This window comes from Sminthopsis crassicaudata, chromosome X (genome assembly GCF_048593235.1).
Source record: "Sminthopsis crassicaudata isolate SCR6 chromosome X, ASM4859323v1, whole genome shotgun sequence".
NCBI classification, from domain to species: domain Eukaryota; kingdom Metazoa; phylum Chordata; class Mammalia; order Dasyuromorphia; family Dasyuridae; genus Sminthopsis; species Sminthopsis crassicaudata.
In genome coordinates this window covers 829212-963374 of record NC_133623.1, presented here as the reverse complement: position 1 = coordinate 963374, position 134163 = coordinate 829212, and the positions used below count along the sequence as shown (strand labels likewise).

The 134163-nt window shown below is 52.6% G+C and overlaps 5 protein-coding genes and 1 long non-coding RNA gene across 27 annotated transcripts; 2 read left to right on the top strand and 4 right to left on the bottom strand.

The window, feature by feature from the left end:
• The first annotated feature begins 8099 nt into the window (after positions 1 to 8099).
• RIBC1 (RIB43A domain with coiled-coils 1) lies at positions 8100 to 12996 on the top strand. 6 transcript variants are annotated; one of them, XM_074278187.1, is made up of 9 exons: positions 8100 to 8728; positions 8933 to 8974; positions 9366 to 9434; positions 10062 to 10311; positions 10697 to 10778; positions 10864 to 11205; positions 11906 to 12024; positions 12366 to 12751; positions 12826 to 12996. In XM_074278187.1, the coding sequence occupies exons 4-9, from the start codon at positions 10195 to 10197 to the stop codon at positions 12905 to 12907; spliced, it is 1128 nt and encodes a 375-aa protein (XP_074134288.1). In that variant the 5' UTR covers positions 8100 to 8728; positions 8933 to 8974; positions 9366 to 9434; positions 10062 to 10194; the 3' UTR covers positions 12908 to 12996. The 6 variants fall into 6 exon arrangements, with proteins under 6 accessions (XP_074134288.1, XP_074134289.1, XP_074134290.1 ...); XM_074278188.1 differs by having other exon boundaries at positions 8100 to 8974; positions 10084 to 10311; XM_074278189.1 differs by having other exon boundaries at positions 8101 to 8974; positions 10183 to 10311.
• Positions 12997 to 13025: 29 nt separating this feature from the next.
• HSD17B10 (hydroxysteroid 17-beta dehydrogenase 10) lies at positions 13026 to 15308 on the bottom strand. The gene is made up of 6 exons (XM_074278193.1): positions 15188 to 15308; positions 14649 to 14813; positions 14294 to 14458; positions 13994 to 14122; positions 13803 to 13911; positions 13026 to 13344 (listed from the first exon to the last, which is right to left on the bottom strand). Exons 1-6 carry the CDS (start codon positions 15218 to 15220, stop codon positions 13154 to 13156), a joined length of 792 nt encoding a protein of 263 aa, XP_074134294.1. The 5' UTR covers positions 15221 to 15308; the 3' UTR covers positions 13026 to 13153.
• Positions 15309 to 18840: 3532 nt separating this feature from the next.
• LOC141548327 (uncharacterized) lies at positions 18841 to 28535 on the bottom strand. Of its 2 annotated transcripts, XM_074277108.1 has the most exons (13): positions 28272 to 28535; positions 28001 to 28175; positions 26786 to 27030; positions 26195 to 26340; positions 23092 to 26074; positions 22818 to 22989; positions 22346 to 22614; positions 21944 to 22077; positions 21621 to 21849; positions 21318 to 21453; positions 20780 to 21027; positions 19706 to 19842; positions 18841 to 19435 (listed from the first exon to the last, which is right to left on the bottom strand). In XM_074277108.1, the coding sequence occupies exons 1-13, from the start codon at positions 28462 to 28464 to the stop codon at positions 19157 to 19159; spliced, it is 5346 nt and encodes a 1781-aa protein (XP_074133209.1). In that variant the 5' UTR covers positions 28465 to 28535; the 3' UTR covers positions 18841 to 19156. The 2 variants fall into 2 exon arrangements, with proteins under 2 accessions (XP_074133209.1, XP_074133208.1); XM_074277107.1 differs by having other exon boundaries at positions 28001 to 28535.
• A 129-nt stretch (positions 28536 to 28664) lies between these two features.
• On the top strand, positions 28665 to 29792 carry LOC141548329 (uncharacterized). Its single transcript, XR_012483896.1, has 2 exons — positions 28665 to 28800; positions 28982 to 29792. It is a non-coding gene; the product is annotated as an uncharacterized LOC141548329 (long non-coding RNA).
• Positions 28742 to 32981, bottom strand: LOC141548328 (Golgi-associated RAB2 interactor protein 6-like). Its single transcript, XM_074277110.1, has 7 exons — positions 32930 to 32981; positions 32616 to 32807; positions 31712 to 31917; positions 31157 to 31412; positions 29887 to 30768; positions 29589 to 29635; positions 28742 to 29139 (listed from the first exon to the last, which is right to left on the bottom strand). The coding sequence occupies exons 1-5, from the start codon at positions 32969 to 32971 to the stop codon at positions 30118 to 30120; spliced, it is 1347 nt and encodes a 448-aa protein (XP_074133211.1). The 5' UTR covers positions 32972 to 32981; the 3' UTR covers positions 28742 to 29139; positions 29589 to 29635; positions 29887 to 30117.
• An 886-nt stretch (positions 32982 to 33867) lies between these two features.
• Positions 33868 to 130790, bottom strand: HUWE1 (HECT, UBA and WWE domain containing E3 ubiquitin protein ligase 1). 16 transcript variants are annotated; one of them, XM_074277810.1, is made up of 83 exons: positions 130704 to 130790; positions 127704 to 127828; positions 109441 to 109505; positions 107472 to 107570; positions 106669 to 106875; positions 104747 to 104899; positions 102306 to 102368; positions 99277 to 99354; positions 98480 to 98527; positions 98298 to 98366; positions 97944 to 98043; positions 95544 to 95644; positions 94812 to 94962; positions 94579 to 94706; positions 93985 to 94125; positions 93709 to 93814; positions 91934 to 92059; positions 90317 to 90418; positions 89546 to 89626; positions 86898 to 87004; positions 86533 to 86710; positions 84166 to 84257; positions 83413 to 83624; positions 79569 to 79626; positions 78847 to 79023; positions 76457 to 76702; positions 75792 to 75925; positions 75050 to 75153; positions 74061 to 74252; positions 72433 to 72649; positions 71880 to 72002; positions 71013 to 71247; positions 70442 to 70672; positions 69569 to 69691; positions 68604 to 68699; positions 68109 to 68378; positions 66583 to 66735; positions 66300 to 66427; positions 66026 to 66107; positions 65455 to 65631; positions 64749 to 64914; positions 64179 to 64576; positions 63526 to 63721; positions 63151 to 63318; positions 62595 to 62740; positions 62010 to 62076; positions 61363 to 61580; positions 60323 to 60534; positions 58815 to 58997; positions 58103 to 58275; positions 57677 to 57825; positions 57105 to 57180; positions 56316 to 56414; positions 55619 to 55752; positions 55360 to 55528; positions 53545 to 53773; positions 51962 to 52224; positions 51440 to 51529; positions 51193 to 51335; positions 50881 to 50929; positions 47962 to 48229; positions 47739 to 47872; positions 46607 to 46824; positions 45880 to 46168; positions 45676 to 45778; positions 43694 to 44228; positions 42679 to 43264; positions 42079 to 42197; positions 41837 to 41993; positions 41238 to 41370; positions 40611 to 40813; positions 40288 to 40415; positions 39543 to 39639; positions 39104 to 39259; positions 38762 to 39007; positions 38437 to 38554; positions 37819 to 37959; positions 36925 to 37212; positions 36729 to 36834; positions 36057 to 36174; positions 35703 to 35884; positions 34533 to 34723; positions 33868 to 34437 (listed from the first exon to the last, which is right to left on the bottom strand). In XM_074277810.1, the coding sequence occupies exons 3-83, from the start codon at positions 109483 to 109485 to the stop codon at positions 34335 to 34337; spliced, it is 13080 nt and encodes a 4359-aa protein (XP_074133911.1). In that variant the 5' UTR covers positions 109486 to 109505; positions 127704 to 127828; positions 130704 to 130790; the 3' UTR covers positions 33868 to 34334. The 16 variants fall into 16 exon arrangements, with proteins under 16 accessions (XP_074133911.1, XP_074133917.1, XP_074133910.1 ...); XM_074277816.1 differs by lacking the exon at positions 130704 to 130790 and adding an exon at positions 130201 to 130459 and having other exon boundaries at positions 40333 to 40415; XM_074277809.1 differs by lacking the exon at positions 130704 to 130790 and adding an exon at positions 130201 to 130458.
• Between the last annotated feature and the right edge of the window lie 3373 nt (positions 130791 to 134163).

The window sequence follows — 134163 nt, the reverse complement described above, 5'->3', positions numbered from 1 at the left end:
TTCTCCTCATCTTCCTCCTTCTCCCCCTCTTCCTCCTCCTCCTCTTCATCTTCCTCCTTCTCCCCTCTTCCCCCTCCCCCTCCTCTTCATCTTCCTCCTTCTCTCTCTTCTCCTCCTCCCCTCCTTCTCCCCCTTCTCCTCATCTTCCTCCTCTCTCTTCTCCTCCTCCTCTTCATCTTCCTCCTTCTGTCCCTTCTCCCTCCCCTCCTCGGGCCCCCTTCTCTTCCTTTCCCCTCGGCCGCGGGGTCTGGATCACGGATCACCGCTCCCCCCCCCCCCCACAGAGTGCGCTGCCCACACTCCTGGGGCAGGCTCGACCCTGGGCGAGTCTGGGCAGCCTAAGGTTTCTCCCAGCTCCCCGGGGCTGGGGCCGGCTCGGGATCCCGGACGGGTGAGGAGGGGGCCAGATTTCGCAGCCCCCGCACGAACGGCTGGAAAACAGGGCCGAAGCCCCTAGTTGGCCGAGCCCCCTCCCCAACCTGGCTCGCGCTCAGCTGGGGAGAGTCCTGGGGAGTTCGGGGCCCGGGCCGAGCTGGGAGCCTGTGGCTGTGGGACCTCGGCCGGGTCGGAAGCGCAACGCCCAGCCTGGAGCTGGGAGAACTGAAACACCGCCACAGTCCTGCCCCCAGGAAGCTTCCGATCCCCAGGGGGAGCCTGCTCTGCCAGGGAAGGGGGAAGGGCCAGTGGAAGGGAGGGGGGGGGGCGGCGAGGGCAGCTGGTGCCGAGCGGGGGCAAGGCTGGGGCGGGCCCTCTCCTTAAATAGGTGCCTCGGGGCTTCTGGGCCGGCCCTCAGCTGGAGGGGCCAATCCGAGAGGCGGCGGCGGCGGCGCGCAGGGCGGACTTTTTGGGGGGGCGCGAGGAAGCCCCGAGCCTGTTTTCCCAGAGGAGGCGCCAGAGACGTTCGGAGCTCCGCAGGGAGGGACAGATCGGTGTTTAATCCAGAGGTGGCGCAGCTAATTAGGCAGCTCTGCCGAGGGCCCCCATGGGGGCGGGGTGACCCGCGCGCCTGCCGCGAAGGCAGGCTCTAGATTCTGGCCCATCCCCATCCCACGGCCGCCCCGGCCGCCCCTGCGCTCGAGCCCGGCCTTCACTGTCCGAGAGCGCGGGGCCCCAGAGGCACGCTGCCGCCGAGGTCAGGAGGCGGCCCGTGGGCAGCGCGCACCGCGCTACCTTCAGCTCCCCGGGCTCCCCGAAGCCCGACTGCCCTTGGAGATCCAGCTCCGGGCTCGCCCCCGCCCCGCCCAGCCTGGGCCCCATTTCCTGAAGGGGGGGCGACAATGGGATGCCCAGCAGGGAGGAAGTCGGGGAGGCAGCTCCACAGAACGGCCCTCAACGCCGGATGGGGAGAGGCCCGCCCCCCGGGGCAGTCAGAGAAGCCCCCAGATGTCTCCGGGGACTGTGGCCGGGGCCCCTAGGGGTCTGATGGGCCACTGTAACTCGACTCCTCTAACCAAGTGACGTCATTTTGGTCTTCTTGGAGAAGCAGCTCCCTAGTAATTAGCAGAGGTTGACGAGGGCTATAGGAGAGCAAGAGGCCCAGCCTCGGAGCCTTCCTCTGGGCTCATGCTAAACCCATCCTTGCCTCCCGCATCTTCTTCCCCAGCCCTTCCCCTGGGCATCTGCCCCAGCACCCGGGGGGGGGGGGGGGGGGGAGCTCTATGGCGGTGAGAACCCCCAGCTCATTCATTTCCACTTCCCACCACTGGCAAGACCCAAGAATGGAAATCACAGGACCGAGAAGATGGAAGCCGTCACCTGGCAGCGTCAAACTCAAATTCCGACTCTTCTCTCCCCCCATGATTCATAGAGAAATGTGTATTTAAAGGCTCCATGTACTGTGTTTAACCAGGAAAAAAAAGGAGAGAAAAAAGGGGGGGAAACCTGGCTGGAGCAGAAGGATCCCTGGGGCTGCAGAGCGGCCTGCCAAACCACATGGCAACATCCTCTCGGTCACCGTTGGGTTTGTCAGCTCAGCGTCGTGGGCGGCGTGTTTGTGCCCGTGTCTTAGCAGAAAGCGGGTCACTTATGGCTGGACGAGGATCTCTGAGGGCCTGCAGCCGGTCTCTCCCCAACTCCCGCGGTTCCGCACTCCACTCGCCTGTCACTTGCGGGGTCCTGATCTCCCTGCCGCCGCCTCATTCCCAATCAGAGAATCGTGTGGGACGGCTCTCATGTTTTACAGAGTGGCTCGAACCCGAGATGTCGAGACTGGAGTTCCGGCTCTGTTCTTCCAAGCTCACTCTTCCCCGGTATTCCTTATTTTTGGTGACGGTAACAGCCCCCTCTGTTCTCAGGCTCGAGGCCATTCTCAAGTCTGCCGACTCTAAGGCAAGCTTCCAGAATGTTTCCCACATCAACCTTCCCACCACGCGTGAGCTCCAAATTGCTCCTAATACTTCTTCCCTTCCCATCCCTCTCTCACTGAAGCCTCCAGTCCTTCCACTGTTCCCGGCCTCCAGAAGTAATGGGCCTCTACCCTTGGAGTGCCTGCAATGACTCCCACGGTCCGTTCTTCAACTCCACTGGGCTAGAAGCGATGACTGTACTTGACATGATCCCACTTTTGGGTCGTCTGGATCTGCTGTGTGGGGCCACCAGGACACCAGTCGGGACCTGGCTGTTCTTCAAAGCCCCTTGTCATCATCCCCCATCTCTCCCCTCTTTTGCTCCAGTGTCTACTGACCCCCCGAGGTCAACCACTTGAACTTGGGCTCTTAAGCCCATCGAGCCTGCACTTTTGGACTGTCCCCACCCCCTACCTCAACTTTAGTTTCCTCCTTTCTCAGCCTAACTCCTAGAAAAAGCTGTCTACACTTGGTGCCTCCACTTTTTCACCTCCCACTCACTTCTCAACCCCTCACAATCTGGCTAATTCCGACCTCATCCCTCAACTGAAATGGATCCCTCCAAGGTTATGAATGATCTCTTCTGAACAGCTAACCCTGGTAGCCTTTTCTCAGCTATCACCACCCTCTGTCAGACTCAGTTTCCTCATCTATAGCAACCTCCAGGGGTTACTATGGGGTGTATCAAGGAAGCCAATGTGTGAAGCCCTGTAGAAACGTCAGTCTTCCCATCCACCAAGCTCTCCGTTCTCCAGGACCTACCTACAGCTCGGGACGTGGCAACTCACCCTCTGCTGCTGGGTTTCCTGAACATTTCAACCACCCGCCTGACCGCTCCTTCTCTGCCTCCCTTGCTGCCATCTCACACTGTGGGCACTGCAAGGTGTCCTGGGCGTTTCCTGGGGGGGGGGGGGTAGGGGAGCTTGAGCTCCTCATTTTTCCCTTGAGCTCCAGCTTTCCTGCTGGACATCTCAACATGTCATCTCCGAAACAGACTTTGTGATTTTCACCCCTCGACGCTCACTATCTTAACCTGGATTTGTGCCCTGAACCATCCCTACTTCCTCCCCTCCCTCTCCATTTAATCCGTTGCCAAGCTCGACGACGTTTCTCGCGCTCCTCTCCTCCCGAGGCCTCCTTCAGAGCTCCATTTCTCTTCCAGTCCCCCAATTCTGGGCTCTCTCTTCTGTAATTCAGTCTCACCCTGCTGCCAGAATCATCTTCCCGAGGCTATTTCCCTGCCTCAGAAGCTTCAGATGACTTTCTGGTGTCCCTTGGGCCAATTCCGTGGCATGTCCCCACCTTCAGCAATGGCTTCTTTGTGAACTTCAGGGCCTGTACAGCCCGGTCTATTGACCGAGCATGTCTCTGCACCCCCCTTCCCCAGGCCCAGCCAGCTTCCCACATGAAGCCTCTTCCGGCCCCCTCCGACTGTCCCCTCAGTGGATCAATGGCGCTCGACCCGAGAGAATGGAAGCGGCGCTGCTGAAGTGACGGTGCTCCAATGTGTCGGAGGGCTGTACATCTTCCCGAGCGATCGGTCCTTAGGCCTCTGCCTGCCCCAGTCTCCTCAACTCCAAGACAAGAACAGCAGTGACTTCCAAGTGGCTGTCGTGAGGCCCCAGGGCTAGGACGGAGCTCGAAGTGTTCAGTCCGGCACCTGGAAACGCTCCTTCCCTCTCCCCCTCCCCCTCTGCAGCCACTTAAAAGACAGTTGGAGAGGACAGCTAATGGCAGCCTCCAGCTCTTTCCATCTTTTCCCTGCATTTCCCTGCCTCGGAATCCCTCTTGGAATCAGGGGCACCAGCCTCCCTGCTTGTCTTCTCAGACCTGGTCCCTCAAGACACCTCTTCTGGGACCTTGGCCCCGTCTCAATCTCTCTCAGGGCCTCAGTTTCCCATGTGTCCAATGGACTTCCCCTCTGAGGTCAGAGGTGACCCAGGTGAACTCCCCGAGAAAAGAAGGCAAGCAGATGAGCCAGAGCCCCAGGTAGGCAGCTCCAAGGAATGTGATTGGCAGGGACAATGGGCCGAACGGGCGCCAGGTCCAAAGAGTTAAGCGGTATCCTCCGCTCCCAAAGGCAAGGCTCGGCAGCTCTCGGCCCAAGTCTCTCGTGCTTGGACACACACGCGCGCGCCAGCCTCCCTCCTGGCTTCCTAGCTCACCCACACAGTCTGCTGTGGGGAGGGCAGCAGTGCTGCGAGCTTGCAGGTGGGTTCCAGGAAGATGGTGGGGGAGTGAGGGATAGGGCACGAGGGTCAAACCACGTTGGAGCTGTGAGGGCTAACAAGGCCCAGGCTGCTGGTTGGCAGGCACAGGAGACAAGAAGAAGTCTCCCAGGGCACTGAGCGAGCTACCGGTAGGAAATCCTCAGGAAAGAGCAGAGTACAGGTACCAGGCTAGGCTCGGCCCAGCCACTGGGGTACGGATTAACGGCTGTGTGACCTTGGTCAAGTCCCTTTCCCAAGCTCAGTGAAACAAAGGAGTCAGACCAGAGGGCCTCCGAGGCCCTCTCTCGATCAGGCAATCTGCTTTGAAATTCTGGCCAAGGACCCCGCTGAGGCTGACTGTGGCCTGGCAGCACCATTGTGTTCCGCAGCCACCCGCTGGGCAAGGATGGGCAGAGCACAAGAGCTCCGGCTCGCAGGCCCTGAGGTTTCTAGGGAAGAAACCTGAAGCCACCCACCACCTGCCCGCCGCCCGCCAGCCTGCCAAGCAGGCCCTCCAACCCCCATCTTAGCTCCTAACACTGGCTAGGCTGCCAAACTGGTTCCCATGACAATGGCTTCCAAAGAACTTGGTAGAGAGGGATTTTTAACCCTGCAGGTGCCAGCCAAGAACGCCCCACATTTCATTCCCCCAATCCCCCCCACGGAAAGCAGTGGGCCTGGCTCCTGACCCCCAAGGCTCTCCACCCGGCAGGAGCCCTTAGGCCCACCTCACTTAGAGAACAAGGGGCCTCCCGCAGCAATCTAACATGACCCCAGCCTCATTCCTGCTGGGGTCCAGTTCAGAGTCTACCGACTCCAAAGCCCCAAGGAGACACTTTCAGGGTCTCCCGGTTCTCTGGCTCAATACCGGGCACCGGCAGGCAGGTCTGAAGGAATGAGAAAGGCTAGGCAGAGAGACGGCAAGTCCAAGTGGCCTCCGTGGCCCCAGCTGGCTGAGAGCCCAGAGAGTGGCCATGTGGGTCTTGTCCCTCCCTCAGGTTACAGGCCACTCAAGGAAGGTTCCTTGCCCGAAGGGCCCGGGGCCCGAGTGGCTCGGTGCAGCCGTGGACTGGGAGGAGACCCCCACCTGTCATCATCTCGCAATCTCCCCAGCCAACAGAGATGAGCGAGCAGTGGCCCCGTAGGGGCATTTGTTTTTCTTACAAGCAGCCACTGGGCCTCTCTCAGAAAACTGCAGGGCTAGTTATGTGTGACTACCCGCTGCCCCTCATCTTCGGACAGCAATGAACGAAACTGGCATGGGATTCATGCGAGAGAAAGCTTCCCAACTTTATTGTAGGATATACCCGGCCCTCAGGGAGGCCGGGGGCTCCTGCCACTCTGCACCAAGACAGGGACGCCTCCTCTCACTGCCTTAAAAGCCCCGATTCTCAGCCAGAGGCCTGAGGCCCTGACCTGCAGGCCCCAAGTGTGTTCGGGTGGCTCTGCTGTCCACACACAGGACTTGGGAGTCGAGCTAGGCCGGCATCTAGATCTCCCATGATGCCGAACATCGGCTCCTCGGTGACAGCACAGTCCCCTCGCTGGAAGAGCCGGTGATCCCCCCCCCCCCCCCCCCGACATAGGCCTTGGCAACACATCCATTGGACTCTCCTCGGACTGTCCACTGAACGTGCTTTGTCCAGAAGCTAGCTCTGGAGTGCCCTCAAGTGCCGGAGGCAGGGCTGACGATGAAGGGCACTGAAAGCCAAGGGGCAGAACCCTCAACTCCCGGGCAACCCCAGCTTAAGCCCTTCCCAGACTTGTGGACTTGGTCTCTGCTGGCCCGGCCCTGAGCGGTAGATGCCAGGCTGGCCCCCCCTGGGGCCAAGAACCAGGCCCAGACCTCTTCAGCTCCTTGGAAGCACCACTGAGCTGGCGCGGTGTCCCGTGCCCCCCTTACCACCTAATGTCTCCCAGAACTCGTCCCAAAGACTCTTCCTGTCAGAAGCTAAAATGTTTCTAACCCTAAATGTGAAGCATTCCTCTCCTGCCAAATTTCTGTGGTGCAGAGTCCCGCGAGCTCCGGGTCCGGCCAGTGGAGGGGGACGAGGAGCCCTGGCTTTCTGGTACCACCAAGGCAGCTGGGCCCCGGCCCTAGTCAATGAGTCAGTCTCAGTACCAGCTTCCCAGGCAGCCTCTTTGAAGAGGGTGGGATGACCCACGCTGCAGCTACATGCCAGGCCCACCTGTGTTCTCAAATGGAGGACGGAGGTCTGGGGAAGAGCCCTCTGACATGACCAGGGTACAGCTAGCGGAGGGGAATGTGGGGAGTTCCGAGGCAGGCCCGGTGAGACTTTTGGGATAAGGCAAGAAGGGACTTCAGCTCGGGTCTCTGACAACAGGACGAGCCCCTGAATCGTAGCCTGGCCTAGCCTGCCTCCTCTTGGCCAATGAACCCCAAGGGGGGGGGGCGGGGGCGGTGTCCCACAGTACACAAAGCACCGGGCCCGGATCCTGGGCAAGCCATTCCACTTCCTTTTAGGTCTTGGTTCCGGAGCTATTGACATGAGGGGCGGAGTGCCAGCAGCCACTCCCCGGGGTTATTGTGAGGATCAAACTCGAGGTGGGCTTCCCCCGCCCCCCCCCCCTGTGCCGCTCTTCTAACCACCTTCCACCGGCTATCCTCTCCTAGGGAGGGGGGACTACACCCCACCTGGCCGTCCTCCCCCCAGCCGTGCCAGGTTCCCATCACTGCGCTCCTCCGGCACATGGCAGGAAGGTTCCAACCAAGTAAGAGTGGAGTCCCGGGCAGCCCGCTGACTTCCCCAAGTCCCCCGTGAGACGCCCTCCCGCTCCTCTTTCAGCCGCCTCTCGTCCAACGCCAGGCTGCCGGGGGAGTCGGGGATCCCCAAATCTCAGGCGCTGGGCCTCCCGCCCAGGGGGGCTGGGCCGCCAAGGCTTCTGGGTTAGTTCCACCTTGCGCACTTTAAAGGTATCCACAGGCCTTTGTTTTGAGGGGGGCACCCAGCCCCCCCACTTTGTACAAGAGTAGCCACCCTTCAAACCCTAGCTGCGGGTCACTTCCCCACACCTTCAGTGTACGCAGCCGGCACATATTTAAGGCTCGTGTTTAGCCGTTGGGGTACGTGTGTATGTGTGCGTGTGCAAACGTATTCCATAAACAGACAGAGATGGGGGGGGGGGCACAGGAACGTTTAGCCATCAGTTTGTTCAAGCACTGGCTTTTCTAAGGAAGAAGATGCGCTGGCCAGGCTGGCTGGGGCTCCGGCGCCTCCGTGCCTCTCCTCCTCCTCCTCCTTCAGCAGCTCCGCTTCGGCCCGTCCGTGTTCCTCCGCCAGCTCCGCCCCCAGCCCGGGCACAGCCTCCGGAGACCGCCCCGGAGACCCCAAGCGGGGAGGAGGAACAGGCTGGGGGGGCACCCGACCGGGCCAAGTTCCTCCTTAGTTTCTGGAGAGGAAAAGGGCGGCCGGCCCGGTGGGAGAACACGCCCACCCCGTGCCCACCAACTCCTGCGGAGAGCCAGCCCCTGGCCTTCCCCTCCCCTCCCGGTCTCGGGGTACAGGGCTCGGAGTGCGCCCCCCCCCCCGTCGGAGGCTCCCCAATCCGCAGTCTCCCCTCAGCTAGGAGTCCTCCTCCCGACGGAGCAGGCGCGGGACTTCCGGCAGGGAGAGGTGTGGCCGGGAGGCGGAGCCCCTAGGGCGACTTCCGGCCGGCCCCGCCGCACGTCTTGAATCCGGGGGAGCGGGGCGCGCGACTCCGGCCCGGGGTCGACTCGTGCTGTGCCCCTACCTGAGCCGTTCGGGCCGGAGGGCCTCTGGAAGGGCCGGTGATCTGCCGAGCTTCGTGGGCTTTGGAGTTCTCGATTCGGCGCAGTGCTGGAGAACCCGCGGCACCGCGGGGCGGGGGGAGGGCGACGACACCTAGCAGCGCGGGCAAACACCGGGCCGGCGATCGCCAGCGCTAGCTAACCAGCGCCAGAGGAGTCGCGTACGTGCGCGCGCATTCGGGAAGGAATAGGCTAGTCCCCGGAACACGGGCTCCAGAACTTAGCGGTCGTTCTGCGCGTGCGCAAACGAGCAGGACGAAGACAAGGACTTTATTGGCACCGACTCAAGCCTTCTTGACGCTCCTGCGCCGGCGCGCGGTCCGGGGCGGAGATGGCCCAGCTCGCCTCCTCCCGTCCGTGGGAAGGCTCTGGGGAGACTCCAGGTTCTGTTCCCGAATCGGCTCCAAATGAACTGGGAAGAGAAACCGGGAAAAGCTTCTTTTCCCAATGGGGGGGGGGGAGGGGCAGGCTAGACCGGAAGGGGCGAGGGAGGGGCTCCCGGCTCCCACCGGAACTCACGCAAGAATCCCCCTCCCCTTTGTTCACTACCATGGCAACGGTGACGCCGTCTCACTATATAAGTGCAGGAGCAGACAACTCTCCAGAGTCGGAGCTAGCCCTCTCGGGAGGTGAGGACGTGGGGGGAGAGGGCTGGGGACTGACAAACGGCGGAAAGGGGGGGGACAAGAGTGAAGGGGAAGCTGGTCTGGGCGGGACATGAAAGGGGAAGGGAGGCGGCACCGAGAAAAAGGGAAGACCGTATGGACTGGACCTGGGGGGGGGGCAACTAGGTCCCCTTTCCCCCAAAAAACTGTAGCCCCCAGAAACGGGCCATCGCTTTCAGTACATCATGGGAGGCTAGACCTAAAGACCAACTTGCTGGGGGAGGGGAGGGAGGGCATGGAGAACTAGAGCCAGCATGGCAAAAGCAAAGCTCTAGTGGGGATGGGACCCCAAGGCCAGAGTTGGGCTGGGAGGTAGGATCCCAGTCCCAACTCTGCTCCCTGCTCTTTCAATCAGACATCGAGCCAAGAGTGGTTTCAGAATACTGGAGGACGTTCTGAGGCACGCACTGAGGAGCAAATTCAGGTAAGGGTCTCCCCCAGCCTCTCACTCCACCGAAACCGTCCTGGCCAGTACTAGCCCACTGAAGGCAGGGCCGTTTTTCTCAGGTCTCAGCTGCCTGCTGCCCATCCCGGTGGGCACCTCAGCTCATTTCTTCTAGAGTTCGGTCACTACTCAAGGGGGGGGGCTCCTCGGAGTCCATAGGCAGAGCCCCTGCCAGGCTCTTTTCTGGGCCTACTGCTCACTTTCCATGTCCTGGCTTCCTCTGGCTTTGGGATTCAGTCCTGCACTCCTAATGGCCACCCAAGTAATTGCCAACCACAGTCATCCCAAACCTTGCCATTCCAACCTCTTTCTTCAAAGCACAGTTGAGGGGCCCTGGGCCTAGCCCCCAGGATAAGAGAAAAGAGACAAAAAAAAAAAAAAAAAAAGCCTGCCCCGAGGCCACCTGGCCGGCACTGGGTCCAATGCTCTAGGCTGACCCACTGGGGAGAATTCCCAGGTGCCTCTCCTCATCCCCTCCTTAAACATCCTAGTTCTTGAAACGACTTGGTATTTCCTTACCAGTGTAAAAGTTATGGCCCCTGAAATACCAGTTTCTAGAAACAGCTGTTCCACCGGTGCCTATTAACTGTTTGTTGAATTGACTAGTAATCACAAGGGCTCCTTGCAGCTCCTCTGAATTGTAACAGCAGTCCTTCCAGCCGGAAGCTTGCGAAGGAGCTCCAGGAACAGCAGAAAACCCCCCCTAAGTGCTCCTTGTGTCTCTCAGTATCAAGGTAGGATGTTCAAAGTAGACATCCAATCTGAACAGAAGCAGGCTGTGGCCATTGAAGCCCGAAGAACCCGAGAAAAACAGAGGCAGAGCCGAATCTTTAATGTTCAGAACCAAGTGATTGGGGTGAGTTTCCCTAAGATGGCAGAACTGAATTCATCTCTGTGAGGAAGCAGGTCCAGGCCCAGGGCATCCCCCCCCCCAAGAGCAGTTTAGCATTTCCCCTTATTTTATAGACCTGGAAACAGGCTAGATTGAGTTGGCTGATGTCCCATAGGAAGGGGGGGCGGGCGGGCAACAAGAGCTGACTAAAAACTGGGCCTCCGATTTCGGGTGGCTCTTTGCCCTGCTGCTTCCTTTCCCTTTCTCCCCTTCTATCCAACGCCCAAAGCTGTTTCCCTGGAGGGAAGGAACTAACCTGGTCCACCCCACCCTGGCCCATCCAAATCCCAGCTAGCAATTCAAAGCGGCAGGGGGTTCTTGAGTGGAATTACTCCTTGATCTGTGGCAGGTGGACATGGAAGCCTTAAAAAACCAGGTGATGGAGCGAAGAAAGAGAGAAGATGCTGAGCGGGCTCGTGAGGAAGCTTTCAGTAAGAGCCCTGGGGGGGGGGTCTGCCCCCTAGGGTCCAAAGAGGAATCCAGTTCCCATGACTACCTGTAACCCTTCCCTTCCAGATGCTAACCGTGTCCAGTGTGACTTAATGGCCCAAATGCTGGAGAAGGAGGAAGCGCAGCGTGCCCGACAGGTAGCTCAACAAGTGCAGGCATTTCGTGAGAAGGAGCAGCAGCCCCACCACCGCCGAGAGTTTGACCTGTGTGACCCAGCCAGACTGCAGAGAAAGCCAATAAGAGTAGGCAGCCAGGACCCCTGCTGTGGACCCTCCAGCATGCAGTACTTTGCGGGGGAAGATCTGAACAGCACTACCCGCCGGCGTCTACAACAGGAACAATCCCGTCGTGATTTGGGCCGCCAGTGGGAGGAGCACCTCCAGGCCAGGAGGCAGGAGAAGTACTTGGGTGAGTGGGGCAATGGCGGCGGGACAGATGGGGAACACAGATGGAAAGGCTCTTTCCACCAGCCAGGGATGTGTGGTAGGAACAGATGCTCTGAGGACAGCCCAGATCTCAGCTCTGCCCTCCTGTAACCTTGGCAAGGCACTGCTGGAAGAGCCAGACGCCGTCCTAGCTCTTGGGGCCTTGTGTGCCGTCAGGCCAGCCCCTTTGCCGAGTTCGTTCAGCCGTTGCCATCATCCACTCATTGGCCCAAAATGCTCTGCCCGAGCACTCAAACCCAGAAACCTCTTAGCCGGGGGATTCTGGGCAAGTCACTTGTCTCAACTGCCCGAGCACTCAAACCCAGAAACCTCTTAGCCGGGGGATTCTGGGCAAGTCACTTGTCTCAACTGTAAAAATGGAGGACGGCACCTCCCCCCCCTCCCCTTGGTGTGCTAACTCTGTGGTGCTTGCTAGAGGTCTCCTAACTCGCTTGTTTTCTAACCTTCCTCTCTCCCAAGCCCCCACTGAGGTCCTGTTACAATCACAGCCCCCCCCCCCCACCTCTCTTCTGTTAACCTCCAAGTTAAAAAGTGGTCTTTTTCCTGCCATTATGATCGGTCACAAAATGGAAAGTAAAACAAACGGAAGAGATTGATAACCCTCCCCCTCCCCCCAGTTTGTGTTCACTGAGTCAGTTGCTCTGTCCCCTCCCTCCCTGCAGATATCTTGGAGGGCCAGAGGCAGATAGAGATGGATCTGCGTGCTGTTCATCTGGATGAGCTACAAGCTACCCACCGCAGAGTCAAGGACGTGGCCACGGCCAATTACAACAGGACTCAGGTACTCCATGGCTCCGACCACCCCCGTCACCAGGCGGGCCTGGCTATATGAATCCAAACTTTCAGAAATCCTGCTTGGGAACAGAAATTCCTGCCAGCCTGATGCCCCTCAGAATTGGCAGAAGGGCAGACCCCACCACAGGAGGGCTCCAGAATCGCAGGGAAAGGGTGCTCCCCTGGCTCTGAGGAGGGTTTGGGCAAAGACACCCATCCTGAGACCGTGGGCCTACTTAGGTCACTTTGGGGAGGCCCCTGCCCACTCTATGAGCCTGGGTGGGCAGCCCCCCTAGGGCCATGGTTAGGGGCTATCCCTAAGCCTGAACTTCCTGCCTTCCCCCCCAGGCCACAGAAATGGACATACAGCAGCAACTGGCCCGCCAGAGGGAGCAGGATGACAACCTCACTGAAATCTATAATCACCTGACCAGCGACATGTTGACTGAGAAGTGTCCTGCCTCCTTGAAATCACAAAAAGTGATCCAGAATCACTGGAAGGGCATGAGCTCTGAGCAAATAGCGGCCATCCAGAAGGAACAGGCAGGACAGCGCCTTGAAGCCCAACACCGGCGGAAGGCCGAGAAGCGCCAGGAAGCCGAGTGGGCCCGTCAGGAGCAGATGGCTGCTCAGGCGGCTTGCCAACTGGAACACGAGCAGCAGCTCCAAGCGCAGAAGCTGCGTCGGGACTTGGACGCCTACAACAAGGAGCTGGCTCAAGAGCAGCAGGCCAAGTGAGTGAGGACGGAGGAGGGTGGGGGAGGGCCCTGAGGGAGGGCCCGGAGCTGACCCAAGCTTTACATTTCAGAAAGGACTACCTGGACAAAGTGGTTTACACCAACGAACCCACATCCCAGTTCTACCTGCAGTTCAACACCAGCAGCCGCTGAGTTTGGGAGGCGCAGCCCTAGCATGTGGAACTTGGGCTAGGGCAGGAGAGCGGAATTCAGTGGAAAAATAAAGGGATTTGGGGGATCCACACTGTGTCACTAGCACAAGTTCCTTCTATCAGAGCAGAGGATAAAAGTCAACTTTATTTGGCACTAGAGGTTAAGGCATAGAAGGCAGGAAGGCCCCGGGGCCCCTGTTGCCAGAGGGGGGGCCAGTGCGGGAACCCAAACCCTAGGCCTCGGGCATTAAGGCTGCATGCGGATACCTCCATCCAGCCGGATGACCTCACCGTTGAGCAGGGGATTTTCCACCACGGCCTGCACGAGGTGGGCATACTCTGCTGGATCGCCCAGGCGGCTGGGGAAGGGCACCTGACGGGCGAGGAAGGAGCGGACTTTCTCAGGGAGTCCCAACAGGAGGGGTGTTTCAAACAGGCCTAGAAAGTAACGTGACCGAGTGTCCGCTGTGTGCCAAGCGCTTTACAGATAGGCCCTAGGTGGATCCCGCCTGGTAATCTGGGGAAGGAGGGTGGGTACTCTTCAAGACAGAAGGCTCTGTGGCTTGGCCAGTATCGGCCACCGTAACTCAGGCTGAGTTGCAACTTGGGGTCTGCCTGACCCTAGGCCCAACTTCAACCCTGGTGCAGCACTCTTAAGGCAAGTGGGGGTTTTGAACTTTTGGTCGAAGCCATTAGCCCTGTCCTGAGAGTTCTGACTTGGTAGTCAAGTTCCCTCCCCCGTCTTCGGTTTTCCCCTGACAAATGGGGGGGGGGGAAGGGTATTGGACCACCCGAAGACCCCTTTAGGGTACATTTCTTTTCTCAATTCTGAGAAGTTTTAAGTTGGCCTGCTCAAAGCTGGGGAGAGACGGAAGTTGGAGATACGGGAACCCTACCTGGAGCAATGGTGACCACCCGGATCCCCATGGGGGCCAGGTCCCGGGCCACAGGCAGAGTCATCCCCACAATGGCCCCTTTGGATGCAGAATATGCAACCTGTCCAACCTGGGAACAAAGAGTTCACTGAATCAGTTGCTCTGAACCGGGCCCCCAGGCTGGTGCGGGCAGAGGGGGGCCGTAGGCATACCTGGCCCTCGAAGGCAGCCACGCTGGCTGTGTTGATGATGACGCCCCGGTGGCCACCCTCGTCGGGCTCATTCTTCCCCATCTCCCCAGCGGCGAGGCGGATCACGTTGAAGGTGCCGATCAGGTTTACCTGGGGCAGAGGAAGCCAGTGCTGGTACCCTTGGGCTCAGTGGGCCTCAGCCTGCCCTTTGGTAGCGAAGTCATCTCAAGACTTCAAGTGGTTCAAACCAGGGGGGGCTGGTCCCACATGGGATCTATGGGCCCCAGGGTCCGGGGGGGAGGGCCGGCACACGTGACACACCTGGATCACCTTCTGAAAGGCCTCCAGGGAGTGTGCTTCCTTCTTCTTGAAGTTGTAAGTCTTGGAGGCCACAGCTACGCCAGCACAATTAACAGCAATGTCTATGCGGCCGAATTTCTCCCGGGCCAAGGTCAGGGCGCTCTGCACCTCTCCTTCGGAGGTTACCTTGGAGGAGGAGAGCAGGCACGGGCGGCTCGCCACCTAGGGTAGCAACTTGGCCCGTCGCCCTCCTCCCCAACCCCCGGAAAGTGGGGAAGGGCAGGCTCCACTTCGGTTCTCGGGGCAAGCCGGCCCTTTGGGACCGCTGTGCTCGCCCACCCTCCCCCCGGAAGTCAGGGAGTGGATGCGGACTTACGTCTGTGGGGGCGAAGGCGCAGGAAGGACCCAGCTCCTTTGCCAGCGCTTCGCCCGAGGAGTGGGGCAAGTCCACGATGATGGCCCGGGCCCCTTTCTTAACCAGTCTCCTGACCGTGGCCTGGCCCAGGCCCGACGCCCCGCCTGTCACCACACCAACCATGCCCTGTAGGAAGCAGTCAGAAGTGGAGGGGGGGAGGGGAAGAAAAGTAGCAAAGCTTCGGGGCCCCCCCCCCCCCCAGCCATTAGTCTATTAGTTCCCCTGGCTGGGAAGGTGGTAGGGGGAGGAAGAGGCGACGGCAGCTCCGTCCGCTCCGAGTCCACGGGACCGGAAAGGCTCCGCTCACCCAGAACCGCAGAGTTCCCAAATTACTGAGGGGGAAACGGGCTAAATTCAGCAAGGTCAAGCAATAAGGCCAATGGCGCGGCTTTGCGGCCGCGCGCCCCACGCCCACCAATGCTCAGGCCCGGGCCCCCTTAACCGGGGGGAATGCCCTCCTCTGCCCTACTAGCCCGGGGCACGAGGCGACCGGGGGCTACCTGCAGGTTGCGGATGCCTCGCGTGGCCGCCATGGCTCAACTGCAGGTCGCCCGCGCTCCCTGGCAAGACAACCAATGGGCTAAGGGAGGAACTGAACCTAAGATATAAGAGGAAGGGGCGGGGCCATATGAGCCACCGCTGATTGGTGGGAAAGAACTGAGCCGGAGAAATAGGGGAAGGGCCGGGCCACAGGAGCCACCGCTGATTGGTGGGGAAGAACTGAGCCGGAGAAATAGGGGAAGGGGCGGGCCACAGGAGCCACCGCTGATTGGTGGGGAAGAACTGAGCCGGAGAAATAGGGGAAGGGGCGGGCCACAGGAGCCACCGCTGATTGGTGGGAAAGAACTGAGCCGGAGAAATAGGGGAAGGGGCGGGCCACAGGAGTCACCGCTGATTGGTGGGGTAGAACTGAGCCGGAGAAATAGGGGAAGGGGCGGGCCACAGAAGCCACCGCTGATTGGCTCAGATCCACAAGGGGAGGGAGGGAGAGAGAAGGAACTGGCCCATTCCCCGACGCCCCGCTCCTCATCTAGGAAATTGCGGCAGCCAATGGGCGGGGAACAGCCCCCCCCCTCCCCCCCGGGAGCAGCCGCTGATAGTCCGGGATTTGGTGGAGGGGCGAGAAAGGGGAAGACGGAGACCTGTTCCAGCCGGCCTCTCCCTGCACGCGGAAGTAGCGAAGGCCACAGGGAGGGGGAGTCCCACCCAAGCCGCCGCTGATTGGTCCGCGTGGGCGGGGCTTCCGTGGCCCGACAGCCCCGGGGCAGAATGGAAGAAAAAAACGAGGAAAAACTCTGATTGGCCCGCTCTGCCCCTCCCCGTCTCTTGGCCCTCTGAAGGAGGAATATTTCTGAAAAAACTACTCCGATGAACGCCGGGAGAAAAAGATTGATTGGAGGGGTGGGGACGGACGGGGGCGTGAACTAGTCCTCAACTAGCTTTTCGAGGAATTCATTCCTTTCTTCCTTTCGGGCCCTAATCAGATTTAAAGAGAATTCTTTCCAACCTTCAAAGTCCACATAGGAAGAAGGGGGCACAGGAGGCGGGGTTGGAGGGGAGCTGGGGGGCCCTGGCTCTAGCCCGGGGGAGTGGGGGCTTCGGAAGCACAACTGGACCTTGGGTCAATCCTCAGCAGTGCTGCACTCCAACACACACCACACAACCCCCACATGCACCCTCCCCCCCCCCACGCGCGCGCGCACACACACGCACACACGCACGCGCAGACACAACATGAAGCCGGATTTCCTAGCACAAAGGCTTTGTTCTAGTGCTTTGTGAGGGATGGAGAAGACCCTTCCCCAAAATGACTCCCCAGAGATCACTCAGTAGAAAGCAGAAAAGTTGTTTATTGAAAACCTCGGGAGGATGAGCCGTCCCATGGCCAGATAAGGGAAAGAGAAAGCTCCTGGTCGGAGGGCTAAAGGAAGAGAGCCTGGGGGGGGGGGGGGGGAGGCACTAATGGGTGGCTGCTATCGGAAGAGATTGGCACGGAAAGTTTGTTACATCATCAGTTGGGGAGCATTGAGAAATGGGCGCCCTCTCCCCTGCTCCAGTGCCAAAGGCGGGTTAGGACGGGATGCTTTGTTTCCCTGATTCCCAGGGGAATCATCCTTAAGTCAATATCGGCGTGAGGTCACGGTCACAGGCACGGAGAAATCATAAATACAGAGAAAGAATTTAAACCCCTCCCCCCTCCACACAAGCTGAAGGACAGGCCTTTGGGGCGCCTCCTCGTTCTACCCCCTCTTGAATAATCTGCAGGAGGACTCCTGTCCGACCCGCTGGGGCTCTAGCAACTTTATATTTGATTCTGAAGGTGTGGAGCCCCTAGAGCTTGCTGAGAAGGGGGAGGGGTGAGCCAGTCAAACCTGCACTTCAGGAAAATCACCTTAGTGACGAACAGAGGACGGACTGGAGTGGGGAGAGATTGGAGGCTGCTGAAGGGCCCCCCACCCAGCAGGGACCGCCAGGCTCCAGGCCTGAAGAGATGGAGGGGCCTGCACGGAATGTTCCGCTTGGTTTTCCGGAGGTGTCCGGGCCAGGCTTCGTTTCAGCAGAGTAATCACAGCGGGAACCGCCAGGCGTTTAAGTCCAAATCGTTTATTATCTCCTTCACAGTGTGCTTTCGCTGCCCGGGCCCCGCCAGCCTTCTGGAGGTTTCCATGGGGGAGGCAGGAGGACCGCCACCACAGCCTCGGTCTCGGAGTCTCCCTGAGTCCGGGAGCTTGTGCTCTTTGTCCTCCCCGAGTCTGTCCCGGTCCCTCTGTTGGAGTGCCTCTGGCCCCTCACAATGACATCCATCCATCATACTGAGTATGAAGCAATCACTATCACTGGGGACCCATTTGTTGTAAGATGAACTCAGTCGGGCTGAACTAGACAACTATGAATCACCATGACCTACTAGAGGACCACGGTCTCCTCAATTCCACCTCGGAAGAATCCTGCTTTCCCACTTGTGGCCCATTACCCCTGCACCTAGGGATAGTGGCAGTATCACAGAGGAGGAGGAGGCCTTTGCAGTGGGGGGGGCGAGGAGAGGAGGAGGAGGAGGCCTTTGGAGTGGGGGGGGGCGAGGAGAGGAGGAGGAGGAGGCCTTTGGAGTGGGGGGGAGGTGAGGAGAGGAGGAGGAGGAGGAGGCCTTTGCAGTGGGGGGGGCGAGGAGAGGAGGAGGAGGAGGAGGAGGCCTTTGGAGTGGGGGGGGCGAGGAGAGGAGGAGGAGGAGGAGGCCTTTGCAGTGGGGGGGGCGAGGAGAGAGGAGGAGGAGGAGGAGGCCTTTGGAGTGGGGGGGGCGAGGAGAGGGAGGAGGAGGAGGCCTTTGGAGTGGGGGGGGCGAGGAGAGGAGGAGGAGGAGGCCTTTGGAGTGGGGGGGGCGAGGAGAGGAGGAGGAGGAGGAGGCCTTTGGAGTGGGGGGGGCGAGGAGAGGAGGAGGAGGAGGCCTTTGCAGTGGGGGGGGCGAGGAGAGGAGGAGGAGGAGGCCTTTGCAGTGGGGGGGGCGAGGAGAGGAGGAGGAGGAGGAGGCCTTTGGAGTGGGGGGGCGAGAGAGAGGAGGAGGAGGAGGCCTTTGCAGTGGGGGGGGCGAGGAGAGGAGGAGGAGGAGGAGGCCTTTGGAGTGGGGGGGGCGAGGAGAGGAGGAGGAGGAGGAGGCCTTTGGAGTGGGGGGGGCGAGGAGAGGAGGAGGAGGCCGCCTTTGGAGTGGGGGGGGCGAGGAGAGGAGGAGGAGGCCGCCTTTGGAGTGGGGGGGCGGGGAGTGGCGAGGAGATAGTGCTTTGGGATGGCATTTAGCCCGAGCGCCCGCAGGACTGGAAGGGCGGCGATGTGTTTGGCTGGGATCTGGAGGACGCAGCATGGAAAACAGTTCGATCCTTGCCCCATGCTTGGGCCAATCAAGTCCCAGCTTTGTCCCCATCTCCTAAGTGGTGGAGGGGCAGGGGAGAATGGGGATAGTCAGACTCTATTAGGGAAGAGCTTTTGGGGTCACAGGGAGGGCCAGAAAGAATGAAGAGGCTGTTCAATTGAGCCTCAAAAGGCCTTTGATGACTGGCGGTGATGGGTGTGTTCGTGTGGCGCTCTGCCCCCCCCCCCCCCCCCCCCCCCCACCCCCCCCCCCCCCCCCGACCGAGGTCTTGGGTACGAGAAATTGCTCCCGGGACCTTGGGATCAGCACACAAGAAATCCCATGTTTTGCAGAGGGTGTGGCTTTATTTTGGTAGGGGAAAGGGGGTCATCAACATACACTCGGGGTTCCCTACTGGCATGTCTCCAGTACACCCGTGATCTTGCTCTCTTGGTAGAAGGATTGGGAGGAGAAGATAAGGGAGAGGGCAGGGGAATGGCCCTCTCCCAGTTTTAGTGCTCTAGCCTCCCCTTGGGCTGTAGAAAGGCTGAACCCCATGGAGGCTTGGACTGGGGCGAGGCCGGATGGCTGCAGTCGGCGGGGGGGGGGGGGGGGGGGGGAGACGGTCCTATGCTCTCAGGAACCGCAGCCATAGGGTCAAGAGAAAGAGGAGGCCCCGAGGGCCCCTGGGCTCTGCCCCTGCTGCAGATGTGACAGGGATTGACTTGCCCACCGACTGATTGAGCCCCCTGTGGTCCGCCTGGACAGAGGTGGTCTTGGAAATCCAGGGGAAGTAAGGAGCCAGGAGGAAGGTGAGAGACCTGATGCTTGTGAGCCCAGTCTGCCTCCAGGTCCCGTTCTTAGCCCGTGAGCGGCACAACAGGGCACTGCCTGGGCCCATGAGATCCTGTGGCACAAACCCAGAACCCGGAGGCGCTCGCACATGTCAAGCCTTGTTGAGCCCCTCCCCTAGTTATAAGCCTGGCTCCCTTCACCAACTTTTTTCTTGTTTCCCATCCTCCTCCACCCCCACCCCCCCTCCCATTGAGGTTGGGCTCAAGTTCCTGACCTCTTCCCCTCTGCCCTCCAATCATGAATATGAACCCTCTGGGATGGGCCTTGGTGCCACTCTTCGAAGGGGACCCCCCCTCCCCTAGCAGGCCTCGGGGCCACTCACCAAAGCCACTTGGAATTCTGGCACCCAGGGACCCAGGCATAGCACGGAGTTCCTGACGCTGCCAGGGAGGCGGCGGGCACAGGACAGACCATCCTTCACCTGAACGTGCAGGGCTTGTGGGTTCTGGTCCGTTTCGCCTGCAAACAGTCGGGAATCAATCTCCTCGGCCCTACGGCTTTGAGTGCCAGTGGGCGGAGGGACTAGCGTCAAGCTGGAGGGAGGAGGACGTGGCTGGACATCCTGACGGTTATGTGAGGGGGGGAGGAAGCAGGGCGGAATCTCGAGGACTTGGGAGCGGGCCAAGGGCACATCTTGGACAGCAGAGCTTGGGTGTGCACTCCGATAATCGAGGAGTCCGAGCCGCCGCTCCTGGGTGCCCCCACGTGGAAGGGCAGGGCGCCGGGCGGCTCTTTCTGAAGCTGCTGTTCTTGAACCAGCGCTCAGGGTTTTTGCATGTAATCCAGCTGCTAGGGCGCCTTCCTCTCCCCCGTCGCTTTCTTCATCTGCCTCCTCCTTTCCTCCTCCCACCCTTCCCCCTTCTGCCTGCCCTCCCACCCTTCAACCAAACCGACACCAGGGAGCACCGAGCATGGGGAAGTGAGGGGGAGCACCGAGCATGGGGAAGTGAGGGGACTGCCTCCCTCTGGCCTGCCTCATGTCTGCTACCCCTCGTGCCGTGTCCGGCCCCTAACCCTTTTCTCCCCTTCCCGGGCCCATGGCTGTTATTTGCTTTAAGCCAACAGTAAGCACACCACGGTGGGCTGGCCATGCTCCCGGGCCACCCCCCACAGGGTCATGGTGTTAGCAGAGGGGGTGCCCCGTCCTGGGAGCCTCCTTTGGCCCGGCTCAGGGCAGATTGTCACATGGCAAATACCGCTTCGAGGGTTCCCGAGGCCTCTTCTAAAGAGAACTCCCTAAGGGGCGGCCCAGCCTACTTCAGGATTGCCTGGAAAAGCGAGCTGCCCATAGATTGGTGTGGACCCCCCTCCTGTTACAGGTTCAGGGCCCAGGGCCAAGGTCTCGCTCAGAGATTCGGTGGCTGCGGGGCTCCAGGCCACGACGCGTCCAGCTCACCCTCTCGGAGTTCTCGGGGCCCCGTGAGCCAGCACTCGGCTTTGTTCACGTCATCCACGTGGCCGACGGGGGCCAGTGGCTGGCTGGAGCTCAGGGGCTTCTGCAGGAGGAGGAGGGCCAGGTCATTCCAGGGGACCCCATCCACTGACTGGTACCGCTCATGCAGGACCACGCTGGAGACATGGGCGACGGTCATGTTGCCCCCGGGCTGTGGTAGTCCCAGGAATACTGCCATGTTCTCTGTACTCCTGTCACGGGACAAGAAATGACGAGTTTTTACCCCTTGAGCGGGCTGCTGCCCAGATCTGACTGATCGTGGGATCTCTAAGCGACTTTAAGAGAACATTGTGCACCTCGCCCACCTCCCCCCCCCCCCCCCCCCCGCCAACATTAGCTATGCTAAGGGACACGGGGCCTGGTTCTGCCTGCCACCTGTGAGCCCCGATTTGCTGAGGAACCCCCCCAGCCACCTCCTCTGGGAGGGCTGTCTGAGCAAGCCGGCCCTGCAAAGGCCTCCCCCCGTCGGCTCAGCACTCACATGTTCCGGATGCAGTGGGCCGAGGTCAGGATCCAAGACGGACTGAGGACGGATCCGCCACAAAGTCTGCTGTCGCAGGTCACGATCAGTGCTTGCCAGGGCATGGCAAAGCGCAGAGAAATCCGATTCACCAGGGCTGGACGTGGGCACAGGAGAGATCGCACACTGGCCAAGCCCCTGCCCCAGTCCCCGGGAGCTAGCCCCGCCCCGCCCGAGTCTCCCAGGGAGCCCTCTTCCTCCTGGTTCTGTTTCCCCAGGCCTGGGGGCCCCAGTGTGTGTGTGTGGGGGGAGAGTCTCGCTCACCTTCAGGTTGGAGCAGGGAAGAGAGCGTGGGCCTGGGGACGGTGCGGACCCAGGGCGGGTGCTGGGATTTCGTGGAGGCCCTGAGCCAAAGGTCGAAGGGGTGGATGCGGCTGAAGACATAGGGCCGAGTGCAGGTCTCGTCAAAAGCGGTGAGGACCCCCATCTGTACCCAGGGCGTCTCCTCTAGGTGCGACTTTGGGCGGCACATCAGTGGGGCTCCCAGATCTCCCTGTCAGGGGGAGGCAGGTGGTAGTGAGGACCAGGGCCGGGGAGGAAGGAGGTGCTGAGGCCCAGGGCCCAGGCTGCTGGGGGGTGCTTATCACCTTGCAGCTGCTCTGGCCCATCACCTTCTTGGCCTCCACGCAGAAGGCCGTGGAGCTCTCGATGGGCCAGAAGTGGGCACAGTTGCTGACCTCCACCACGTCCAGTCGCCGCTTCTGCATGGTCACCAGGTTGCCTGGATGGAACAGACCACAAGGGGCCAGAGCCTCTTACTCTTCCCCCGTGACCCAGGCTCGCTGAGCAAAGCTCTGGGGTTGGGGCTTTTTTGGCTACCTGAGTGACACCTGGAGCCTCAGTTTCCAGGATGGCTCTCGATGGTCTGAAGTCCTCTCCGGCCCCAAATCTTGGGACTCGGGGCTCCCGGGACCCTGTGCGCGGCTGCCCTGTCCGCTCCTCGGCACCCCCTGCCCCTGCCGCGCTTGGCTTCTGTGGCCCAGACTCACCCTTGATCAAGGTCCAGCCGGGGACCCAGCAGTCAGAGAGGTGCCGCCGAGGCTTTGTCACTGTCCTCTTGGAGGACTCCTCGAGGCACACGGCCAGCGCCCGGGGCTGGAAGCGCAAGGGCTCCTTGAGCTGGATCAAGCCCAGGCCCGTAGGCCCTTTGAGCCCGAAGTACGGCAGGACCCGGTGGATGCCCACGAGCTGGGCCCGAACCTGGTCCTCCAGGTCAGTGACGCCGGCCTGCACCTGGGCCAGGGCTTCCGAATTCCGTCTGCAGGCAGCCAAGAAGCCTCTGTGTTTGTGGGCACGTGGGGGGGGGGCGGGGGAGAAGGGGGCTATCTGGGACTTCCCCCACCCCGTTCCATCAACAAAGGAAAATGAGTATTCCCCCTCTGGCTCCACGCCCACCCCGGCCTTGCCCGTGGCCAGGACGAGACACTACAGGGGTGGGCCACCCGGCTCCGGGGCACTCACATGAAGTTGGCGCAGCTGGCGGTGGTCAGGACCCACCACTCGTTCAGGATGGAGCCCGAACAGAAGTGGGACAGGGAGAACTGCAAGGAGACCACCCAGGGGAACTCGCCTTCCTCGGCCTCCCAGCACGTGGGGCACCGGGCCACGAAGCCTGGACGCATGCCGCACTTGGCTGTCGGGAAGAAGGCCAGCCCCGGTGAGCCCGGGACCCCCACCTTGGGCCTCGGCGAGCCGTGGCGGCTCGGGGGTCCCCTGGGTGGGCCCCGCCTCTCACCTAGCCCTTGCTCAGAGGACAAGGCTGTCTGGAAGAGCCAATAGGCTTGGAAACTGCTCCTCCAGCCCAGTCCCAAGCGACACTGGGCCAAGGTGACCCTGAGGGGCAGTTGCTCCCGCTGCGGCTGATGGTGGAGGTCAGGTACGGGGCTCCTGGACCTAGAGGGTCCTGCCGGAGATGAGACGGGGGCCGAGGAGGGCAAGGGAGAGGGGGCCGGTCGGCCCTCAGTGCCAGAGGGGCCGGCCTCCGAGTCACCGCCGGGCTGGGATTTGGGCACCGCCGGGCCTGGGGGGCCCCAGGCCAATGCCTGCAGAGCTCCGGAGAAGAGAGAAGGCTGCGAGTGAGCGGGGGCTGGGGGCAGCGACTGGGGCAAAGGGGACAACACCGGGGAGAGGAAGGGGCCGTGGTAGGCGAGGGAGCCGGAGAATAGAGCCGGGGAAGGCGGAAGACGGCCACCGCTGGCAGTTCCTGGCAAGTTCCTCAGATCTAGTCCCTGTACCATGGGGGGAGCTGGGCCGGCCCAGGGCACAATGGCTTCTGAGGCCATCTTGCTCATGGGCCCAGGCCAGGGGACGATGGCTTTGACGGCTGGCGTCGGCACAGGCCAAAACCCAGCTGCTTCGGCCACTGGCCAGGGCAGGGGGGCGGCAAGGTGGGCTCCTGGACCGCCCTCTCCCGTCTCAGCCAGAGCCCAGGGCCCAGCCGCACTGGGAGCCCGCCCGGGCAGCTGGCCAGCTGCCGGCATCTGGAGAGCCCAAGGCCCGGCTGTTTCTGGGGCTGGCTCAGCCAGAGGCCAGGCTGCTTCTGAGTTAGGGGCTATCCAGGGCCCGGCTGGAGCACGTGCCAGCTGAACCCAGGGTCCGGCCATGTGGGACTGGAGGAGAACAGCCGGGACCGTCTGGAAGGGAAGCAGCCAGGCTCCCATATCGTCAGGCGCCGAGTGAGTCTGAGATCTGACAGCTGCCGGGCTTTGGGGCCCGCCCGCGTCAGCTGCTGGATGAGGCTGGGACGCAAATGGCCATGCCATGGGAGAGCGAGCCCAGGGAGCCACAGTGAGGGCTGCTGGCCGGGGGGTCACGGGCCGGGGGGTCAGGGGCCGGGGTGTTAGGGGCCCTCTGGTTGCTGGCCGGGGGGTCAGGGGCCGGGGTGTTAGGGGCCCTCTGGTTGCTGGCCGGGGGGTCAGGGGCCGGGGGATCTGAGGCCGGGGGATCTGGGGCCGGGGGGTCAGGGGCCTTCTGGTTGCTGGCCAAGAGGTCTGAGGCCCTCTAACTGCTCGCTGGGGGGTCAGGGACCCTCTGGTTGCTGGCTGGGGGGTCAGGGGCCGGGGGATCTGGGGCCGGGGGGTCAGGGACCCTCTGGTTGCTGGCTGGGGGGTCAGGGGCCGGGGGGTCAGGGGCCGGGGGATCTGGGGCCGGGGGGTCAGGGACCGTCTTGTTGCTGGCCAGGGCGTCAGGGGCCTTCCGGTTGCTGGCCGGGGGGTCAGGGACCGTCTTGTTGCTGGCTGGAAGGTCAGGGACCCTCTAGTTGCTGGCCGGGACGTCAGGAGCCTTCCGGTTGCTGGCTGGAAGGTCAGGGGCCCTCTGGTTGCTGGCCGGGGGGTCAGAGACCCTCTAGTTGCTGGCCGGGGTGTCAGGGGCCTTCCAGTTGCTGGCTGGAAGGTCAGGGACCCTCTGGTTGCTGGCCGGGGCGTCAGGAGCCTTCCGGTTGCTGGATGGAAGGTCAGGGGCCCTCTGGATGCTGGCTGGAAGGTCAGGGACCCTCTGGTTGCTGGCCGGGGCGTCAGGAGCCTTCCGGTTGCTGGATGGAAGGTCAGGGGCCCTCTGGATGCTGGCTGGAAGGTCAGGGACCCTCTGGTTGCTGGCCGGGGCGTCAGGAGCCTTCCGGTTGCTGGATGGAAGGTCAGGGGCCCTCTGGATGCTGGCTGGAAGGTCAGGGATCCTCTGGTTGCTGGCCGGGGCGTCAGGAGCCTTCCGGTTGCTGGATGGAAGGTCAGGGGCCCTCTGGATGCTGGCTGGAAGGTCAGGGGCCCTCTGGATGCTGGCCGGGGGGTCAGGGACCCTCTGGTTGCTGGCGGGGGGATCTGAGCCTGGGGGATCCACTGGGGCTCCCTGGAAGTTGGCCAGGGGGTCCGGAGTCCTCCGGCAGCTGGCTGGACGTTCTGGGGCCAGGGGATCCTCTGGGACCTTCCCGTTGCTGGCCGGGGCATCCGGGGCCCAGGCAGAGCTGCCTTAGGGCCACCTGAAGGCCTGGCTTCTGGAGGAGTCCACACTCCGGCTGCCTCAGTGAGTAACCGGCTCTCCGGTCGGGCGGGGTTCCCGACTTCAGCGGGGCCCAAGGGAGCCGGGGCTCGGGCGATCCCTACGGCTGCCTGAGGCTCGGATCCGGACGTCTGTGCCCCCTGCTGCGCCGCGCCTCTGTCGCCAGCTAAGCGGCCTAGGGCCGGATCACGGATAGGCTGAGGAGGCCTGGGGCGGAAGCGGGAGGTGGGCGCCCCTTCCCGGGGCTCTCCGGCAGAGCTTCTAGCTGAGGGGGTTGGAGTCCCGGTCTTGGCAGCTGGCGGAGCCCCCGGAGGGAGAACCGGGGACCCGACCGAGGCCTCTGGGAGGCCCCAAGCGGTGGCCAGGGGGAGCCTGGTGCGGGAAGGCCGCCGTCCAGTCTTCGCCGGGCCCCCGGGGCTGGAAGTCACCAGGAAGGGCCCCCGGGCTTGCACGGAGCCCGCTCCACCGTCAGCTTCCTCCAGGGCAGAGTATGGAGTTGGGTGCACCTGGGGATGGCTGTGGGGGCTACTCGGTGGAGAGAGCATGCAGGGCAAGCTCGGAGGTCGCTTCCGGGCAGCCTGCACCACAGCATCCAGCCAACCGCGATAAGGGGCCGTGCGCACGGCCGGGACAGGCGCGGAACAGGCCTTCCCGGGCTCGCTGACCAGCCCTACCAGCTCCCGTCGATTTCCAAAGCGGCACAGCACGGGGCTGCCGGGCTGCACCTGGGTGGGGCGGCAGGGGGGGGGGACGGGCTCTCCTTACTCCTGGGCGTGCCCTTGTCGCCCCAGGGAGGGAGCGCTCTCTACGCTTCGGGGTCCCCGCCCCCCAGGCCTAGCACCCACCTGACAGTCTGGGCCTGGCCAGGGATGCATCTGGATGCAGAAGGTCTCTGTCGCAGGGGCATCGGCTCCCGAGCGGTGGCAGGCCCAGGGCCCCAGGAGTCTCACCGTGGTCCTTGTGGCTCTCATGAGTCCAGGCTCTTGGGTACCTACAGAGATGCGGGGGTGACACCAGAGTCTGCTTGTCCCTGTCACCTGAGCCTGCTTCCTCCCTGGCTGCCCCTCCCCCAACAATCCCAGAGTACGCCCGAGAGTACTTCTGGGTGGCTGCGAGTGGGCCGCTGCCGAACCGTCGGCCAAAGGCAGAAGAGCTGGGGAGGGGCCGAGGAGCTGGCCCCTTCTCCCCCCAAGCTAGGGGCCAGGACCGAGGTTAGGGCGAGAAACCGCCCTTCCCATGGAGCCGGGATGACTCCTACGATGTCCTCGGTGAAAATGAGCCAGTGGCGGTCGCTTCCCGCCTCCCCATTCTCCGGCCCACTGGGAAGCCCGCTTAACGCCAGCCTGGAGCCGGAGCCTGTCTAGAGGGAGGACGTTCCTCTCCGGCTCCGGGAAGGGGGAGGGGGCAGCCGGCTCCCCCCTTCCGAAGGGACTCACTTTGACGCTGGTAGACATGGCATGGCCGATGTCCACAGAAGGGGCAGTTTTCTTGGGCCTTGCTGGCATCCCGGGCCAGCGGGAGCTGACCCCCAGCCAGCCTGGCTGGCTGACGAAGGAAGAGCACGCCCAGGTCGCTCTTGGCGGCCGCGGTCCTGGCTGGGGGCACGAAGGTGGGGTGCAGGCAGATCTCAGAGCCGTTGAGCCAGGTCCCAGAGCTCCTCACACGCAACAGAGCGGGATTGCTGGGGGGAACAGGGACGGGGATTCTGGTCAGTGGGGGCAGGGGGAGGGAAGAAGAATGCTTCGACCTAGCGCGCCACCTTCAATGCAGAATGGTCGGCGGGCCTGTGGACGACGGAAGCGTGGATGGGATGCCGCGGGATGGGGGGGGAGGCTGCGAGAAGGCCCGTCTGGCTGGAGTGGTGGCGTGGAGATCTGTCTCCAAGAGCCATTGTGGGGATCAGGACATCAAGGTCAAAGAACCCATATGGAGATCAGAGGCAGACGCCCCCCCAGGAAGATCAGGGACACAGGTCCCCCCCCCACAGAGACCAGGGGCAGATACCCCAATGAAGAGCAGAGGCAGACCCCTGTGGAGATCAAGGGTGGAGACCCCCCCCATGAAGATCAGGGACACAGATCCCCTCCCCCGTGGAGATCAGAGGCAGATACCCCCCCCACCATGAAGATCAGGGACACAGGTTCTCCCCCTCCCCCCCGTGGAAATGAGGGGCAAAGATCCCCAATGCGGAGCAGAGGCAGACCTCACGTGGTGATCAGAGGCAGAATCCCCATGGGGATGAGACTCAGAGACCCCCCCCCCCCATGAAGCTCAGCCTCAGACACACCCCACCCCAGGAAGATCAAGGTCACAGACCCACCTCGCCCCCTCCCCGCTGAGAACCGGCGGGAAGGAGTCAAGGTGAACGGGGCCGGAGCTCTCACGGAGCTTCGTCCAGCTGCTCCGGGCTCCCGCGGCCAGTGGTGGCCTAGGAGACGGAGCCTGACTCGCTTCCGGCGCGGAGTTCCTCTTAATCCCGCCCGGAACTCCCTGAATCCACTAACACAAGCCAAAGATGGACCACCCGTTCAGTCTAACTTCCACTCCACGGCCTGGGCCGGCCTGCCTCGGGTCAGCTTCTTCCTAAGGGCCCAGGTTCTGACCCCACCGTGGCCCCGCGCGCCATCCTCCCGGATCCCCCGGACACGTACGTATTTCTCAGACAGCGGGCGGTGGAAAGGACCCTCCAGTGGTCCAGGACCACACCCTGGCACAGCCGGGCCACGGACACTAGCCAAGGCACCTCCTCGCCACCGTCGGCCACCTGCCAGTTTCTCGGCCTCCTGAGAAGGTCCCAGTCTTGCTTTGAGTACCAAGGGCTGGAGACTACAAATGTGGGAAGGAGGGAGAAGGTAGGATGGCGGGGCCGGTGGAGCAGAGCCCGGGCTCTCCCCGAGACGGACCCCCCGGACCCCCGGTCACCTCGCGGGAATTCATTTCCGGCTTGCTTCCGTTCTGTTTTAAAAGGACGGGCAGAAAGCGAGAGGGAGGGGAGGGTGTGGACGGGCCAGGGGGGCTCCCCTCTCGCCGGGCCATCCCGCGTCTCCCAGAACACAGAGCCGGCAGCACAAGACACGAGCAGGCTCAGGCCGCAGAGGCCCAGAACAGCCCTCATGCTTCCCTTCCCGTCGGGCTGGCGTCCTCGGGGCTGAGGAAGCTTGAGCTCTGGCTCCGGCGGAACTGGGCTCTGGGGCTGGCCGACGGAACTCGTGAGGTCACAGGCCCCTCCACTGTGACCTCAGCGCCGCCTCACCGGCTCCCGCTGGGGCCCCTCCTGCGCTCCCCTCCCCCGCTCCCCCACTCAGCATCGGATGACTGCCAGAGGCACGGGAGAGGAGGAAGGAGGCGAAGGGACACGGTCCGGCCCTTAAAGCATGGACGAGCAGCCAGTCGTGGGACCAAAGACGATTCTTTAATATCCGAGCCCGCCGGCTATTCTCTGTGGCCCTAGGTGGGTGGCCTGGCTAGTGCCGGGCCTCGGGGGGACACGGGAGGGGCGGGGCGGGCCTTTGGGAGTCCATCAGCAGGCTGACCAGCTCCTCCTCCTCCTCTTCCTCCTCCTCTTCCTCTGCGGGGGATACCAACTCAGTGATGGTCTCCATCTCCATCTCGGTGCTCTCCATATTCTCCAGGATGGCGCTCATGTCGATTTCAGCAGCCACGGCCTTGGGGGCCTCGGCTGCGTCCCCCACGTTCGTGAGGACGGAGGTGCTCTTGGTGCTCTGGCTGGAGCGAGAGAAACTGCGCAAGAAGGAAGCGATCCGGCTGGGTTTCTTCGTCGGGGCAGTGGCTGGAATGGGGAGACCGAGACACTTCAGCGAGCCCCCAGTTTGCTTTGGTTCAGCTCAGCCAGGGTCGGGTCCCCCCTTCTCTTCCCCTCCTCTGCCTTCTCCTCTCTCCCCCCCTTTCTCCCTCCTCCCCCCCGCTCCTTCCCTCCTCTTGCCTTCCTCTTCCCCTTTGCCCTCTTCCTCCCTCTTCCTTTCCTCCCTTCCTTCCCGCCTTCCTCTTCCCCTTTGCCCTCTTCCTCCCTTCCTTCCCTCCTTCTTGCCTTCCTCCCTCCCTTCCCTCCCTCTTCCCCTCCCTGCCTCTTCCCTGTCTCCCCTGCTCCCCCCGCTCCCTTCCCCCTCCTCTTCCTTCCTGCTCCTTCCCTCCTTCCCCCTTCCCTTCCTGTCCTCCCTGTTCCCCTGGCCTGCTTTCCCCCACCCCGGGAAGGCTGGGAACAAGCAGAAAGGGGCTCACAAGGCGTGCTGGCCGAGCTCTTACTCTTCCCGGGCTTATGGGAGGTCCTGAAGACATGAGACAAGGCAAAGAAAATGTCTACCGTTAGCCCGGGCGCCACCCGCAGGGCCCCATTTCTGTAAGAGCTTCTGAATCTTAAGGAGAGAACAAGAGAAAGGAAAGCCATGGGGGGGGGGGGCCGTCCCCCTGCCTCCCTTCGCCATCTGTCTGTCTGCTCGCTTCTCCCTGAGGGAGACACGGAGGGGGCCGGGAGGGCTTGGGCCTTGGGTGGGGGTGGGGGGGCAGTGACCCGGCTCACCTGGAGTCCTTGATGGACGGGCTGGAGGCCTTGCGGGAGGAGGGGCTGCGCCGGCTTCTCCGGGGCCGGTGGCTGGCCTTTTGGGCATCCTTGGAGGTCACGGCCCGCCGGGAGGACTTCTTCTGGCCACCACCGCCGGCGTCCTTCTCGCCCCCCTTCCGCCCTCGGCCTTCTCGGTGCCGGGACCGCCTCCGGGACGACCTCGCTTCCTTGACCGCCTCCGGGGTGCTGCTAGGGGCCAACCTCTGACTTCCGTCCCGTTCGCTCATGTAGCCCTCGGTCTGCAAGGTCGACACGAGGGGAGCCTCGGGCTCCGGCGGGGGGGGCGATGACTCCCATCCCGGCCACGGCTATGCCGCCGGCTCCGGCCGAGGCCAAGCTTATGTGGCCGGAGGGGCTGAGGCTGCCCGCGCCCGCCGAGACCACGCTCACGGAGTCCGGCGACATGCTGGCGGCGCCGGCCAGCACTAGACTCACACTGCCAGCGGACATGGTTTCTGTCACCTGCGCAGTTGCGGTCCCAGCCAGGGCCAGACTCAGGCCCGGCCCCTGACTCTCCGTCACGGCCACCCCTAAGCCCGGAGCGACCCCGGCCGCAGCTTTGCCGGTGGGACTCCTGCTGGCGGCGACCGCCACCGCGATGCTCGGGACCGATGGCGTGCTGGGGGGGGACACGCTGGGCACCCCTTGGATGGTGTAGTGGTGGGTCAGCAGGTCCCCGTCGGCGTCTCCCGGGTCGGGGAAGGCGTCCCCGGCCGAGGCCGCCAGGATGATCTCCGACTTCGCCACCATCAGCTGCTCCTGCTGGGGGATGTCGGACATCATGTGGAGGCTCTTGATGCTCACTTTATCCTGCTCCCCTTCACTATGGAGAATTGGCTCCTGGGATCGGGAGGCAAAAGGGGAGAGAGGGGAAGAGTCAGGCCTGGGGGCGGCTTCGGAAACACCGACCCCATTAGGATCAGAGGAGGAGAGCGAGGGAGCCTCGGGCCCCCCTCCCCCCCATGCAACAAGTGCTCTGAGCGGATCGGGGGTTCGGAGGTGCGACTCATTCATCAAAACCACCCCCTCCCCCCAGCCCCCACCCCCATTTTCAAGGCCTTCCACCTTTCTCAAAGACTCTGGACAAAGACCTGACGTAGGACAAGTTCAGGGTGGAGAACGCTCCCCAGATTTCTTCGTCCCCCTCCCCCCCCCCCCCGTTCTCTAGCGCGGGCGACTAGTGAATAGCGGGCACGCCAGGAGGTGCGCCAGGGGCCGCTCCACTCACGGGAGACTTATCTTCGGCCATGAACACGGGCACCTCGACCCCATCCCCGGCGGGGATGGCGTGGGTGCTGCTGTAGCCCTCAACGGGCGGCCGCAGGAGGTAGATGAGCTTCTCCCAGTAGGAGAAGAGGTCCTCCCGGGCATCGGAGGGCGGGCACAGCTGGAGGTAGAACGATCGGCCACTGGCCAGCTTTAGCCGAAGCTGCTGCTTGTCGCGGTCGTGGACGGAAATCTTCACGAATTTCAAGGGGAGTAACCTAGGCAGCCCCCCGCCCCAGGAAAAAGATGTTCAGGGGCCTCCCTTCTCCCCCCTCCCCCGCTTTCCCCACTGGTGGTCCAGCTTGGAGCCGACACCCCATTTTCCAGGTGAGACGCAGCCAGGGATGGCCGGCGGAGGAAGCTGAGGGCCCAAATGCAGCCTCCCTGGGGGCACCGCCGACTCCCCGAGCCCGGTTCGGGGCCCCCCTGAGCTGCTTGGGAATAAGTCACGCGCAGGAGATGGAAGAGATTTTCTGGGCAGGGCTGGGACAGGTGGGCGGTCCGGCGTCCCACTCACCTGGTCAACTCCAGGGTCTTGGAAGGGAAATGCAGCATGCTCCTGGAGCCGGGCTGGAGAAAGGGTGGGGGGTCCTCCAGGTACACGACGGGCCGGGCCAGCAGCATGACGTTGGGCAAGGGCAGGATGGGGCTGGTGGACGCGATGCCCACCGTCACCATGCGCACCCGGTTATGCACGTCGATCACTTCGCCCCTCTTGCTGATCTGCAAAGGGCGGGGAGGGGACATGGGGGGGGTCCCGAGATGCCCGCTGCACAACAGCTTCTCCTCTTCCTCCTCTGGGCAGACGGGAAGCTGCCAGACATCCAGCCCTAGAGCTCCTGCCCTCTGGGTTCCCAGGGCCCTCCCTTCTCTCCCCCACCCCATTCTAAAGGGGAGCCCTCTCAGACCGCCCCCGCCCCCCAGCCTTGTCCTTGTACCTTGGGAGGACCTGCAGGAGCCGCTGCCATTAACCTGGGAGCCAGTAGGTGGCCCTGAAGGGTGCTGGGGGGGGGGGCGGTGGTGGGAGTGGCCTGCGCTGGGCTAGGCCCCCAAAGCTGTTCCCTTGGGGAGGAGGGTCTCCAAGCCCATCCTGGGGGGGGGGCGGGCTAGGTCTATTAGTCCGGTTCTGGGGGGGGGCGGGGCTTCGAAGCCCATGGGGGGGCGGGCTAGGCCTATTAGTCCGGTTCTCTGGGGGGCGGGGCGCTTCGAAGCCCATTCTGGGGGGGGGGCGGGCTAGGTCTATTAGTCCGGTTCTCTGGGGGGGGCGGGGCTTCGAAGCCCATGGGGGGGGGGCGGGCTAGGTCTATTAGTCCGGTTCTCTGGGGGGCGGGGCGCTTCGAAGCCCATTCTCTGGGGGGGTGGGGCCTGGAAGCCTGTTCTCTCGGGAGGGACGGGGGCGGCCCGGGCCCAGGCTGCGGCACCTGAATGAAGTCGCTCTCGAACATGGGGGCGTACTTGAAGGCGTCGTACTCGCCCTGGTACAGCTGCCTCTGCAGCTCGCCCATGGAGGTGTTGAACATGCCCACGGCGCGCCCGCTGGCCGCCGTGTAGTAGGGGAGCATGGACTCGCAGCTCATGGTCCTCCCTTCCCGTCCTCTTTTCTGAAGGGACAGCTGCGAGGCGGGCGGCCCAGTGGCGGGTGGGGGGAGGGGGGGAAGCATTAGGGCCCAAGCCGGCTTCCCGGCGCCCCGCCCCCAACCTCGCCCAGGGCCCCTCCCCTCCCGCCCAGGCTCACCTCGGTGAGATCGAGGTCGCTGCCCTCGGCGTCCATGGCCATCGGCCCCAGGTGTTCCTGGCCCCCGCCCCTCCCTCCCCCCACCCACCCTCCTTCATAGTCCTCCTCCGCCTCCACCTCCACGCCTTGGCTGGCTCCGGGAGCCGGGCTGGCGGCTGGCCGGGCGCGAGCACTGCTCTGGCCGCCTCCTCGCGGGGCGGGGAGGGGGACGCTCCGGGGCACGCGCCGCTGCCGGCCGCTCGCTGCTTCGCCGGGGCGAGGTGGGGGGGCCGAGATCAGGCGTGGGGGGGGCCGGGCGCCGTCCTCGCTCGCTCCCTCCGACCTTCCCCGTGGCCAGACACTGACCACGCGCGCTCCCGGCTGGCGGTTTTATAGCGGCGCGCGAGGGGCCTCTGTGACAGCAGGCCCCCACCTCTGTGACCCCCGAGCCCCGCCCCTGGCTCCGCCCCCACGCGAGCCCCCGGGGCGCAGCGCTCATATAGACACACCATCACTGCCGAGGGGGAGGGAAGTGGGGCCGGCACACACACAGGGACACACCTCTAGGGCACTTGCGCACACGCATGCCAGAAGTGGGTACACCTCCCAGGGGCAGAAGTGCACCCCCCCCCCCCCCGCAGATGGAGATACACCCACTCCCGGCACAGAAGCACAGCCCCCCCCCCCATCTAAAGCTTTATTGAGGGGTTTGGGTGCCAGCCCAGCCATCACCGCTGGCTGGGTGCCCGCCGACAGCATGGGTGCCAAGGTGTTGCCCCTCCCCATTCTAACCAGTCCTAGCTTTGAGAACGTGGCCTTCCATTGGCCTGAATAAAGAAAACTGGAATCCGCACTGGTGTCATTTCAATTTCCTGGCCGGCTGCATGTGGTGGCGCAGGGACGGGCGGGGGGCCACACAGGGACAGACAAAGCAGAAGAACGAGGCTCGGGGCTAGGGCTCTTGCCAAGAACTCTTTTTATTGTAACCCTCACCTGGAGCCGGGGAGGCTGGGGAGGCCGCTGCCAAGCCCCCGCGCGGCCTCCTTAATGTGCGCACCAACACTTTCCAAGCACGAATTAAGAAATGCAAACAGAACCAAAAATATATATATATATATGTATATATATAGAGAGAATTTTTCCACTTCCTCCCCCATCCAAATGCTTCAAGTTTCAAGACGGCGAATTTCCCAAGGGGCACGGGGCCCCGGGGCGGCCATGCCAGCCTCATGGCGGCACTGGGGAATGGGCGGGACAAGGGTTGGGCGGTCGGTTGATTACTGCTTAAGTTTCCTTCTGAGCTTTGGACAACGTTTGTGTGGGGTCTTGGATGTAAGGGTCGTGTGCCCTCCTCTTCCTCCTCTCCCCATCCCCAAGTCTGACAGTAGACACAAGTAACAGGGTGGTGAGCAGCGGGCCCTCGGGCCTAGGCCAGGCCAAAGCCCTCCGAGCACTCTTGGATGGCCAACAGCAGCATGTGGCGCAGCTTCTCGTAGCTCTCGTAGGCCGGCAGGTCCAGCTGATTGAAACTGAAAGGATGGAGCGAGGGTACTCAGGAGGGGAACCGCCGGCCTGGCCACCGGCTCCCACTCATGCCCCGGTCAGGCGGCCCCCCCCCCCTCACCACGTGTGGGCCGAAGGCAGGCGGTCCGTGGAGCGGTCGTCCCGGTGGATCTGGAACTTCTGGATGCCGTTCATGCCCTCGAGTGCGGCGAAGCCCTGCAGGGGCACCTTGGAGGTGCCCGTCACAAACTGCAAGAACTTGGCACGATCGGCCTGGTCAAAAGAACGCAGGGCTCTCCAGAACCACTGGATCTAAAGAGAGAAGTCAGGGCTGAGCTCCGAGGGCCCCAAACCCGGAGCCCGGGCTTTCTAGTTGCAGCCGGACTTGGAGCTTCCAGCCCCTTGGGGAAGCCCCCCCCCTCCACCTGGTGACCTCATCCAAATCAACAGTTGGGTCAGGCCAGAAGCAACTGTCAAGTGTCTACTGCACTCCAGGGAGAGAGAACCGGGCCAAAGTCAGGCTCTGGCGGCCGGCAGGGGTTTGAGATCTAAGACACACACCAAGAGCTCCAGGGAGGAGAAAGGGCCCGGACCTTCGCTCTGGAGACAGAGAGGAGACACACCCAGAAGGCAGGGGTCTGGCTGGGAGAATGGCTTGGGGCCCAGGTCACTGGATTAGAGTGTGGTGAGGTGCAAGGAAGGGGAGGAGGCACTTAAGGAGGGCTCTGATCGCCAAACAGCATTTGAAACACCCTGGAAATGACCGGGAGTCCAAGGAGCTTATTGAATGGGGGGTGGGGGGAAGCAGGCAATATGTTCTGTCCTGCACTTTGGGGGTTCAATTAAGGATGGCTCAAGTGGGGAGAGAATGAGGCAGCCAGAGCCCTCAACATCTGCTGCTAGAGACGAGAAGGGCTGGAGGCCACAGGAGGCCCGTGTGCCACACAGAGCCGGAGACCCGGACGGAAGGACGAGACCGCTGCTGGGTGGGGAGGCCTCGGAGGGAAAGCTGCCCGCTCACGCCTCCGGGCAGGTGGAGATCAACGGCGCGCACGGACCAGCTAAAGTGCCTTCGTTTCCTTGTCGGCCGATCGCTGGGACTTTGTTTTGGCTTCTGCACCCAGCCCGCCGCCCGACGGCAGACCGGGCCGTTTTGGGCGTTGACTCTGGGGCTTCTCGTGGGCAGGAAGGTCTCCAGTTCGGGGGTGGGGTGCTGAGCGGCGCCCTACGATTCTGAAGCCGACGCTCCTCGGGGCCACGCGTGCGGCTGCAGCCCCCCAGGGTCACTCACCTGGATGGAGTTGGACTGGTACTTGTGATACTCTGTATTGGACTTGAGGTCGTCAATGTCAATGGTGGGCAGCCCTGAGATGAGAAGCTCCAGCTCCTGCTCCGTGAAGATGGAAATGAGGCGTTTGGGGATGATCTCATAGAAACCCTCCAAGAAGGCTGCCAGCTGTTTCCGGATGGCTCCTGCAGGGAACAGAAGGCTGCTGGGGCTCTGGGAGTTGGGTGGCTCCCCGTGCCGGGTTCGTTCCTGCCAATGAGGGCAGCCTCGGTAGCGTGGTTCCCCGGGCGCATCCCTCCCTCCGCCTCGCTGGGGCCGAGTTCACGCGAAGGAGCCTCCGAGCCCCCTTGGGGGTACCTGTCATCCTCATCTGGCACACGAGGTGCACGTATTCCTTCTTGTTCTCCTCAGTCACTAGAATGTTGGCTCCATTGGGTTTCAGATCCCGGACCTCGCAGACCCCAAACTCTTGAACCTTCAAGCAAGACCAGCCACTTCAATTGTGATGAGTGGACAGCATCCCCTCCCCTCGGCAGCTGGATTTGGGGTGGGGGCCACAATGCCGTCCTCCTCAAATCCCATTTGGGGTTCCTGGCTTTTGACTTAAGGGACCAAGGGCTGGAGGAGTCCGTTTCTCTCAAGGCATCGAGGTGGCACTATGACATCTGGGGGACTGGACCACCTGCCTCCACACCTAGCCTCAGACAGGCAGCCTGGCAAAATTACTCAAGCCCTGCCTGCCTCAGTTTCCTCAGCTGGAAAATGGGGATGATGACGGCCCCTCCCTCCCAGAGCAATGGCGAGGAACAAGAGAAGGCACATTCGCAAAAGCTTAGCATGGGGCGCCACACGAGAGAAATGCTTGCTTGCTTGCTTGCTTGCTCCCTACCCACCAAACTCTTAGAGGATCATGGAGAAAACCCAAAGCTGGGAACCTTGGCCCTCCCATGGGTGAGAAGGAGGGGAAATGTCCCCGAAAAGGGATCTCAGAAACCATCCCGGGGTATCTTCCCCACCCCCGCCGGTTACCTCGGTGCTGAAAGTGAGGTCGTAGCCAAGAGTGGAAACGTCATTTTCCAGCAGGTAAACCAGGCCCTGGTAAAAGTGGTAGTCCTCACTTTCCATGTCCGTGTACCTAAAGACAAGCACAAGCCGTGGTGAGCGATGGTGGGCGTGAGGCAGGGGCGGGGAGTGGCAGCAGGCACCAGGCGAGCCGTCTCCTTACCGGACCGACTTGCCCAGGATGTGCTTGTAGAAGGACCTGGTGAAGTAGCACTCCAGAAGGCGGTTGTCATACACGGCCTTGGCCACGATGCGCCCGACGAACTTGAAGTAGCTGAGATGGTTGGGGTTGCAGTGGGAAGAGGGGTTGATGGTGTAGGTGACCCGGTCGCCAGGGGAGGTCCGGAACAGGGCGTACATGGGGTTGAACATCTCTCGGGAGATGATCATGTACCACTCTCGCAGGAGACCCCCAGCATCCTGGCCCTCTTCTCCTTCAAACACTATGTACCTGGCACGGGGAAGAGGGGATGGGACGCCGTCAGCCGCGACCGGCCCCTGCCCTGGCCCAGCCAACGGCGCCCGGTGGCTCCCCGAGCCTGTGCTCGAGATGGCTGGCTCCCCAGGGCCACTGACAATTAAGATCATAGGATCTTGGGCTAGGGCTCTAAGGGGCCCGGGAGATCATCTGGGAGGTGGGTGAACTGAGGGCCAGAAGCCGATGAAATGAAGGTTCCCCCAGCCAGGATCCAAGTCAGGTCTTCAAACACCTCCCCAACCTCCCCTTCTGCACTCTCCAGCTGGCCAACCAGGCCCCGAGGGGACGTGGCGGAAAGGCCCCACCAGAACCCCTGCCCCAAATGGAATCACTCTGGTGGCCATCTGTCCTTGCCTGAAGACAGGCCCCTCGAAGCTTCCTCCAGAGACCACCGTTGGTGAGACACCAACAGGGCCTCAGCCAAAACCAAGAGGGGAGCCCCTGGGGTTGGGAGCAGGGGTGTGCCAAGCAGCCCGGATATGGGAGCCTCCTTTTGGCTGTTGCAGGGGGGGTGGGGTGGAAAGGAAAGGATGGGGGCCCTCGGTCAGCTGCTCCGACCCATTCCCCTAGGGCCCTTACAAGCGATTCTTCATTTCCTCTGGGGATTTGCGATGCAGCTCCCGATAGGAGTCTTCAAACACGTGGTCACGGCGCACGTGCACAGCCATGTCTTCTTTGCGCAGTCCCTCGTCCAGACGCTCAAGCTCTTGGCGGAAATACCTGGGGGTGGGGGGGCTAGATGGGTCATGCTGTGGGGCCGCAGGCGGTTAAGACCCAGAGCAGGCAGCCGGGGGCTGCTGGCTTACACAGGGGGAGCCCAAGGGGACATGGGGATACCACGTGGAAGCATTTGCCTCAGCTGAACCAACGGGCAGGCAAGAAGTTGAAAGGAGCGGGCCACTGAAGCCACGGAGCAGCACCTCCCGCCTCACGCTCAGATGGTGCCTGCGGAAGCCCACCCAGAAGAGGAAGACGACGGGCCCTCGGGTCGCGCACTTCAGGCCCAGGCCGGTAGGACTTGGGAGACATCGACTAACCACCCAGCAGAAGCAGGACACGGTCCCATTGAATATCCGATCACCCCCCCCCCCCGCCCCTTTCCTTTTCCAGATTGGCAAGCTGAGGCCTGGGATCCAGATCCAAGGCCCTCTACCCCAATAACTGACACAGACGCATCCCCGCCGCTTAATCACGTACTTGCGCTTAACGTCAAAGTCGAGCACGCGGATGTAGTCCACCAGGACGGCGAAGGGCCCATCTGCAAGATGGGTGGTGGACTGACGGAGTATCTGATTGAGCACAGTGCGATGAGTCTCTGCAGAGAGGGCAGAAGGTGGGCATGAGGTCCGGGGTCAGCTGGCCGAGGCCCAGGCCTCTCTGTTACGTTGTCTCTTCTTTCCCTCCTGAATGAGCTTGTAGACAGGGGAGTCCCCCCGCCCAGCCCTCTACAGCAACTCGGGGGCCACCCGAAGGAGGGGAGATCAGATGGAGGTAAGGCAGGCCAGCTTCCTGTCCCCCTCACCTGCAAACCGGAGAAACTTCTGTGTGTCTGGGGGCAGGCTGGAAGAAATGTGCATAGAGGAGGGCTCGCGGGAGAAGAAGGGGTCCAGGGAAGAGGGGGTGGCAGGGGTCAGAGGAGCAGGGGACAGCGGTGGCGGCTCATCCTTGATGTGAGCTAGTTGGCTTTCCCGGGTGTCCCGAACAGGTGGCTTGCTCTCTCGCTCAGTAGCATGGACCAGGAAGAAGGCTTCAACAGCAGGCTGCAGCACTGCGAAGGGGAAGAAGGGCCGAGGGGACCGCGTCACGCCACGGGCCACTAGGACAGGTACACGGACACTGCCGCCAGGAGGCCCCGCACGCTCACCTAGCACTGCGTGCTGATCGTGGGATTCTTCTAGCTCCTTCAAACACTCGCCCAACATGTCCCACAATTCATCGAGGCTCAGCTGCTCGCTAAGTAGGGGCAGGTCAGGTGGTCTCTCTTCCTTCTCCTTCTCGCTCTGTTGGCTTCCTTCTGAGCCTGGGGGTACAAGGAGAGGAACAAACATGTGAAAGCCACAGGCAGCAAAGCCTGTCCATGGGGCTCCACTGGGGCCTCAGGGCCAGAGATACGAGAGGCCTTTTACCGGGCACCAGCCAGGTCGCTCTTTCTCAAGGGCCCTTTGGAGCAGAAGCTGCCCCCAGACTCCTAGGCCAGGTCTACTCCCAAGGGGCAGCTTCCCCCCCTTCCCCCCGTCAGCCTGGCAACACATGCTTCCCAGCCAGGTCTTCCCATGTTTCCAGGCTGACGGCGTGGCACTGACCGATGGACTGGGTGTCTTGAGAAGCAGGGGATGGCTGGTCTACATCCATGGGAGACTCGTCCCTCCGAGTGGCAACCTCGGGCTGGCTGGACTCCGACTGGACAAAAAGGGAGAAGTGGTTCGTCACGGGCAAGTCCGGGCCTCTGCTTCCTCCAGCAGGGGTCCTTCCCGGAGCTAACACAAAGGAGAGCGGCGCTCCGTCGGCGCCCTGGCAGTGCTCAGGTACCTGGAGCATCTCCCCGGTTCTGTCGCCTGTGGTCCTGGCCCCCCCCCTTTCTTCCTAGGGAAAGAAATCCCTCTATACTGCCGAACAAGGCCTCCTGGACCTTATTTCCCCTCTGGGTTACTCAGGCAAGGGAAGAGGACCAGGGCCATTTGTACTGGAAGCCACCACGTTGCCCTCGTGAGGAAGGGTCTGGGCTTGCGGCAGGGGGTGCTTGCTCCGAGCGTTGCCAGGGCTCCAAGGGGTGCCTTTCTGGGTGACTGAGGAAGCTCGGCTCCCCCCCCACTCCTACTTGGGACCCAGAAATCTGCAAAAAGGCACAACTGGGCAACTCAGGTGGTCAAAGGCTGACCCCCAAAAAAGGCAGAAGAAAACATCGAGCTGAAACATGACCCCCTAGAAGCGTCTGGACATTAAGCTCACAGACAAGCACAGGGTGGGGATGGGGTGGAGGGAGAAGACAGGCAGATGAAGAAAGAAAAAGAAAATGAACAAATGAGAGGCCCCAGGCATCACGCTAACCGTTGCTGCTTGCTGCTGTCTCCGCGCCCTCTGACCCTCACGTACCATTTGTATAATGGCATCAGCCTCAGCCTCCAGCTGCCGAACAGCTGCCTGGATGCTGCTAGCCGAGCCCAGGCTGGAGGTACCTTGGAATGGGGAACAAAGGCAAGGTTACCCCCGGGGAAGCCACGGTGGCCACCGATGCAAATTTCAAGGGCGCGGTGTCTCTCTCTCTCTCTCTCCCCACCAGGCACCGAGCAGAGCCACGGCCCGAGGGAACGGGCTGGAGACCGAGCGTCGGCCCACATCCTGTGGCCGGGACCCTCGGCTAAACGGCCTACCTAGCCGGCCTGTCTGCTTGGCCTTCTTGTTGGCTCTGCGTGTGTCATCTCGGAGCTGGATGATGACCTGCAGGACGCGCAGGAAGAACTTCTGCGTGGACGTTTTGGACGTCAGCATGGACATGGACGGCAGCTGGAGCTCTCGGCCGCCCAGGGGGCGCTTCTGAGACGCCACGATGACCACATTCTCAGCTGTGTCGAACCTAGGGGGCCGTGCAGAGGGGCGTTTTACTGTGTGTGTGTGTGTGTGTGTGTGTGTGTGTGTGTATGTGTGTGTGTGTGTGTGTGTGAGAGAGAGAGAGAGAGAGAGAGAGACAGAGAGAGAGAGAGAGAGAGAGACAGAGACAGAGAGAGAGAGGGAGAGAGAGAGAGAGAGAGAGAGAGGGAGAGAGAGAGAGAGTCGGAAGGAGGAGAGTGAAAGGGTGGGAAAGGACAGAAGTAGAAATGGAGTGAAGGAGCAGGAGAGAGTGAGAGAAAGGAGAAAGGAGGATGGGGGAGGGGGGAGAAGAGGAGGTGAGAGAAGGAAACACACACCCAGGGAAAGAAACGGGTGCTGCCGCCAGAGACCGGGTCTTGGCCAGTGAGGCCGTGTGCCCCAGGGCTGCCCAAAGAAGGGAGACAGCTCACCTGCTCTGCATCTTCCCTTTCAAGCGTGTGGCCTGTGGCTGCTCTTCGGGAAGCCCGTCCGGAGACAGGATCTCACACTGGGCCTGTCGCTGCTGCTCCAAGTTGTACTCTCGCAACTCCGCCAGGAGGGTCCCTGAAGTGAGCCCAAGAAGCAAAGAAGCATCCTGAGAGGCCGGCAGCACCCACCCCCCACTCTGCTTCCCACTCGTCATCTGATCCCCAGAGAACACTCAAAGGGGGCCGGTGGGATCCCTGACTATAGCCAGGAGGGAGGTAACGGGACTCATTCCCTCCCCCTCCCCCCGGGGACCAAATGGCCTTCGAGGGCCCCTCTCCGTGGCCCTTCAGAGTTGCGGCTGGTGCAGCCCCCTTGGCTTTCCTACACCTATTTATTAGGAGCTGAGCCAGAAGCAGCAGGTGTCCCGGGGAAACAGGAAGTAGATCGAGCACCCTCATTTGCACAAGGTTGCGTTTGAAGCCAGTTTTTGTCTGAGAACCCAAGGTGGCACCTTTGAAGGCCTTGAAAATGGAGGCTGTGCCCAAAGTCGGGGTGAAAACGAGGGCCCCAAGGCAGGATGTGGGGTGCCCTCCCTTCTTACCAATTTGCTTGCACAGGGTGTAACCCAGATGCCTGGCTCCATTCAACAGTAGCTTGAGAACGGTGTCTCGGGTCGCCGGGTCGCCCCTGGAAAGCTGCAGCAGGACGTTGGCTGCGTCTTCCAGGCCTTCTTCTGAACACGAGTGGGAGGTCAGCACCTAGGAGAAGAGTGGGTGCGTGGAACCAGTGCAGCACCGCGGCTTTCCCCACACCCCAGGGTTTTCGGCCTGGCCCCCAGCTCACCTCCACGGACAGCTGGAGCTGATTTTCTGTCAGGCCTGAAGCCGCCATCTTGCTATCCACGGTCCCCCCGCTGCTTCCTTCGCCAGCCTTTGCCGGGGATTTGCCGCTCTTAGTGGTAACTTCAAAGGAAAAGCAACGCCAGGAGTGAGCAGCAGGGGGCAGCCCGGTGGGATGAGGACACTGCCCGATTGGCCCGGGCAGCCCCGCGGGGTATCGGAAGTCCTTCCCTCCGTTATCTAATGGGTGGCTGGCAGTCTAACGCCAATGGGGCTTTCCCTCGGAGTCAAGGACCGGTTTAATACCGTATGCTCCAAAAGAGGGTCTGGCCGTCTTAACCTGCTGTGATACCTGTTCCACGGCGCTGGGACCCCAACCCTGTTTCCTGTTCCTTGAAACGCTCTTCTCTCAGCCCAGCATAAGGCTCCGTGGGCCATCCCACAAGCCTGTGCTAGGTCCCCCCTCACGTGGGCTAAGCGTGGGGTTGCTGTCCCCCACGCTGGCATACAACCGACGACTAGCAGAGTCTCGGAGTGACTCAAACGACCACCACGGCAGCTCTCCTCCAGGCCGGACAAGCCCGGACCTCCCGGGACAACTTACCTGCAACCGCAGTGGGCACGGCGGCGGCGGTGGAGGCGGAGGCGGAGGCGGGAGCCACGGGGGCGGTGGCTGAAGCTCCAGCTGGGGTGGGGCTGGGAGTGAGGGTGGCCGGGGTGGCGACTCCAGTGTTGGTAGAGGCAGCGCTCGTCGAGGAGGCAGTGGTGGTGGAAGGAGCGCTGGTGCTGCTGCTGGGGTTGGCCACAGTCTCTGGAGGTTTATTCTCAGGCAGTGCAATGGAGATGAGGGACAAGAGGCGCAGGAGCTTCTCGGTGAGGAGGGAGCTCCGCCGGATGACCGGATGGGACAACATGTTCATGAGCTGCCCCAGAGGAGAGGCCTCAAGGCTGTACAGAGAGCTCTCTCCCTCGCTGCCCACGTTGATGGGCCCCGATTTGACAGAGTTTTTGCCTTTGCGGCTAACGTTCATGTTGTCCAGTTTGACCAGCAAGTCCCAGAAGTCAGTGGAGATGCCACTGCTGGTCGACTGACCGGGGCAGGGGCTACAGGTCTGTTTGTTGCTCCTCTCCCGATCGCTGTCACAAGTTGTCTCTTTGGTCCGCTGCTGCGTGAAATGACTGGGGAACACCTGTGGGGAAGTGGGGAGAGGTTGTGCTTGGGCGGGAGGTGGGTACAAGGGCCAGAAAGTAAGCCCGCTCTGCCTCACGTGGGGGGATGTGGGGGAGGAAGCTGCAAATGGGGGGGGGGGCCCACCCGACTTTATTGGAGAGGAGATGGGCCCACAGAAGCACACCTGGGGCCAGGATATGTGGAGCACCCCCCCCCCCGATGCCTAGCCCTGTCCCTGGTGATCTTTCTCAGACTATCTCTGCCACATGGTTACACGAGCCACACCGAGCTTGCCAACCCTAAGATCTGGCACGTGAACGAATCGGCCTCTCCTGGTACCCAGCATCTCAGCACTCGCTCAGTCCCCATTCCACCTCATCTCCGGGCTCCCTGAGTGTGGGACCTCAGGCCTGGGCCCCACGGTGCCCTGAAGCGCGCCAGTCCTCACCTTGGCTAACTGTATGAGCGTATCCAGGACATGCCTGCAGACCACGGGAGCAGCCTGGGGGTGGATATGGACGGTGGAGCCACAGCCAGAGTGCTTGCGGCCCGCTGCCCGCTGGATCTGGAAGATGTTAGTCCGGCAGCCCAAGGCCGCGTCCATGGACACGGAGAGCCACGAAAGCTGGCTAGAGCTCTTGGACTCCATCTTGTGGAGCAGGTCGAGGGGACGGCTGTCATGGCTGCCTGTGGGGCAGGCCTTGGCTGCCTTCTTGCCCTTTTCCTCACTGGCAGTGGCCTTGGGAGTCTCGATGCATAGCTCGCTTTCGCTGCTCCGCTGCAAAATGGACAGCAGGCTGCGGATAACCCAGTGGCGGGTCTGGCCGTGGTAGCACAGGTTACGCAGGACTCGGTGGAGGCGGCTCGTGTTCAGCTTGGGCTCATCCACAAAGAGGAGGACCAAGAGACACGACAGGGCTTCGTGGTCCAGAAGAAGGCGGCCCCGGAGGCGCAGGAGGCTATCCACGTTACTGCCGGAGGGCCTGTAAGACAGGGGACCGTCAGCTTGCTCCCGGTCTGCCTCGCAACTGAAGTGATACAAACTGGGCTTGGAGGGAAGCTAAATTCCCCCCAAGAAGGCCCGAGGCGAGCCGCCCAAGCTCGACAGCAGTGGAGCTAGCCTGGAAAGCTTCCCTGGGCCTGCGATACCACCAGCACGCAATTCGGGATCTGCTCCCTCAGGAGCATCAAGGGGAAGCGGAGTTCCCCCTTTGCCAAGCCGGCGGCCACGGCTTGCTACCATTCCAAACTCTCGGTTCTCTCGACCTCCACAGACAACACTGAACTCCAAGCGTCCGTGGCATACGGAGGAGCGAGATGAACGCGGCTCTGAGGGCCTGCCGGGAATCTAGAGCCCTTAACTCGCACCCTGCGGCCCCTTCCCCTTTCTGGCAGCTTTCTTCTACCTCGGGCTCAACCTGGGCTCGAGTTATTCCTTCTAGAAAAAGGAGAGAAATGAAGAAGCCAGCGAGAAGAGTTGGGCCACGTGGGAACTCTCACGTTCCTCCAAAGGCACGACCTCTCAATCGGAGAACAAAGAAGGGCACTGCCCAGAACGGGCACCCGGGGCTTCCTGGTAAAGTCCCTCTCGGTTCCATGTGTGTGCACGTGTGTGGGACACGGGGAACGGAAAAGGAGCCTCTCTCTGAATCTTAAAAGTGCCGGTGGTGATCGACCAGAAGCTCCTGTCCATCCTCTGCCCCACAAGGGCAACCTGTTGAGGGAACACCTGCGGGGGGGGGGGGGGGGGGGGGGGGGGGGGGGGGGGGGGCGCAGTCCTGCTCACTATTCCCTCAGGGAGGCGGCTGTCCCGACCGTTCCCATCCTTTCCCTATTCTGGTGTCTCTCAAAGGAAGGACATTTGTAGCAAATGCTCAGGTGGGTGCTCAAGCCAACAAGCATACGACTTAGGATGGTGAAGGAGCCCCAGTTCCATTTGGGTGGTACAGGCAACATAAGGCCTGTCTTTCGACAGCAATCAGAAGTGTGGAAGCTGTCCACGGCCCGAGGGCCCTTGACCACAGCGGATCTGGCCTGGCTTAGAAATCTGATCTACGAAAGCAATGCCCGGGAACCCCGGTTCTGGGCCTGTTGGGCTCTGCTACACAAGCTCGCTCCGGGCCTCGTTCTCGCCTCCTCTTCCATTACTCCTGACGGATTAGCCCGGTCGCCGTCAGACTGCTGAAGGTGACAAAATCTAGGCAAGTCTCATCCAGGTCAGGACCTGTCTGCTAAAAGGTGGAGGGTCTGCATGGCCCTGCCCAGGCCAAACTGCAAGCCCCTTTCCTACTCCACGAAGGTCAAGCAGAGCCCCCCACAGGTTGCTCAGTTGTCCCAGGCCCAAAGGAGAGGGAGGGATCAGAGCAGCCACAGTGGTCGTGCCCAGAGGCAAGCGGGTATTTGGCAACAGGGGCCCGGCGAGGCACATACCTGGTATGGCTACTGCTCCCACTCATTTGGAAAGTGCCGCCCCTTTGGACAGCCAGCCGTGTGTATTGGACTCCTCGGTTGCCGCTCAGGCGACTTGTGAAGGCTGCCAGGGAAAAGAAGGTGAGAGAAATGGAGTTACGTGCCAGGCCTGGATCTCACCCCACTCCCCAGAGGCCCCTCCTCTGTCCCTCTCCCACCACACACCCGGGCTCCTGAGGATGGCCGAGAGGGCAGATGTGCTGCTGTGTCCGAAGAGCCTCTCGTGCATCAACTGTCTCTGCCGGGCCTCCTGCTCTCGTCGAAGGGCTTGGGCCTCAGCAGCGATGTCAGGGGGCATCACCGCCAGCACGCTGTCCTCCATGTCTTCTAGCACGCTCCGGCGTAGGTCCGACGGCAGAGTTTGGATGAAGGTCACCGGGTCCATCGGGGTATCGGAACTGCTGTTTTGGGCCAGCTCTCGCCTCTGCTGCTCGGCCCGCTGTTGGGCAAGGACCTGTTGAACAGAGGGAACGAAAGGCCGAAGAGATCAGTAGTCGGTTTAATCCTCCAACTTGGTGAAGGCTGGGTGGGCCCAATGTAGTCAAAAGCAAAGGCCCACCGGCTCGGCCAACCGAAGGCACCGAGGGCCAGAGAAATCCAAAAGATTTGGCCCCCCCCAGTCTGCCATAAACATGCTCCACAATCCCCGGGGCCCTTGGAGGACCAGTGGGCAGCGCCAGGTTTACCCTGCAGCAGGCTGGCCCGAGGGTACGACCGAGAGCCACTGTATCATTCCGAGTCTGCGGCTCTCTTTCAGGTGCTCTGTTCCGCCCTGAGTGGGGCTGGTGCTACAGGCCCACACGGCAGCTAAACCGATTTAAGTCAATGGGGCGAGGAAGCATGTAAGAACCCCCCTACAAAACAAATCCAGTAGGGCACGCGACCCCCTCACCTCTTCCTGGATGGCAGGGGGCAGGGCTGCAAGAAATTCAGGGCTCACTTCAGTCACATTGGGGTTCCCCACCACGGGGGGAGGAGTTGGAGTGGTGGCAGCAGGAGCGACCCGGGCGGGGGGTCGGATGCCCAGCTGATTCTGTAAGACCTCCCTGCGGATATCATCAGGCAGCGCGGCCAAAAAGGAGGGATCCACACCTTCGGGAAGGTTAATACCTAGGGGAAGTAACACAAACTTGTCTGTGGAGTTCAACTGTGTTTCAATTTCCCCACGTTGACCAGGAAACCTCCTGAAGGAAAGCAGTCAACGTGCTACGGGGCAACCGAGTCCACATTCTCCACGGGCCAGAAAAGGATAAGTGGCAGTTGACTGAGACCTGGCCACGGCCTCGGGAGCAGCTCTGCATGCGGGAGTTCCAAGCCCCCCCACCCCCCACAGACGGATCTGTGGCCATCTGGGTGAAAAAACAAGCCGCTTTAGCCTTGGACGATCTGAACCCGAATTCCTGTTCTGGGAAGCGTCAGGACCTCGGAGAGCATCCCACGGGGCCAGCCAAAGTGGGACCCTTGGCTAGAGCTGCCCTATATGCTGCTTGGCAAAAAGGAGGAGGAATTCACTCCCAACCTCCCTGTGGAGATGCTCGGACGCGGGCCCCGCTCAGGCCCGCACCACTCTCTCTCTGCCCCCTCCCCACCTAGAGCATCGACTCCCATTCATCTCATCCTGCGAGCACGGCTCTCGGAGCCACTCAGGAGCGGAGGAAATCGAAACCCAGCGTCCGCAGTCACACAGCCAGCCGGCCACTGAACAACTAGGCTGAGATTGGAGCTCGGGTCGCCTGGCTCCAACGATTGACTGACATATCCTCACTGCTTGTGTCCGTATATCTTCCCACGCCCGCCTTAGTTTTCTTTTAAGTGTGGGTGGCGACAACGAATAGCACCTGAGCACGAGCACCTCCCAGGGCCCAGAATACGGCAACTGGCCTTGTCGGGGGCGGACTGTTATCCGAGAGCAGCTGGTCTACACAGGGCACCCCAACATCCCTCCAAATACCTGAGAAGGGGAGGTTAGTGGCCACTAAGCTACTGGAGCCCATGGGGCCTGCCCGCCCCACCTCGAGCCTCACCCGCCAGAGGATCTTCTTCTTCACTGCTGGTCGAGGGCAGTGGCTCTTCCAGGAGGCCTCTGGAATCTGCTCCGGAAATGGCCACGGCCGAATCTCTGGTGGAGGAGCTTTCTGAGGACGAGCCTTGGGGAGAGCTAGGAAAACACAAAGGGAAGAAAGGTCGCTTGGGCGAGCCTCTAAGAAGGAGCACCTCGTGAACGACTCAACCGGATTCTGACCGTACCTGTCCTCGGCCTGCTGTGGGGACTCTTCCGGGGACTCTCCCGGCTCGTCGCCACTGCCTTGGGTTTCGGCCCCAGTCTGCGGGGCATCTCCGGGAGTGGCGGGAGCGGGTTCGGGAGCTTCCGCGCCACTGGCCGTGGTACCGTCCCCAACTCCTTCCTCTAGGTTGCAGGAAGCCAGGCTGCTGGTGTCCATGGGGGAGCCCTCCAGTTGGCTGCTCACAGCTGTCAGGGCATCAGAGTCCTCGGCCCTTTCTGGAGACAGGGAGGCTGTGTGGAAACCAAAAGATGTCAAGGCCGTGCCTACCAGCCGGCCTTCAGGGGGAGGGGAGAGACCGGAGCAGCAAAGTGAGGGCAACGGGCAATTGACCACGATCCTCATGGCCTCCAGCTGCTACATCCTCCACCTTCCAATGGGGGGGGGGGGCTGTTCCCTGGGGCACAGGACACATTGCCCGGTTCCCAGACTACTCCTCGTCCAAGTCCATCATACAGAGCACCTTTCTGTCTCCTGGTCACCTCTCGGTGCCCACCTCAAGTCTCAACTTTGCTCTCCTCACCACTAGGAGCCATCAGTCTCCCCAGGGCTCCCCGTGTGCCCTCCACAGTGGAAAGCTTTTTTATTGTTTGTTTTGTTTTCCACCAGTACACATGCATTCATCCCCTCCCTTCCCTTCCCCTCTCCTCTCCCCCAGGCTGCCACGGTGGGTCTCAGAAGGAGCTCAAGAAGCTTGAATTCATCCGCAGAGGGCACTTCCCTCCAGGCAATCGGCTTTAGAGTGAAGGTCTTGATTCAGATCTGACCCTCAATTTTCTTCTCTCGATCCGTTAACTCCTTGAACGAGGGACTGGGACCACATCGTTGTTTACATCCCTGGGCCCCAGGGACGGATCCGGCTTTTGCTCGCTGCTTACTTATCACGGGAGCCAGGGAGAACTCTGTGTGGCTTCAATTTCCCCGCCAGCTTGCCCGGAGCCCAAGAGCAGCTCACGTTCTGTGGGCATTAGCAGCTGGGTGGCAGCCTCTGGGGCTGGAGCCGGAGCCGGGCCAGGGAGCTCTTGGTCAAAGTTGCTCACGGCTGCCGGAGGAGACTGTTGAGGAGGGTTCCAGAGTAACAAGAGTCTGTTTGGGCCTGAGGCGCCTTTGGCTGGAGAGGGGGTTGTTGGGATAGCTGGCGGGTCCAGCAGTCTGGTCTTTCACAAAAAAAAAAAAAAAAAAAAGAAAAAAAAAAAGAAAAAAAAGAAAAAAAAAAAAAGAAAAAAAAAAAAAAAAGCAGGGAGTCATTGGCTGAGGAGCCTGCGGGCAGGAACACAGCCAGGCAAGGATCCGGCCAGCCATTAGCAGGAAAGGGGAAGGTGCCGGGGCAACCTCGGGCCAGCCAGCCCAGAAAGCCCAGAACAACTGTTCCACATGCGGCCAGGATGGGGAAGCTGAGCCTGCTCAGGGGCATGTCCTTAAAGCAGCAGGTGGGAACGTGGAGCCTCTGCAGCCCCGTGGCTCCGAACTCACTTCAGGTGCGTCTCTGGCATGTCCTGGGCCGATAAGGGTGGCGATCACGTAACGTGCCTGGCTTCGGTTTAGCTACGTTCCCATCAAAGTCAGGAGGGAGATTGGACCCCTTTTTCCAGCTAGCGGCTTGTCAGGAAGGGCCAGGGTGCCCATGGGCCTGGGCCTCAAGCCAAGAATGGAACAGGGTGGCTGTGTGTACCCATGTACCCCGAGGAGAGCAGCAAGTCGCACAACGTTTAGCTAGCAGCTTCCAATGGGAGGGAAAAAACCCAAACAATCCCCACCCCTGAGAGAATACAATTGGCTACCTTGTGATCTCAGTGGAGACCTGCTTCCTCTTATTAAAGAGAAGGTGGTGCAGGGGTGGGAGGTGGACAAGTGGGACAGAGGCAGACAGCGAGTGCGCGAGCGAGTAAGCAAGCCCTGGAAGCAACAAAGGCTCGCCTCAAAACCTGCCGCAGGTCCCCGCTACCGGCTGTGGCCCCGGGGGCTAGCCAAGGCAACTCTCAGACAAGAGGCCAATCTAAAGACCTGGGCTCGGACCCTGGACCTAGTCGTTCTCCAGTCCAAGTAGGCAGCTAGGTAGCAACACAATGGATGGGCGAGCTGGGTCAGGTGGCACGACAAGTTCCAGTCTGGCCTTGGGTACTTAAGAATTGTGACAGGCTAGGCAAGTCACTTCACGTGTCTGCCTCAGTTTCCTCAATTGTAACATGGGAACAATAGCAGCATCAGCTGCCGGAGTTGTCGTAGAGACCAAGTGACATCCTTTTTCTACAGTGACCAGCCCAGCGTCTGGCACGGAGGTCAGCGTCCATAGCGTGTCCGGCCCTATTGCCGGGGGAGGGCATCAGGGGACCAAGTGAGTAAAAGGCAAAGTATGCAAGTGAGCAGCCGATAAAGGGGCCTTCTTCGGGTAGACGAGCCCCCTCCAGACACCATCGGCCACTGGCCGGTTAGGTTGGCGGAGCGAGGGGGGGGGGGGGGAGGGCGGAGGACCGGGAGCCCAGAGCCCTTTTTCATCTAGACATGGCTGCCCTGGTCCACGGGGCTCCCCTCCGGGAGGGTCCCGGCAGCTTCCGTCGCGGACTTCCGACGGCAAAAGGCGGGCCGAGTAGCCCGCGCCATACCAGCCTCGAGGCGAGATGTGAGCAGCGCCTCGGCACATGTGGGGCAGGGGCAGGCTGAGCCCTGGTGACAGTGGAGCCCCGTGGGAAAGACAGTAGACTGTATAGTTATCTCCGAGATCGGGTGTGACCCTAAAACTATACAATCTACTACCTCATCCCACAGAGCACAGAGGTTCTTCCTGCAGACGCCGCCCACCTAGAGCCACTCACTCAGAACAGAGAAAAGGGCGGCAAAGATTAGAGAGAGACCATGGAAACCGAGGGAAGGAGGGGCCAATTACCTGCAACACTCTGTTTGGCAGAGGAAGAGTCCGTTTTGGGTGTGGCGTCCTGTGGAGGGAAGCAGAAGACCAACGTGGCATTGGTCCCAGCGAGGGGCCCGACGCCGTCAGGGGATGACCGCCACAGCTTTCTGTCTCGGAGGCTAGGGGTGAATGCCAGCAAGAGGGAGGACACCTCGACCGAAAAATCGGGGGTGCAAGCCCCAAACATGGCTAAGAGCTTGAGGGTGGCGCGCATAGCCCTCCCTTTTCTGCCGGACAGCCTGGCCCCAGCTCTCCCGCCCTCCACACCAGCTTTAAACGCCTAATGACCTGTGGGTTCTGATCCTTGTTCTCCTTCTCTTCTTTGCTTTTGGCTTCTCCCTCCATCAGCTGCTGCCGGCGCTTATCACGCCGCTCCTCCAACTCCTCATCCCTAAGGAACTCCAGGCGATTGAGGACGGGCACTTTCACCACTGTGGGCAGGAGACGGACCGGCCCGACAAGGCCACGGGTCGGGTTAGCTCGGAAGGCGCTCGGCCGAGAGGAGAGAAGCCTGTCGACCCCGGCCCCAACTCACCACACACGCAGTCGTGCATGCTCTCGGCATCCAGTACTTTGCACTCCTCTGTCCAGCGGGTCAAGGCCGTGGGGATGCTCGACAGGGTCCCTGTGCCAGGAGGCAAGGGAATGACTGGCACTCATTCTAGGTCTCGTGCCCAGCCCCCGCCCAGCTTTCAGGCCCAGCAGACTATCCCCTTGAGATACCCCAGAACAGGCACGGGGACTTCCCACATCTAGAGCCGGAACCGAGGCCGAGCCTCGCTTCCCAAATGTTACAGGTCAGTGGGAGTTATCTGTCTGAGGCCTCCGTGTTGTGAGCGACAGCAGGACTGGGCTGTGGCCCCCAGGCCTTTGAACTCCAAACCAGGGATTCCCCCCAAAGGAGCTCCCAAGGCTTTCTAAGAAGGGGTGGCCAGAGGAGGGTCAAGGGCGCAAAGCCCCTCAGAGCCACAAAGAAAGAACTTTCTCCACCGAGGCTTGCCTGAAAGCAAAGAGAGCTCGCTCTTAGTTCCCTCCCACCCATGGAGTTTCGGTATACCCCTCCTGGGGAGCATCACTGACTGTCCTCTTCTCAGCTGCACGGGGATCCCCTGGGTACAGATCAGGAGCTGGGCCAACGTACCCGCCTGGCTGGTCGCCGTGCTCTGGTCGTGAAAGAAATCATCCAGCAGCTCGTCGTCAGAGCGGGCAATGATGTGCACGTCATCATTGCCCACCAGCAGGCGGGCTCGGCCACGGCTCTGGAGGGGCAGGCTGCTGCTCAGCTGAAGGATGTCGGCCGCAGCGGACGGACCCAGCAACCTGCGCGGGAAGAGAAGGAGCTAAGCGGCCCGGGCTGGCTTCCCCAGTGAAGTCCTGGCACCTTTCCCATCTCCCCCTCTGCCCCAGCTAGGTCTCAAGTGTCTTTCCATCCCTGGGTTCTACCTTTCACCAAGAACAGATGGTGAAAGGTCTAGGGAGCCCGAGTTCCATCAGGCTTGTGCTCAGACGACTACCGGCCCGGCCCACTGTTGGCCACCTCTTGCTGGGTTTTAGAATCTCCACATTTCGGAGGGCTTCAGAGAAACCCCACAGCCTGGCTGTTAGCCCACGGGCCAGAGGGGCGCTAGTCACCGGCAGCAGCACAGCACCCCACTAGCTTGCTAACGAGTCCCAGAAAGAAAGCACTCCATCTGCAATCACCTGCAGACAGCTCGCCTTACACCCTGTTCTTTTAACAAGGACAACTGTCTCATCTCTGCCTGCTGGAGTTCTTTTATGGGGGTTCCAGACAAGCTTCCCGAACCCCAATGCTGGCTGCCCTTCCTCAGACAAGCTGCCATCCTGAACTCAAGTTTTCCGGACAGGGCTCTTGCCAAAGCTCCGTTCCATTGCCAGGCGACTTTCCGCCACGGCCTGCTAGGGCCCAGTCGATCGAGTCCTCAGAAGGTGACCCACCTCGCCAGCTGTTCCCGTGGCCACACGTGTCATCGCCCACGTGGCTGAGCAAGGGCAGGGCTCGGCTCGGGGGAGGTCCCGGTCTCCAGGATAACAGAGTCACGTAACCATTAAACCCCGGAGACAGTGAGGTGGCGTAACGGCCAGAGGACCCTCAGACCCATTAACCTGTTTGCCTCAGTTTCCCCAAGTGTAAAACGAGCCAAAGGAAATCGCTAACCACACGGGTATTTTAAAGGCCAAGAAAACGGGATCAGGAAGGGCCAGACGTGACCGCAGTGACCGAGCAGCCGCAAATAAGGCCCATCTCCCCACAGCCACCCCGCTAAAAACGAACTTTTGTCACTGCGCCAAAAAGGGAGAGGGGCGGAGTGGCCATCGCAGGGGGCGCCTTTGGCCAGAAACAAAATCAAACTGCACGGTGTGCGGACCCTTCTCTGGTCTCTCTCGCTTTTGTCCCCACCCTGCTCCAAGTTCCTATTCCACCTTTCAAACAGGAACCGTCTTGTTGCTCCAGACCACCAGGGAGACCTGGATTCATGGGGGAGGAGGGGGGAAGAGGAAACGAGGGTGGGCACGTTTCCAGGCCACCCATGAGATAGATGCCAGCTTGGGTCCGTCCTCCTCCACACTCAGAAAGGAAGAGGAACTTGCTCAAGGAAGGGGACGTTGTGGACGACTCACCTCTGTAGTATGAGAGGAGGGTTGGGCTGTCTATTGCCAGGGTAGTGCACGTGGATCGTGTGTCCAGTGTTGGCCGTCAGCTGCCTCAGCGTCCTCTGGCTGCGGCTCATGCCCTGGGTGAGGCGGGTGGTAGAAGAACCACTGCCCAGGGTCAGGGCGCTGTGGTCTGCATGCCGTACCATTAATGGGTGGGTGGTGGGGATGTTTCCAGGGGATGGGGGGATATCTGCTGTAAAGAAGACAAACAAGGGATTAGGGGATGCAGGGCCCCTTGAGCCCCCCACCGTCTGCCGGGCCCCTGGCCAGCCACACACAGTTGGCCTCGTCGGGGGAAGCGATGGCCCTACGGAGCCAAGAAAGAGATGGCACGCGCCGCCACGGGTGCTAGCCTGGGACTAGACCGTGGGAACCCAACGGGGACGGCGCCCTTCCTAATAGCCCGTCTTCTCCAGGTTGTGTCTCCTTGGCCCTCTCCGCCTGCATTCAAACACGTCTGTGAAACTCTCAACGGGACTCCGACTACCCTCCATCTACCCGCAGAACCTCCGCTGGTTCTTGCTCTTCTCGCTCCTTGCGGGCCAGCTGCCCACCCTCCTCATCCCCCTGAAACTTCTCTCCTTAAGGTCACCGAGGAACTCTCATTCTCTCCTTTCTCGACTCAAGGGCAGCACCTGACATAGCTGAGCCCTTCTTAGTCTAGATCCTCTGTCTCCCTGGGCTTTTCAGCCCGCCTAGCTGAATGCTCCTTCTGCAGCCCCCCAAGGCTCTCCTAAGCCGTGAGTGTCGGGTGTACACTTGCCGCCGGTGAGCTCACGGGCTTCAGGCCCCTTCGGCAAACTGTGTCCCGGACACTTCCCAAACTGGATGTTCGGGGGACGTCAACCACCTATCTTCTGTGCCAAAGGCACACCCCATCCTTAGAGCACCCCGCTCCTGTGGCTTAGAGACTCTTCCTTCTTCCTCCCCCCAGCCGCCTGGCCCGCCCACATGGCATCCAGAGCACCTCTGCCTCACGCCCAACCCGGGCTCTGCTCAAGCCCGTGGATCTACGCTGGGTGACCTGGCTCCCTTTAAGCCTAGATCTAACCATGTGACGCACCTAGTCCTGAAGCTCCAGGCCTGTCACCTTCACAACCAGCTCGGGGTTAGGATTAGCCCTTTCCCCTGTACTCTTCCCACACAACTGGCAAGTCTTGCCTGGGCCTCTGGGGACTGCGCTCCCCTGAATCCTACCCTGTCATGAACCACTAGTGATCTAGTCTCAAGGTGGCCTGGCACCAGGGCCCCCATAGGCCTCCTCGAGACAATCCGGTCGTCTCGGTTTCAAGTGGCAGGTCGGTATAGGAAGGGGCTGCTTCGTTCATAGGCCTCATGAGCCCAGGGGAATTCAATGACCCGGTGACCCTTTCCCCGTCTGCCTGTCTCAGGGGTGAAGGTGGGAGAGTGTGTGTGTGTGTGTCGCCCAGAGTGTGCAATCTGCCTGTACTCGGGAACCTGCCGGGTGAGAAGACCCGATAATGCCTCATAAAGACATCTTGCGCCGCCAGGCCCCGATTTCTCCCGGAGCTCGGCTTCGGCACGGGAGGGCGAGTCATCGGAAGGCCAGGCGGGCACGGGGATGGCAGGTCTGAGGGGCTTTCTCTCAGCAAACCCAAACCGAGATGGCTCGGTCCCAAAGGGAAGGAGACTTTCCCAAGGGAGAGCCAGCAGAGACGGGCGCATGCAGGAGGGACCCCCCCCCCCCCCAGGAACAGGGCGAGCGTGTAGGAGGGGGAAAGTGAGCCTCCCGTGGGGGAAGACTGGTGTGGGTCTTACTGGCACTGGAGAACATGTTGTCAAACTCGATGATGAGGTCATCCTCTCGATCGAAGCGTTCAAAACGGACCAAGGGAGACGCATTCATATCGGGGTAGTCCTCATCCAGCTCCATCTCCGAGCCATCGTCATCATCGTCCTCGTCCCCCTCTTCTCCTTCCTCGTCATCCTGAGGAGGAGGTGGACCGTGTGAGGAGAGGGGAAGGGGAGGGGGAGGGCTGGGCCGGACGCCCCTGGGCGATCGGCCCAACCGACCAACCTGATCGTCCTCCTCGTCTTCCTCCTCCTCTTCCTCCTCATCTTGACTCTCGTCCTCGTCCTCGTTGCTGCCGCTGCTGTCCTCCTCTTGCGTGTGCTCCTCCTCGTCCTCGGGGTCCAAGAGATTCATTGAATCTACAACAAAGAGTCACACTAGAGCACTGGGGCACCCGAGGGGGTGGCAGGTGGCTGGGAAGGAGGGGAGGGGAGAGAGGCGGAATGAAGGCAAGTCCCGGAGGCCTCCGGCTGGCCTAGGCTTCCTGAAGGCCCCAGAGGCCCCTACCCTGAAAACAAGCTGCACAGGTTAGTAGCGATGAGGAGGCTGGGGAGGGGAGGGGAGGGAGTTGGGTGGGGAGGGGAGCACACCTCTAGATGCTGGACCCCAGGCTGCCCCCCCCCCTGCCTTCTCTTGGCTTTCTCCCCATATCTGTCACATCGTTCTGACTGAAAGCTTTTCAGGAATCAATGGGAAGGGGTACATGGAGCTGGAGAGAACCTCAAGGAAGACTGAGTCATGCCACGCCGGTAAATTGCCGACTACCCCAGGACACACTGGGCCGGCTGCAGATGGATCCACACGTGGCCTGGGAGCCATATGCAGACCAACAGAGACCCCATGACTTCATCCAATTGGGCAGGGTGGAGTGCCAGGCTTGAAAGGGCATGATGGGAGGGTTGATTTGCCTTTGCACTCTCACCTTCTCGGTTGGCCTGCAAGGTGGAAGCCTGGCTGAGGTTGGAAGGAGCTTCATCCATCAGCACATCCTCTTGTGACTCGTCCTCTCCGCTTCTGCCCACTGAAGGTTACAGAGCAGAACCCACCAAGGCCACTGAAATCGGAGGGAAAGGCTTCCCCTTCTACCTCAGGCCGCCCAGGCTACCTCCGGAACCCTGAGCCTGGACACACACTGCTCCCAGAGCTTTTCCTTCTTTGTGGCTCAGAGGGCCAATTCCTAGCCTCCTCAGCCCAGCCTGAAACATAACTCAATGACAACAAAGGAGTGCTAGCCCCTTCCACAACACGATCCTGGCACCACGGGGGAGGGCCGCCACCGTGGCGAGACTGCTGAGGCCTGGAAGGGCTAAGCCCCTGAGAGTCAAGCTTTCTCTTTCGACCTATGATTCATGCAAAGCCCCCAGGAAGAGCAACGACCCTGGACACGGAGAAACGCGGCCGCTTTCCGGGTGGCGCCACACAGGCCGGGCCCCGGGCCCCAACATGCGACTGAGACAAGATTAGGTAGAGCTGAGCAAGCAGGGGCGGAGAAAGGGAGCAACATTCTCTCGGATGTGGAGGTGGGCGTTTTGTGGAAAAGAAAAGGGGAGGAAGGGAGAGGTGAGAAGGGAGACACGGAGGAGGGAAAGAGGGCAGAAGCGGGAAAGGCAAGACAGAAGTTGGAGGGCAATGTGGGGGTGGGGCGGGGGTGGGGGTAGAGGAGAGAGAGGTCTGGAGGAAGAGAATGATTGCTTAGTTCTACAGGCCTTACCTAGGATTGCGTTGTTCCCAGATGCCCCGTCTCTCTCTAGCAACTCATCGATCAGGTCTTCGAGTTCATTCTCGACCTGAGGGGAAAGGAGAGGCGGCAATGCACCTGGCTCTCCTCAGGAGCGACCCCACACCTGGGGGTACAAAAAGGTACTCGGACCACAGTAAGCGCAGAGCGCCAGATCCCCGAGACCCGCTCCCGGCCAAGGCCCCGGACGCTCACTGGCTCGTGCCCCTCCTTTGGGGCCACGTCGGCACCACAAGTAGCACCCGCTGCCTTAACGGCTCGAGGAGCCTGGAAGGAGGGGACGGGTCCCGAGGTGAAGGCCAACCAAAAGCTTCTAAATAGTCCCGCAAATTCCTAGCTCGAGGTGGGAGGGAACCTCAGCTAGCCCTGCTTGCTGGATGCTGCCTGTTCCTTCGAGCCCACGGTTCTTTTTCATACACAGGAAACCGGGGACTTAGAGAGGTGTCCCGACGCGTCGAGCTTGACAAAGGGACGGAAAACAGTACGGCCGGCGCCTCTGCCACTTTGGAGACCTTGGCAAGGATCTGGCCAAGCAGGGGCCGTACCTGCATCTCCGGAGTACTGAGCACCTGCGGCTGCCCAGCGATCACCACGGCATCGCTCTCCGCTTCCCCGTCCATGATATCACCATCGGCTACTTCCGTCTGAGCGGCATCGTGGTCCTCCTCCTGCACCTCGGCCTCCCCGGGCTCTCCTGAAACAATCGACATATGTTCAGGACACTCAGATGAGGAAAAAGCGGCAGCGGCAGCGGTGACAGAAAACCGTGGTCCCAGGGAAGAGCGAGGCAGCCCCGGGCGGCTCTCTCAGCGGTTGGGCTACAGTCTGGACTAGTGATGGCTAAGAAATCCCATCACGTTTGGCAGCCCTCTTGTGACAGCACTACTCTAGCCCGTCACCCAGGAAGTCCTTGTGCACACATGTGTGAGCACACCATCTGGCTTTCCGGCCCAAATCTCGTGCTCTCCTACCTGGGTCTTGTGTATTGCTGTTGGCATCCTGAGCTACGCCTTGGGCATCTTGCTCAGCTTTGTTCTTGCCAGAAGCGCTCTTGCTGCCAAAGAGGCTGCTGGGTTGGTTCACGATTCGCGACAGTGTCTCCAAAGGCTTCAGGGCAGCATTGACGGTGTTGGCCATGTTGGGGCTGACACACAAGAAGAGAGAAGAAGTGAGCACAGGGGATTCTGGACAGCTCTCAGAGTGGAAGTCACCATCTGTATGCATCAGGCATGCAGTGCTGGAGGCCAAAAACCTCTGGACAAATGAGAACCGAGTTAAGTGCACCACCTTCTGGGCACGCTACTCCAGCCCGGTCCCCCTTCCGCCCCTGATTCCTCGACCTCTGTATTTGAACAGAGATGGCTTTGCTCGGCATCCTATGGAGCTGCTTTCTGTATTTAAACACATCGTTCTAAACGTGGACTCTGCAGTCTCCTCGGCCCCGGGACAGCAAAAGGCTTAGAACCCGGAAAAGTCAGCAGTGCCAGCTGGGAAGAAGCCAGGACCGAGCTCACTGGTCGGGTCGATCAGAAACCTAGTGGGAATCGTCCAACATTGCCAAGGTGAAGAGTCACAGGCAGCCAACAAAGCGGAAAGACTGCACGGGAGCAAGGCGAAAGAAAGGAGCTCACTGGGGTCAAGGGGGTGGACGCCACTCACCCATCTCATGTGACAGGGCCTTACCTAGACAGATCCAGGCTGTGGGGCACTCGCGCCAAGTCATTCACAAGTCCCTTCTTCAAGAAGAGTCGAATGATGTTGTTCATGCCATTGTGCTGGGTCTTGGCTGTGGTGCTACTATAGAAGCTGGAGGTGGAGGGGCAGGACTCCATGATGGTGCTTATGATGCACATCACTGCCTGGAGCCTGTGGTGGGGGAAAAAGCGATGCCAGGGCCTGCTCAGGGCTGGAGCCAGCCCGGGGGAATGGGGGGGTGGGAAGAAAGGATTTGTTCTTTGGAGGCAGAACTCCTCCCTCGATGTATGACATGACCCAGCCTCTGGTCCTCCTACCTCAAGAACTGGGAGCATGCGGCACTACGGCTGATGGGACAGCGATGGAGTTTTGGTCCTGCTCTAAGCACTACGGGGCTTCCGACCTCATCATTCCGCAAAAACAACTCCAAAGTTATCAATTCTCTCTCAGTCAGGAAATCCAGGGGCGATTCTCCCCGTCCTCTTGGACCCTGTCCATCATCCTCTTTTCCTCAATACTCTCGGTCTCTCCATTCGCAGGACAATCTCGGCCCTGGTTCTCGTCCTTCCTCTCTGAGCACTCTCTCCATTCCCTCCTCCAGATCACACCATCTAACTGGCCGGCATCCCCCGGGCCTGTGTCCTGGGCCCTCTGGACTTACTCCCCAGGACTAACAATCATCTCTTTCTATGCTGAGGATTCCCAACTCCAGCTGTCTAGCTAACCTCTGGGGACTTCCACTGCCCCATGGACACCTAGTCATGTCCAAAACAGAACTCAATCTCTTCCCCTAAAGTGCAACCCTGCTCGCACTCCCGGACTCCCTCCTCTTCACCCGCTCTCCGCAATACGGTCCGAGGCCTAGCCGTGCGTCCCGTGCAGGATCCATCCAACAAGCTGCCTGTCGTCCTCCTCACGTCCTCACACCTGGACTATTCCAATACCCTACCGGTGGCCCTGCCTGTCTCAGATCCTTCCCCTTAGACCCTTCTAGTCCATTCTCAACTCAACTGCCACGTCACTCCAGGAGAAACTCCAATGCGTCTTCATTGCCTTCAGGATCCGATATAAAATGCCATTCGGTGCCTCAAGTCCCTCGCCTGTCCCCTCCTACCCGAGAAGCCCCCCTCTGATCCAGTGGCAGCGGTCCACTGGCTGTTCCCCAAACAAGAGCCTCTATCTGGACATCGTCTCTCGCCGTCTCGTTCTCCCTCCTCAGCTCACCTCTCTGGCTTCAAATGCAATCTTTTACGGGAAGCCCTTCCCCACTCCTGCCCTCTTTTCTACCTCCTCTTTCTCCTATCCAGAGCTTGCTCGTATACATATGCGTGATGTCTGCCGTCTTCCCGGTTAGATTATAATAAGCTCTTCGAGGGAACGGGCCGTCCACAGTGCTGGGGATACAGACAAGCAAGTGCCTGGCACAAAGTAAGTATTTAATGAATACTTACCTATTCAAGGGCTAGACAGGGTATCTGGGAGCCTTGATCATTTACCTGGCATGTTTCTCTGTGCTCTCAGCCATTGCCAATGCTCGGCTAAGGGCGGCCTTGACTTCATTCACCAGAGCCACCTGGGCATCTGTGCCACTGCCCGCTGCAGCCAGACTGGCAAGAAAGAGGCGGGCTAGTGCTGGAGTATCTTTGTCCTCGGCATTCTGGGTATGTGGGAGAAGGTGGTCCAGGACGAATGCCAGCACGCTGCAGTCCTAAAATTATAAGCCGCGAGCTCTCATCTCAAGGCCTTCTGGCAACGACTCCCTCGATCTCATCGCCAAAGAAAAAGACATCCAATACTAGTATCCCCCAAACCTTCTACAAAGTGGGCACCCGCTGCTGGACAGGGGACTTTTGGAGAGCTTGACGGTACTCCCTCAGACGAATCACATTAATCATAGGGAAAGGAAGCCAGGGAGGGCACTTGGCTAACCAGCCTGGAGCTCTTTCCGCTACAATATCCTGCCATAACCCACACAACAAAAGATGGGGCTCAAAGCAGGATCATACTCTCTCTCTATTGGAGGTATTTAACATGATCCACCTAAATACTTCCTTGCTCCTGAACTATTCCAAGCAACCGGGCTCAGTCCTCGGTCCCTGACCTGGACATAGCCAAGCTATGACTGGGCTGGGGAAACCTTGGCCTAATGGTTATGGCTTCCGGTTTCAGAGCACAATACCAGAAAACAACTGAGAAAGCATGCTGCAGGGCCATCTCCTGATTGCTAAGATAGAGAAATAGACCCAGACTCATGGACTAAGTACCACAAGAGCCCTGGCCTCCAATCTCCTAGCACGAAGACACATCTCATTTCCTGTGCTCTGATTTTTGAGGCAAACCTTCAAAAAAGAAAAACACTGAGAATTCAGTATCAGGGAGTTCAAAAGTGGACTGGCACCACACACTGAGAGACCGAGTCCTTGAGTGGCATGAAATTCCTAGTTCATTCTATCCATCTTAATGTCTCCCCCCCTGCCCCTGCACCCGGTGGCCCCCCCCCCAAATTGACAATTGATGCCATCGAGACAGGAAATACCTCTTTGATAAGCTCCGACTGGCCCACAGCATAGTTGTAGTTGGCAATCAGAGTGGCGATACCAACATAGGACCGCACCAACTCAGCCAGCAGCCTAAGGATGGTGGAGGTTGGCATTAAAGGCTTGCTGCCTTTGGCTTTCTGTTTGCTTTCTTCAGAGACTTTTTCCCCTTCCTTGTCTTTCTTCCCTTCCCGAGATTCTTCTGGAGTAGAAGCTGCTAAGACAGACAGAGGGGGCCAAATCACCATTTCCGGCCTTGCCCTCTGTACACCCAACGCCACCGGGGACCGTCAATGCGCGTGACGTGAAGCTCGAGGCCTGAGCAGTTACTGAAACAATGACGTACCCGCTAAGTGTTACTGCCTCTGGCCCTACAGTGAGTCCTATCACGTCTAGCTTCCCAGGGAGCCATGTGGATGCCACTCTCAAAACCCTGGGTTTGGACTAGGTAAGGCAATTATTCAGGAGCTTCAGAAAGTCACTTTTATTCTAGAGAAAGAGTAACGGGAGCTCTGCCTGGAAGCAAGCTTCACTGAGGAGATCTGGCCCGGAAGGCCCACTATCTCTATACACGCTTCCACAGCCACCACCAGGCTAAGGCGCTGGGGTGGGGTGGCCAAAGATGTCAAAACCGCTGGGTTGTTACCTCCTCCTTGTGGGGTCCCCGACTGAGTTGTCTCAGTGGAAGCACTGTCAGTGGCAAAGACTTGAGCCTGTGGACGGAGGAAAAAGGAAGAATGCAAAGTTGTGATTCTGATACTGCATTCCTGGGGTGCCAGTGACCGAACTCTTCTAGAAAGGGGAAGCAACCTCGTGTTTCTCCCATGAATGCCTGGAGAAGCTGTCTGCTCCAGATGTGAAAGGAGCTGTCAATCCTTCACACACAGCACCTATCCTGTCTACCCCCCCCCCCCCCTCGCCCTGCAACTTGTGGAGAGAATACAGGGCTTGGGCTTGAGAGACTTTAGGAGGAGTGGCATCCTGTAGTCACGCACTTTACGTCGGGTGCCTCGGTGCCCGGATCTGCCAAATAGAGGCCGCTATACAAGCACAGATAACACTAAATGATACTAGATCACAGGGGGGGGGGAAGGAAAGAAAGTATCAGGGAATGGCTCTTTGTATTTCCTGGGGCCAAATGACAACTACGGTCTGAGAGCTGAGCTCCAATTAGGCTCACCCTCCTCAGGGGAGAAGGCCCATTCAGGCTACCTGAAATCAGCTGACTTACATTAATGGCGAAGCCGGACTGAGCATCAAAGTCGCTGCCCTGGCGTGTGAGCGTTCGATACTGCTGGTATACTTCGTCGCCCATGTCTTGCAAGATCTGGCTAACCTCCTGAGTTGTCACCCCAGGTTTGGGGTCCGATTTCTCTGCTAAAAAACAAATAAAGAAACGCACAACTTTATATCAGGATGCTTTGGGGCCAGTGGACAATGTACTTAGGTCCATTTGGGTGCTCCTTCGGGACAACTGATGCAGGACAACGGCATGAGGAGCAGAGTACAAAACTATAATCGAACACACCCAATCATTCAACTTTAGGATCTCCTCCATGACGGCTCTCACTCAACATGTTACGCCTGAAAGTTAACTTCACAAGCCAGAAATTGAGCAGGGCTGCCTAACTAGGGGCTAGATAGTTAACGGTGCTGCAGAAAGCCTATGTCTGAGACGATCTAATACGCATCCTTCTAGCGCCCCAAGGTCCCCAGATCAGAAGCCCCGTACGCAGAGGGCCTTTCTCGGTCACACGCAATCCGCTCCAGTTCGCTGAGCCACATACCTTCCTCTGGAGCATGGTAGGCCGCCAGGGCATTAAGCATGTCATAAATCACCTCCTTGATGGTATCCGGAATGAGAGGCAGAGGAGAGGGCTTCACTGGGGTCGTCTTCACCAACTGTACAGCATTAGGACCTTTGACTCTCAAATTCTCAAATTCATCATCTGATGCTAGGCCAAAGGGGGGACACAAAAGTGAAGATTTCCTGGTCAGCAATGGTGCTAACCTCTGCCCCAAAGAAATTAGCAAGAGCTGCAGCCTCACTATGAAATCCCAAATACTCAGCACCTTTTATATCTGACAGGAAACACAGGAAATGAGGATGAGCTCAACTTAAGAAGTCCTTAAAGCAACGCCCATAGGGTCGCGACACTCACCGGTCCCTGAGCCTCGAGGGGCTGGAAGAGCGATCCGGATACAGCCGTTTGTCACCTCGGTAAAGATGTTTGGATTACGGCACGCAGCTGGCCCGAGGACGCGGAGGATGTAGTTGATCTCCCGAGAGCCCAGGCTGCCAGAGACCACCCCAGACGTGGTGCTTCCGGCTCCACTTGTGGCCGCAGACCGCACAACCTACAGGATGATGCACTGTGTCAAAAGGAGCTCTGGAAAACTAGATCTAGGCCCACTCCGAGGGTCCCCCAGATCGTCTTTGGGACAGTCCATAGGAAGAGCTCAAAAAGCATTCACGTGCTCAAATGAGACAAAGCCCAACGTGACCTCGAGAGAGCTCCTACGCTGCTCAGTATTAGGCTAGCCTTGGCCTTATGGGCTTAAACTTAGTTGCCATTCAATTCTTGCCCTTTCAGATAAGGTGAGGAGGGAGTGAACATCTCCCCGATGGGCTGGGCAAGGAGTCCCTGGAAGAGTTGAGCCTTGAGCCCAGGCATGAGATTGTCATTTAAGAGCTTACACTCTTAACAGGGTCTAGAAACATCAAGCGGCACTGGCAGGGAAAAGCAGCAGATGGGATACTTGGCGATCCACACACAAGAGACCAAGGGTTCTGGAGAGAGCACTGGCCACGCACCTTTTCCATGGTGTGCTGCAGGGTACACGGATCCTCAATGATGTGCCTCAAGAGCAGGGTAACCAGGGGGGTAAATCCATTGAAGCCCGAGCTCTGGGTCAAGTTGAGGATCATGCGGGTGCTTTTCAGCTCAGCGAACATCAGGGCATACTTATGGTCCCGGGTGAGTCGGAGACAGAGGCGCAAGGTGGCATGCAGCGTGTCCGGGTCCACAGGGACACCCAACATGCTCACACAGGCCCTGATCAGGACCGTCACCATCTCCCCCGTGAGCCCCTGGATCAGGATCTCTCCCAGCTGGGCCTCCTTCTGAACAACAACCTCCTTCTGAACAACAGCCTCCTTCTGAACTACAGCTTCCTTCTCCAGGGCAGGACTCTCAGGAGCCAAGGGGCATTCTATGAAAGGGGGACAGGAGAATAGCAAAGATTCTTGAGATGGCTCCAACTCCTTGGAGCAAAGGCCTAAGCTTTCACCAGGTGGGAAATAAAGATCCAGTTAACAAAATGGGCCCAGCCAAACCAGGAACTCCAACTTCCCAAACGCAGGGAGGATGCCAAAGGCTCATACCACTGGAGGTCTTCTCTTCCTCTGCTGGCTTGGACTCAACTTCTTTGGCTTCATCCAGGGTCTTGTCCAGCTCCGGCTCATGGCTCTCTTTGGGGATTTTATTAACCCGCGGTGCTCGCAGGAGGCTCAGCATCACAGGGCGCCGGTTCCCAGTTTCCTCATTGACCTGGACATTTAAGGAGGAAGGTAAAGCGTACGAAACCCCCAAATTTTGGTGGTTCTGTGCGAGTCCAGCCAAAAATCAAGAGCTGGACGGACTGAGCGTTAATTCTGCCGTGCTTGGGCCGGGCCCTACTTCTCCGGTCTCAGGCTGAGCCCAAGTTCTCCCACGGGTTTGCCGGCAGCAATCGATGCCAAGACAGACTTCTCACCATTAACATGTACACACACTCAGGATACTGACAGCACCCCCAATGAGTCAAATATAAGAAGAACAAAGACCACTCCTGGGTCAAATCAGAATGTGCCTCTGGTTTTTCTTTGGATGACTGCAACTCTGTTCTGAACTGGGCTTGCTGACTCACATATCACCCTACGTGACTTAGTTTCGGTCATTATTTGGGATAAATCCTGTCCAATCCCCCCCCCCCCCCACCCGGCACCACCAACATCAACTCTGTGTCTAACAACAGGTAGGTATGTCTGATTTCTGCAGGGCCATGGTGGGATGGGGGAGTGGGTAAGATAAAAAGGTATCCACACTCACCTGCACCATCGTGGTGAACTGTACCGTATACCGCCGCCTCCCTGCTGTGAAGCGGACACTCGTCTCGCCAGATCTCCAAGCAGCATCAATGGTGCTGTTGTTGCTCGCACTGTAGCTGCACCAGCGTCCGGATCGGTCATCAAACCAACGCCAATTGTTATTGCTAAGGTGGAGGTACTAGCGTGGAAAAGAGTGTGTCGCTTACCATCTGATGGAGGTAGGTCTCCCCAAGTCACATGTGGCAAAAAAGGTTTCCTTAGGAAGACCAGCCCCTTCTAATAACGGAGAAGCGATAGCTACAACCAACCAATATTTCTGTTCAAAAAGACTATTATTCAGGAGGAACTCGGTTAATGACAACATCTACCTCAGAAAACACCAGTGGAACCTCGGCTTAAGAAGCCACCCAATTTGCACCTTAGGCTCTCTCTAGGCCGAAGAGAAACGTGACCAAGGTCACCAAACAATGACTTTGCCCTAGCTCCTCAACACTATGGAAAGGATGACCAATGGCCCCAAACACCCACACTGGACTCTGTCCAGGACTACTACCATGCCCACTTCTGCCTACCTTGTTCATCTGGGCTCTCCTCTTGGAGGAGATGGATGTCTTCTCATAGAAGTCAATCAGAAGCAGCACTGGAGTGATCCATCTGCAAGGAGAGGCAGCAAAGGCCCTAAAGGAATCCCGGAAGGCCACCATCCTCGGGAGACCCCTCATCCGCAACTGAACGATTGCCGAAACTCAGCTCTTCACATGGTATAGGCTCAAGGGCCTGCGGTGGACCCAAGCAAGTGCTCCCTTCTTGATAAAGGAGGCCATGACCAATGGACCGGGGACTTACTTTGGGGTGTGGATCTCCTTCTGCTCCTTGGCAGCCAGAAGGCATGGTTGGACCACTTCCAGAAGTTTGATGAGGACATTGAGGATGCCACTGGTTTCAACCACCCGAGCACATGGGAGTTTCAATTCCTGAGGTGGCAAAAGAAAAAAAATGACTGGCTACCTCGTGAAATCGGAGGCAGAAAGAAGGGAACATGACGGACTTCAGCTAGCTCGATGCCCGAGGTCCTGAGAAATCCCTAGTTTGGTGAACCTCAGGTCTCACGTGCAGCACAGCAACTTACCTCAAATAGCAACGTCAACAACAAAATCCTAGTGGCCAAGTTTGAGGCCTGAGGAAGGGTGATCATCTGATTGATCCATTCAGTAACTGTTTTTGTGTCACTGGTTGTCAGGGGGAGAGCTGCTTTGATCAAAACATCAGCAGCTTCCCAGACCTAAATGGAACAAAAACATCACACAGATGTTCACTGAATTTCATATACGTGGCTACTCTATGGAAAGGTCAAAAGAGGAGACGGTTGGGTAATGGGGGCTTAAGATGGGTGGCTCCAGGCATGCAAGTTCTGTTCCTTTCTATCATGTGGCCCAGATCAGTCACCAGCACTTGAAGGGAGCCCAATAGAAGGAGGGCCTCGCACTAACTACTGAAATCAGCCCGTTCCACACGTGGAATGGGGTATCATGGTTAGTAGCGCGTGCCCTCTAAATGGAGGTATGTAGCTATGTATAAATGTGGGTGTCTACAGAGTGACCAGGATGTTCAGGTTCACAATGAGTTGATGACGGCCCAGGGAAGCCAAGGCCAACAAAAAGCTGATGGTTTGTGGGCCAATGTCTCAAGGGAAAGGCAAGAATGGAAAAAGGGATGTGACTGCTGCTTGTAGGGACGTGACCATGATTCCCAGGCACCAGAGATAGGAAAGGGTGGCCGGAACCGCCTCTGGCTTCTGTCAAGGACGATGACAGACCTTTAGCCTTGACGAGCCCCAAGAGAAATGCGGCTCAGATGATAGGCAGGGAGGGAGAGGACCAGGTTTCCCGGAGTGAATTCAGGTCACCAGGTCCAAAAGGGGTGGACAGCCTCCCGCCTCCCTTGGAGCTTGAGAGAACCGGCAGGTGGGACTTCAGAGCACCATGGAGGGCTATCAGAAAGATCACGGGAAATGGGAGCGTGCCCGCGAGACCGGCGAACGAGTGAGGCTTTTCAAGAGGGACGAGGGTGCCGGCAAACTGGGGCCGGGAAGCCTGATTTTGGATTCGTGGGCAAATGCTGAATTCGAGGAGATGGTCGAGAAAGAGGGCTAGTGATTTCAGAAAGTCCAAAAGCCTCTCTCAACAGCGGGCTCAACTAAGCCCGTCCCTTCTTTGGACAAGGCCACTCAACTAGCGCGTGAGACAGGGCGCTACGAATGTTTCTGTGTATCCATGACTTCTGGAAAGGCCTGCCTGGGGTCTGTCTCTCAGGTTATCAGGTGATAAGAAGTGGGGAGAAATAATGAAGATGGTGGACGACAGAGTTGGGATCTAAAAGGACCTCAAACAGCCTAGAGCACTGGTCTGAAATTCATTACCTATAGAATGTCTTTCATTTGAGTAAAACAAAATCAGAAAAGGAGAGGGAGGAAATGAGGTGATCTGGAAGTGAGGCATGTAAGTTCCTCAAATGATAAACTCGCCAATAGTAACTCTCCCCAAGGCGAATGAAGTCTTCAAGCAGATGGGGAAAGATGAGCTAAGAGTTTCCTTTCTGGTGAATGCATTAATTGTGCACGATTAATAATAGACTTTAGACCCGAGGAACGCTCACCTGATTGACCACCTGCTTCAGAATCATGTCCCGATAATCGGCCCCATTGCGCTTAATGGCGGTCATGATCAAGTCGCACACACGGTACACAGTGTCTGGCAGCTCATCCAAGAGATGAAAGCACCCTGGTAACATGGTGTCAGTGAAACCATGAAGTTCCTCCTGCTCCAGGGGCTCGGCATCCTGGAACTTCTCCAGGCACTTAGCCTCTTCCTCTTCTTGCTTTTCCCGTGCTTTCCGCTCTTCTTCCTCCTTCCTGCAAGCAGCTTCCTGGGAGGTGGGAAAAGTGCAGATACGTCAGGGGATTAGAGAGCAAAGGGCCCACAAGTGTGTGGCTTCTCTCGGTGTGCAATTCTGACGGTGGTTTCTCAGGGAGGTTCTGGAAGAGCAGGCCTAGGGGCAACCCGGAGCCCCATCAGAGTGAGACCGAAAACCAGAGTGGGCAATGCTCCTGTCTCGCAGGTGGGCTTCCCATAGGCACACATGACTTCTTACCTCTGGGGACTCTGCTCTCTGATCCATGGGGATGTCCTGTCCCAAAGACATGGCAATGGCTCTCATCATCTGATCCTCTTCTGACATGCTGAGATCCTAAAGCAGCGGGAGACAAACGTGGTAAGCTGTGTGACCTGCGATGCCGAGCCAGGAGACCAAGAGACACCAGGATCCATCTGTCAGTGACTACACAAAACCCTCTCAAAGTGGACAATGTTAATGTGCGAAGATCTAGCCTAGCTCCCTAGAGTCACGCGGAGACCCCCTACTGAGGCAGGAAATGCCTCTGGGCCGACCCCCTAAGGTCACCTAGCACATAAAAAAGCAGATTTTCACACTCTTCCAACATGTTACTTTTATCCAATTCGTTCTCGGCTTTTTTTTCTTTTTAACTTGCACCTGCTAGTTGGGAAGGTTCCCTGAGAGGATATATTGGGGAGAAAAGAAATAATGCAGTATATATGTTTGGGTGATAGTTGATTGGTAGCTTCAGGAAGGAACATGGCCAACCCCCCCCCCCCCAAGACTGTATTAAGAGGACCTTTCAGAAAAATCTGTTATCACAAAGTGCTGGTAGAGAGCTGGGTTAATTTCTAGAAAGCAAGCGTGGGGACTATAGTGGCAAAATAAGAATGAAAGGCAGCGAGGGGTGTGATGGAACGCTTCAACTGCCATGGCGGTAAGCTAGGATTCAATTCTTATAGACCCAAGGATCAAGGGCCCACTGCGTGTCCCTGACAAAAAGGCCCGTGGCAGGAAATCCAGGAAATGTCCAGCCTGCTAGTCTTACGATGCCAAACCAAATGATCACTGGGCCCTCAGCACAGAGCACATGGACCTAGGGCCTCCTTGTGATGATCTAGGAAAAGGTGAGAAACTTCCAAATTGAAGATTTGGTTAGATTGACTAGTGGAAAAAAAGATCAACTGGGAGAAAGCAGGCTGAGGTTCCAAGCCGCAACTTACCCGGACGACTCCTCCCATGAGAGGAGGAGGGTGGGTCAGGAGATACTCGGTAGCTTGTTCCATGGTGCTAGTGTTCAACAAGGCCTCCATGGCATGCTCTCTTGTGAAGCCCATGTCCATCAGCTAGAAGGAGAAAGTCTCTTGAAGCCTCATGGAGTGGACAATGGCTCACCCCGGAACCACAAGGGCCCAAGGTGCCACTGCTGCTCAGGACACTTGCTCCAAACATTCTCAGGGGAGGAGGCCCAGCTCTTTGAAGGCATATCTCAACAGGTTATGCTACTAGCCAAATGTGAGGGACTTATCAGACCTTTCTGCTTGAGCCTTGGAACTACTCTGGCAGGTGAACCTGACGTGACCAAGGCGGGAGTGCCAAAGTTTTATACTGTTACTAGAAGACCCACACCTGTCAGCTACCAAAAAAACCCGGCAAGGAGCCGAGGGGGAATCCCAGGCTTTTAAGGAAAACACGATATTCCCTCTCTCCTTTTGAGAACTAGGGGTTGGCAGCGACAATTCTGAAGAGCAATCTTTATTGCAACTGGCCAGCCTGCAGTTAAACTTTAGGCCTCATTTTGTTGCCCAAGGCTGTCACCCTGTCAGTTTCCACTCCATTTGACCAATGTCTCTTTCCCATGAATATGCACCAAGCTTGGGCCACTCTGAAGAAAACCAATACAGAAAAGGTGTCTTAAGTCTCAATGGTCTTAAAGTGTTACCAGGCATGAAGCCCAAGAACACCCTGCAGTGTGATTATGAAGCAAACACTATCACTGAAATGTACTTCTTGGCCTAAAACAGTCTCCGGTCTCAAGGGGAGTCTACCCCCAGACAGGGCTCCCTGCCACCGACGCCCAAGGGAGCCCAGGCTACCTGCTGGAGCTGCTGCTGGTTGACCTGCGGGTCTCGGCGGGAACCACTTTCTTCTTGTCCCGATTCTTCTTCTCCTCGAGCTCCCTCCTTGTCCTTGCTCAGTCGCTCTCGGATGACAGGTTCGCCACGTAGAATGTGGCACAGAATGGCCAACATTGATTCGGCCATGCGCCCGCCGTACACTTTCAGGGGCTTCCGATTCCATAGGTTCTTGATGCAGGTGAAGGCGGCCTACCAGGGTCAGGAGAAGGTCAAGTCAGGATGGCTCAAAGCACCCAGGCACCTCTGGAGCAAAAGGGCTTGGAGAATAGGCTTGGAAACATCCACCCAAGGGGAGCTCTTATAATTGCTTAATTACATTCAGTCCCCCATGCCAAATTAATCCAATGGAACTAAGTAGAATCCCTCAAACACTGAAAGTAGCCAAGTTTGTGCTAGTGGAAAGGCAGCAGTGATTCAAGCCAATCTGGGTTCAGAATGACATACAGGTCCCAATGACGAGTCTACCATCTGAAGCCCAAGGAGAGAGAGCAGACCTGGTCGTGCAATCCTTCTGGAGCAAGTCACTCACCTTCTGAGTCACAACAAGAAATCGTAGGGCACTGAACTGGGGCTGAGTCTGGCCCCCGGGAAGCTTGGCCGGCAGAGAGTGGGGGGACTCCAGGACAGTGGTTGGGTTCACCATCTTCTCCACCAACATCAGCCAGGCATCTAAGAATTCACCTGTGCCATCTGGCAGGTCAGGGTGTTCAAGGCCCTCAGAAACTGGAACTTTACCTCCCATGGAGAGAGCCCAGTTGAAAGTTCTAGGTTGGGGAAAAGGGGAGACAAGGAAAGAACATGTTGAAACACCAGTGGGAGAGAGAGGAACAGGTCAGCATCTGCTTTTCCAGGATTCATTCAGGGGTACCCGTTTCTTAAGATTACAGATCTTGGCAAGTCTAAATTTGGAGACCAGAAGCACACCAAAGTCCAGGAGGAACCAGTAATTTCAAAAGCCCTCTTCAGCTTTCTCTAGAAGCCTAAGTATCGTATTTTATGCCTGCAACACCTTTCTTTGGAGATCTATGAGCTTCTATACTCTAGGGGTCTTTGGAAAAGAACTCCAGGCCTAATAAAAAGGTCACTATTTAAGAGGGGAAATATGACTCCCCTTCACAGTCCTCCCCTTCAAAGTACCGATAGTGTCAAGAATCACCATCTACTTTCATCAGGAAAGAGAACGCTACAAACCACATGGTGATATTGAAAAGGATGTTGACTGGTTTTGGGTTTTTTTGGAGGTTGTTTTTTTTTTTTTTTTTTTTTTTTGGGGGGGGGGGGGGGGGCTTACATCCTCCCCTGTAGTAGTTAACTTCCTTAGGAGATCGTTGGGCCTGAATTGCTTTGCCCAAAGGCCAAAGGGCCTGATTCTTAGTGTATACAGGGTTGTCCTTACTCAAAGAGAGCGTTGTGACCTCCAGAGCAGAGAAATTTTTGCAGCATGAGGTGGTATGGGTACTTCCTTTCATCAAACAGCATAGGGGATGTGAAGCCGACTGAACAGATGAAAAAAGTGAGCCTGTACGGAGAAAAATGGTCCTAAATGAGATACATATTAATCTGGCCCAATGAGCAGCACAATGGTGCTTCTTTCTTTGATGAGAGAGCACATATACAGAACAATAAATGAAATTGTGCCATAAAGACACAAGCCCCAATTCCTTCATTTCAGGGTAGGCAGAAAAAGTTAAAGAAAGAACAGCTCCAGCTTAGGGCCCGGTGCTTTAGACCACAGAATGCACGTCCTTTAGGCCAAAGGCAAGGGCCGCCTCGAAGTACCTTCCACATTGTTCGTGGCAGCAGGGACCACATTTGAAGCTTAACAGAAACCAACAAGATTCTTGCTACCGAAACCTCCTTAAAACCTTATTCCCACTTCTGCAGAAGGTAAGGACAAAAGTAACATTCAACATTAAGGGAGTGGTGCTGCCTGGGGGATGACGGCCCACCTGAATCTGGGCGTAGGTGTGTATGGTGGGGGCTGCCAGGACAAGCCCTTGGTGAGGAGCTTGGTCAGAGCAGAAGCTGTTGAGCGGGCTGCAGGTGTTGGAGCTGTTGTGGTACTTGTCGCATGGTGACTCCTGCGCTGGCGAACAGGGGATCCCACACAGAGTTTAACAAGAAGCCCAAAAAGCTCAGCAAGAGCTCGGCCTAACCTCGATGAGGCTGAAACACAAGAAACCCCCCCAAGTCAATTCTGAAACGCAACAAAAGATGGCAGGTACCACTCAAGGGCCCAAAGACATAGACGCAAGAGGGAAACGGGCCTCCCTTCGTCCTCCTGGGGAATACTGCAGGTATACAGATGAAACTGAAAGAAGGCATCGAAGGAAACAGAGCCTTTGAGGACCAGAGCCAGCTGTTCGTTCATGCCATAGCACAGTGGTCATGCTCTGCTGCTGGACCAGTGGAAGAGAAAAACGACCTGCCTAACGGGAAGGGTGACCAAATCACACGACATTCAAGAAACACCCTAAGGACAGTCCAAACAATCTATTCAAAGCAGCAGCTCATTATTTCCCTTGCACTATACTATTTCAGGGTATTGCCAGAGTCCCAGTTACCCAGGTTGTCAAGCAACCTTGATTCCTCACTCACACTCATCCCACATAGCTATTCTTCAGTTCTTAATGCTTCTTCCTACAAAGAATTTCTTGAATGTGCCGCCTTAGTTCTAGGTTTCATCTTTGCAGTGGCCTTGAATATACCTCGTCCTCTACTTTCACAATGCAACCCTTTATCTCCCGGTTGGACCGTTGCCCTAACCCTCCCGACTCACCTAGTCCTCCTCTACTCAGTCACAAAGGCAATTCTTCAAATCCAAAAGGCTCTCCTCTCACTGTTCCGGCCTCCCTACACCTAACTCCCCGACATGTATTTCTACAACCGGGACACGGGCCTCCTTGCTGTTCTACACCAGCAAGATGGTCCATCTCTCGGCCGTGGGGATTTTGGCTGGCTTGAAAGGATCTCTTTTCCTTCTCTGCCGTCTTCTGGATTCCTTCACGGCCTGTGCTACAGTTCCAACTTCTACAGGAGACTGCCAGATCCCATTTTGTCCCTTCCTCCATACTGCTAAAGCCCTTCGTCAGGGCTTTACCCATCCCATTACTTTCTACGTGCAGGGACGCTTGTATGTGAGCTTCTCCGGGCCAGAGCCCAAGCCTTGCCATTCTTTACATCAGCAGTACTCAGCACAGTGCCATGTATGTACTCAAGTGTTCAGCTAGGCAAGCGATCCATTTCTGTTCTATCTTGAGCCTCCGCTAAAAAGAAGTCAAAATGATTAGCTGGAACGATCCCCTGGGATGCACACGCTGCCTGTGTGTGGTTGGGCTTAACGGCATTTCAGTTTCAAAGGAATACTGCAGACGGGGAATGGCAGAAATGATGGTGATGCAAAGACAAGGACGATTCATTTTCAAGAGAGAAAATCAAGGCAAAGGCACAGGAGACTCAAAATGCCTCGTAAGCGCCCTGACTTGCCCAATTTCTCCAAAAAGCAACACCCGACCACATTTCCCCAAGGCTCCTGTGCAGCTTGGGCCACACGTTGGAAGAAGGCACAGTCACTCACCAGAAAGCAAGGGTTTGATCTGTTTGATCCGAGCTGCCATGGCAGGCGTAATCTTAGACTTGCCCTTGGCATCTGAGGTGCTGGGCTCATCAGTCTCCATGGGAGCCAAGGTGTCACCATCCAGGCCAATGCCTTCCAATAAGCCCTGGGCGGAGGCTTCCACAGTGGTGGTTGTCCCTTCGTTTTCTCCTTCTGCACAGTTAGAAACAGAGAAATACAGAACAGCGTTGACTGGAATTGCTGTGGCTCGTTGGGCCTTTGGGCCTCGTGTTAATCTCAACCCCAGCACTCTCTGCACCAGTAGGGAGGGGGTGATGCAAAGGAATTCTAAACGAAAAAGGCCACTGACGACATCAACAAAAGGGCGCCACCGACAAAGTAGCCTTGATCCAAGTCTGTCCAACACTTTGCTATCCACCAATGTACACATGGGAACAAGAAGACAGTAATGCAGGTCATTTAATGCAGAGTTGGGACACCTATGGAAGTGGAAGTGGGGTTCAACTGGATTTGGCAAATTCACAGATCATTGTCCACCCACTTCTCAAAAGAAACATCTTCCAAAGTCCACTGGATCCCAAGAGAGGGTTAAAAACTCACTCAGGACCTGCTGATGAGACCCCAAGGAAAAGTACTCCGATAGGTACTGGCAAAAAAAATGCTATCCCAACATTGGAGCACTGCACTTGGCTCTACATTTCTTGCCAAGGAGAGCCAGAACAGACATTTAGGGTTATGTAGTCTTTCTTCTGGGGGTGAGAGCCAACAGGCCAACTAGTCAGACCAAGCAGGAATGTACTATATGTGACTTTGCTTAAAAAGGGAACTGGTTAACACAGAGAGACTCTGATTAAAAAAAAAGAGAATGATGACAATCTGGTAGTTAACCATTTTACTGAGGTTCACTAACAGCTAACGCTTGCCCTATTTGTGATCAGATTCTAATTCTGGGCTACAAGCTGTACCGTTACCAAACTTCTTAGAGTTACCAGTTCTCTTGGTTCCATGAGTGGCTGTTGTGGTGGCTGCCTTCTCCTCCTTTGGGACCAACTTCTGCATGTCTGCCTGCCCAAACTCACACCCAGAAGGGAGGCTGAAATAACATCAGAAATGAGACAAAGGTTTACCTTCTTGGCCACCAACCTGACTCTAGGACTACAAGATAAGATAAGCAAAAAGGCTTCGTTCTTAGAGAAATCAAAAGCAGCTTGCTATACTAAATGAAAAGCTGCAATCCCAGGGGAGCACCACCGAGCACTCACAAACCAGCCACTGGAGGACTTAAGGTGATGGATGGCAGCGTTCCTGCTTGCCAGGCTGTGGACAGCCACCCTCTTCTATAGTTTCTCAAATGAACTGAGAAACCAGATTAGAGAACCTAGAGGCAAACGGATACCTCAAAAGCAATTCTTCATGTAGCCCATTTAGGACAAAAAGATGGCAAGGAAGGCCCAAAGACAAGAACCAGTCTGGATTCTGCTCCTGGGATCAGAGATTTAGAGCTGCAAGGGACCTTTGGAGACCAATTCCTTAACTCACATATTACAGTTCAAAAACTATGGTAAGACAGACTGAAGGACTCAACTAGGATAATGTGGTTCAAAGTGTCGGAGGCAGGATTTGAACGGAGATCTTTTGACTTGAAATCCCAAACCATGTATCGTGCAACCTAGTTGCCTATCTGACCAGAAGAGGCTCAGGGAATTCTTTTTCACATTTGTATTCCCTTACCTGTTTGGGGTACACAATGAGAGTAGAACTGTGCTTTCCCACACAAGAGAACAGTAGAGCTGGCTCAGCTTGCTTAGGACACTCAGACCCAACTGGGAACCCCACTGGTTCACCGAGATGGCACGGATCTCACTCTGAAACAGAGCCAAAAAAAGAGAGTGCTATCCCACAGCCAGGTACCTCCCATCTCGATGAGAACTGGAGATCAATGCCTTGATACTCTGCCATACCTCATGCACTCTACAGAAGAGAACAGTCTAGTGAAAATAATGGTGGATCAAATCAAGGGTACCACCTAAGGACAAGGTGCTAGACACCCACAGCACATAGTGCCTTGACTAGACACAAAGGAAATGACCCAATATTGAAGGTCCAAATAAAATACTTCCCATATCCCCCGATGATACATCATAATCTGAACCAGCCCACTTGTCACTCTCAATCAGAAAAAATTCAAATAGACTAAACAGGAAAAGCTATGGAGAGAAACCAAACACTGTAAGCTAATAGTCCTGCCAGTTTCTTTTTAATCAGGAAAAATTAGCCTCCCTTGTAGCAACTTGCCAAGAAAGCAGACACCCTGGTGTCAAGAACGCACCCCAACAGGGATTGGAGGGCATTTCTGAGTTCCCAAACAGCACATTCGTTTCAAAGGATCTCATTACCTGACCGACCCTACATGTGTGAACAAACATCATGATGTAGGCGTGAGCAGCTGTCAGGGAATGCAGTAAAGGGGTAGCCTGGGCAGAAAGCGTGGCATCGGCAACATTGCCAGCACAGGCGAGCTCCCGCAAAAGCACTGATCCTCCAGGGGCCTCGATTGGCCGGTGCAGAGGTTCCAGAGAAGACAGGATAGAGTCCAGCTGCAGAAGGCCCTCCTGCAGGACTTTGGGTTCATGAGACAGAGTCTGCAAGAAACAACCCAATGATTACGATATTTCACTGACATTTTTCTTTTAAACATTAAACATCATAAATTGAATGCATTCGAAACATTCAACATCAGATCCAAACAACTCGGCCCCCTGCTTCCCTTCCCAATTTTCTTTCGAAAAGAAGCAAAACAAAGCATCACAGGAACGCAGGCACAGTTTACACGTCTCTCCCAAGGAGGGAACTGGGTTTGCTCATCAAACCTTTAGAACTCTAATGGGTCACTGTGTTCTGGGGGCTTTTCAATGTGGTGACCAATGAATACAGTGTTCTCCCAGTTGTTTTGTCTCTCTTGATACCAGTTCTTTCCTTAGCAAATACTAAAAAAGGATATCCTGGAGGGACCTGAACCTGAAAATCCAGAATAAAAAGACACACAACCTTGCTGCTGTGAGGGGCCCATCCAAAGGAGAGGGGGGGCTGTCATGTATGGGGAGCAAATGTCAAGACCAGGCTCCTTCGAGCTTCCCAGGGATCCTCAAGCACATTCTCTAGTCCTGTCCACATGTGAACAAGGAGGTAATTCACCCATCTTTTCTAATTTGCTTGCTTCTTTCCCCAAGAGAAAAATAAAAAATTGCTCAATGTCAAAGGGCTTGAAGAACAAGAACAGAGCCACAGATGACAAAGACAGCTGGGAGGGAAAAGTGTCTGACTCCTTCTCATTTGTATTTGACTTACTTTGAATACTTTATTTTTTTTTTTTTAAACTGAGACTAACAGGATTTTCCAGGACAAGCGACTAAGCTGAATCATCTGTCTGGGTGGCTCCCATGCCCATGTTCCCACCCTACTATTTCTCCTTAACAGAAATAACAATTCATTGTCCACCAATGGTACATCAACGAGCCTACATGGTTCCCAATACTGATAGTTTTGATCTTAAGATAGCCCTGCCCGTTTAATGGGAGTGATGGGAAGCTTCAGACCCATTAGCGCCAGGTATCTCTTAGGGTTACTTTCTGTTCCATCATCCTGCTCACTGTGTTGCCTATTTTCTCTGTCACAGAAAGTACTGGAACGAATATGGGACCTTTACTTCAGCCAAATCTCTCTACCCTATGTAGCCCATGCAGGAGGCCTGCCAAATCAAAGACAATGAAACAGTTTAGTTGATTTTGCTACTTAGTACCAAACTTTTTTTTTCCATACTGGTTGGACTTGACCCAACACAACTCTGAAGGACTTATGATGAAAAATGCTGTCCAGTCTCCAGAGAAAGAATCGATGGTGCCCGAACACAGAACAAAGCTGACTTTTCCCTCCCTTTTCACTTTCTCCCCCCCCCCCAACAATATGAGTAATACGGAAATGTTTTTGCATGACTACACAAGTATAACATATCAAACGGCTTGTCTTCTCAATCAGGGGTGTGGGGAGGGAAGAGACGTTGGAACGCAAAATTCTTTAAATGTTAAAAATTGAGTTTTGCATGTAACTGGGGATCCACTTAGGTTACTTGCATTAACATTGCTTTTGATCTAAGTGTTAACTTAACCTTTTAGGTTTTTCTCTGTTATTCCTGGGCTCATTATGAATTCTCTCCCAAATTTCTCCAATTTTTCTGGGTTGATCCTTTGCAGTCATTTGAAGTTTGTTACAACAAATGCAGAAGAATGCTCCTGAAAGGCCATTGTGTGTGTGTGAGATGGTATGGACATCTGCACTGAGCACAATATGAAAGCGATGTATCTTTTCCAAGGAAGTCAAATCAGTTTTGAATAAATGCCAAGTGCAAAATAATTAGAACAGAACTAAGAAGAAAGGGAAATAAAGAGGGAAAAAAAAAGACTTGGAGAGAGAATCAAAAAGTTCTCCCTCCTTAAAATTGCCATCAGTGTAGCAGTCTTCCCCAAAAACCCCACAACAAAAGCAGATTGAGATCAAAAGAAATGCAACCACCAATCTCGGTTCTGAAATACAAGCCAAAGTGCAAAATGGGCGCGGTTACACTGGTTCACTTTTCCAAAACCAACGTGCTAAAAAGACATTCGTAAAGGAAAGCGATGATGGAGCTTTTCATTAAATGACATGTAAGATGAGCAAGACTATTGTAAGCTCCCTCCACTACGTCAAAAGGCCTTGTGGGTAGGGAGATCACCACTGTGCTGGACCTTACCAGTATGGATTTGCAGACCCCTGCCACAGCCTGACAGGCAGCCGATGTGGGAAAGTCAATGGGCAAGTTGGGGAGACCCAGGATAGTGACAAGAGGCAGCAGGCCCTTCTGATTCACAAACTCCTGGCAGTGGTCATCTGTCGTGTTATTGCTAAGAATGGATTCCACAAACTTCATCTAGACACAAAAAAAGCAAACAAAATTCTATTTGGAAACAGAGCAGGTAAGGACTCGCTTAAGAAATCCAGCTAGTCCCCAAGCCAATGTCATTTACTCACGGATAATCACACTCAAGCCCACCAACCCCAAACCCCAAGAATGGCGACCATGAGAAACCGAAGGCAACGGGACCTCGATGTGAATCACATTAAGATGATGAATGGAGACCTCAGCCAATTTAAAGACTTAAATCCTCTCTTAGTATGTTAGGACTGCTTAGTAGCACTGTACCCCATCCCCAATCATATTTTTACATCTGAAAATGGATGCCTGAGAGGTTTTGGAGCGGCGTTCATTCGCATCTGGCATCACATAAACCAAATGACTCATGGATCGAAGCTGATAGAAGCAGGAGCCACTTCCTGGCTACCCCTCTTCCCACAACCTTTTGCCCTCTGCTCCTTGGATTGTCGGGGAGAGAGGGGTAAAACGGTATCATCTTATCTCTCTCCGTAAGGGTTTGCCCACCCCCCTTCTCAAGGAGCAAGACTGGATCAGCTTACCACATTGAGGATGTAATCCATGAGGGGAATGGGAACCCGTTCTTCTGTTCCAACAACCCTGGAGGAGGAAGAAAACACTTCAACACTGAGAGCAAAGTGGAGACAGGAGACGGTCTGATTCCAAGACCGCTTCATAAGCACACACGAATTTAAAAACAAACTTGAGAAACAATTAGAAATAGCAATTATAGAAACAGTTTTTAAAGTCTTACTATGAGCAGTAAGACATTTTAAAAGGAATAAATGGTGAAAAAGAAAAAGAAAATTTCCAGAATTCCCCCTCAAAGCAGGAAACAAAGAAACACACTTGAGGGCCAATGTGCACCACGCACATACAGCACACAGCACAGTACCTTACAGCACGTTCTCACTTCGGGGTTTAGCCAAGATGGGAAGCAAGACAAGATCAGAAAGTATTTTCGGCACAAAGGCAAGGCACAGACTGGAAAAAAGATGCTGAGCTTCCAATTTTCCTGACCTCAGGTCCTTCTCGGGACCTCTCCCTCCACATCCTTGTTGTTCTTATGCTCCCACAGTACCAAAAAACACCCGGCCAACTCATCTGCCAGGCAAAGAGGCACCAACATCAATAGGAAACGAAGGACCAGGCAATGGCCAAAGGGAGAAAACGAATCAAACAAAACACTGACATGCAGGAGAAAATCAAAGAAGTACTGATCAACGAAGCTTCGTTGATCAATAAAGGTTCATTCCTGGAAGACGCAAAACAAAGCTTTCTAGACTTAGGTAGGAAGGAAGGAAGCAGAGCAACAAAACAACGGAAACAAATTTCCCATTCTGGAGGCTGTTCCTCAGAAGGGATTAAGCAGCAGAAGAAAATGCAACTCCAGGCAGAATAAAGCATTTACAGGCATAACAGAATCTGGCAGCAAATTAGAGAAGGGGTGAAGCAGCAGAGTGCAACAACAGAGCCAGAGCCGCTTGGGGAAGCTGGCAGCTCTTGGGCAGGCTCAAATGGATGGGAAGGCAGGGTGGAGGGGTAGGTCAGAGCACCAATGGACCTTGGGCAATGGCCCCAGATTGCTGAGGTAGCTCCAGCCAATTTCATCATAAAACCAAACTGATCTGCAAAAGCCCTAAATGAGGTCACCAAATGGAACCCAGAAAAACAAAAAATTATGGCATCGAGAGCTGCACTAAACAATGGCAAGCTCAACAAGCCCCTTTGTTCCCCCCTGCCAATCTCATCTCAAACAATTAGGGTGCTAGTTCATCCAGATAAAGAACATTCTAAAATTTAAAAACAAAAGATAGAGTCTCGGTCGTCTTGACCTTCAACATCAAAGCCATGCTTTGCAGATTAAAAAGGCTTAGCCAAACTCCCACCGAGGACTAACTGCGAAGCAAGGAACAGCAGGAGCATCACGATTCAAAGCCACGTGCCTGAAATCTTGCCATAGCGGGACCAAAGGTCTGTTCAGTATCCAACCTCAGCAGCAGAATTGTCATTTAGCATTTGAGAATCCTGAATGAATTGCCAAAGAAACAGCCAGGGACAACCTTGCCAATGATGCTCAGTAAAGAGCCCCCAAAAGTTCTCCGCCTGCCCATTAACCTCATTCAAGTGCGTAACCCCCTACTACCACGATGAGCAACTGGTCAGAAAGGGGAGGATGATCTCCAAGCGATCACACATGCTGAACTTTGTGACATCCAAGAGTCTGGAGTAAGAAAGGATGCCAAAGCGTCACCACATCTTTACCAACTGGGGAAAGAGGTCAAGAGTCACGTCCACATTTGGTGGAGGTTTAGAAAGACGCGAGATTTCCCGACCTTTTCAAACCACTATTTTGTTCAATTTTTATATACATATCCTTGAGATGTCTACACTCATTTATTAAAGATCCAAAGTCCTACCAATCACCTTTGAACATCACAGACTGTGAGAAAGACATGTGTGCGTCCGTGTCCCCACAGCCAGACTGGAGGAACGCATTGGATACTTTTGCTGAACTGCCCTTTTCCTGTTTTTCATCATTACAAGGGATAATGGAAAGGTGATTTAAAAAAAAAAAAAAATACTGAGAAACAGGTGATGGGAGAAAAACCTCAAAAGGAAACCCCAAAATACTGATAGTATTTAAAAAAGAAAGTTCCAAGGTGACCCTGGCAAGAGCCATTTCTGTTAAAAGAGGGGATTAGAAGCCACATTTGCAAGTAAATGCAAAGATGATGGAGACCAGCGAGCAGATGCACTATGGGGTGAGTCTGGATGTGAGAGGGAAGGGGACATGACATGCTCTGCTAGATGAAAGGAAGTGCAGACTCAAGCGAAGGTTTCTTACTGTGATGGATGGGGAAGATATATGTGCATGTTTACAGACAGCAGAGAAGGAGCCAAAGGATAAAGAGGAAGCCCAGCAGTCCCACTGGGAGGTATCCTGAAAAGCTTGGAGAGGGGAAAGACCCACATTTCACCCATAGAGCATTTCTGTGGCAGCCAAGAACTAGAAACTAAGCAGATGTTCATTCACCAGGAAATAACCTCCAAAATTATTGCAATATAAGAAACAGAAAAAAGGATGGAGTAAGGAAACCTGGACCGTGTTCAGGGAGGTCAAAGACTGAAGTGACTGACATTAATATATAAAAGGAACCTACTTTGGCGCTATTAGTGATCAATCATGCTTCTAGAACATGGATGGGGTCAGAAACTGAGCAGAGAGGTGGCACACTGAGGCCTATATTTGCAGGCATGGGGAAAGATTGCTTGGGGGTGAGAAAGAGATGGGGCCAGGGAGATGTGACATCTACCAAGGTTTACATCCAGAGGCTTCCCCAAGTGGCAGACTCCCCTGGCTGACCCTAATAACAGAAGAGGGTAGAACCCTCAGGAAAGGGACTCTGGAAACTTCATAGAAGCAGCAGAATAGTGGTCAGATTTATGAACTGTTTTGAGGGCCCTGAAATCTAGCACTCTTGAATCTTAAAGCTCCCAGGGGTGTATAACTGGGAGGTGGAGGTTAATGTAGAAACATCGGTAACCTCAAGTGGGAGGACTGAAGGCAGCTTAAAAGTTGCTATGTAAGGATTTCCTTCTCCCTCTCTTCAAAAAGTGAATGCTTTGAAATGATGCTGTACACACGCCACCTCTCCCCCCCCCCCCAAATTAAGCTTCTGATCCTCAGCAAATTCAAGACATCTGGGCTCCTGTCATCTCTGGGCAATGCACCTGGAGCCTCAGCTCCCAGCCAGTGAGCATCCCTGCTACGTCCTCGACAGTTCCAGCCTACTACGGGCAGGCCGAACGTCTTCGTCTTCCCCCCATAATCTGCCTCCCCTGAACTTGAAGCACGATGAATCTGCTTTTCTCTAATTGGCAATACAAGATCTCACTTGAGGCAACAAGACCTGGTTGCTAGAAACCAGCTTCCAATGCAGGACTGAGATCGAAGCCCCGCCTCTGACACAAACCAGTTGGCTACACGGACCCTCCAAGAAGCTCTCCCCTGTGAAGGTGAAAGGGTGCCATGACTACATTATTCCCTATACAGCTGCCTCCTTTTACAATGAGACAGGGTTCCAAAGAAAGGGGACAGAGAAGCTACTGAGGACAAAAAGGCAGCCGTCTATCATTACCTGAGCAGTCTCTGGTTGGGTTTGAGGACCAAATGGATGGTAAACCCTTCCTACACAGCCCTTTGGGTTCCTTCACAATGAAATGGGATGACCTGCTCAGAACCCCACCCAGTTGCCATCCCCCAAGACTGCATCCGACCTTGCAAAGTGGTCCACCGAGCAGAGGTCCAGCATCTGACAAGTAGGTTTTCAAAAGACAGGAGGGAATAGAGTGAGAAAAGCTGAAGGAATGGGAGAAACTCACTGCTGGTTTGAGTCGGTGTCACTCTGTGCAGGGGGATTAAAGCTCTGCATGGCTTGCACCTCCTCCTCTTCTTCGTCTTCACTGGAGGCCTCTTCAGCAGCATGGTTAGCTCTCTGAGGAGGAGCCGTGCTGGTGCCATCTGCCTTCTGAATGGAGGGCTTCTGGCAGATATACTTGGGGTCCCTTCCAAGGTTACAGATCTCCTCTAACAGCTAAGAGACAGGAATAGCACAGAATTGGTAAAACGCACAAAAGCCAATCCTGGAAGTGCAGATGGCCGGGAATATGATGTGGGAACCGTGTCTGATACAGAGCCTTAAAGCAGGTAACGGGATTCAGAAAAGAGCTTTTCAGGCTCGTAGTCCAGAACAAGGGAACATAACCCACAATGAGAAGCTCTGGAGCGTCACTGAGCCACTTGGGAAAGAGGTCTGCCAGGTGAGAAAAAGACCGTGTCAGGATTCAGAGACTATGAAAGAACTGAAGAGGGGCATGTAAGCCTTCTCTTCCTCACCCCAAGGTGCAAGCCAGCAAGAAGTAAAATGCTTTACAACCCTCTTTGTCTTTTCCTAACAGCTACTCAGCAGGAGAGGGGAAACTTTTCACCTGGCTTATTCTGAGGGGTTTAGTTTTAGGTTCTGAGCCCTGAGCTTGATTGCACTGTCTAAAGGCACCAGGAGGGAGACACCCACCCACCCACCCACAACTTCCAAAAAGAACGTTCTCTACCCTGGTATACGAGATGGCTCCTACCTTGATGATGGCAGTTGTAGCATCTGTCTTCAGGGTTGGTTGATGTCTCATCAGTTCGTCCACAGCACTGCCCAGGTTGGAAGCAGTATCACCTATTTTAAAAAGAAAAGCTGGTTTAATAAAATGTGATGGAACAGAAGGAGCTCTTTTTTTCTCCGAGGCCAACACGGCCATAAAGTAGTTCTAAGTGACCATCCATATCTTGGGGGGGGGGTGAGAGAAGAGATGTGCTTCTTTGGTTACCAATTACGACGCCCGCGAGGAAGATTAGCCGATTCTCTGCAGATCGGTACTTACTACTGGCCAAAAAAGGAGCAAGCCTTCAGCTGCCCAGTCAAAGGATGTTAACTTGCTCTAGAATCCAAACCCAGAAGCGGGAACCTTACAGCTAGGCTGGCTGAAGTGCTAAGCAATGACAGGCCCACCATTTCTGGGAGAGACAAAGGCAGAAGCAGACACAGCTGAGCCTCTTCACTTGCCAACAAAATGGGAAGAAGGAGCCTATCTCCAAAAGGTTGACAGATACTATTAAGAGAGTAGGATTTCATTTTAATTTAAAGATTGTCACCCTGCTCATTTAGAAACCTTTAGATCAATTCTCAACATATTATAGGTGAGGAAGTCAAAGGAAATAACAGAAAATGAGTGTGCATTCAAAACCGTAGACAAAAAAAAAAAAAAAAAACGGAGGAAATGTATACCAACACCATAGAAAATAATTATAAAACTTTTATATACTGAAATTTATGTACCTACACACCCATACACACAAATGTTGGGGGGGGAGGAAGAGAAAAAGCAGGTAATTGGGATTATCGTCTGAAGCTGGAATTGAATTGATATTCTCCTGACTCCAGTGCTCTCTATTTTTGCTGTGCTACCTCTTTGCCGCAACATGCCAACACTTTAAAGACGAGGGATATTCAATGCTCATGCTTGTATCACACCAACGAGAAAAATGACAGTATTATGTAAATTTATCTACAAATTACAAATGGGCTAATTCATAGAAGTAGACAAACTACCACTCAAATTCTCTTAGGAAAGGGGTTTTCCAGAGGGGATATAAAAACCCTAAAAGGATCTACGCCACTTGCACAAGAAAAAAAAAATTTTTTTCTTCTTTATTTTCAAACTGAAATTTATCATTTTCTCAAATTATTTAAAAGTATTTTGAAAAAGAGTTCAGTCAGAGGATTTCTCAGATTGCTAAAGAGTTCCATAACCCACGCAAAAAAGTTAACCATTTGGATTTAAAATCCAACATCCATTCGTATTAAAAACACTTGAGAGTATAGGAATGAATGGACTTTTCCTTGAAAAGGTTTTGCAGTTGTCAATGCTGAAAAATCACCTACGCATACATCTTGTAAATAAAATAAAAGAACCCTCTGAATTGGGAGTACAGGTCTAGAATGTCACAGGAAAAAAAATGTTTAAATGAAGGAATGAAGGGAGAAGAGTTTGTCCAGATAGCAAATTCCATGACAAAGTAATAATTATCCAAGTTATTTGGTATTGATTTAAACAAACCAACAAAAATCAAAGAAATAAGGGAAACAAGAATCCAAACAATTTATAAGACCAAGTCAGTATCTGATCCCCATTTGACAACCGCCCAGAAAAGCACATGAGGTCTAACCTAGACCCCAACTGGTTACAAATGGACACAAAATGCCAAGGCTACAGGACAACAGAAAACAAGCCCGATGAACCTGAGAACTAGGGGGTTGGAGAGGACAATGGATAATTACACCTAAGTTTCTAAAAGGAACAAACTTGAAGCTGAGAAAGAAATCCTGGGATCCAATCATTCTGCCCGGAACCCACTCTCTGAGATCCATAAGGAACAAACATGAACAAACCTGTCAGACAAAAGCATTCCCTAGAAGGCAAGTGGTCAAAAGGATGAATTAACGGTTGGGAAAAGAAGAATTATCAACTCAGGATGATCAGTCCAACACTTCTGTGAAAACAACTCTCTCTCTCTCTCCCCTCCAGGGAGGGGAGGCTGCTGAGGCTTGGACTTGCACGGGATTATTGGGGCTGGCATGTGGCCCGACTGATTGGAAAGACAAAGTGTCATCACCCAAAGTGAGATCCTAGTAGTTCTAAGACATAATCTTAGAACCTAAACTTACAAGCAACCTTGTGTGTGTGTGTGTTTTAACATCTTTGTTCCAAGTAAAAGAGAGAAAGAACACATCATACAAAGAAAAGTTAGAAAATGGGGGATGGGAAGGGGCATTCACCAACTGCCAAACGTGGAGAACAGAGTCAGCTTTGGGGTAGGTGTGGGGAGAGAAGAGGCAGAGAAAAGGGGACTGGCTGCCGTGGCCCACCGGGACCCCGGCAATGGGAACTCACCAAGGGGATCTGAACTCCTCCTCCTGCGCATGGCCGGCAGGTAATCTGGAGAAAGCAGTACTTTGAAGAGCCGTTCAAAAGGCTGACACTGCACAAATGACTGAAGGCCACGAGCATTCAAGCACAGTGCACTGAACACATTGGGCAGGGAGCCAAGGACTTCTCGAGTTGCAGGAACCTTGGGAAAGGAAAAGAAAGAAAATATAGAACTGGGATGCAGTACGGATGGGAGCCCAAAGAATGCTCCAAATCATGGGGAATTAAGAACAAAAACAGCCACAGAAAAAGGAAACACACGGGTATAGATGTGAGCGAAGGCTGCAGGAGAAGGTGGGGGTAGAAGCGAAGAAGTAAGAGGTACTTACATCTTTGATAAGGAGTGCATGTAGCATGACATCAGTCAGTCCATTGTCTTGCAGAGAGGACAGGAGGGATGGCTCTTGGAACACAAACACAGTCACCACTTCAGTAGCTGAGGAGAGAATGGTTTGGAAGAACTGAGACAAATTGAAACAAGGGACAGGAAGCAGCATTTGTATCCAGTGCCTGCTTTGTGGCACTTTTTTAGTTGATCCTCCCAACAATCCTAACTTAGATGCTGTCGCAGACCCATTTTACAATTGAAAAAAACGGAGACAAATGATCTGACAACTGAAGCTGCCTTCCTCACTCTACCTCAGAGGGCTTATAGATATTTGACTTTCTTAATAGTTGCAATATAACTGAAGCCATGACCCTTTTTCATTCTAACCACACCAGCAAACAAACTGCAAGTTTTAAATAGAGGTGTTTTCGAGGGGACCTCTTGGTCTCACCCTCAGCAAATGATTTGTCCTAGGCCTCTGTTAATCCCTCCTGCAGACCTTAAGGGCCCCTTGGGTCCCTAGTCCTAGACAAGTGTCACATAGAGGTAATGGGATCTTGGAATTCAGCGCTGTGGGCCTGGAACTGGCCAATGTGGTCAATAAGAACGGCTCAGATGAACCAGGAGCTGGAGGTAGTGGAGCCGACCCTTCCAAAAACTCGGGCAAATAGTAAACAACGGCCTAGCTGCTAAGGTGCCAAAGAGAGAACACTCATCATAGGTATTAACCTGGCTACACGCTACTCTTCCGGCAAACAAACCCCAATAATTACAATCAAAGGACAAGAAAACAGGAGGACAGGTGACTATTTCCTCACAAAGGGGCTGGGCCAGAGGTCAGGGGACCTGCCCTCAAGCTTTTTTTCCTTGATATTTTTAGCATCTGGCATACAGACTGATTCATACCCATGTTACCAAGCAAAGTTAAAGCACTCTGATGCACTAACTAAATTATTCTTAGAACAAATGACAAAATTCTTTGTTTAATAAGAGAATTCTGGGGGTAGGGGGCAGAAACCAACCACCAACGAATTATCAAAAATACAGAGCCAAGTGAAGCAAACTCAGAGCATGAACTAGGCAACGACAACATCCCAAACTGGAGGAACCGTATTGTATACTACAGGGACCAACTAGGAAGAAGTGAGCTAGGGAACACCACATTCCACATCAGAGACCACTTCATTTTTTTCTCAGCGTTTTTTCTTTTTCTTACAATAACGTACTCAGGGAAATATAGGTCAACAAAACAATAAGAATATTGACTACTGATATAAAGAAGTTCAATTTGACTCCATAAAAATTCTAGACACTTGAAATGGAAGAGATGAATATGATAATTGAATGGTAATTGAAAGGCAAAGTAAGCAGAGACAGGAAAACAATCAAGGCAATGACTTCAACAAAATCTGCGAGATCGAGGATGCTGGAGCAACAGGAAGCGGGACAGCCAGTTCCCCCAAAGAATTTCTCCCAACAGATCTAGAAAACGCACCAGGCCCAAACATGATTGGGAAACCCAAGTAAGTGTCACAGTAAAGAGTTGGACACAACAGAAGAACAACAAAAGATCAAGAGGAGGATTATTCCTAAACAAAACCAAACTCTAGCTAGGGAGGTATGAAAATACTTCTACCTCTTGGAACATCGATCTGCGGGTACATAACACTCAGGGAATGGCTGAACAAAGTAAGGCATATGACTGTGCTGTAAGAATTGAGGAAGGGGATCGTGTCAAGAGAAACCTGGGGAAACTTTATAAAGTGATGCAGAGGGAAGTGAGCAGAACCACGAGGACAATTTATATGATAACAGTGATAATGTGAAGATACTCAACTATGAAAGACTTAGGAACTCTAATCCCTGGAGGGACCAACCACAATTCCAGAAGACTCATGATGAAGTCAGCTACCCATGTCCAGATAGCTAAAGGACTCTGAATGCAGAAGGAGGCAAATATTTTTTTAGGACATGGCCAATGCTGAAATTTGTTTTGATTATTTTTCATGTTTTGGTTTTCTTTCCTTGTCAACTGGGAGTGGTTGGGGGGTAGGGGGGAAGGGAAGAGAAGGCCATTTTTTGCTAATAGAAAAAATTTTAATTAAATTAAAACTTAAAAATATAAATGCTGCAAAATCATAAAAAAACCTAAGTTGATCCTAAAATAAAGAAATATGGGAAAATAACTGCTCCCAGCTAAAACAGAACTAGGGAATAGACAGAAATGGAACATGGTAGATAATGTCATTTTTTTCCATCGGTTAGTTTTGTTGAGTTTTGAAAATTCTTCCTTTAAAAAACAAAAATGAAAAAAACAAAACCAAAACTAAAAACAAAACCGCCACTAAATATTTTTGTAAGAAATGGCTGTCTAGAGCAGAAAGGTTTCAGGAGAAATTCAGGAAATTTAACATCAATTAAAAATTATTTTTACACTCAGGCAATATCTTCTACATGTTTCATGACCAAAAAAGAAAAAAAGAAAAAAGGAAAAAAAAAAAAAAAAAAAAAAAAAAAAAAAAAAAAAAAAAAGAACTCTTTGAAGATCCCTTCCAGCACTAAATCTGATAATGCACAACAGGCAGGACAGTGAAATCTCCCCGGAAAGACTACCCAAAGTTATTCTTTGCAGGTACCAACGTGTCTTACCTAGCAGAAAAAGCGAAGGTCCATAGTATTCCGCATTACTGATGATGTGTTTCAGCGAGGTAGGCAAAGAGCCATCCATCACTAAGATAAAACAAACAGTAGGTACATTTACAATCACTCTCTAAAGTCACAAAAAGGAAAATGCTTCAAGGCTCAGCCCATGGAATTCCATGGGAATACCAACTTTTCTGTGACCATCATTCTGTACTGTTCCATCCCCCTCCACATCAAACCAAGCAAAAGAGCAAGTTCAACAAGTCTGAGCCCTTTACTCCCTTTGGCTTAGTACACCAAGCACGTAGCCCGCTGTTGCTTAATGTTTGGGGATGAAGCAACACTGAGGCCTTGGATCCGATTTCCATGAATTCCTTGATGTCTTCCCATCTCCCACCCCTAATACTCTTCCCCTACGTTTTTTTTTTGTCTTCAAACACAAATTAAAGTGCCACTGGCATACAGGCCAGCTCCATGTGTTGGGAGCCCAAAGCTGGCTAAGAAGAAACAAGCAACGCCTGAGCCGATAGCCAATACAGCCAACGGCCAAGACCGCCTCGCTCCATTCCAGAGTGACCCTCAAACGGGAGTCTGAATAACTTTCCAAGAGTAGCCCCTAACACCGATCCTAGTTCTATTTTTTCTGATGTTTGATCAAGTCTTTGAAAGCTGCCCCAGAACAGCAGGAAACTGATCCCTCGCTGGAAAGGAGCCACCCTTGAGAATCTACAGATGCTAGTCCCCACCAAGACAATCCGGTCCAAGTGGAGCCATTACCATGACGAATGCCATCAGAGAAGGCTGGGTCTTGGATGGCTTTCTTAAGAAAGTTCAGCATAGACTTGAGAAGTGCAGCACGTTGAGGAATGCACTGGACTCCTGGCAAAGGCAAATGAAAGGAGACTGGTTACACACAGGGTACCCACCCAACAGTGCACAAAGTCCAAGTGAAATGACACTGTCTAGGCCAAAAGCAACTGTAATCAGAATTCCATCCTCACAAAGTCATAGAAAGAAACAAATTCTGATCTGGATGATTCTTACCGATAGGACAGAAGTGATGGGAAACTCAGGGGAAAATGACTACTATCCGAGAGTTTGTAAACTTGCCAGTCAAGTTCCCAAGATTTCCAAAGAGCAGAATACAGAGGGTTCCGAGGAAAGATCGGGAGGTACAATATATATGACTGCAGCAATGTAAATGACTCAGAACTATTTCTAATGACTAATCTTGCCTCCAAAGAAGGAATGAAAAAACGTCCCCCTCACCACTTTCAAGGGAGGAAAATTGTGAATGAGAAAAACAGCATATTGTCAGACCCGAATGACTGAAATTGCTTTTCTGGCCCCTTGGTATTTCATTGATCAGCAGGGCAACTCCTACAAAGCTGGTTAGCTAATAATAGTGAATCCACAAATGTCTGGATAGATAAAAGTATCTGAATTTAAAAACTGCCAAGGTACAAGATGGGGGACACAATCATTGGTGGCTGGGGTTCTGAATGGACATACTAACAGTGTGAGCGAGCCAAGCAGCTAATGTCAGCAGGCTAGGCTGAGGGACAGCTTTCAGGACTATGCCCTCTGGTCGGTTTTGGCCAGAGATCACCCAGAGTAGCCGCTGGTGGCTCTTGGTGCAACCCGTTAAGACCAACACTGATAAATTAGGCAGCAGAAGGAAGGCAATGAAGAGGGTTATGGGTAGAGTCCAAACTATATCAGGGTCAAGTGAAAGAAGTCAGGATTGTTTAGTTTGGAAAAGGGAGTCAAGTAGAAAAGGAGGAAGACTTTATGCTCAGTACTAAAAGGTAGAAATCGCGAACACTTGGGGAAAGGGAAAGATACAGATTGAAACTTTAATGTAAAGAAAAGCCTCCCAACAATCAGAACTGTCTGCAAGTGGAAGGGGTGGCCTCCAGAAGTTTTAGATTCCCATTCGTGGAGAAATTCAAGTGAAGGCTGAAGATCACTCATGGGACCGCTGAGGTCCTCTGCCAATCTTAACACCCCATGATTCCATTAATGCATCAAATAGAGAAGACAAAGTGAGCTGCTAAATGCTTATACTAGAGAGGCTTATCGTAAGTGTTCTGTCCCATTCTGTTCCCTGTGACCTCAAGTGAGCATGTTAGAAAGATGAGCTGGCGAGATGTGGAAGGACGTCTACGTGCCCCGACGGAAAGAAGATGGATGTCTAGGTGTACAGAGCTCAGTCTTCACCAACAGGCAAGAGTCTTCGCCTCAACTACTTCAACCAGAAATTGAAGTCAGGGAATCCAACAGCCAGAACCCTCTAAGTCCCTCACAACTTGGAGATCCCCCAATTTTAATGACCAATTCTCTTCTGCAAATCAAAAGCAGCTGTGCCCAGTGATACCATGTCAGACTACACACCAGTACGGGGAGGGAGCATGATGCTGCCGCTGATGCTGGGAGCCCGGGACCTTGTTTCCACATCAGGTCGGGGATCTACTGAAGCGGTGGATGGGCCTGGACTGCTTTCCATGGCTACTTCGGCAACTGAGGAAGAAATAGGGTGGGGAAAGGGGAGGGAGGGGGGGAAGAAAAAATAAAGTGAGAGAAAACTCTCAATGCAGAAAACTCAGTTTTCCAAAGCAGATGATCTAAATGAAAGCCAGATAAGAGACGAGGAATTCCTAGATACCCCTTGTGAATGACTTTCTAATGATTCACAGTAATATTCTCAGGACCATCCCAAAAAGTGTTTGGTAAGGGCAAGCCTGGGAAGTTTGAGCCAGATTTCCAGTACATTAACATCTCAAATCTCCAGGCCCCTTATTTGGTGACCATGACAAGCTAAGGCAATTTAGCACGTGGAATCGAAGGCACAAAGAAGAAAAACGAGAGTCCAAACAAGAGGGACAATGAGCGAGCCACACAAGAAGCTCTAAAGCAAATCTGAGGCAGAGAAAACAAGAGAGAGGTAATGAAAGAATTGGCATCGGAATTCGGTCAGCCAAGAAGAACAGATCCCTGATAGATAAGAGAGCATGCGCCAGGCGTTCCTTACTGCCCAGGGCGGAGACAAGGCAAAAACAAGAAGCCACGAGTCACACCCAAACCAGAGGTCCAGAAGTCCCCCTGTATTCTTAAGCCTCTGTGTGATAGGCATTGGAGAACCCTCTGAGCACATCATTTAAGGATTGAACTCAAGTCACACACGAAATCCTATCTCACAGAGTGCAGGGTTTGAGGACAGGGGTAAATCACCAAACAAAATCAAAGCCAATAAAAAGGAACGAGTGCCCGAGGCCATTGTGAACTGGGCCTGGCACAGCTCTCAACCACAACTATGTGAATGGGATTAAATGCTGTCCACATCTAAATAAAATCTTTCTAACCCAAAGAGCTTGAGAGGAGGATTTTCTACCATCTCACACTTGAACCCTCCGGAGCGGGGTTGGAACAGACCCCTCTCTCAGCGGGTCCTTGAGCAAAGCCTAGAAGATGACTCCCTTAGGAGGTTAAAGAATGGATTCCAAGGAGGTTCCTTTCAACTCTGAAAGCCTGTCATTCTCCATACTGAGCAGTCTCAGTTTCATCAATTCATGCTCTGGTCATGGCCTTGCTAAAAAGTGGTCCTCAATCCAAGTGACAGTGCTCCACGTGGGGCCCAAAGAAGACAGAGTCTAACAAAACTTCATCTCCCTACCTTCCCTGCAACATGGCCCCAAAGATCACATTTTCTTTGGGGATCTCCAAGGCCATTCCATGTCAACTCACACTGAGCTTGTACGAAAAATTTTAGTCCCCCAGATCTTTCTGAGCCAACACTCTTGCTGGTGCTTTGAATGTAAATTTTTTATAACACGGACAAAGACCTTGATAAGATACTTTTCCTTATCCCAATTAGTCTGTCCAGATCTTTCTGGCTATTTTTTTAATTCCCTTCCAGGTAATTGTTCCTCTAAGCAGTGCACTCACTACACATCTGATAAACCATCGAGAGGGGAAGTTCAATAGAACAGCTGAAAACAAATAACCTTCTGTGGCTACAGGAACAAAGGACAAAGAAAGGAAGCACTGCACGGGGCTACAACTTCTTGGTTCACAGGTGCTGAGCAGGCAGGTCCCCAACTGTTCAAGCACAGGACAAAGCTCACAGCCCTCAACTTCCATGACACTGGTGTGCTAAGCAGTAACTATACCGTCCGTGTCTGTTTCCATTTCTTCTCCCTCATGGGTGGTGCTGGGCCTCTGGATCTTTGGCTTGATCACAAAAGGACACTCTTTTCGGCACAAGTCAACTTCATGCTGTATTAAAGGGAAGAAGTAAATTTCAGAGTGTATGATTACAAAGGCTACTTCTGGGAGAAAGCAAAGGGAAGAAAAGGACTCGTTTTCAGCAAGAGGAGTCTACGGTTGGCGCCTTTAAAAATAGCCCATATGCGATTCACTGGGGTAAGTAAATTTCACCTAAATACCTCTAATCGGTAAATGAAGATCGACAGCCCACTGTGAGACTGAAAAGCTGCCATATCGAGGTTGGTGATGAGGTCCACAACTCGGACTGCTCGGGTAACAAAGGTTATCTGGTCCTGTTCATCTCCAAGGAACTTGATCACCTATGAAAAGTTCAAAGAGTTTTCCACCGGAAATGGACACACAGCTGACAGTATGGGTCAGGTCAGCAGAGGATGTAAATGTACTGGAATTCTCTAACGTAACCCCAGACTTTCCAGACAAGAACACAGAGGTTCACCCACAAAGGCGAGGCGACTCAAATGTTTCACAGCTAACTTGTCTTAGTTATTAGCAGATGCAGGCGCCAAAGCTCATGCCCTCTGGAGTATACAGGGCGAGTTGAAGCGCTAAGCCAACGTCACAGACAGCTACATGTGGGTAGACTAACACAACCCTAAATAGACAAATGTAGGCATAGCAATCAGGGTATGCAGCCTCCACTTCTGAGGAGTCCATAGTATTATTGGACTGGCGTCCGGGTTGCCTCTCGTGTTCACTACTTCAGGTCTCCCGGCAGCTTTTGCTATTCCCAGCCACAAGAACATATAACATACCTTAAGTAAGGCCTCCATCATTCCACAAGATACCAAGGCTTCTCCTCCAGCATCATAGCTGGCCAAGTGGTATAAAAAGGAGAAGAGAGCAGTGGCAAACTGGTGAGGGTATGGGTCCATGGAAGGATCTGGAGGGGAAACAAAAGAGAGGGAGGAAAAACCCAGAATTCTGGCATACCAAGGAAAAGAAATGGCCAGAAAGTATCTTTCAGGGTGGGATAGCCCAATCTTACCAATCATGGCTTGGATACAGTTTCGTACAAGGACAGGTAAGAATCCATGGTAGGAGGCAGTGCCAGTGCAATCAATAATACTGCTGAGTTTAGGCGTCCTTTCTAAGTGTACAATTGATGTCAAGGTCCTCAAAGAGGCGGCCTTAATGTCCTAGAAAAAACACATAAGCACAACCTCTCAACCTGTACCATGTCAATGAGTACATTGCAGGGCCTTTGGGAATGTTTTAGGCAAGTAAAACAAACTTCACGACACCAGGAAAAATGAATAAAACGATAGGATAACAAATTTTTCCTAAAAGCCAAAACCTTCTGTTCAACATGGGGGAAAGCAAAAGCAGAAAGACAAGTGACGCGCTAAGCTTCCTTGTTGGCTTGCCCAGGAAAACTAACCAAAGATCTCCTCAAGGTGGCTCTGCCAACCACAAGTGGAGATCACAAGGCTGTGCAGAAGCCAAGGGGCTACTAGGCTGAGAAGCAAGAATATGGCCACTATTACTCTCTTGTTGTATCACCTGGGCATGTGACTCTTTGGGACCAAGTTGGTGACAAAACACCCTTGAAAAAGGTTAAAGCTCTCTAAAGTCTTTACCAATTCCAAATGGAGAATCTCTGACTGTCGTGCTCTTAATCTTTTTACGTTTTATGTTTATTTTCGGTGCCAGAATTGGAGAAGCAATTTAATGCCCACAATACAGATGAACAAACAAAATCAAGAAGAGGAAAGCCTACCATGAGCTGTTTATCTGTTATTTGAAGGACATCTACCAACTCCTCTATCAACCCATTATACAGGATGCTATTTGCGGACTCTTGTAAGGCGTTGGAATATACTGCAAAAGGAAAAACAGAGAGTCAAGAAAAAGACCAAAAGGTTAAACTGCCCAAAGTAGAAATGCCATTCACATGCTGCTCTCTGACTAAGGCCAGAAGAACACCTCTGCCCACAATAGGGAAATAAAGAGCATGAAGGGCTCAATTTTTCTATCACTGGCTACACTTTAATGTTAGCTGGGAAAGCCTTCTTATGGTGACTGTGTACATGACGATCGATCCCAGGACAAAACCACACTGCCACTTCCAAGCTGCCCCAATCTGATGGAAAAGGTTCCTAGCTGTGGCCAAAGAGGGGTTGGGGTCATGACCCAGGAACAAAGGAGAAGGGCCAAAAGTAGAGGCATGTCTAAATGGATTGGGCTGTATGGTGTGAAGAAAGATTACTATCAACTGGAGGATTAGGAAAACCTCCTCCAGGTGGATTGGAAGGTGAAAGGGAAAAGATCAACACCAGGAAATGAGAACCAACACGAGTCTCCAGAGGAAGTGGAGCAAATACAGGGCTCTTCCTTATGCCCAGGGGAAAAAGGTGGGGGTTGGGGGTGGGGTTGAGACAAGAGCGGCTGGCACTCTGATCTTCTGCCCACTACCTCTTCTTTCTGGATGACCTCGCTGGTCAGCTGAGGAGAGGGTCTGGGGGAAACATTTGGAAACGAAAACGACAAAACAACTAAAATCCTTTTCGGATCCTTGAGCAAATCCCTTAACTACTTATATTTTGCAGAATGGCTCAGGTTACGCTGTAGATTTTTTCCATATCTAAATTACCAACTTGATAAACCATTTTTAAAGTATTAAATCCTTACTTTGGCTTTTTCTTATTCTGAGCTCGCTCATGTGACTATGAGAGACATTCAGAATTTATGGTGCTTGACAATTGAAGACGCCAGGCTAAGGAAGCTTGCCACTTTGCAGTGTTCACAGCATTTTTATTAACTAGTGAATCCTTTCCCCAAGGCATTTGGGCTGCTTGGTTTCTTCCCCAGCCAGGCTGTATTGATTTGCAGTTCAATTTTGCTCAGCTGATACGATACCACTGGATTCCTTTCTCTTTTCTGCTACCTAATTCTGTAAAACAAGACTGCTAGCGTCTGGACCGACACCTCATCACAACAGCAAAGCCAACACTGAAGGTTGTGAAATTCTGCAAAGAGGCACTGCTGACTCCTCCTCCTGCTCTTTACTCACCTTTCACTACCCAAGTAAAAAGATTTAAATGTACAAGTCAAGCCTTACTATATGGAAGGGCTAGCCGGCACAGTAGATGGAGAGCCGGGCCTGGAGTCAGAAGACCAGAGTTAAAATCCAACTTCCTAACTCTGGAACCCTGGGAAAGAACTGGAACTATAAGCCAGGGTTATTGGGCAGATGGAATGAAATTATCTTGTTCCGGCATGGAGTGGATACTTAATAAACGTGTGTTCCCATCCTTCCTTTATCATCAACCAAAAGTTATTAAGTGACTACATGGGCCGGGACTGTATTTAAATGCTGAGGATGTGAAAAGAGAGGCCTTGAAGAGCTCACAATCTAAATAGGAAGACAATAAGAGCAAACCAATCTCTAAGGACAAGCTAGGCTACTAAGAATTTCAAGAGGGAAGGCAAACGCTGGAATTTCAGTTGAGACTTCAAGGAAGCTGGGGAAAGCAGAAGGAGAGGAAGAGTGGAGAAAGCTGAACGGGTTCGGGCACAAGGGACTGCTCAAGAAAATGCCAAGAGCTAACAGGCTAAGGGTCTTTCTCCTGGCCCATGCCCCATCTTCATCACCCTCAAGTAGAACATCTGTTCTTTTCTCTCCCCTTGATAATTAACACCTCCGTAAGGCCAACCAAAGTATCTGGGATACCACTGACCCTGGCCAGGAAACTGAAGCCCCGCAATGCAATTTAAACAGTCCAAGACACATGAGTGGTTTTAACAAACACTAACTGGGCCCTGGATAGAAAGCTGCATGCAAAGGCCACTGGTCACTCCATGAGGATCAACCAAGACCAGGGAGTGAGGAGAAATCTGGTCTCAAACTCCTTTAAGGACATAGAAAAGAAAAGAAAAAAAAAGGCTATAGAAAAGCACTTGCTTGTTCAAGCCCCCACATGTCCCCGTCATGGCCGCCCACTAAAACTATCCGTCTCAAAAAGCCCCTGGAACCCTCCTTCAGTCCAACAGGGACCTCAGTGCTTGTAATAAGGATGCTAATCCACCAAAGTGCATCACAGACCAGAGAGTGTGGGGGGAGAGGGGCACAAGAGAAGGCGGTGATTCACTTCATCAATCAATCACTGAGAAACCTTACCTAATATAGATATTGCATGTAGTCTGGCTTGAACAGCTTGTAATCTCTTCTTATGATTGGAAAAACCATGGGCTAGCCGGATGTGTGTAAACAGCAGCATCTGTGAAGAGCAAAGCAGTCCATTCTTACCTGCTGCCTTCAGACAGCCCAAAGAGGTTGTAAGGGACACAAGAGACTGGGTCCAACACCAGCTCATGTAGGGGTAGTTCTCCGACATGACCTACTGAACTTGTTTCTCAGAGATCATTCTGCTTGGAACCCAATAAAAACGCCACACCACAACATATATGTGAGCATGAACTTTGCTAACGATCCCTTCCCAACTCAGGGACCCATTCTGAGACAATACGCTACCTGCTTATCCTTTGGGATGCTGTACATTTTCGTGAGTGATTCCATGATTTCAGAGGGGCTTTCTGAAATCTATATTAGAGAGAAGGGGGGCAGGGGTGGGGTTGAGATAGACCACAGTTAATATCCAAGCAGTCAATGAGTCACAACAATTGGACTATTGATGTTGCGGGGACTTCTCTTACCTTGTCCAGCTGCTCTATGTGGATGTAATGTAGTGTATTGCTGGGAGTCTAAGAGGAAGAGTAGAAACCGGTAAGAAGATGCTGTCGACTTTACTAGCTCTCCCCTTCAATGGGGCAGTGGTATTCTAAAGTAAGGGGATGAGGGAATTGGCAGCACGACCACCCTAACTCAAGATTGAGCAGAGTCAAGAAAGGGCCTTTCTTGGACAACAGGCTCCTCTGGCCCACAACCTCGACTACTGGCTAGTAGGCAGACACAGAGCTGTGCCCAATCAAACTCTTCTTCTGGACACCCTGCTTCTAATGGACTCTGCGCCCAATATACCCTCATCACCTTACTTGTGCATAAACTCTGGACACTACGCATTCGACTAGCTTTTAGAAGGCAGTAAAGAAGTACAAATGATAGTGATATAACTTTATATTAACAAATCAATCGCACCAATCTGCTGCATTTCAACATCTACTTCTAACCTTGACGCTTTAAGCCAACAGGCAGTGACACAGGTGGCAGGAGCATGATGGTCCTTGTACAATACACTTTCCCAGAGAAAAGCCTGGCTATATAGGTGAGGAAAGTGGCTCTGCCTTCTCCAATTATTACCAAACCACTTCAAGAAAAGCCTGTCAAAGGAATCCCTTGTGGAATGGTGACAGCAATGAGACTTTTCGCTGGGGGGCAAGCTTGAAAGCTGGCAAGTTACCTGTAGACCCTTTCCCTACTTAACAGAAGTATTCTAGACAATCATTTGCATGATAGCATATTCCAGATGCTACCAGACAAGCAGGAGACTTACCCTTTTCTCAACTTTGACCTCAGCCCCTGGGTCTGCATAGAATTCAAAGTGTAGTGTAGTTGCACTGGGTGGGTATTTCTGTGTATAAAGCACAGCACACAATCAGACAGGAGCTAGAACTGTATAGCAAACAAAGTAAGTAACTCCTTCCATCTTAATTCTGATAAGTGAGTGCGACATAATGGCAGCAGCAGGGAGCAATGAGGTCACTGGGTTCCGGAGGGGCCTCTGGTTACAAGGAGTTATTCTTTTAGAGAAGAACACTTGCCTGTCTTTTCTCCCTAGAGAGCACAATCCTAGCTGAACCTCCCTTTGTCAATGAGTTAGGTTGATGGGTAGCTAAAGCAGAGGAGAATGATTAATACCATAGAAGAAGGTGACTGTTGGGACAGGGCCAAGGCAAAACTCCCAGCTCCAGGCACAGTGTGCCACGTCTTTACATCTTCCAAAACCATTGCGCCATGAAGGTTCTTCCCATCGGCAAATCCCCTCCTCAAACTGGGCTTTAATGCGACAGGGTGAGACTTTTCATATCAACAGGTAGGAAAGGGAGCCAGCAAATTACAGGTAGGACATGAAAGTCTTTACCAAGGATAAAACAAAATCTTAAGGATTAACCCTGCATATGCATGTATGCACATCTTAAATTAAATAAAGATACAATTCCCTGGGGAGGAAGGATCCCAAATCACATCAATAACCTAGATGGCACAGTAAAATCACAAGAATCAAGCTTGAGAGAAGCATTGAAGAGTAGAAGCTATTTGAAAAGAATTAGTCTTGGGTATGAAGTGCTTAATAGGAGGCTAGAACCCAACCTTGAGAGAATCATTTAAAGTCCTGTCACCCCAACAGTGAAGATGCCAGGGGGAAAAAAAAATGTGAGGAACAAAGAAAAAACAGCATCCATTTTTTTGGATCCATCAGAACAGCAATGAATTTATCTGTGGAAAAAAAAGGCTCTGGACAATTTGAAAACAACAAACTATGCATACCCTTTGAGCCATCAGTGTTTGTTATTAAAAAAAAAAAAAAAAAAAAAAAAAAAAAAAAAAAAAAAGAAAAAGAACCCACATGTGCAAAAATGTGTGTGGCAGCCCTGTTTGTAGTGGCAAGGAAACTGGAGACTGAGTGGACGCCCATCGTTTGGAGGATGGCTGAATAAATTATGGTAGTGAATGTTATAGAATATTATTGTTTCTGTAACGATCCACAGGATGATTTCAGAGAAGCCTGGAGAGACTTACACGAGTGAAGTGAACAGAACCAAAAGAACACAGCAACAGAAAGATTGGTCAACTGTGATGGGACTTGGTTCTCTTCAACACTGAGGTGACTCAGGCCAATTCCAATAGACCTGGGATGAAGAAAGCCCTCTGGAGCCAGAGAAACTATGTTATGATCCACTCTCAGTCCCCAGATAAATTCATTGCTGTTCTGATGGATCCAAAAAAATGGATGCTTCTGAACAGATTTTGGAGTGACAGAATTCACAAACCTTCAAAGTGTACTCATTTTTAAGCTTAAGATATGTTGGAAGGGTGTTGGAAACGGTCTATTTCAGTTGGTCAGGGAGGAACTGCAGTCCAGCATAGGCCACACGCAACCACAAAGGCAAAATGTGAGTCACTGAACCCAGTATAACTGGTAGGACTTGTTCAGGTCCTGTTCAGGCCTCTTAGTGCAGGGAGGAAGCCTGCAGCACTCACCCCAGTATAGCAAGCAAGAAGCCCCTGTCACCCTTCAGGGGAAGTTGAGGGCAATCCTGCCTGTGCCCCAAGAGCTGACCTCAACCTCTAAAAATGAGCAAAAAAAGTAAAAAAAAAAAAAAAAAAAAAAAGCTCTGACCATAGAGAACTACCACAGAGACAGGGATGAACAGAACACAAACCCAAAAGAGGAGGGCAAAGGCAAAATGCCTTCAGATGAAGCCCCAAAGGTGGATTTGAACTACTCTCCAGCTCACAGCGCTCTCTTAGAAGAGTTCAAAAAGGACCTTAAAAGACAAGAGAGAAATGTGAGCCTTGCTGGAAAATATGAAAATCTGGGAGAAAAAGCCAATATCTTGGAAATGGAAGCAGAAACTGCCAAAAGGAAAAAAAAACTTCAAAAATAAATTTGATGAAATGGGAAAAAATATATACTAAAGAAAACAACTCCCTAAAAAATGAAACGGAAAAAAATCCATCGAACAAAACAACTTCTAAAGTATCATCGGCCAAATGCAAAAGGAGGTAAAAAACCTAAGTGAAGAAAATAATTCACTGAAAATTAGAATTGGACAAATGGAAGTGAATGACTTGACAAGAAATCAAAAATCAAACAATAGTTTTAAAAAATGAAAAAAGAAAAATGCTTCTCCAGCCTATTGGTATGCTAGTGTGTGTGCTCAAGGGAATTAAGAATGACAGAACAGAGAGGGAAAAGGGAAGTGTGCTACTCTCCCCGCTATTAACACATGTGGTTAATGACTGAGCTCCAAGCTTGGGCCAGATTTAGAATTGAGTAAAGATCTGCATTAAGCTGAGCCGACCAAAAGCAGAGCTGTGCGCAAAGTGAATGGATGAGGGGATCAAGTATTCTGGGGACCACACAAGTCTTGGAATACAGACTCATACAAAATAACAAGCACTGTCAACACTGAAAGAGTCTCGACTGTTGAGAGTGTAGGCGCTATAAAGTTAACGCAACAAACCCAGAGGGTTCTGCAGCTGTATAATTATATGCTGCACCAGTCCTGAGGGCCAAAATGTCAATGGGTCACTATCAAGTGGGCCTTTTGATTCCTGGTCTCTCTTCCAGGTCTGGCTGTCAGACAAACTCCACTCTGGGAGGAATTGTGCACAGCCAGAACACAGTACAGCCATCCCCACAAACATCCCCTGAACGTAGGCCCAAGTGTTTTCTTGATTCCCCCAGAATTCATTTCAGTCCAGGAGTCAAAGTGCCCTCAGGCTCTTAAAAGTGGCCATAGCTCCCTCACAGCCAGATCAAAAAGAGGGACACACCAAACGGAAAGACCAACTCACCAACATATGCAGGTCTCGACAACACTCTGCAAGTCCGAAGCCGTTTTCCTTACCGCCCCAACTCTGTGGGGAAATAAGGCAGGGTTACAACTTATCCGACACAGGCTAGTATTGCTTTTCCATCAATCCAATCAATAGTGAGATAGGGTTGAGTGGGACTTCCTGTACACCCCCTCCCTCAAGGATGGAGGAAAAACAGCCAACAGTTTGAGTTAGGGTGCGGAAGAGGAGACATTTAGGGTTAGGACATAGTTAAAGAGAATCAAAGGTTGTGGCAGTGAACTGAACTAGAAGCAATGTTTTGGACTGGCAAAAATGTGCTGAGATCATTGTGATACGAAGCCATGTCAAACTTCTATTCAGGAGCAAATCGAGGCTTTGTTCTTCCATGAAGGCTAAGGTCCCCTTTACTAAATCCTGGAGCCAAGCAGTTTCAGTTCGGCTGTCAAGTGCGGGGTCTCCAAAGTGTCTGGTAACAAATCTAAGCCTGATCTCCAGAACCTTCCTTTAATCCCTTTGTGTCCTTCCCCCAAAAGACAAGCCCACAACAAAACACTCCACATGCGGTCTGACCCCAGTCTAGCTCTTCCACCTTAACGGGACATTATCCTCGCTCCCCCATTGGCTGAATTGGCTCCTGTGCGCTTCGCCCACAGCTGCTTCATCTCAGGGCACCTTTAGGCACTGGAACTGAGCTTCCCCCACACCTCTAACACATTGCCTCCACCTCCCTCAGATACATTTACAGATTGACCAAGAGGCATTTATTTTCCCACCTACCACAGGGCCTTTAGATTGATAAACAGACACAATCCACATATACATGGCCAGCTTGGGGGGGGGCGCTGAATCAGGAGGACAGAAGCACAAATCCAGCCTCAGACACTTCCTAGCTGTGACCCCAAACAGGTGATTCATTCTGCTTGCCTCAATCCAAATTAGGCAGGGGCCCAATGATTGCCTTATTGTAGCCAGGGCCCACTTAAGATTATATAGTGTCAACACTCAGGCATGATGAATTTGTGATTTCTCCTAGCTTCTTTCAGCAACACATTAATAGGAGCCAAGAAAGCTGATGGTTTGGGTTCAAAGCTCAGATTTGGCAATGATCAAGTACAGACAGGACAGGGGGCAAGGGACTCGTGTATAAAAGATACCGATTCACCAATGAGGTCAGATAAGAAAGGGAGTAGCCTGCCAGCAAAGTAGCTGGATTCATTTAGGAAAAAACGAAGGGTGGAGGAACCGAAGATCACAGTGGAGAGATTAAGAGTTCTAAAGAGGAAAAGAAAGAGGACATGATCACATGGAACAATCATGAGTACATGAAGAAAGTTCAGAGTTGATTAACTCCACAGAGCCAGCCTCATGGGCTGATGGGTAAGATGGAGGATGCATCCATGTTTGTGTAAAGCTGAGGGCAAGTGGAGGAGTAAGTGACGGGAATTCATTGAGGAGAGAAGGACTTTCAGCAGCTAATCTAACACCAAGCACTTTTAAGCAGCTACTGGGTCCCAAGTGCTGGGCTGAGCATGGAGAATATAAATAACCCTTGACAAGGGTAGGAACCATTTAGTGAGCTTTCTCACTTTGCCCGACTGGGTTCCCAAAGCTTCTGACCAGGTCTCCAAATAGAGTCTCCAGCAGCGATGCTTACAGTTTAAGCTCCTTGAGGGTAGAGAGACTCACTTGTTATTTAGAACTAAGGGAGAAAGTAAGTCTCTATGTCTCCCATGCCAAAATGTGCAGAGAATTTCTGAATCATGTGGAGTTTAAGATCATCATGGATCATTACTGCACAAATAAAAAATAAATGAATGATAATTATGAGGACTTCTGAGAAACCTGGGAAGGCCAGGGATGAACTACCGTGAAGTATTAGAGGCAGGAAATCAGCAAACCCTGAAGAAAAAGAAACAAAGGGAGCACCAAAAATTTAATTAATTCATTAAAATTAAAAATAAAAAAAGCAACGATTGATCTCGATTCTAAAGCAGAATCAAACCCATTTCCCAGCTTTGGAGAAAGGCAAAGCAAGCACAGCAACAAGAGTCATATGCACTTTGTGCCAGATGCTGCAGCTGAACTTTTGTCTTTATTGGATGTAGCAGATGATGTTTTTGTTCAGTTGTTTCAGTAATGTTCTTCAAAACCTCATTTGTGGTTTTTGTGGCAAAGATACCGGAGCAGTTCACTATGGCCTTCTCCAGCTCATTTTAGCATTCAAAAACAATCCAAATCTATCCTGTTCTCACATTTGGTCATCAACGGAGCAACAGACAAACAGAATGTCTGGGGCAAGCATTCAGGGTCCATATCCGTATTCTTTTAAGGGGATTAGCAGACAGCCATTTGGAAGTTTCTGAAAGCACCAGGTGCTAAGGCCTTCCCTTCCCTCTCTCCTCCCACCCTGCCCACCATTATCCACTAGCAAGACTCACCTCTGCCAAGTGCTGCAGACGGGACAGAAGTGGAGTCCTCTTGTCAGAACCCAGGCGGGTGATATAGTTGGATCTCTTGCTGAAAACATATAGGAGGTTCAGCACCGCGAGTACCACTTGCATATCAGAGGAGGCCAGTAATGTAGTCAGATGCTACAGGAACAGAAAAGGTTGATTATAAGCCGGAAATGGGCAAAGACTTCCTATTGCCCTTTTCCCCCCAGCTTAGTCATACAGATGAGCCCATTTTGTGGGTCCATTCTGTTTCGAAAAGGCCCCGCACAACCCATGCTAGAATTTCAGAAAGAGGTGGGGAGATGTTCCAGACCACGTTTGACTTGGGACCTATATAGGTTCGTCCAACCTTGTCACAAGGGCAACAGTTCTGGACAGGGGAGATAAACACCAAAAGGCACTCAGCTTACATCTAATACAACACACAAAAGAAACATTTCCAAGACAGAGGAGAAAAAAAGAGGACTGTTAAGGAAATAGACAACAGTAGAAACATGTTCTAAAATATCTACCGGGATGGTTACTCCTCAACTGCTCTCGTGCAAAACCTTCTGCCTTTCTCTTTGTGGAATTTGCCTCATTGGGTTGACCGAACAATTGGATGGAGTCACAGAGTGGAAATCTTCCAAAGTATACTGGATTTGGAAGCAGCAGGCCTAGGCCTTGACATCGCCCACTGCTATGTTGCCTTAGCTGAACCACCTGGGCCACATGAGACCTCAGCTTCCCTAACTATAAAATATAGAGACTGGGCTAAATGGCCTTTAACATGACTTCCAGATTTAACTCTACATTTGTATCTTCTTCAGATTTACCAATCGGGAAATGCCAGCACTTCCACAAGGACACACCTTGCCAGAGCAAGGCTCCAGTAGAGGCCCAAACTAGCCTAGAAGCTGTTGCTCAGGCTCAGGTCTCTCTGATCCCAATCTCTTCAGACCTATCCATTTCACTGTCATTTTACTTGTCCTCCTTCAAACACTCCACAAGTTCACTGCCAACGTCAGGCTCAGTTTGAAAGGGGGAGAAAATAGAACAAAAGCAGGTGATAAAAGCTCCACTTCTTCTTGCTGTCCAGCTTGAGCATCCTGGCCACCCTGGCCTATTCTAAAGGGCCGCCTGGGCCTGAGAAGTACAACAGGTTAACTACCACAGCTCTGGAAACACAAAATTGTATGAAGGCAGGGGGCGAGAAGGTGGGCAACTGGCAGATAAGAAGAATATGCTTTCAGCATGCTGAGAAAAAGCGTCCTCAAAGTATTTCAGGAATGCCTAGGGACCAAAAAAGGGGCATCAACTCCTGGCAGGAATGTACCGGCCCTTTTCTACCATTGGTTGAGCTATTGATATGTGGCAGAGAATGTAACAGAGCCCCAGTTAACAGACATCCAGCGACCACCACTTACAACCTCGCTAAAGGAGCAAGGTGTCCTGAGGGCAGAGCCACTCTAGTGTCCCAACAACTACCGTCACCACCTGTAGACCAACGGCAATCAAAGCAGAGGTGAGTCTAAGGCCCCAATTAGAACATAACTATTCCAGGCAAGTTAACCCTTTTCTTCAACTCTGGATAACTAAAGACCAGGGAAAGAAAAGAACGAGCAGTAATTTGCACAGTACAGCCAAATGGTTCAGTGGATTTATCGATGGAAAATGACACTAACTAAAGATATTGGCCTTGCCCCTGCACCTTAAGGACTATGTGGATTTTTCATTAAGCTTGTAGTTGAAAACATCCACATCGACTGGAGCTCCTAGAGAAAAGGGCCTGGCCCGTCTTGTTTTTGAAATCATACCCCAAATACTAGGCACACTGCCTGACCTATAGTAGGTGCTTAATAAATGCCTTTCCATTTGTCCAGGCAAACATGAGGGGGCCATATTGTTGGGTCCTTTTTCCCACCTACCTCTATGGAGCTGTAGAGATGCCGAGAAAAGCTATATTCAATGAGCAGGGCAGTAAAGTTCAAGACTGCCAAGAGCAGTAATTTCAGATGCTCTTTTTGGGGCCCATCACACATCAGCATCCAAGCCATGTTTTCCACAGTCTGTCCAGCATCAGCCAGAATCCCATCGAAGCGATCCAGCAGGTCCACCCAATGGTACAGCTCACACTAGAAAAGGAAGAGGGAAGGAAGAGAACCTAGACTAGCATGTACAAACTATGGGCCCCGACACCAGGCAGCGGGTCTCTTGGCCAAAGCACCTGGCCGGCCAGCCCATCTCTGCTCATCCTCATCATTCTCCCGCTCCTGTTGGGGTTCAGGAGCGCCCGGATGCCTAATGCTGGATAGAACCTAGTACCCAGAATCAAAGGTCATCTCACCTCCATGGGAAATGTAGATCACCCGAATAGACAGTCTATTCCTACAAAGGAAATGCTACCACCCCTTCGCCTTCAGGGGAGAAATGCCTATCTTTCTTACCCAGGATTCATTTACCTGGTGCAAACAGCATACACTAACATTCCTGAGTGAACCCAGAAAAACAGAGCAAAAAGCTGATGACGGCATGCAATTATCATTAATGTTGCTCACTCTTCTAGTCCAGCTCTTCTCACTCACCACACATTTGCACAAACTGAGAATTGGAAGTTCAGAACTGATCCAGTTTTTGTCATCAATAGTGTCTACATTTCATCTTAGCCCCATTTCTTAGTGGTTCATGAGAATCTTGTTTGGAAAAATACAGCACATGAAATCCTACCCACCTTTCCAATATTCCACGTTTTGATCTGCTGAAGTTCCAGGAGGAGTTGCTCATCGTTACAACCCTTAAGTTTGTCTATCAGAGCCCGGCAGTCAGCAGGCTAGAAGCAAACACAAAGACTCTCATTAATGGAGACACTGGAGACCTCATGTGTCTATTTTCTCAGTAATCCTACTCTTCTCCTCACCACCCCCTCTACAAACCTGAGGTTCACTGAGATCTATAATCAAGCAGCAAATGAGATCATATAACAAAGAGACCAAAAATGTGCATCCCCCTGCTTTTTTTTGGTGGGGGAGAAGGGAAGATGCTGAGTTTTACACTCCGATTGGAGTAACTTCCTGCCAGCTCCTACCCAATGATTCCCCCCCCCCCTTGCTCCCCACTCTTCATCACCATGGAAGCAGGGATTTCTCCAAATAATGGACTGGATGGAAAAGGTGATTATCACAGCTGAATCTGCCATGACTTAAGGGCCCTCCCTACAAATGACCCAAGTCAAGGAAGGGCTCTATGGTAACAGGAGATGGCTCTAAGGGACAAGAAGAAAAGCAACACAAGCCACAACACAGCACACGGGGACTGCTCTCCTGCCCCTGAGGCTTTTTCCTTTCCTTCTTCAAATCCACAGCCACATGGTAATCTTAGAATCAGAGGAGCAGGTTTCGAATCCTAGTGTGTATGACTGTGGACAATGGACTTGTTTCCTCAGATGTGAAATAAGATGATCCCTTCCAGATCCAAAGCCAGGAGGCTCCTCTCTCTGCCTTGTCACTCTTCATATTTTTCCATTTTTTCTCTCCCAAATTCCCTCGAGCCAAGTCCTGCAAGCGCCGGCACTGAGCTCATACTCTACCCATCCCCCTCTTTGTTGGGATTCTTGCCCATAATTAAGCCATTAGGAGAAACAGCACAGGAAAAGTCAGAGGACCAGACATGTCATACTTTGGTGGCCTTCTGAAGGTCTTCAGTTAAATTCTCAATGAAGGAGGATACTTGAAAGAATGGTACGAGAGGCCCATCCCAGCACCACAAGTGCCAGATTTTTTTCCCCTGACAGTTATGTGGACAAAGCAGAAGCTGTTTCTTTGAGGAAGCTGTTAACTAAATAGACCCAGGGTCTAAATTCTGGGGCTGGTTTGCCTTGAGCGCTCCATATTCTGATTTCTATACTAAACTCAAAGCCTCAAAGCTGGTCTTGTGACTACCAAGTCTCATTAGCCCCTTGTTTCTGTAGTCAATCACAGAGAAACTTCCGAGAAAGGCTCTTCCCTTTAAATAGCTTCAACTCTCTCAGAATGATTCAGCTGCAAAAATGGGCTTTTCTGACTTCTCCTGTGGACATCGGAGACTTCGGCCCTGCTCAAAGGCTGCCTATCCTGGTAATGCTGTTTCCGAATGAGGAATCATGGACTAGATAGCTTTCTGACCAGCCAAAAACAATCATTTTATCTGGTATGCTGCCACAAAATTCACTGGGACATTTTCATAATTTAATATTGCAATTCAACATTTAATACCATCTTAAAATCGTGTAGCATGTTTAACAAACTAGGAATGTGTACAACTGGACCTAGTTTACCAAAATAAGCTAAAAACAAAAACAAAACAAAAACAAAAACAAAAAAAAAACCCCATTAGAATAGCACAGTGAGCCAAAGGTTAAGCTATACTTTGTCTGACAATGGAGGTGTGAGAACATAGCTCACTACTTCAGGCCCACTGTGAGAAGAGACGGATTTCCCAGTTATGGTTCATGGGATATAAGCGGGAGCCTATTTTGACTCAGGCAGGGCCTTCCAAAAATAACTAAGGAACATCCTCCTGAGGACAGGGATCCTCAGGACTAGAAAGTCAACCCAACATCAAGCTAGGATCTCTGAGAAAGAATCTCCTTGTCATTCAGAGAACAGGCTACAATCTCCCTCAGATAAACACTAAATGAACCAGCCCTCCGATCAAATACTCACAGCCTCAGTAGGCGTCTTCTTCAGTTTAGTCCTGTCCACTTTCATTTTGGAAATTTTCTGTGTCCCTAGAAGAAAATCGCAGAGTTAGCAAAATTAAAAATGCCACACCATGCAGATACCAATTCTGATCTATATATTATGGGGTCAAGCATAAGGAGCCTCAAAATCCATAGGTTAATTCCATGCTGGCTAGGAGGCAATGATGACCACAGGGAAGGCAATGGACAGCCTGAAGTTCCCAAGGCAGCTATGAGGAGGAAGCCCATCCACATAGACAACTAGCTTTCAATTTGCAGCAAACTCATTTCACATTCTGAAACTAGGATAATCACCTGATCATTTAGACCCTGAGATACCCACATATGCAAACATGACTCTGCTTAGCAACTTTCTAGCAAATTGTTCCACTTTGGAGCTGATAAACGAGAAAAAAGTGCTACATATGAATTTGAAGGGACAGCTCCCAATATCTTATCTAAGCTGTTTTCAGGCTGGTCTAACGAAATCCTCTCCCTGACCTTGAGGATAGATGTTTAAAAACAGAAAGTACCACCAATGGCAACATTTTTTTAAAAAACAATCAAATAGTCCCAATGGAAAAAGATTTTTTCCCCCCATCATCCCCCTTCTTCATCCCACTCAAAAGTCCAAGAGTGAAAAGTAACTGAATTAACTGTTTTCCCTGATTTCTCCTCAGTAACTGAGGAGAGACCCACTCACTCAATTCAAATGGAAAAGGAACAACTTGTTCCCACTTTCTATTAGTAATGGGAATGAATCACCATTCTTTCATGACATCCCAGCAACTACAAACACTGAGGTCTGGAAAGAACCAGGCTATAAACTTTTGCAGATTAAAATTTTGCTAAAGATGATTTACAGAATATGTGGTCTTAACTCCTTAGAAGCAAGCAGCCAACACTCTGCTCTCCAATGACTGGGAACATGTCCTACATGAGTGCCTGCAAACCTAGTAACACAACAATCAAGGACCACCCTAAGTCACAAAATTTAACTCCCACAGAATTTCAAAGGATCATCTTCTGACGATTGGGCTTTCAAGAAACCTGACCACAAGAACTGATCAGTGAGTGACCATATGGCAAAACCTCAGGCATGGTCCCCAATTTGCTCTAACTGATGTATCACAATATTCAGGACATCCAGGGAGTGATGGAAAAGATCCTTCACTTTTTGTTAAAAATCTGAAGTGCTGGGGGCAGTTTGGAGGCTCTTCAATGTGAGGAGCAACTACTCCCCCCCAAAGGAGAAGGGTTTAGTCTACTGTATTATCTGTCAGTGGAATGGCAAAAATAGGTCATTCCTTGCAGTCAAGAGGTCATCAACAACTTGTTTATGTGAAAAGACAATTTTTAAAAATTCAATATTCAATATATTTGGTTGAATATTCAATCAAATATCTCCAGTCCAGCTGGTTTCATTCTTCAGGGTAGAAGCTTTCAACTATTTTGCAGATAGAGTCAAACTAGGCTTTCAAAGACCCCCGAGGGGCATTTCAGTTAGGTGATGCTGCAGTGGACAGAATACCAAGCCTTCCTAGCTATGTGATCCTGTCGAGGTCACTTAACCCGAGTTTCCTTATCTGTAAAATGAGCTTGAGAAGAAAATGGCAAACTGCTTCAGTATCTAGCGAGAAAACCCCCAACAGGGCTCATGAAGAGTCAGACATGAGTGAAACTATACTTCCTCACATTTCTACAATGCTTTCCAGTGCAGCAAAACTAAGAAGGTACCCCATTCACTACTGGAGATGTCTTTGAAGCCTGCCTGGATTCTCAAGGAGCAAGGTAGTGCAATAGGGTTTATGTTTAGGAAGAATGAAATTGCTCTCCTGAAAAAAGAGCAGGCTATGCTCAGTACCAGAGGATCACAGCAGGCTAACCACAACTGATGAAATGCCTACTCTGTGCATGGCACTATGCTCCACGCTGGGGATACAAAGAGGACCCAGAACATTTCCTGTCTTCAAAGAGTTCATGGTCTAATTAACAGACAGGGAGAAAAGTCAAGGTTTTAGTAAGCTGGCAACATTCACAGTTTAAACCTCTTTAAAGATCACTCAGGGAGAAAATGTAGAGTCCCACGGTTGGAAGCACACAGAGCAGAAGCCAAGGAATTGTCAGTTTCAAGGGTTCCAAAGAGATAAAAAACACATTTCCCCAGCTCAGCCCATTGCAAAGGCCATTACTAGTCTTCCAGAAATCAAGCGTCCCTGAAAACTCGCAGCTCTCCAAATTCCCTCTACAGAAAAAAAAGATGGAAGGAAGACGGAGCAGAAAAAACAACAACAACAAAAAACAAACAAAAGTTGGAGTAAAGCAGTCATTCTCCTAAGGCAAGTTAAGAAGACCCCAGCAAAGACCAGCTCCATAGACAAATGCTCAGCCCCAAAATCTCCAGGCCAACTCTTCAGAAATGAGCAACAGAGCTGAGGGCAGTCACAAGGCCTCAGATTTTGTCTTCTCACCGTGTGTGTGTGTCTCTGTCTCTCAGGGGAGGCAGGGTGCATGCCAGGAGGGAGAAGGGGGTTTTGAGTAGGAGAAGACTGAAGAACTTTACACCACTGAGGGTACCAAGTGCTGCTGTATTGACCACACTTGTCCTACATAGTGCAGACAGGGGAGAAGGAGTTCACACACCTGGTGTTCCTGCTGCCTATGGGCACTTGCAGGTGATCCCAGTCCCTGGTTTCAATTCCAGAGAAAATTTAAAGAAGGAAATGTGAGATCTCTTAAGAAAGCAAACAAAAACAAACAAACAAACAAACAAAAAAAAAAAAACCCAACACACTTCTCCCCACCACCTCATCCAAATTAAGCTGCTTTTTACTGACATGATTTTTGAATAGTTCCGCCCATTCTGGTGTACTGGGTCCCATCTTGGCTTATATGCCAAAAATCCCAGGAAAAAGAAATAAAAATATACTAAAATAACATTTGTGACATACTCGGAAACTGCAACTGATTACTGAATGTAGGACTGAACTCTAATTGGAATGTTTTGACCTCTAGCCCATTTTGCACGTAGTATTTAATAAATGTGTAACTAACTGAACTCCCCCCCCCCAAAAAAAAACGGAGAGAAAAAAATGAAGGTCAAACCAGATAAATTTCCTGTACCATCTGGCAGATCTCCTATCCTGATAAACTAATTTCAAGAAAGAAAAGGGGACACAGGGAAACAGAAAGGGAGTGAAGAGGGTGAGAGTGAGAGTGTGTGTGTGTATATTTGTTTTTTTGTTTTTTTTTTTGGGGGGGGGGGGGCGGCGGAGCATGAGGATGTCCCTAGTGAGCCATTGATAATTGAAAAGTTTATTTTATGGGTTCAGCCTACCTATGATTAATTGATATTTCCCCAATTATTTAGGTCTCTTTTTATTTCCAAAGAGTTATTTCATAGTTTTATTTTATCTAGATGCTTCTTATATATATGTTTTGGTAAGCGGACTTCAAAATATATTATACAACTTTGTAGTTTTCTAAAATGAAATTTCTCTATCTCTTCCTGTTGAGATTTATGTGGATATATTTCATATCCTGTAACTTCATTGAATTAATTTTCCTCATTATTTTTGTTTTGTTTTAATTGTATTTTTTTAACCGTGTTGTCTCTTTGATCCATTTGTTCATTCCCTTAATCTCTTTTGTTTTCATTGCTGCAATTAGCACTTCATACACTAAGCCAAATAACAGTCAGTCATTAGAAGGGACACCCTTTTTTTATCCAGATCTAATGGGAAAGGGCTCGAAATTATACCAACTACATAAATATATTTGATCTTGGTTTTAGATATGCTATTTAACATAGTAAGGAAATATTCACTTACACCTGTTTCATGGTATTTTCAAAAAGAGAAATGAAAATTTTGTTGTTTCAAAGACTTTCCTGAATCTACTGATAAAGTAGTAGGATTCTCTTTGATGTTCTCAATATTTGTAGGGTCTGTCAGGTTTATAGTTTTCCCCACATTGAACCAACCCTGCAATTTTGGTATAAATCCAACCTGCACTTAGAAATTTCTCATTTCTTAGATATAAAGAATCTATTCAAATCTGCAAGAGCCATTCCATAATTGATAAATGATCAAAAGGATACGATCAAACAAGTCACAAAGGAAGAAATCCAAGGAGCCAGCAAATATGTGAACACTTCTCCAAACTATAAATAATTACAAACATTAAAGCAATCCTGAGGTTCTACCTCAAAACCAGCACAAGGGGAAAAAAAAAAAAAAAAAAAAAAAAAGGAAATAACAAACATTAGAAGAGTTACTGGAAAACAGGTACGATAATGCACGGTTGGCGGAGATGAAAGGGTTCAGTGATTCTAGAAAGCAATTAGAAACTATATTCCCAAATGTCACTAAACTTTGCATTCCCTGTGATCCAGTGATAACACTATGCTAAGCTTAGATCCCAAAGAGATCAAAGCAAAAGGAAGAGGGCCCTTATGTATGAATATTGAGAGTAGCCTTTTTTTTTTTTTTAATGGTACCTATCAACTGGAGAATGAATGAACAAGGTATGGTATTTCATGCTTAACAGAGGCCCACAAACATTCTGAAAGCAGAATTCTTTTCAGGCTTTAAATGGTTATCAAAGTAAGGCAGAATGGTAAAGACAAATACTATAGAGATTTAAGAACTATGATCAATATATTGTTCAATTCTTGTTCCAAAAAAACCAATGATGAGATAGATATATATATATACACATACATATATATATAACCCCCCTCCGGGCAGAGAGGTAATGGATTCAAGTTGTAGAAAGGGACATATATTTTGGAAATGGCTATTTGTTTTGCTTGATTATGCACATTTGTTAAGTGGATTCTGTTTTTGTTTTCTTTCAATGAAGGATGGGAGTATTAAGAAAATTAAATCACACTATAAGCAAATTAGGAGAAGGTATAGTCTACCTCTCAGATCTATGGGGAAGGAAAGAATTTGTGGCCAAAGAAAAACTAGAGGACATAACGAAATGCAAAATGGATAATTTTAATTATATTAAAGTTTATGTACAAACAAAACCTATGCAGCCAAGATTAGAAAGGAAGCAGAAAACTGGGGGGAAAATTTTACATCCAAGTTTCTGAGAAAGTCCTTATTTCTAAAACATATAGAGAACTGACTCATTTATAATACAAATCATTCCCTAATTGATAACCAAAGGATATGAAGACAATTTTCAGACAAAGAAATTAAAGCCACTTCTAGTCATATAAAAAAATGCTCTAAATCACTAAATTAAGACAACTCTGAAGTCCCACTTCATACCTCTCACTTTGGCTGAGATGACAGAAAAAGATAATGATCAATATTGACTGGGATGTGGGAAAATTGAAATACTGATAATTATTGGTAGAGTTGTAAACTTTATCCTTCCATTCTGGAGAACAATTGGGAACTATGCCCAAAGGGCTATCAAACTGTGCATCCCCTTGGATCCAGCAGTCTCTCTACTGAATCTATATCCCAAAGAGATCCTAAAAGAGTTTGAAAAAAAGACCCACATGTGCAAAACTGGTTATAGCAACCCTTTTTGTAGTGGTGAGGAAGTGGAAACTGCGTGGATACCCATCAGTTGGGGAATGGCTGAATAAGTTATAGTACACGAATGTAATGGAATGATATTGTTCTATAAGAAAGCATCAGCAGGCTGATTTCAGAAAAGCCGAGAGACTTACAACAACAACTGAGGCTGAATGAAGTGAATGGAACCTAGACAACATGGAACACAACAATAAGACTATGCAATCAATTCTGATGGACTTGATTCTTCAACAATGAACAGATTCAAGCCAATTTCAACAGACTCTTGATGGAGAAAGCCATCTGCACCCAGAGAGAGAACTTTGAGGACTGAGTGTGTAAGAGTAATCTGCTATCTCAAAGGAAACAAGCGGCCCTGAGCACAGGGAATCTGACAATAATTGCTCTTCCACTCTGGGCTTAGGGTGGGTATAACAAATGATCACTAAGGTCCCTTTCAATCCTAAATCCCATGAAAATGGGACACTGTAGTCAAAGAGAAGTCATCTAGAAAGAAATCTATGCAATTACATTCCCTCAGTGAACTCCTTTAAGAATGTGATTTGGAATTTTTTTTTCTTAGTGACTGCTGGCCACCTCTAACCTCTCTCAAAATCCATGCTTCAGTCACCCCCTCCTACCAGTGGCCTCCAACTTCTCTTTGGAATTCTAACAGCAAGAAGTGGCCCAACATGACAAATCCAGAGCCGCTCACAGGGGGCCCAAAGCGTCTTTCTGAGGCTATTAACAAAAGGATCAGAAATTCTGCCAAGGAAAGCATGCCCAGCCAACTCTGCCAACGCTGAACCTCACATTTCATCTGCCCTTGCTCCTCATTGTCCCATCGACCCCGTCTCATAGTGTTCTAATTTTAAAGGGGGTTTCAGAGAGGGAAGTATGTTAAGAGGAGATTTCCAAGTTTAGTTCTCCAGTAACCATCACAAACCCAGAACCTTTGGAAATGGCTACTTCATTTTTTTCATGGATTCTGGTAGGCCTGCCAGGGCCATACATTGAGAGGATTAGTTTCTCTAGCAAAATAGCTACTTAAATGGGAAGGATTGTACTCTGATGCCCACCAACATTTTGAAAGTAAAATCACTCTTTTTGGTGGTTTTTGTGGGAATGTTACTCAAAGTCAAGGTTAACTTGGGGGGGAGGGGTTGGGAAGAAAAGAAAAGATTTAAAAACTCTTGATTAAGGCAGTGAAGCACCAGAAAAGCTTCCAGAGGATAAATGAACTACGGTACCTACAGAAAGAAACAAATAGGCTTGGGTATAGACAACATAGAAATATGTTTTGCTGCAGTTTAATAATCTATTTCTACAGTTTTATTCCCTGGAGAAAATATGTATCAGTTAGTTGAAAATAAAAGTTCAAATTGAAAGAACTGTGAAGTAAAACAATTTTTTAAGAAGAAAATTTCCACATCCTTTCTGAGCCTGTAGTTCAACTTGTCAAAGGTCCCATTAGAAGGAAACAAAAAACAAGTTAAAAGGGGCTCCTCTAATTGCAGAAGCAGATTACAGATCAAGTTTCTTAGACATTCAAGGTTTAAGACTTGAAAGAAACAAAAAGTATGCCTCACATAACAGCAAAGTATAAAGATGTAGCCATTTATTCTTAGGATCCCCGTATATTTCTGTCAGAATGGGGGAAAGGAGGTGTTAGATGCAGGGAATCCGAAAAAACTCTCCACAAAGGCATGGGGGGGGGGGAGAGCATGGTCACCATTTAGCTATCTGAGAAGACAAAGCAAATACAGCCTTAATTTGCATTTTTGGAACAGCTGGCAAACTGTCTTAGGTCTCACATTACTGGGAACAAGATTGTCTAGCTGTGATGTTTGCTGCCAAAAGTAAGGACATTGAACATACAATATTTGTTGCATGTCAACACAAAGCCCCCACCTGGTCGGACTTACAGAGATGTGCAGATGGAAATTGGGGCTAAGGAAGATCACCCTAGTATATTAGATCTGGAAGAGACCAGCCCTGGAGAGTACAACTATCTCAAGCTACTAGGAAGAATGAGACCTCCAGGAAGCTCTGGGTGCTACTTTATAAAAGAGTCTACTGGAAATGGATATGGCAAGATAAAAGGAGAGGTGCTCAAAAAGAGGGTGGGGACCATCTCTGCAGCAAATTTCTCAGGGAATGAAAGATTATAGCTAACAGATTCTTCAGTAGCTAAATGGCCAAAACAAATGAATGCCCAGCTCTCAAAAGAGCTGTCAACTATGAACAAAGAATGCTCCAAATTAACCACATACAAATCCCAACTCCCCTCAGGTTTCACTTCACACTTGGCAAACTGGCCCAGATGCCCAAAAAACTGGAGAGAGCCAACAGTGCCAGAGGAAACAAGTGCAGATCTTTTAGGGGCCAAGAAAATTTTTCCACAGTACTCTAGTGTGGAAGTTCCCAGGGTACAGAAAGCCCCAGAGGAGGCCCTATTATGCCTATACAACAAGAACCAAACAGAAAGGAGCCACCCCTCACCTCCACTGGAAGATCGCTGGCAAGGCAGGGATTTGGCAGAATGCCCCCAAGGCGGACACCCCAACTGTATAATTGCATCCAGAAAAGAGGAAGGAGCAATGAGCCAAAGGAGGAATTACAAGAAAAGGACGCAAAACCCAAAGGATCTTATTTTCGCTTACCAGTTGCAGCGTCCAAGTATGTCACAAATGTTATTTTATTTTAGTTTCTTTTTCTTGGGAATTTTGGCATATAAGCCAAGGTGGGAGCCAGCACACAAGAATGGGGAGGGGGGGTAGAGGGGGGAGCATCCAAAAATCCTGTCATTAGCCAACCTTCAGAAGAGCCAGGCCACCCAGACACACTGTGTTGGAAAAGCTTTTTGAAGACATCAAGGGCCCTTCTCTTCACTGACTTCTCTACAGAGACTAGTCAAGAACCAAGGCAAAGAAAGTCCTCCTTTGCTGCGTCCTGGTTTTGATTTGGCCGTATCTATTTCAAGCACTAAAAGATGAGAAGCACCTGTATCTCCTGTACAAGTCTTTCCATGAATCATTCCCGTGCATAGCTTTTGTATTTCTCGATCCAAACAGCAGAACGGGGGATGCAGCAGCTCTCCAGATGTAGTCTCTGAGTTCCAACCTCCGAGGAGGCTGCTCAGAATTCTGCTTCCACTCCCCATGACTTGGGCCAGCTAGGGAGGGCTGGATGTGGAGTTCAAATCAACACTTAACTAATAGACAAGTTACTCAAGTTACTTCCCATCTGCCTCAGTTTCCTCCACTGCAAAGCAGGGATAATTCTAACACCTAACTTGCAGGGTTATTGTGAGGCTCAAAGAGCTCATGATGGTCTTCAAAGTTTCTATCCACAACACACTGGGTGTTCCTTATTGACTGGCGTACTAGGTGCTGGCTTCCATACAAGAAAACAAGAGGTCACTTGGCCTAATGTCCCCAATTGCCTGAGGCTGAGCAAGAGAATTCTAAGCATCATTCCAAGTCACTGGGTCAGCCAAGGCCTCCCTCACAGTAGCAGTAGAGCAAGGTTTACAGTGTGCATTGGGCTGAAAAATCTGTTTATAAACACACTTTCTGAACACCAGAGAAAGGGAAAGCCAGAAAAAAGAAACAAATTATTTTGTCCTTGACCATTAAGCAACAAAATCCCTGAGCCTTCCCAGCCTGGGGCCTTCTGTTAACTCCCTTTGAGAGTTCTGAGGGCTTGCAGGGTACCGAGCAGAGTAACTGACCCTGCCCCAGGTGGGTGTCAGACAGAACAAAGCCTTTATAATGCTTCCCTCCAAGTACCTTTTAAAAAGCAATTCACTAACTCAAGAGACAAGCACTTGACTTCAAGCAGAGGAGAAAAAAAAAAAAAAAAAAAAAAAAAAAAGAGAGATGGCCCCTGCTCTCAGGAAGCTGACACACTCAAATGCCAGGGAAAAACAAGGGAGCCCCATCAATCACAGCAGCAAGGTTCCACCTGAGGGTCAAAGGCCACAGTCCACTTTAGACCCTGGCCACAGCACAGCCAGGTGTGACTGATTTTTTTTTTTTTTTTTTGGGGGGGGGGGGGCGCACGCGCACATGCAGAAGATATGTGCTGCAACAAACTTGCTCCAATCACCTTTGGCTGGCAGGTTGTTTCATTTCTGAAACAAAACCATCCAAAAAAATCCCCTGGGAGCTACACAGATGGAAAAGCACAGGCTTACAATTGTGTGGAAGAGAGAGATAAGGTGAAGAACTTACAGGAATGTGGGAATTCTTTTTCTGTATTTTATTTTCATTATTTCTGTGTTTCCCCTATGACCTGTATCATACGTGCAGGCCCATATTTACTTGAGCCTTGGCCAGCTATAAACATATTTATTTAACCTGAGCTGATGACATTTATCAGTATTGACATTTACTGATATTTAGTCTATTAGCTGGACCACTATCTGCTTGATTAAGCCTGAAGGCCTGATTTTCTGCTTCCCAGAAATCAGGTGATTTCAGGGAAACAGAAACCTTCCATTCCAATCTCTCCAGATAGCAACAACCAATCAGATGCCTGCCTCCCCCCCCCCCCCAGGCTCTCTTCCTTGGGATGTAATCTCTTGTATAAAAGCTGTGTCTCTTGACTACTTCTTTAGCCCTCCTACCATGAGCTTTCTCTTTCCTTTATCTCGAGATGGAACAGCTCATCCTCCGGAGCTTTTAATAAACAATCTTTTTGCTTTCTGAGCGATCTGAGTCTTCTACAGCCCACACACAATGATGCCAGGATAGCCAGGCCAGCAGAATGGTCACCTCCCGTACCAGCTGCCCCCACATCCAAGGGCTAACCGCTAGATAGGAGGAGGAGGAGAGAGTGTTAGGATGCCTAGCTCTTGCTACTACCCACCTTTAAAAACGTGAGCAAACTTTTCAATAATGAGGTGATTCTGGCCAATTCCAAAACACTTGTGTTGGAGAGAGCTATCTGCATCCAGGAAGAGAACTGGAGGGGGGAGGGGAGGGGTGGCTGAATATGGATCACAACAGAGTATTTGCACTTTTTTGTTGTTTGCTTTGTTTCTTTCTCTTCCCCCCCCCCTTTTTGATTGGATTTTTCTTGTACAGCATAATAAATATGAAAATTAATTTAGAAGGATTGCACATGTTTCACCTATAATAAATTACTTGGGGGGGGGGGGAGCAGGGATTTGGAGCACAAGGTTTTGCAAGGGGAATGTGGAAAACTATCTTTACATGTATTTTGAAAATAAAAAGCTATTGTTTTTCAAAAACAGAACTTGAGCAAAAAGCCCAATGGAGAAGTAAAAGGCCTGGCAGATGCCAGCAGCATTTGTAGTGCTAGAAAGCTGTAATTACAAACTGCCCTAAGGTTTGGGGAATGTGACAGACCTATTAGTGCCCCAGAATGACAAACGGCAGGCCATGGAAAGAAACATGGGAAGGCTTGTGGAAAGTGCCTGCTATGGTCCCCCAAAAAGCTGAGGTAAAGGAATGGTTCAACTAGAACAATGTAGTCAACACAGAAAGGCAACAAAACCAGGGAATCTCAAATGTAAAAGTTAGCGCGAGTTATCAAATTCCAATGACAAACCCTTTCTCTTTAAGAGTTCTTAGGATGGAAAATTGAATGCGCCAACCCCTTTTCAAGGACCCTCTGCTTGGGCTAACAAGGATAGCCCTCAAAGAGTCCCAATGGAAGCGTCCTCCACATCACAGAAACCACTGCTGCATCAAGCTCCAGAACATTCCCGAGGGGTCCCTGACTTCAAAAACCTTCATCGTACGTAGACACACAAGAAAAACCAAGTTGATGATAAACGTCTCCTGTTCAGCCTCTGTGGAGCAGCTGGATGGACAACCCATTGAACTTAGCCACCAGAATGTGCATATTTGGACAGACACCACAAAGAGGCGATCAGCTTGGCTCAGAACTGAAGAAAAGCAAGCTAAGCCTTTGGAAAACTGCACAGTATTTGGAATAACCTCAAGTTTCTCCCAGAAACAAAGGCTCAACGTTTAAATAATAACGGTCTTCCCCTGATACTGTATGGGCCAACTCACCATGTATAAATGAACAAGAGCTAAGGGCATTCTCAGAAAATAATGCCTGGCTAAGGAAGCGGGTCACTGATAGACCAAGCCACTCCAACAACCTTGAAGGAAGGAGGGCCCCAGAATTGTGGATAGTGCCCCCTGAGGAATTAGGGTTTATAAGCAGACCCAGACAAGAGGCCCAAGAACTGAGAAGATGTGGCTGGGTCGCAGTCAACACCAAGAGAGATGTCTCTTGTCTTTTTAAGAAAAAAACAAAAAACAAAAAACAAAAAAAAAAAACAAAACAAAAAACCTAAAAAATTCTAATTGCTAAATGTTGAAAAGAGTTGAAGCAAAAGCTGAGACAGTAAGTGGGGGGGGGAAGCTTCTGAACTGAATATAACTCAGGATTGGAATGCACCCTACGACAAGGGCAACAAATGCACGGAGGCTGATAAAAGAACGAGAGCGAACCAGGAGAGGGCCAAGCAGGAAGAAGTAGGGCCCCCCCAACTCCTCAAGCACTGAAGTGTGGGAGGGAAACCCCAAAGCCTCCAGGTTTGTGGTTATGTGGCCTCAGGAGAGAAGGCTCTGCCCTCTCTAGGCCCCAAGTCCTTCTGCAGAACAGGGAGCAGATGTCTTAGACCGGGGTGGTCAATGTGCCCCCAACAGCTGAATTTCATTCAAATATAATTGGGAAATATTTAACAAAATAAGTGAAAATACCATAGAAAACCACATAGTAACGTTATCTAGCTTCTAACGCAACATGCAGTCATAAGGCCGGTTATGTAAGGTTCAGAGGTGTTGACACTGGCAAGCTCAGATACCTTTTAGAAACAGTTCACCTTTGGAAGACCACCAATGGTTATGTGGCTCAAGGACACAACTACAATAACATGAAGAGTTACAAGAGCATCGATGTAAAGTGCCAAGCCTGTCCCAATAGATAAGAAAGCTATCTCTCACCTTTATTTGCAAGAGGTAGGCTTGGATGCAGGTGGGTGATCACTGGGCAAGAGGGATATATTTGGAAACAAAGGTGATGCAACAAAAAGAGTTTATAACACCCCAAAGCAGTCCATCTCCACTCCTAAAATGAGAATTCAACTTAAATGGCAACTTTTTATCCTCAAAAATAGGAAAAAAAAATAAAAATTAAAAAAATTTAAAAATTGAGATAATCCCATTCAAGTCAAAAAGCTTATTACTAAGGGTCCACCACCAGGCACTGAGCTAAATACTAAAACTACAAAGAAGCACCACCAGCCAAAAAAAAAAAAAAAAAACCAAGGCCCTTCGGTTGTAATGGGGGAGATGATGATATGCAGAAACGACGTAATTCAGAATAAATTGGAGAGAATCAATGGGGGGGCAGGCACCAGTATTATGAGGGAATAGGAAAAGCTTCTTGTAGAAAGTGGAATTTAAGCTGGGCCTTGAAGCAGGGAGGGGGAATCAATTTCCCATGTGGAAGTGAAGATGGCCTGGAGTTGGGGGCTCACAGGGTTGAGTACAAAGAGGTCAGTAGCACTGAAGCCCGGGGTGCAAGGAAGACTAAGGAGGGCAGAGTTCCAAAGGGCTTGACAAGCCAAACAGTGGGCATTTTGTATTTGCTCCTGGAGATAAAAAGGGAGTCACTGGAGTTTCAGATTATTTCAGGCTTCTCCAGTTTGTCAAGGTCTCCACTGAATACAATGACTAAAACACAGCACTCCCACAGCCCAATTTCCATTCTCTGTTAGGCCCTGCACTTGGATGAATTCCGCCCAAGGTCATACCGTTAACCCCCACTTAGGGTGTACTAAAACTCCCTGTTCCTCTTCAAAAGCCTAAATGTGCTTCTCTTGTCCGCGTGCGGTGGATTTTTGGAACCCAAATTTACAACTTTCCATTTATTCCAATTACATTTTGCTTTCTTAGCCACGACTCATCACTATAGCCTGGCAACATCGTTTCGGATCCTAATCCTGCCAACCCACTCTCTGGCATCCCCAGAGACTCAACTTTCAAAGCAATCACAGTAAGAACCCAGGAGGGGGGAATAGGAAAATGAAGCTGATGAATAATACAGGAACCAGCCTCTGACACCATTTGGGTTATCAAAAACCATGACTAAATCAATCCCCAACATCAGGGCTTCTCATAACCGGCATCTAGTATTTGTCTATCCAACTTTTCCTCTCTGCAAAAGGAATTGAGACCCAAGTTGTCCCAAGAAAGCAAGTTAAGAAAACAGTTGGGGGAGGGGGGGAGAGAAGAGACATATCTCAATTCACAGGCAGGCTGGCTTTCTTTTGGCCACCACTTACAGTGAGTCACTTTGGGTGCAAATTAATTGATTTAAAGATACTTCCCAGTCATCCTAAGCTCCCCTCAAGTCCCAAGAGCACAATTGTGGGGCAAGGCACTTGGGTCTTCCCCAACCGAAAGGCAGATCCCAGGCTTAGGTCAAGCAGCCGGCCCAGAAGAGGTCCTGACTTATTTGCTCAAATTACAACAACAGCCTCTTGAACCAAAGGTAGTCAGCAAGTCCGTCCAGTTTTAGCCCATATGAAAGGCCAGGATAAGAATCGCCTGCTTTCCAATGCAGCCTTCGTAGTTGGGGAGAGGATGGCATCTCTGTCAACAAGGTCCCGGAACCACACCACCATGGAGATTTCTAGGGGGAAGGACCCATGTTGGCAGTACACCCAGCCTCAGTTCTGACCATTTGGTGAGTTCTTATCTAAAGAAACTGATGATAGAAAGAGAAGACTGACCCCGCCCTCCAACTGAATGCAAAGGAGCTGGCATTCAGCCTCTTCAAGACAGTTTGGGGAAGGAGAATGCCCAGCAAGGGAAGCAAGAAAAGTTTCAGGAGAAGCACAGAATTCTGCTGGGAAGCCACATCTGAACCTCATTTCTAGACCCTGCCCAAGAGAACAGAAAAGGCTTTTATGGGATGGACTGTCCAAACTTCAATCAATCACCACTTTCCCCATGGTTCCCCTACATGGAAGGCCTTGAACTGGCTCCTCCTTCTTCTCCATAAGGAAAACAAAAACTAGCTTTCCTGAAGTTTCAAAGCCTAACACCACTACTTTTTTGTCTTTATGTCACCTTTCTTTCTAAACATGACTATCCTCTATGAACAATTTTCAGATGATGAAATTAAAAAGTGTTCCAAATGACTATCGATCAGAGAAATGCAAATTAAGACAACTGAGATACCACTACACACTTGTCAGATTGGCTAAGATGACAGGAAAAAATAATGCAGAATGTTGGAGGGGATGCGGGAAACTTGGGACACTGATGGGACATTGTTGGTGGAGTTGTGAACAAATCCAACTGTTCTGGAGAGCAATCTGGAATTATGCCCTAAAAGTTATCAAAATGTGCATATCCTTTGACCCAGCAGCGCTACTCCTGGGCTTATATCCTAAAAAGATACTAAAGGGAAAGGGATCTGTATGTGCCAAAATGTTTGTGGCAGCCCTTTTTTTAGTGGCTAGAAACTGGAAAATGAATGGATGCCCATCCATTGGAGAATGGTTGGGTAAATTATGGTATATGAATGTTATGCGATATTCTTGTTCTGTAAGAAATGGCCAGCAGGAGGAATACAGAGAGGCCTGGAGAGACTTACATCAACTGATGCTGAATGAAACGAGCAGAACCAGAGATCCTTATACACTTCAACAACAATATTGTATGAGGATGTATTCTGATGGAAGTGGATTATCTTCAACAAAGAGAAGACCTAATTCAGTTCCAGTTGGTCAATGATGGACAGAATCAGCTACACCCAGAGAAGAAACAGTGGGAAATGAGTGTGAACTGTTCGCATTTTTGTTTTTCTTTCCAGATTATTGTTACCTTCTGAATCCAATTCTTCCTGTGCAGCAAGAGAACTGTACAGTTCTGCACACATATATTGTATCTAGGATATGCTATAACATATTTAACATGGATAAGACTGCCTGCCATCTAGGGGAGGGGGTAGGGAGGGAAGGAAAAAGTTGGGACAGAAGGAAGCGCAAGGGATAATGTTGTAAAAAATTACCCAGGCATATGTTCTATCAATAAAAAGTTATAATAAAAAAAGAAAAGAAAGCCAAACAGAAAAAAAATAAACAAATATGACTATCCTCTTTCCCAAAGCCAGCAAGCTTTCCCTTCTAACGATGATTAGGAAAGACCACGTAAGCCAAAGGAAACCTGCTCATGACATGTGCCAGTACAAGCAACCCCCTCCTGCCGTTACATCTTTTCAATCTTTCTCCACTTCAAGTGAAATAGCTCTCCATGTCTTTTGGAGAATTCTGGCCATTGGTGTTATTAGAGCTGTTGCAGAAATTACTTTTTAAACCAAATCCAAAGTCCAACCAACAGGTCACCTGCTCTTTTCAAGGGAAGAACAGTGCTAACCACACCCCCCCCCACCAAAAAAAAAAAAAAAAAAAAAAACCAAAAACAAAAAAAAAAGCAGACCATTTGAGTGGAAGGGATGGCCAAGTTACACCAAAATAACCAAAACCCAACAAGGTCGATCTCTGCTTGACTTGTCAGAAGGGGGTGCCAAGCTGGGTTTACTTTTGCTGAGTCTTGGTCTCCCCTTCTTGCCCAACCCCGTTGCTGCTTGGCCTGCCTTGACTTCTGCCCTACCTAGACAGACTCAACGGAGCCATTAGCCCATTGTAGTTCAGGATACCTTGGCCTCCCCAATGGTCCAGATTAAAGGCATGCAGTCCACACCTGCCAATGGGTAGAGCTGTTTCCTAAAATCTCTAGGGATCCCAGTTCTTGTTCCTTGCTCTGCTCTATGCAGAACAAGTCAAACAATCATCTTGCACACCTTCAAAAGAACTCTCATGTTCTACTTTGTTCCATCTCATTTTTTCTTCTCCAAACCCTATGAACGATCCATACATAATCGTGGGGTCTTCCACTGTTTCTCCTACCATTTTCCTTCTTCCCTGCTGCTCGCATGCAGCTGAATGGTACTAGAGAGAGTAACGGATGAGGATTGAAGAATTCACTCTAAATTTGAATCTCAACTGGGCCCAATGGTGACCCCAGGGCAATCTCCTCTCATTTCTACCCCAAGCTCCCCTGTCCCAACGAGGGGCTCTGCGCCACACTTTACTGAGGAAATTGAGATTGCAGGGCTGTCTTCTCTCCTATCCTGCATATAATACCCAGTCTCTCTTCCTTTAACCCAGTCTCAATTTCCAGAGCAACCAATCTGAGGCCTTCTCCCCAGAACTACTGCTTTTACTCTAACCCTAATTTTGCTCTCCAAACTTACGAGTCACCCTGAATTCCTCAATATTTCTCATCTCCCCTGTCCCCACATCCAATCGGGTCCCACTTTATCTTTTTGACATCTCAAATTCGTCCTGTCTGCTGACATGGCCCCCAACCTCCATCTGGATTAGGACTTCATCACTTCACACCTGGACTACTGCCATAGCCTGCAGGTGAGTTTGTTTGCTCCAAGTCCCTCCTCCCTTCAATCCATCCTCCATTTGGCCCCTGAAGTGCTTTTTCTGAAGCACAAATCTGACTATGTCCTGCTCAATGAACTCCAGTGCCTCCCTATCACCTCCAGGAGCAAATACAAAATCTTCTGCTTTCCAATGAAACGTAAGATCATAGTGATGAAGACAGCAACTGCCTGGTATCTTAACCATTCAATAATAACCACTTTACAAATGCTATGGGCAAAATAAGGTGACTGGGAAGAAAATAGCACTCCTAGTCTCTGAATCCCTATGGGATTTTGTCTCCCATCATCAGGCCTCTTTTCTGGCTGACCCCCTCCCCCCCAGAGTGCTTTCAAATCTCTGCAGAATTGGAAGCACCTCAATGCCACCAAAGATAGGCCAAATGAATGAGCACATTGGGTTCTCAGAGGAGATTAGGAGCAGCAATTGTTACAAGTTGTTAGGAAGGGCTGGGGCTCTTAAGAATCTAAAACCCAAGGTCAAAGGCAACATGGAAGTCAATTTTAGCGGAACACGAACAAAGGAGGTTTTAACAGCCCCTCAAAGCCCATCTAAATGACATTGCAGCCATGCAGGCGGGTATCAATGCAAATCCAAACACTTGATAAGTACCTATACCAGCATCCAAGTGAGGCCTTAAAAATCCTCCACTAATAAGTCTCACTTTATCAAAAAGAAGGAAGATTTGTTATTCCAACAAAAGGACCAAAAAGACACACTCTGGTAGGGCTTTAAACATCTTGGCTTAGGCAAAGAGCTGTATGTAATTCTGCAGCTTTTGAGTCCTCACTTGGTTACTCTCTTGGACCATCTTCAACAAGACATGGAGTCTGTAGTGTTCACCTCTTGAAATGGTCTATCTGTGGCTGTAGGACCAGGTGTCCCTCCTCCCCCCAAAACCAAAACTCCCCCTTGGACTATGAGCTCCTGAAGGCCTGGAACTCTCTTATCTTTCTTTGTAACACAGTGCCTGGCACAAAGCACAAACTTAACAAATGTTTACTGCTCCTGACAAAGGAAGTTCAGGAAGAGACTCTAAAAAGTGGACTCATCCCTGTTATCGCAGGCAACATCAACCTTCAAAACAATTCAAATAGCAAAAAGAAGCCTGATTTCCATACCCCACCCCCCTCCATGAAAGGGACAGACAAGACACACAAACACAGACAGACAAGACGCAGAGCTGTGAAAACAAACCTAAAATCACAGCCAATCCATAATGGGCTTAAGCTGAAGTGCTGAATGAATCTCCGAGACAACACTTTCCAGAGCCTTCTCAGACCCAGTTGCTAAGGTCTGCACCGTCCTCTACAGCTCAGGGCCTACAAGAGAACAAACAACATTCCTCAGTTATACTGATTTCGATAACTTTGGTTTTAAGGCAATGCCCTTCAATGTTAGAACTTGCATGGTGCAGTAATTCAACATCTCAATTCTAAACCAAACCTCCCGATCCCTTTAGCAGAAATTCCAAAGAAGGATGAATCAAAACCCCCTTGGAAGCAAAGGTAACTCAGCCCAAAGTCTCAATTCAATTTGTAGTGATCCCACAATGCACTGATACTAAGGACAGCTTTGGAGAAAATTGAAGACCCATCTTACAGAAACAATTTCCTCCACTTCACCCACTCGTTATTGAAGGCTGTGCTAAAGCCTCAAAATTGAGCCCTAAGAAGATCCAGTCTCAGATATAATCAGTTCAGTGCACTTGGCCCCGACCAAGATTTCTAATGATCACCTAGTTTCAAATTGATCACAGCCCAGCTACATTCTCTAGGACAAACTCATCATACCCTCCCCTTCAGATTGCCACACTCAACCTAGAACTCATCATACCACACCTACCTAGACCTAATGCATCCTAATTTCGGATGACACCCCTCTTGAAACTGTGGTTTAACTACTCGGTTGCTCTAAACCTAAAATTAATGCTTGGACCTTCAAATAGATCCCAAGGCCATCTCTATCTTCACTGCATAGGCAAAAGGGGGTGGGGGGGGAGAGGGAGAGAAGAAAGAGCTTTATTCAATCACAGCTTAACCACTTTAAAAAAAAAAAAAGTGCTTTTGACTTAACTCAATTTCTTACACAGCCATTTGGCTGAAGACATCCAGTTAATTTTTTAGTTCACATCTACTTAATCTTGACCCCATTATTTCCCCAGTACTGCCTGGTAACTAAAGGACAATTTGAACTCCAACCCAAGCCAAACCCAATTAGAAAACACCATCATCCCTACCACAACTACTAGTTTGCCCCTTATAAAGCATTCCAGGAGAAGCAAAGAACTTGCTATCCATCGCCTCAATTGCTCCTAATAGCTTTTAAGACAGATACTATGGGCAATGTGGCATAAGCCACTGAGCTTTGAAATAATAAAAAGGGCAAATGCTTTCTCAAAAGACAGGGTAGTAAACACAGCAGAAACCCTTCTAATAATTGCAAAGAATGACTAAATGTCAGACTGAAAGGAAAGCTATTGGTTCAAGATACCATGCCAAACAATGGGTATAAGTTCAGCCAGGAGGTCCTTACAAGAGATCTGAGAAGATCCCAGGAAAGCTGAGTAATGAGAGGCTCCCCAAAATTGCACAGGTAATTGACAGGCAAACATGTGACTGATGAAGGTCAGATGGTAGAACGGACTGCAGAAAGGGGCACCCTGTATGGCCTGAAGAAAGCAGGGAGCTTAAGTTCTAGAGCAGATCTAGGTGGCAGGTTATTAGAGGACAGGACTTTCTCTTGAATTCGAAGGGGGGGGGAAGGGAGGGTGATGAGAAATAAGTCAAATGGAAAGCAGATTGAAGAACCCAAATCGCTGCGGTTTTCCTTTGTCCCTTTCCAGGTTCCCCAGCCTCCTGTCCAGGACCTTTCTACCCCCGCCCTCTTCTGGAATTCGAGGCCACTTGGGCGTTAACTGCCATAGATTCCGCACCGAGGCGGCAATGGTCACCATGTGGCTTCGAGGGGGCGGAAGAAAGGATGGATCTAGAAATATTGGAAAGGGGCCCCGCCTTCCCCCCCTCCAAAGAACTCCCGGGGCCCGGGGAAACGCACGTGGCAGAGTCGACCCAGGCTGGCTGGGGCCTTGACACCAAAGAAGGAGGGTCGGATGAGGAAGGACAAGAAAAGAGGGAGAGGGCGAGAAGGGCCCCAGCCGCCCTTACCTGGTTTCGAGGGGGGGCCCCGGGGAGCGGCGTGGCCGGCAGCGACTTCACTCCAGGGCCTCGAAACTAGCCACCGCCGCTGCCGCCATCTTAACAGAAGCCGGCCCTGGCTCCGGCACTGCCCGTCCGCCGTCCGTCCTCCCTCCCGCCCTCCTGCTCATTCGGCCTCCCGTCCGATCCCGCGAGATCTCACACAGGGAGGAAGGGAGAAGGGGAGGGGACTCCCGCGAGATCTCAGACGAGGCTACCCCCCCCTCTCCCTCCTCCGCTCCCCCTCCCCCCCGCACCGCCGCCGCCGCCGCCCTCGAGCCCTTGGAGAGGCCTAAGCAGGCGGGGGCGGGGCCGGAGCGCGCGTCCGCCCGCCGCTTTTTCGTTTTATCGAACCGGACCGCCGCCGCCCCCCTTCGTCCCCACGAACCCTCGCCGGGGGCCTAGCGAACTAGGAAAAGGAACTCTTTCCCCCCCCCCCCACCCCGGGCAAGGCGGCGGCGAACTCATAAGTCGGAAATCCACGCTAGGCCACGCACCTCCCGATCCCTAAATGCGCGCTCCCGCACCCCTAGGTCTCCACGGTCTCCCGAAGCTTCGAAGTGGGGGGGGGTAGCAGAAGCGTCTCTCGCCAGGCCCTTCAGGTTCCCTCACAGCCACCGCTAACGAGAGGTGTCGCGAGACCTGAGAAGAAGGCGGGGCAAGCGAAGCAGGAAGAAGACAGGGAATTCCGCGAGAAGTAGGCCGCCCTAGACCTTCCTACTGGCTTTCCCTCAGCACTTTACTCGCCAAGCCTTTTCTCTGAGAAATTCTCGCGAGGCTTAAGAAGGCGGAGCAAAGGAGGGTTGAGTTCGCGAATAGAAAGAGGTATCGCGAGATGATAGCTCACCCTCTTAGGTCTCAGATCCTGCGGGGAGGGGGAGGGGCAGGAATAAAAAAATATCAAAGTGTCTAACCAAGGCCCATTCAGCTCCCTCCGGTCGCGGACCGGAGAAACTTGGTGCTGCCGCACCGGGCCTCTCGCCTATAGAAGCGCCCCCACCTGAGATATCTGTAGAGAAATCCCGAAACAGCTCCGCCACCAGCGCCGCCGCTACCGCTACCGCCACCGCCCCAGCTACTGGGCGACCCGACGGGATTGGCCGGCCAGCCGGGTCCGGGAGAGCCGATTGGTTGTAGAGCTCACGCGAGAAGCCCTCCAAATCTCGAGAGCTTTCCCAGGGTCCATCCTCCCGAAGACTGAGGCGAGGGGCGGAGGAAAGGGAGGGGTCAGACGGGCTGGGCCGAAGGGCGGGGAAAAGGGGAGGAGCCAGATGGGCTGGACCCACGCATGAGGGAAAAGGGAGGTTTGGGCTCGGGTCCGCTCTTCCAGCGCCTGAACCTTTTTGGGACCTTTTCCCGATCTTCAGGGCCGCAGAAACCCACTGCTGCAGGGTACAGCGTGGTGCCAGACTCTGTGCCCCCTGCCTCTCCTCCTACAGCTCTTGCTAGGCAACCACCTGCCAGGCCCCAGGCCGGCCGGAACGGCAGTGGCTGTTCCTGCCCTCTAGAGGGCGCCTCTCATACGCACTAGGATGCGAGAGAGTCGCGCAAACAAGCCACATGGTTCAAAAGGCACCTGCTAAGTTCCAGGCGGCTGCACCCTAACCCCTCGGAAATAATGAATCGGAAAGGCCCGAAGTGAAGGCAGGCCGGGTCAGGAAAGACATAGAACGCCAAGGAGAGCATTTTGTACTGGAGCCGCTGGGGTCTATCGAGTAGGGGAGTGACCGGATTAGACCGGAAACCAGGATTTGGGAAAATCACTTTAATGTCTGAATGCAGGGTGGGCTGGGATGGAGGAGAGAGGCTTGAGGCAAGCAGGGCGCCCCCCCACACACACCAAAAAAGCAGCCATGGTAGCAGCCGAGGGCCCGCACCGCGGGCGGGGGCCGAGAGACGCCACCGAGCGGTGCTGCTCCTTGACCACAGAGAGGGTTTGGGGGAAGGGAGGGAGGTCTGTTTTGGGGAGGGCGTTTCAGGTGCCTCCTGGCCATCCGGGTCCAGGTGTCGGAGAGGCCGGGGCAGGAAAGGGGGATCTGGAATCGGGCCTCAGCGCCGGGCTAGATGGGCATTCGGTCCACGGGAGCTCAGGAGGAGGAGTGGAAGAGAGAGAAGGCAGAATCAGGAAGGAGGCGGCTGTCCTGGAAACCTAGACAAGACAGTATCCAGGAGGTGACAGAGGGGATTGAGAGAAGGGCATTGCAACTTGGCACTAGGACTATTAAGAACCTCTATTTCTCATTTAACAAATGGCTCCAGAAGGCTGAGTCATCAAAGAACTGGAACTCATGATTGAATACCAAAAACATCATTTTGATTATGTTAAGATAGAAAGCTTTTGTACAAACAAAACTAATGCAAACAAGATTAGAAGGGAAGCAACAAACTGGGAAAACACTTTTACATTCTAAGGTTCTGATAAAGGCCTCATTTCTAAACTATGGACAACTGACTCAAATTTATAATAGTTCAAGCCATTCTCCAACTGATAGATGGTGAAAGGATATGCACAATTTTCAGCAGATAAAATTAAAACCATTTCTAATCAAATGAAAAGGTGCTCTAAATCACTATTGATTAGAGAAATTCAAATGAAGACACCCCTGAGGTGTCTCTGAGATACCACTACACACCTCTCAGATGAACTAAGATGACAGGAAAAGATAATGCAGAATGTTGGAGGGGATGTGGGAAAACTGGGACACTGATACATTGTTGGTGGAGTTGTGAAAGAATCCAACCATTCTGGAACTATGCTCAAAGGGCTATCAAAATGTGCGTACTCTTTGATTCAGCAGTGTCACTACTGGGCTTATATCCCAAAGAGATCTTAAAGGACGGAAAGGGATCCACACATACAAAAAGTTTGTGGCGGCCCTTTTTGTAGTGGCCAGAAACTGTAAAATGAGTGGATGCCCATCAATTGGAGAATGGCTGAATAAGTTGTGGTATATGAATATTATGGAATATTATTGTTCTGTAAGAAATGACCAACAGCATGATTCCAGAGGGGCCTGGAGAGACTTACATCAACTGATGCTGAGTAAAATGAGCAGAACCAGATCATTCTACACAGCAACAAGATTCGATGATGATCAATCCTGATGGGCATGGCTCTCTTCAACAATGAGATGATTCAGGCCAGGTCCAACAATCTTGTGATGGAGAAAGCCAGCGATATCCAAAGAGAGGACCTTGGGAACCGGGTGTGGATCACAACATAGCATCCTCTCATTTTCTGTTGTTGTTTGCTTGCATTTTGTTCTCTTTCCCATTTTTTTTCCTTTTTGATTTGCTTTTTCATGTGCAGTGAGATAATTATATAAATATGTATGCCTATAGTGGACTTAAGATATATTTTAACATGTTGAACATACATTGGATCACTTGCCATCTAGTGGAGGGAGTGGGGGGTTAGGAGGGGAAAATTTGGAACACAAGGTCTTGCAGGGGTCAATGTTGAAAACTTATCCATGTATATATTTTGAAAATAAAAACTTTAATAATAATAATAATAAAGAAGACTGAGTCATTTACCCAGAATTTCAAATACCAAGATGAGCTGAATCTGACCTTCTGGTCTCCCATTTCACCTCTGTCCATTCCCCCTGCTGCATTTAGTTTTCAAAAGACTCAGGTTGCTCAGGATACCTCCTAAGCTCAGACAATGAGAGAGAAGGTTCCAGGGCAGCTTGGAGCCACTGAATTAGAAAGCACCTGATGATCAGAGCCATAGTGGATAGTGTTGGGTTTGAAGACAGGAAGATTGGGCTCCACTCCCACCTAACACATTTCTTTGATCCAACCTTTTAAGAGAGTTAGTTGACTTTTTTTTTTTTTTAATGAACTTAAAAATCATCAACAATCTAATCTGCTCATCTGATTGGCAGATGTCCCCAGCTTGGGAAGGAAAGCTGACCCAACAGGGGACAGCCTCAGCATCAAATAGGATCTTGCTACACTGCAACACTGGGCCAAATCAAATGCTATGAAATTCCATAGAACTACACACAGGCACCTTATGCTTGGAATCAGGAGTGCAGGATTAAGGAGGCCTAAGTCACAGAACAATAGTCCTCAGGGCTAACCCCATCCTTGTGAGAATGGAAAGTATGTTCACTTGCCCATATTATTAAAACTAGTAAATATCAGAATCAGGATCTGAACTCTTCTTCCTGTCTCCAAGTCCAGCTCTCCATGTGTCAGTCTAAAAAAGATCTGGGGGTTTTAGTGGACAGCTAACTCAACGCGAGTAAGCAGCGTGACATAATGTAGCAGCCAAAGAAATTACTAGGCTCAAAATGTTTGTGGCAGCTCTTTTCATAGTGGCTAGAAGCTGGAAAATGAATGGATGTCCATCCATTGGAGAATGGTTGGGTAAATTATGGTTTATGAGTGTTATGGAATATTATTGCTCTGTAAGAAATGACCAGCAGGAGGAATACAGAGAGGCTTGGAGA

Excerpts from the sequence above, each read along its gene's own strand:
- RIBC1 (XM_074278187.1), top strand. The coding sequence starts at position 10,195 with ATGTTCAAAGTAGACATCCAATCTGAACAGAAGCAGGCTGTGGCCATT. Across the intron at positions 11,206-11,905 it reads GAGGCAGGAGAAGTACTTGG|ATATCTTGGAGGGCCAGAGG; the intron begins GTGAGTGGGGCA and ends CCCTCCCTGCAG. Across the intron at positions 12,752-12,825 it reads GCTCAAGAGCAGCAGGCCAA|AAAGGACTACCTGGACAAAG; the intron begins GTGAGTGAGGAC and ends TTTACATTTCAG.
- HSD17B10 (XM_074278193.1), bottom strand. The coding sequence starts at position 15,220 with ATGGCGGCCACGCGAGGCATCCGCAACCTGCAG. Across the intron at positions 14,814-15,187 it reads GAGGCATCCGCAACCTGCAG|GGCATGGTTGGTGTGGTGAC; the intron begins GTAGCCCCCGGT and ends TGCTTCCTACAG. Across the intron at positions 14,459-14,648 it reads GCGCCTTCGCCCCCACAGAC|GTAACCTCCGAAGGAGAGGT; the intron begins GTAAGTCCGCAT and ends TCCTCCTCCAAG.
- LOC141548327 (XM_074277107.1), bottom strand. The coding sequence starts at position 28,464 with ATGAGGGCTGTTCTGGGCCTCTGCGGCCTGAGCCTGCTCGTGTCTTGT. Across the intron at positions 26,075-26,194 it reads GGCCAGGCCCAGACTGTCAG|GTGCAGCCCGGCAGCCCCGT; the intron begins GTGGGTGCTAGG and ends CGCCCCACCCAG. Across the intron at positions 19,436-19,705 it reads CAGAATTCCAAGTGGCTTTG|GATCTCATGGGCCCAGGCAG; the intron begins GTGAGTGGCCCC and ends TTTGTGCCACAG.
- LOC141548328 (XM_074277110.1), bottom strand. The coding sequence starts at position 32,971 with ATGGCCATGGACGCCGAGGGCAGCGACCTCGATCTCACCGAG. Across the intron at positions 31,918-32,615 it reads TCGAGAGCGACTTCATTCAG|ATCAGCAAGAGGGGCGAAGT; the intron begins GTGCCGCAGCCT and ends CGCCCTTTGCAG. Across the intron at positions 31,413-31,711 it reads AAGACCCTGGAGTTGACCAG|GTTACTCCCCTTGAAATTCG; the intron begins GTGAGTGGGACG and ends GGGGCTGCCTAG.
- HUWE1 (XM_074277810.1), bottom strand. The coding sequence starts at position 109,485 with ATGAAAGTGGACAGGACTAAACTGAAGAAGACGCCTACTGAGGCT. Across the intron at positions 66,736-68,108 it reads TGAAGCAGGTGGTCAATCAG|GTCTGGGAAGCTGCTGATGT; the intron begins GTGAGCGTTCCT and ends TGTTCCATTTAG. Across the intron at positions 57,826-58,102 it reads CAGCAATACACAAGACCCAG|GAGAGCCCGGGGAGGCCGAG; the intron begins GTAGGAGAGCAC and ends CGATTGTTTCAG.